The 144,179-nt window shown below is 42.1% G+C and overlaps 2 protein-coding genes across 4 annotated transcripts; one reads left to right on the forward strand and one right to left on the reverse strand.

The window, feature by feature from the left end:
- Positions 1-2,804: 2,804 nt before the first annotated feature.
- On the reverse strand, positions 2,805-77,387 carry HIC2 (HIC ZBTB transcriptional repressor 2). Of its 3 annotated transcripts, XM_051634471.1 has the most exons (4): positions 77,144-77,387; positions 36,381-36,450; positions 11,922-12,065; positions 2,805-5,524 (listed from the first exon to the last, which is right to left on the reverse strand). In XM_051634471.1, exon 4 carries the CDS (start codon positions 5,486-5,488, stop codon positions 3,776-3,778), a length of 1,713 nt encoding a protein of 570 aa, XP_051490431.1. In that variant the 5' UTR covers positions 5,489-5,524; positions 11,922-12,065; positions 36,381-36,450; positions 77,144-77,387; the 3' UTR covers positions 2,805-3,775. The 3 variants fall into 3 exon arrangements, 2 of the variants coding, with proteins under 2 accessions (XP_051490431.1, XP_051490432.1); XM_051634472.1 differs by lacking the exons at positions 11,922-12,065; positions 36,381-36,450; positions 77,144-77,387 and adding an exon at positions 10,373-10,387; XR_007891076.1 differs by lacking the exons at positions 2,805-5,524; positions 11,922-12,065; positions 36,381-36,450 and adding an exon at positions 76,013-76,494.
- A 47,834-nt stretch (positions 77,388-125,221) lies between these two features.
- UBE2L3 (ubiquitin conjugating enzyme E2 L3) lies at positions 125,222-143,238 on the forward strand. The gene is made up of 4 exons (XM_051634485.1): positions 125,222-125,292; positions 133,918-134,013; positions 137,578-137,764; positions 141,141-143,238. Exons 1-4 carry the CDS (start codon positions 125,266-125,268, stop codon positions 141,293-141,295), a joined length of 465 nt encoding a protein of 154 aa, XP_051490445.1. The 5' UTR covers positions 125,222-125,265; the 3' UTR covers positions 141,296-143,238.
- The last annotated feature ends 941 nt before the right edge of the window (positions 143,239-144,179 follow it).

The following is a 144,179-nucleotide window of genomic DNA, read 5'->3' on the forward strand; positions in this document are numbered from 1 at the left end:
TCTTTTTGTTTGTTTTTTTTAAATTGTTTTATTCCTCTTGAGGCTCTTTGTGTATTAAAAAAAAAATTTTAAAAAAACAAATCAAACAAAAAAATGCAAATCCCTCCCCCCCCTCCCCCTAAAACTCTTAAAATCTTAAATATGAAACTAGTGTTTTGCTTTCTCATTAAAATACAGAAAAATGTTTGATACAATACTATGTCATACAAATGCAGTTGAGTGTTTAGGCCCCAAGCAGGCCTGAAACAGTCCCTGAAGTTTTGAGTATTATTAGTTATTCATTATTACTGTCACAATTTGGAAAATGTTGTTTATACTCACTCTATGGAACACAACTTTACACAGCTACTTGAAAAAAGAACAAAATCTCCTTTTGTACAATACTCTTGCTGTACACAGACTTTATGTCGTATCGTTTAAGTGCTGGGGAGGGGATAAAGTAAAAAAAAAAAAAAAAAAAAGACGCTCCAAAAATTGTTTTTCAAAAATAGCACTGGGTCCTGAAGCTTCACCATGATTCTCGAGGCTTAAGAAGCAAACGAAGAGGGGGTGGACTAGGGGAGAGGCTGCATCACCCACACACATGCTTGTAAAAAGGGAATGAAGTGAGGGGGAGCAGATTATTTGCCCTCTGAGGAGCTCAGTGCTTCCTCACACCCTGGGCTGCTCTGTGGCTTGGCTCAGTTGGTCACAGCTTAAGCTGCTGTCCCAGGGGTGGCTTCTGCACAGACACCCACCTGCTGTTCCTGTCACTGGCCACATGCCACCATGGTGGGGGACCCATCTCAGCAAACTGCAGGGACCACAAGTCAGTGGGGGAATCCCCCATCCAAAACCCACAGTGGGGGACAGGGCTCATCCCCGGCCGTGCCCTTCTCACTAAGGGAGCTAAAAATTGCTTTGAAAATCTGGACTTGATGGGTCCTTAGCGAGCAGCAAGGGGAGCCTGCTCTGGCTATTGCCCAAGCCAGCCTGGGATTCAGCTCAGGTTTAGGATGGTTTGAGGGAAGGTAAAGGCAGGGTGAAAGTGCCTAGGAACTAATCTTGCACGGCTGTCCCTGGGCCCTGCTGAGATTTGCTCTGAGAAAAAAATAGATGGCAAGGCCTTCCCTGTCCTCCCCAAAGACTATTCTGGGGATGTTCTCAGGGTGAGTTTGGCAAGGAATCAAGGAGAAAAGCATTCAATATCTATTCAAAATGTGGAAGTGCTAAAGACACTAAAAACCCACCTAACGCCCCAAAATAAAACAGCACATCTCAGCACAATTAGGAAAAAAAAAGAAGTCCCTGCTCCCCTCACATGCTCCACAGCTTGCAGGAATCTGGGAGCAAGTGGACAATGGCACTGGGAGAAGCACAAGAGGGGCGAGCGTGTTCCCTGTAATGTGACACCAGGCCAAGGCTCAGCGCCTTTGGATTGACTATTGCTTGGAGCCTGGATTCCAGTTTCCTCAGTTCATTCAATTGACCCAATAACTTCTTATGGACTAGCCTACCATAACAAAAACAAAACAAAAAAAACACCAAACAAAAAAACCAAACAAACAAAAAAACTAACAACAAAACAAAAAACCCAAGCCAAACAAAAAAAACAAAACCCAAAACAAAATCAAAAAACCAATTAAAATAAATGAAGCTTATATTTCTTTGTTTTAGTCAAACATACTTTTTTCTTACTTTTTCTTGGTTGTTGTTTTTTTGGTCGAAACTTAAAAAAATGTTTTGTTTTTTTTTAAAAAAAAGACAAAACGTGAGGTTTGGTAAACCCTACGCAGAGAGACTACATTGCTTTGAGTGGGGGGTGGGGGGGAAAGCCAAATGAAAAAACACAAGTGTAAACCTTACTCAATTCAGAAGGGATGATTCTACTGGCTGTGAATTTTTACCACCACAGTCACAGGAGGCTTGAAATAAGCCATAGCTTTCCACAAGGTCACGCCAACAAAGTCAAGGGGGCCAAGAATCAGTGGGCTAAGTTCTCTGTCTTCTCTCCTAAACCAATAGCAGCTGTTGGCTGTGATGTCTTATGCAGATGTTGCAAGAACATTTTGTTTCTTTTAATTTTTTTTCTTTTTTTCTTTTTTTTTTTTTGTGTGCGTGTGTTAAATTGTCTAAAAGGGAGGATATGAAACACTTTGGTTTGCTTTTTCCTCCTCTCCCCCACCTTATTGCACTCTGGATTCTAGTAAATTATAGGCTGCTATGCCCTCACCCTCTGTCCTGCCAGGTGTTTACAGACTGACCCAGATGTGCTGGGGGAGTGGAAGATGAGGGGGACATTTTCCCCTCCCCATAGTATCCAGATTCAATAAACAAAGCTGGAAAGGGCCCAAAAAGCTCAGAGAAGTTTTCTTCTTTTATCTAAAAGTGACTACAAACAGCCAAGAGACTGTGAATGAGCCAGTCCAAGCAGCCAGCCCAGCCTCTGGCTCAAACATATTTTTTGCTTTGTCTTTGGCCAAGTTTTGCTTTACCATTTCTCTAGCTGACTTTTGATGGAAGGACGGGGTGGTAAAAATCCCTTAACTTTTAATTTAGCTTCTACTTTTATACATTTAATTACTTACAATAAGAGAAAAAAAAAAGCCTAATCTTTCACTAACCATCTTATTGTTCTCATGAATTCAAGAGGTAGCAAAGGTAACAAGTCTGTCCACACAGACTCGCTCTTTAGTGAGGGAGGAAAGCTAAAAACATACACACACACACAAAAAATAAAATAAAAAAATAATAAAAAAGTACCTAAGGAACTTGTAGCAAGTCCAGCCTACATCAAACCCCCTCCCCACCCACCCACCCTAGAATTAACCTCAGACCTTCCAGTTCAAACATTCACATAAACGTTACAATGGTTTTTCCTTTAATAAAACAAGTACCTCTAAGCAAAGAATATTAATACGAAACTACTAGAAAAGTAAAGACGACCCCCTGCTCACTGAAAGAAATTCCCAGGGCATCCAGTCCCTGTTCAGTCATGGGTAAGGCAGGAGAGGTTGGTGTTTTGTGGGAAAAGGTGGCATGTGGTTCCATGTGCCAAGGATAAAGATCAAAACCTAAAGAGGCAGGGATGGTAAGGGAGGCATCGCCGTTTCTTTAAGTGAAGTTCTTGGGCTAGTGCACTCTCCCCATCATCGCCAGCCCAGAGGAATGGTGATGGATTCCACCACAACTATGGCTTTCCCACAGTATCTGAAGGGGCTGACAACCCTGTGAGATGGTCCACGGCCAGAGCTTCTGCGCTTGTGAATGCAATGCTATGTTATTTCACAGCTACTTAGGCCACTGAAAAGGTGTACTGGATTCTCTTTTTAATGGCAAGAAATGCCCCTACTGAGTTTGGTTTAAAGAGAGGTGGTGAGTAGGGTGACAGTAACATAAAGAGAGAAGTAGCGGGGGGGAGCCAGCAGAGGCTGAAAGCTCCCTATGATCCCCCTACGTGTTCCAGATAATCGATACGGCAATCAAGTAAATGTGCGCAAAAAGAAGTGTCATTTCTTGCCAGATCACCAGGATTTGGAGGGAGAGTTGGGCTAAATGCATCAGCTTGGCTGTGGACCTTTCTTTTTTTAAAAAAAAAAAAGGGAAAAAAGGAACTTTTTTTTTTTTAATGTTAAAGCTACATTTGTTTAGGCCTCCCATGACTGAACAGAGTATGGGGAGTTGCCCCCTTTTTTGTCTGTTTTTTTTTTCTTTTTTCTTTTTTTTTTTAAGCAGCAAGTCTACAGAAAGGTAAATCACTGCGGATGGGCTCGAAGCTCATTCTGGAGTCTTTGGCTTATGTGGGAGAGGTATGCATTCGCAGGTGGCTGATCAGGTTGCGCTGCTGGGTGAATTTCCCACCACACAGTTGACATTCGTAAGGTTTTTCTCCTGAGTGGACACGCATATGCTCTGTCAGTCGGTACTGCCGGGTAAAGCGCATCCCGCATTCCTCGCAAGCAAAGGGCTTGAGCCCCAAGTGGCTGCGCATGTGCCGTGTCATGGTGCCCCGCTGTGTGAACATCTTGCCGCAGATGTTGCAAGGGAAGGGCCGCGTAAGCCAGTGAGTCTTCTCGTGCTGCCGCAGCGTGGCTGGATCCTTGTAGCTCTTCTCACACACTGAACACTTGAAGGGTCTGGATTCCGCGGCGTATGACTGGTTGGGGTTTGACAAATCCTCAGCTTCATCTTTGCCGCCGTATGTGCCTTCCTCCTTGATGTAAAGGTCTTCCTCGGTGTGCGTCTCCACATGGGCATTGAGCTGCTCAGAGCTGGGGAAGCCTTTGCCACAGGGGATACAGACATACAGGTTGTCACCGTAGGCCACTGGCTCAAACCCCTCCTGCCGGTAGACATAGTTGGCACTAGTATGCCCGCCGCTCTCGCTCTCACTCTGGCCACTGTCGTCACTGTTCTCCTTACCATTTTCCACCTCTTCCTTACACGGGTAGGGTAGGTCTGCACCATAGGCCCCAGCCAGACTCCGCTCCACGGACTTGGACAAGGACCCCAGCAGGATACCATTGGGCAGCCCTTCGCCCTCGTCCCTGTCTTTGCCCCCCTCCTTTCGGTCAAAGGCATTATCTTTCTTGATCCACTCCTTCTTGCGGGACGAATGCCGGAGGCCCTTGCGCTGGCTGCCTTCCGTCAGCGAGTGGTGGCACTCTTCGCTCAGATCCATCTCCATGGGGTCACTGCTGTCTGCCATGCTGTGAGGGGCTCCGACTCCAGACTCGTCGAACGATGAGGCACTGTTGGCTGCGGGGGCTGAGGCAGATTGGGGAGAGCCATGCTGGCTTTCGCTGTGCTGCGTGTCATCATGGGAGGCTGCAGCAGGGAGTGACGGGCTTTTTTTGGACAGATCGAGGCCTAGCTCCTGGTCGCCAGTGCTCCCATTCGCACTGCTGCCCCCGGCGCCATTCTTACTGGCTCCCCTGCTTAAGGAGTGACAGTTCTCTTGGTTGGAGCTGCTGATGAAGACCTCATCATCGGAGAGCTTTCCCTTTGACAGCTCCTTTGAGTGTGAGCCCTTCAACCCCTCATTTGACCCTGAATAGCGAGCTTGGATGACCGAAGCAGTGGAAAGTCTTTGACTCCTGGCAGATCTCCCGACACCAAGGCCACCGGCCTTGCCAGCAAAGGACTTGCCGTTCCGCTTCAGCTTCTTTCTGCAGAGAGCTGCCAGGTCAGGCAGTTGGAGGTAGCTTGCTGCGGTGAGGAGAGCATTAAAGTTCTGTTCACCAGGCTGGTCAGTCGTTAAGAGCTTACCAGTATAAATAAAGTCCAAGATCTGCCGGAACACAGTGGGGTTCACCATGTCCGTGTCTAAGTTAATCAGGTTGTCATGCAGGACAAGGGATTTGAAATACATGCTGCTGGCTGCCAGGATGTTTTTATGGGCACGGAACAGGGCATTTTCTACCACAATGATCACATCACAGAGGAAACCTTTGGCTCGTTGCTGGTTCAGCTGCAGTAGCAGTTGTTTGGCATGATTTGGCAGTTCCATCTCCACCTTCTCTTCCTTTCACCTTCACCTTACTACCTGCAAAACAGGAGGATGAGAGGTGTGAAACTGCTGTTTCCATTTGAACAAGTCTACGTTTAATAGACTGGCTTGACACAGTCCAGTCTATGTTAGGCTTGACACCGACTGAGGAGCTCCAAGTATGTTCAGCCCTGCAAGCTGTGATCCTGCTTGGAATACAGAGGGAAGTACTCTTCACACTAAGATTTGATTCAAGCCTTTCAAAAATCAGATTTGTAAATGTCTTTTTATAAAAGTAATCAAGGTTGGCTGGAATTACTATTCAAAAGATGCCAGCAGGAAATCAATAGTTAGGTACAGGGGAAAGCTGTTTCCCTCTCCCAACACAAATCTGAAGGAAGATGAGGAGCAAGAAAAAAAGGAAGAAAAAAGAAGCATCTACTTCATGGCCATTTGCATATCTGAGCATGTAAGATAATTAGCATAAGCTGCAGCTTCCCTGCTCTAACATGTAGTTTTTTTCTTGTCTCTTACATGTTGAAATCTTACAACACCCAGCTGTTTTGGGGTTGAGAAAATGTCACATAGCAACTAAATCCATTGAAGATTGAATTAATCACACTGAGGTGTGAATGGGAAATCTCCTTAAAGAGTATGAAAGGCTGCTTTAAAAACCACCCCCCTAGCAATATCCACATCCCAGTCCATTGACATGAAGGGCTAGAATCAATCCTGAACTGAATGAAATTCATGATACTGGGCTAACTAAATGGCACCAAATGTTTTTGACAATCTGTTTTCTTAAGTTAATTCTGTCTTATTGTTAGTTTTGAAGGACTTTGGGTTAAACTGATAGTCAAGTAACCTATCTCAAGTCTCAGTCTGTCTACCCTGAAGTACTGGGAAGAGAGGAAAATTGTGGCTACCTCTGTGTAGTTAATGTATTTCACAAATAGTATTCACTGCATATTTTAGTTTAGATATTTATATTGGCTTTCCCAGTAATATGGACTGTATGAAATATCTAGTTTGAGGCATATCAGAACTAATTGCAATTACACGTTTGGTAGGTTCTACAATACATAAAAACTAGAATTTGAATCTGGGGCTGCATTCTGGAATCCAAGATCAATTTTTAATCTTTTTTTCTTGAGTTTTTTGTATGAAAATACCAAATACTACTTGTAATGGGCATTTATCTGTTGAAGTTGATTTAAAATAGTTTCTGAGGTTCAAATGTAGGAAATAAATACCAAACATAAACCAGCCACCTTAAGCCTCCCACTTCCTTCATTCCTTTCCCAGGTCATCATACTCTAGAAAGAGATTTCTCTTATTGAAGGAGGAGCAGACCTTAATGGATCAAAACTGAAAGAGGGGACGATTTAGGTTAGACATTAGGAGGAAATTCTTTAGTGTGAGGGTGGTGAGACACTGGGACAAGTTGCCCAGGGAAGCTGTAGAAGCCACAGCCCTAGAAGTGTTCAAGACCAGGTTGGATGGGGCTCTGAGCAACCTGATCTAGTGGGAGGTGTCCCTACCCATGCAGGGGGATTGGAACTAGATCATCTTTAAGGTCCCTTCCAACTCAAACAGTTACATAATTCTATGTTTCTATGAAATGAAGAGCTTAAATTTTCTCTTTAAATCATCATCAGTGAATGTTTTTATTGCTTGTGAGTCCTATTACCACATTCTGTCCCATCAGATTATAAATGAAGAAGCATCAGACTGCATTATCTTCCCTGTGTCAAGTATGTGTACACAAGAAAAAGAAATAAGGAGTGATACTGTCAATGTTAAAGCAACCTCCGTCAAACCTGATTCTCACTATCTGGTATTAAATAGAAAGATTTAATTTGGCAGAAAGGTGGTACATTTACATCATCCATTTCTGAACAACAAAAAGATTCTGCTTTATGAAAAAAGCTACCAAAAAGTAAACTAATCCATCCTCCTTTAATGTTGCTGCCTGACTAGCCTGGTACCTATACTTTTACTAACAGACCTGCCAAGCAGGTGCCTCCCTTCTTCCACAGAACCCATTTCTTCACTTTGTTAGCTAGTCAGCCTGGTAGTTGGTTACACATCTGGTAGGATGTTGTGCCCCCTTCAGTGTACCAGCACCTAATTTAGCATCCACACTAGATGTCAGTGGCTCAGAATCTTGACCCACAGCTAAAATGGCTGCTCTGCTTTTCTGTTCTATATTGTTTCAGCTATGGACAGGAACCCAAGAAGATGGTGGATTCACCACTGTGCCTTTATGCACATTAGTGTTGTTCCCAGATGTGGCTGGCTTTAGAAGGGGTGGCAGCCAGAAGGAGGAAATACAGGCTTGCCATGGTGCTAGCCAGTTATTTCTTCTCTATCTATAGTGTTTCTGTCATAGAAACTCGCCCTGCATCATCACAAAAACAGGCATTACCACCAGTGAACAGTGTTGAGCACTTTAAAAACAAGTTTTGCTGTAATTAGTTAGAGTTGCAGCACCTAGGCAATGTGTCTGGATCTAGTGGCTTGCTTACAGAATTGCTGATTAGGGAGAAGAAGCAGCAGCACAGAGCCACCAAATACCCACTTTTATCTAGCCAGGCCAGTAGAAGCACTTAGGTCTGGGTCACTAAGATACATTGATAGGGAAGGACAAAAACATGGGCTTGCAACATAAGACAACATCTGTATATATAAATGTATCCTGCTCAAGAATAGCAAGAGACAGTTTACCACTACACTATTTTCACTACAAACATCATGGTGTTTTTCCATGCATATAACACAAAATCCCTGGATATGGTTTTAGGTGTTCCATAAAGTACAAAATCGGGAAAGGGAAGGAAACAGCACAGCCAATATTTTTTTGCCTAAACAGACTAATAAAAAATATGTATGCTACTGAAGTAAAAGTGAGCTTATTTCCCATTCATGTGGCACTTGAAGCAGAGGTCTAGAAATCTCTGTATACGTTTGTCTAAGCCTTTGCAAAGAGTCAAGGCTTGCTGCATTTACTTACAGGAAATATTTTTAGATTTTTACTTTCTTTCTGCCTTAAATTATATTGAAACCAGGTAATGTGCCTGCAGGGAAAGCTCTGGAAATGGGCAGAATTATAGTTCTGCTTTTTACTGAACTCCATGAGGAAGATCATGTTATTATTAAACATCAGTATGTTCTGCAGCATAAAAATTAGCATAGTACAAGTTGGTTAAATTACCTCTATTTATCTTACATGTCAAATTTTACAGAAGTATTCATGTTCAGTAGGACATAACTATGAGGTAGGTTATTACCTTTAGTGAATTTTAAAAGCAGTGGTCAGGTTTAAGCACTGTAACACTGCCTATCAAATTGAAATTTGTTAGCTGAAGTCTAACATGGATTTAGCAACCCCAACAAAATGAATGTAATGGAACAAGGCAGCAAAACCTTTAGCCAAGTTTAGAGCCCCATGTTTAAAAGTTTGCCAGAATTGCCCAGCAAGGTCTTTTACCAGGACAGCAACATGGGTCAGAGAACACACCTTCGACTGACGTACCTTTGTTGACAAAAGCTTTAAAGCATCAACCTGGCTTGTGTATCTTGTGCAGTGCTGAACCAAAATAAATTCATTCCAGATATTTTCCAGAGCTGACCAGTTACAAATCCTTCTTTAGCAATGATGTATTTCAAAGGTGGGGGAAAAAGGGTGTGTTGGGAAACGTGTTAGTGGAAAAGAAGCAAGCATTGTTCCTTAATCTATGGCATTCCTAAAAATCTCACTTCTACCTGAAAGCATGGGACCAGAGACAACTACTAGGTTAAGTCCAGTATGAAAGTTACCAGGTCTTCCAAAACAAATGGCAGGTGCAGCCTTACAAAGGCCTTGCTATCCATTAGTTTGCAGAGACTGGCTCTTAACAAACCCTGAACATTTGGGTAACATCACCACCACCAATAAACAAAAGCTCCAAAAAGCCCTGAAAAAACACAGTGGTTTATATTTCTTCTATCTTAGTATCATTTTTAAGAACCCTTCCTTTTCTGTTTTCTGCAGAAAGATAGAAAAAACATCATCCCAGTTTAAAGGAGCCCTGGCTCAGAAAAGGTTCAAATACATTTCTAGTAAAAAAATACAAATCCCAGACCTCAAGAATATGTACAGGTCTCATTGGGGCCACAGTTTTCTAAAATTGAATTGGGTGTGCAAAATTTCACTCCTTTGCATTTAAAACAGGATTACAGAAGGCTTTGGTTAAGTAGCATTAGAGATGGCCTTTTTTCAGATTCAGGTTGCTTTCTAGCCATTTAAGAAACAGTTTTCAGAGCAGCAAACCTGCTCAAATATTCTTGTGCAAATAGGGAATGAACCAAGACTAAGACTCTCCACTACCTCCACCATATCCATGACACTGAGACACAGCACATGCAAAGACATGAAAATACAGGGCACGAATCACAGAATACAGGAATGCTGCAAGCAGATGCCACACATCAAACAAAGCTTCGCAAGCTGAGAGCTGAGAGCATCCTCACAAGCAATACTGCCCAAGGAGCTGGGTAACTGCAAGCCACTGTGCCCAGCCTGGGGCACACTCTGGTCCTGTGGGCATGAAGATTGTGCAGAACACACAGACTGCTCCAGGAGCTGTGCTGCTCTCACTACAAATTCTCAATTTCCACAAAGACTCTGGACATCACAGAGAATTAGATTGCCAAAGTACAGGAAAAGAGGAATCCCTTCACCCCTTTAAATAGCATAAAATCTAGATATTCACTACAGATTTGATTCTCTTTAGTATCACTAAATCTCTTCCTAAAAGTAATTGCTGAATGAATGCTAAATGTGTTCTCTTAGCAACCTCTGGCAGGAGATGCTATTTGATTTCATCTCTGAGTTATAGATTGCAGCATATGAATATTGTTTACCTTTTAAGAAGCAACACCAGTGAAGCAAAGAATCAATCAAAAACAGATCTAAGGAATCACTCATTTCACGTAGAGGATTTGTGGCTGGATGAGAAGGCTACACACCGAGCACCTGAACAGTGAACTAACAGTACTGCAGATAAAAACCAACAAACAGATTAGATGTGATGTATCAAATTAGATGCCGTTAAAGCATTAGCCTACTGTGCATGTTATAATATATCTAGGAAAAGATAGTGGCCTGCTTGTCTATTTCTCCACCTTCCAAAGCAGCAGTGCTGCACTGAGCAGACATTGCAGCAGTGAGCCTGGGGAAGAACAAGACAAAATTCAATCAATTGTTTCCTACATTGCTCTTTCCCACCAATTTACTTCTCACATTAAAAATGCTGCATTCAGCTGCTACTGGATCTGGGTGAAACTGAAACAGCTTCTGCGCCCTTCAGTTTCAATGAACTAACTTTTTTAAAGCACCTGAAGAGTCCACTGGGAAGAGAGCTTTCCTGTTGCAGACTGGCTCATCTGACCTTCCTTTCCCACATCCCAACAGAACCTATTTACAGGACTCTCCCGAGGTGAGGTGGGCTTCTGTGGCCACTAACCTTCCCCCCAGGAGCTGCAGTTGGCAGGCCATTAGCCCATGCTTTGTGAAGGTATTCAAATTCCAGAGCAGCAGAAGCATAGGGTGGAATGCAGGAACTGTGTTAGCCCAAATAGTTCCTTATCCCCGCCCCTGGCAGCCCTACTCAGAAACAGAGGCAAGAACATGCATTTTCGTCATTGGCAGTAGAGCAGCAAAATCTCTATGAGGTTGGCTCAAGCAGAAAACAGGATGCAGCACCACTTTTTTTCTCACAGGAACATCACTCACTTCTAAATAGGTAAGACCAACATGTCAGGTTACTCGGAGAGAGGTGCAAAGCTTGGGAAGGGAAATAAAGCAACATGCAGGACAGAGCAGGATGTGCAGCTGATCTTGCAGGTGTGGATATGGAAAGGAGAAGGATAATGGAGGATCATTTCACAGAGGATACTACATCAGCAAACTTAAAGTGCCCTTTGTTTAGTTTGTTGCACTGCAATTACTGCCAGGCAGAACTGCCCTCCCAGCTCCCTCAAGCAGCTCTTGCAAGACTCCCCAGAAACAGCATAGCTTTGCTTAAGGACACAAGCACCTGCTTGGTACCCCTGTGCAACAACATTTGGACATTAGGTACATGGGCAATACATGCTCAACTGCTACCAGCTCCTGATCCAAAAAGGAGAGAAGAAAAAAGAGACAGATTTTCCCAGTGCCTTCTCTTTCCTGTTCTAGGGGAACAAGAGCCTGACATGTCTGGGCCCTTCTCTACTGCATGGCAGACTGGCCAGGGATGGGGAATCTCCACGGGTGAGAAGGGTAGGGGCCCTGTATGCTTGAAAGCACTAACATAAGGAGAGCAAAGTGATTTCCAGTCAGTGCAAGGCTGCAGCAAAGCAGAAACACCTTCCTGTACAAGCTGAGACTACGAGCAGTAGAATGCAGAGTAACCACTTGGTTGCTGCTTACCATGCCAGGTACATTGGGCTAAAGGCACCTCCATCCAGTGCTGCCCGACGTGCCAGGTACATCCCATGATGTTCCATTGAAATCACAACAGGCCATCAATAGAACGTGGCTGCACAGATGCAGAATGGAGAACCAGCAGGGACGCTGTTAAATGCAATTAAAAAACTGCAATCAAAATTGAAACGTACATTTTAAAATGGCCACCTGCCTTAAATATGTAACTACTAAAACAACCTTCCCTCCACCCATCTCCCCAGAACTGCTGAACTGTGACAGCAATAGAGCAGAAGGCCACTGCAAGCTTCTTGATGACTCTCTCTGGCCGCCGCCATTCAGGACTCCCAACGGCACTGACCTCCAGAGAGACCCGTCCATTATATATCCAAGAACAGCAGATCCCAGGATGTCTGCACCTGCTTCCTCCTGCCCAGAAATTCAGGCAACTAAATATCACCATATAGAAATGCCTCTATAATGAGAAAAACCTGGTGCCAGAGCTTCACAGCCTTGCCTCCCACACAACACAGGCAATGGAAGAAACACTTCAATGCTGATCCTCTGTATTGTTCCCATTTCCCTGTCCCCCTTCCCAAGCCTCTGAAATCCTGCCCTTCTAGAGATGTCACAGAATCGAGCCAGGCTGGGTCCTTTGGTTTTTGTTTCCTCTGTGGTGCAAGATGGGAAAAGAAAATACTGCTTAATACCCTCTTCTATTCATAATGATGCTTCACTGATAATTTAATCTGTTCTTGGAGACTGGAGAGGATGTTGATCCATGGTGAACTGCAGCTTGTATGAAAGTTGCAAAACTGAAAATCTACAGTTCCCCCCTTCCATTCCCAACAGAAAAAGCAACAACATCTTTCTGTGTCAGGGAAAGGCACGTCCCACAGACACACAGCTTGTCAAGCCCAGGGTATGCTCTGCAGTGCATGTCCTCCTTTCCCCCGAGTTCCTGTGATCAGCTCCAGCAGTGTTGTCAGGGAGGAGAGTCTCAGGCTAGATGCTAAGCACGGGTCCCTCTCTACAAGTGGTGATGCTGTCCCAGTGGAAAACAAACAACAACAAAACCGACCAAGCAAAAAACCCCAAAGAAATAACCCAAACAGAAATAGGCCTGCAGCTTCCGAGAGGTTTAAAATAGGTTTTTAGACCCTCATGATGAAGTTAAACTTCTGCATAGCTCTTGTCACATTGATGGCTGCATGTCTTCAGCTGTGTTAGAGAGAGATATCTTGCATTTAAAAAGAATATTGATTATAATTTGCAACCTTAAAAGATAAAAAGGACAAATGAAAAAAACACCTTACAATAATTAATGTAGTTGGATGATGAAGTAAAGGAGCACACTGGCCTGGCAAATAGAAAGTGTCTTTGTTGAAAAGACACTGAATATAAGGAGACAGTTCTTCATTCTTCCTGAACTTCTGATGGGCTCAGGCCCAGGATGGTGTTCCGATCATTCCCACCTGCCTTCTCATCCCCACAATCTGTAATTAAATCCCTTTCGCACTGAACGAACAGGTCTTTTGTATTCAGATCAGCCTGTTTTGACTGCTAAAGACTGAAGATTTTTAAATCTTGTCAATACAATGAAGAAGTGAAATGTAAGCAAGTGTTTGCCTACTGACCTATGTGAGCCAAAAGCATTTGCTGAACTAGCCTGAACTGACCACTGCGGGCACGGGCAGGCCAACTCACATTTAAATAGCAAGCAACTTTAAGTATAATGGGCCAGAGCCTCAGGGATTTGGAGTTCCCCCCTCTTCAAGAGATCACACATTTGAGACTGCATATAAGCAACCTACTACTGGTTGCATCTGCCAGCATCAGAACTCCACAAAACACTCAGCAGTACCAGCAGTGCTCAATTTAAGAAAGGCTGAATGCTGCATAAAGGTATTTCTTGGACAGGTTTTGAGCCAGCAGCTCACATGCAGATTTACACCGGATTACAGCAATTTGCTTCTTGCTACAATGAAGTGAGGAGCTCTTCCCCATAGTTGTATTCCTTCTCTAGGGCAGAGATTAGCAGAGACCTGCTTAAACCAAAGATGTTTCCTACTGTTAGAACATCACACTGCAGTCAGAAAGGAAGCTTCCTGCCAATTCCTGAACAGAGCCCTTGGATATTATATATTTATTTTCACTGCTGACATAAGCAGCCTAAGACTACCCAAACCCTTTAGTGGGAGGAGAAGAATAGAGGCATGGGCATTGTAGATCTTGTCAGGCAGAGCCAGGCACTAAAAATTCCTGCATATCTGCAGAGCACAGTTGATCTCAGGAACACAGCATTGCCACAACACAAATAAAGCCTCAGAAGCTTCTGAGCAGCCACAGATGTTGGGCTTCTCTGCAGCCTTGCAACAACTGAGTAAACTTAGCTCCAACTGTACCTGTACTTCAAGTGGCAAAGGCAGCTCTGATGTCCCATGCTAATCTAACAGCTCCTTATTGCAAAGCACCCACACATTCACTAGCATAGCTCAGCTCACTCAGGAGGGATACCCTCTACCCTTCCACTAGTGAAGGTCCCTTTGGTATGCAAAATTCCTGTTTCCCAGCTACCTTTGAGCCTTGATGTATAGAACTCTCCCTTTACAATGCAAGAATTTAGGACATGACTAAAGGATTGGTGCTACCTCCCAGCTAATCCTCAAGGGCGCTCAGCAGAATCAATAACCTTGTGAATTACATGAAGTGAGAAGATGCTTCTGGTTGTAGAAGCAGTATGGCACACCAGAGTTGGCAAGGGGTGCACAGGGTGGCAGCCTCGTGCTGGGCATGGCTCTGAGGGCAGGAGCACACAGCCCCTTGGAGAAGATGGAAAGTCATGACCCTTTTACAGCTTTTCCCAGGTATCTTACAGCTCTCTCCCAGTTGCAGCACAGCTTTAGGGCTCTGAGTCACCACAGGTACAAGCTGATAGCTGGGTTGTGAAATACAGCAATACTGGAGCAAATACACAGCCCCTTCACCTGTCCCTGCAACTAGGGAGAGATCTCCAGGACAGGCATAAGGCAGGCATTAGACTGTTAAATCCACTAGTGATTGTGACTCAGACCCCTTAGTTACGGAGTGTGTTAGAGCAAACAGGACTTCAGAGTACTGGGAGAAATGGGAGATGTTTTGATAAAGATCTTCCCAATTGGCCTGCTCATTTTAATTTCTTGTGTAGACTCAGCAAACTTTTCTGCAGAGAGGAGCAGTCTGCACAGAAGTACCTGCATCCAGAGTACTGCTCACTTGGTGAACTTGTTGCAATAGTTAACACTGAGCTTCATGCTGAGGATTGCAGGAAGGACATGGATAGTAACAGCCTTGGACCAAAATGTCATCTCTCTCATCACATGCCAGATACCAGTGAGCACAGAAACAAATTCTGCTGTCTCATTTTCTTCTACATGACGAAACCTCATTCCCTTATCTCATGCACACCTGAAAATGCAGCAGCAGCAGTTCTCCTTAACACAAATAATCACTGCCTTACATACAGCACCTTTTGTACTTTATCCACTATTTTTTCCTCTTTTTTTTTTATTTTCCAAGAACTGACCACTACTCAGCCCTATACCTCCCAGAGGAATCTTTGTCTCTAAGCTCCACTCCTGTGAAGCCTTTCAAGCAAACCACTGTTTAAGAATCAGTCCTGACAGTATCAAGACTGCCTGCCAAACTTCCCTCCAAATCAGATGCTTTTCTGATCATCCTGAACCCTCCCTCATACATTTGGTTCTTTGCAACCACCAAAAAGTACTTCTGCAACTCTGCATAGCAAACGACGATGCCAGAAAGCCACGATTTGTTGTAAAAGCAGAAGGACAAAGAGACTCAAAGTTTTGCAAACTACCTGCATTGCATCCCAATCTGTCCAAACTGAAGATAACATTGAGGGGAAAGCAGGGTTTACTCATTTTCAAAATTCTTAATTACTTTGGCTGCCTCTTCTCAACCACTGCTTCTCATTTTGACTGCTTTATTCCTGCATCTTCTTCACTTGAGACTTCAGACTTCCTTTAAATTACAGGCTGCAAGGAGATCCTTCTACATATGCTTCTAAAATCCTCCTCTTCCCAGCAAGGCTCCCATCCTGGTCCCACAGCACTGCACAGCAGTGGTCCAGGGCTGCAGGTGTGCATTTGGCCAGCCTTTGGCAGTTTCTCAGCTTTGGGGATTACAGCCCCAGGCACGTTAAGAAAGGCAGCCCAGCAAGTTCATGGGGTGTTGAAATCTTTGGTACAATCCAAAGCAGAGGCTCTTCCCTCCCTTACTTCCCTACGTAATATTCTCGTCAAAGTCAAGGATTTTCTGGCAGCCCTCAAAGCACACAAATTATAGGCTCTTGTCATGAATCAGGACTTAAAACATCTCTTCATTTAAAAAAAAAGTCGAAGGAGAGGAGCAAAGCAGAGGGGAAGGTACTTTTGCACCAGATTTGGTTTTGAAAAGGGGATTGGCAGCCTATGCATGTGCTTTACTCTGTAATCTGGGAGCTCCCAGGACAGGACAGGAAAAGCATTTTATACTGAACTATACACACCCCACAGCAAAAGAACCAGCGGCTCCCCGCATCCGCTCCCATCTGCTCAGCTTCTCCTAAATCAACACTGCCAGAAGGCAAGACAACACTATAACAAATTAGCACCACTCACAATTTATTGAAGTTGTTGTTCCATTGTTTGTTTATTTAAAACATGCACATGCACACAAACCTCCCAAACTTGCTCTCTGCTGCCATCACCCCAACTCCAGATTTCTAGTCTCAGAGAGAGGGGCAAGCAAAGGCGGTGGATTAAACCCATGCAGAGCAACACTTACTGTGCTGGGACTCTGCCTGGGTTTTGCTCTTTCACTACTAGCAAAACAAAATTATGCCCAGCCTGGAAGATCAAGGTGCTGAAATGGTTACTTCAGCACTTGATGAGGAAACCGTTGTTAAGAAAAAGAAAGGGCCACGGGCTCAAAAGGACCCAGCGCTAATAAAACTCCTAGTGCTAACCCTATTTATGAACACCCACGGGATAATATGCACCCCTTATCAGCCCACAAGATTATTAGATCTTTAAAATAGGAAATACGTTTTACTTCATAAAGCACTGTACAAGTTTATAAAGCACAAAATCAGTGGTAATAAATAATTGTCAAAGTAGACCAAGGAAGTGGCTGTAAAAACTGGAAAGTACCGCCGTTCCTATTTCATTCTGAGCTCTGGGTAGTAATACTGTAGGCTGACTGATAGTTCCGACTTGGTTTACTGTTATGCACCAATCTGTTTTCATTTTAAGAGACTATTTGGGAAATGTGCTATGGTTTTATTTACACTGGAGAGATTAATGTTTATCACAAGGTGATCATGACATGGGTGATCTTAAAAAGCTGTAGTAGATTCGTATTGTTCCACTAAATACAGTCTAATTTGCCAGCACGTATCTGTGTGCCAGCAATGATTCCTTTACACAGCATTTCTATCTGCAGGCACTTACTGCATGCAGAGCACCCACCTATCTGAGCAAGTGCTCCCCATTTGAATCATGTAGCCTATAGAGACAGCTTCTCTTTCATGTCTCTTGGGTTACATGACATAAAGCTATGGGCTGCTGCAGGCATAGTTTAAAGGACAGTCAAGTCAGCACAGTCACCTCAGACCCTTACATGCTTTCATTTAGGTATGTTTTTCATTTTACAGAAATATTTCTGGTTTATGAATGCTCTAAATGTTCTCTCAGTCTTCTGGCTGTTGCATCACATGCTGACAGGTTGCTGTGTCATCCAAAGCATCTCTGCTAGTTTGGGTTGAGCATGGCTTTGGTTTCTGGACAGGTGGACACTAGATACCACAGTTACCTCCCACCGTCAAACAACAATTAATGAAATTACTAGTTTTTATACTCAGATCGAGACCTTTGCATGGAATTCTGCGGGTGCCAAACAATTACAGTTTTATTCTTCAGATACCAACCCATGGTTCATCAAATGTTTAAAAACTCAAGCTGAAGTATTTCAAAAGCCACTCACTTTGCATTTGTCACCTAACAAAACTGCTAAGCAATTTGTGCATTTATTTCCTGTCAGAAAAGAAGCCTCAAAATGCATAGCAGAATAGATCACCCTCCTTCTTTCAGCACTATTAAAACCATCTCATTGGTAATTATTCTTCTCAAGATGGGTGTGGGGGAGTGAAAAGCTGGAGCAGTTTCTATTTATAGAAGATAACCTTGGGAAAAACAGGAGGTACCAGAGAAACAGGCATGAGGGGTAAAGTTGTGACAGTACTGAAATGAGCAGGAGACACAGGTGTACCAGGTGTCTGTGCCAGAGAACTCTGAGAATACAAATGTGGCCACACCTCCTGCAAGATCTAGGCTTGGCTGGCGGGTTTCATAGGCACTCAGATGAGAATTCACAGAGACTATTCACATATTTAAAAGCTTGAGCAAGCGTTAAAAAAACCCTAATACTAAAAGGCTATTTTAAAATAAGTTTGCTGTATCGCTTCCCATAGAGCTCTGCCCTCTCAGCAAGAAAAATAGTTAAAGAAAGAACAAACTACCAAACAGAACCAAAACAGAAAAAAAGCAAAATAGCCAGAGGGGCTGAAACCTTCCTAACACAGATGAAACAACTCAGCAGTTTTAGAGCTACACAAATAGGATCAGAATCTGTCCAAAAGAGTAATACATGTACAAACAACTGCTACCAACCACAACAAACACTGATACTACACCTTAGACTAGAAGGAAAAAATAAAATTCTTATATCTTTACCACTTCCAGTAGAGCCCACTAATATAACAGCATCAAGAGACTCCCAGAGGAAGCAAAAAGTATGTTTAGTGAGGATATGTTTGGACTAAAATCTCTCTCTTGGCATTATGCATTCCCAAACACCTGTATCTAGTATCTAGCTGCATTCCGTTCCTGGCCCTTGGCTGCACATTATTCAGCCACATGCACTTCTGTCATGGAGAAGGGCTGAATAAATTGTAGCATTGTTATGCCACAGTGCAGGTGCTCCAAAACATGCACGTCCTGAGGCTTGTGGACTTGAAAAGAGATCTATCTCATCAGACATACGGATGTTCTGATGCCATCCAGCTTTCTGTGATCCATCAAGTCACTCCAATCTGTTACCTTCTCCAGCTATTTTCTTGGCAGACACCTCACTCAAAGAATATGTTTTATAAGAGCAGGAAACCCACCCCAAAATCCAAAACCAAACAACAGTCAACTAAGTGGCATAGGTGGCATCCTTCTTATCAGAGAGTATCCTCCATCATGGATGCTAACACAGCTTTCACACACCTTCTTTCTCTGCTACCTCAGTGTAAGAAACCTGACAATAATCCCAGCTCTCTAGACCCTTCCAGGACCAGTTTTTGCACACACAGACCCATTCCAGACAAAGTCTTATAACAGGCTACGTAATGTAAAAACCCTTTTAATCTTGTGCAGGCAAGAAATAGCAGGGACCTGCCTGCAGAAAAAAAAAAATAATAAAAAAATCTAGTAATTCATCAAGTTGACTTAAATACAGCCAGCTGCACGTGAGAATGCTGGCCCAGGCAGAGACAGTCCCAGTAGTATGCATTTGCTTACAAATAAGTCAAGGTGCTTTGGCACAGTTACTGCATCCTTTGAAAAAGTTGGTTTTGACATGTTGGGAGAGGACTTGGATTTTCCAGCTGCTCTCTAAGCAGGAGGCAGTTCAGTGAACACACCCAAGACCTGCAGCAGACACCACTCTAAAATTTGTCTTCATTATGTTCTAATTTTCATACAAGTTTCTATTACTTGCAATAGCCAGAAAAAAAGTGCTGATTTAATTTTTCATGTTTCTAAAAATGAGAGGAAAGGTCAGGAAAGCACAGTTATGCAGAATTTGTTCTTTCTCTAGCTGCAGCCATCGAGTGTGCTGGGCTGGGTTTTCTTGCTCACATTTTTCCCTGTTATTTTTGAACCAACAAATCAAATACGGGTGTCAGGTTCACTGGATTTCAAAACAAAAGGTGTATTGGAAGGGGGATTATTGTGGGATTTTTAAAAAAGTTATTCTTAGTGAAATTGCTGAGAAAATAAATTCTGCTTTGCCATCGTGCAACTATTACTACTTCTCCCTCCAGAAGAGACTGAGTCACTGAGAGGTACAAAAAGTTTCAGACAGCACTAACAGCTGTGCTGAATTTTTAGAGGTGCCCAAAAATGACCAATGAGTTTGGGTCTTTCAATGGGATAAGTGGCACAATATAAATTATTAAACATGCCAGTTTTATGCATATGTATATTTCTTTTTTATTAATACAAAATTTTCATTATAAGAGATAAGCATATAATTACTAGAAGATATGTAAACCACACCAGAACTTCACAAAGAAGCCTCAGCTCTGACCATCTCTCATATGAAAGAAAGGATGACTATTATGACCCACCTTATTTTAAAATTATTTTTTATTTTCCTTGGAAGTGTGAAAAAGCTTTTTTTGTTCATTTGTTTTTTAACTGATCATATTATTTAAAGGACTTAGTGAGGAATCTAAAAATCTGCAGAAGGGTTTGAGGGGGGGATTAGAAAGAGAAAAGCCTCCTAAAAACAACGCCACCCTCTCTGAATAGAGTTTGTTCCTCTGCTACACATGCACACTAATGCCCTTTTGCCTCCCCATGAGAGAAATAAATCCAAAAGATTTGGCATAAAAGACCTGGAAGACACTGCACTGAGTTGGACACATGGTGGGATGATGCTGGGAAGCAAAGCAGCAGCTGAAATTATATAGGAATAACAACAACATTCACAGAAATTCCCCTTAAATACATGTCAGCATGTGGGAATGATGGATTAAGATTGAGTATTTGCATTTCCCAGTCAGATGCCAAGATATCAAAGCTGGCACACTGAGGTGTTCTGGTGTTCCTTGAAGGGAGGCTCCAGCAGTCAACACTGCATGTCTCCAGAGCACTTCTGCTCCCAAGTGTCTCTCTCTTTAGTAGCACATGCATTTTTAATTTTTTTTAAACATGTGATCTAGGTTAGTGCTCAAAAGTGATGGATTTACATCTCCAGCATAACACAGGCAGCTGGGCAAGCTCTACTGACAGATCCCTGCCAACACCATCAACCCCAAATCAATCCTGCGCTCTGCTCACACACACACAGCAAGCGGGTAGTGCCACAGTGCCAACTTCTTCAGTCAACACGTAGAAACAAAGAAGTGCCATGTTACTACCTTTTCTTCTAGAGGCCACAGTACAGCATTTTGATCTTTGCACACAATAGACCCACAGACGTGTGAACAGACTTAGACTGCAGGACAGAATCCCCTGTCAGACACATTTCTTAAAATAAGACACAGCACTTCATGATCACTGCCCTCTACAACAGTCCCAAGTACTTTTACGTTGCTTTCTTTTAAAGCCAGCATTAACATTGTCACTGGTACAGTATTTTCCATTATTTTCCCAACTGGAAAAAACAAACCACAGAGAAATATATCCATCATTACAGATGATGACATGCTGTGATCTGTTTTAGCCCATCCAAGTCAGTCACTACTGAAAAGGTTAGGTCTTGCCCTCTTCCTGCATCAGTCCTGGTCTGAGTCAGCCCTACAGCTTCATGGTCTCCAGGTGCAATGCAACAGAGGAGGCAAGAGAGCACAGCCAATGCCCAAAACCACCCATCAAAGCTGGCTGTAAAGCCAAATCCCACGTGTCAGAGGTCAGAGTAGTAATTGAGGATTGTGCTGCAAATTCCAAAACATCCTCCACTCCCAGGAAGGCTGACTGCAATAGGTGGAAGATGGTGGTAAGACAGAAGAACAATGAAGAGAAGAAAGCTCTTGTGAGCACTGCATGCTACATGTGCAATGAGAAGATAGAGCAGAGCAGCACTCTGCCCAGGAGGAGCTTCTGTCCCATAGAGGGAGGTACAAAGGGGAACTCTCCTGCCCACCTTTGGCCTTGAAATTCTCTCTGACACCCCAGTTTGCAAAGTTAGATGTGAGATCGGTGCTTAACTACGTGAGATGCTTCCACTTTGTAATGATCTTCATTTTTAGACCCTTAGTAGTTGTTGACTTCCTCCCTTGGAATTTTTTAGCACCCCAGCAATAATGAAAGTTTAGAGGTTCTCCCAAAAGTCCCCAAGATGCATCAGAAACTGGAATCTGCTGCAGGGCTGCAGTATGTTGTCTCAGCAGATTCAGTGGGTAACAAGGGCTTCTGAAACCAAGTGTAATAAGGGTTTCTGCCTGGACTTGCAAAAACACCTTAATGCAAATACAACTCTAGGAAAATTGGGGTGGACTCAAGTCACTGCCTCCCCTACAGGGTTTGTTTTTTTTTTTCTTCAATCCTGATGAAATTCATTACAGTGCATTTCAACTGAGGTTGTGATTTAAATTTTCCAAAGCGGGCAGGGCAGGTTTGAAAGCCTGATATATCAGAGTTTATGTGCTTCCTGAAGAACAAGGGTAGTTGGCAGAGCCTTACCCAAGGGGTGTCTGGTTGGTCCCCTCACCCTCTTGACATGTTTGCTGTCACACATGCCACTGGATTCCTGGCAAATTCAAGCAGGCTTGCTCCCTACAACCAAGCAGCCCCACATTCAAGCATGCCAGTACTTTCCTTGAAGGTATTTACAGTTTACTTTTTAGTGCTACTTTAAGTTCAAAGGGGCTAGTAAAGCCCCATTAAGCCATTTACATCAAACTGGTTAGTTAATTATCCTGTTGCAGGCTTTAAATTAGCAATTTATAACCCCTTCCCTAGAGATGCCAGTATTTGGAAACAACTCAGCCAGGACATTTTGCAGGGTGTAGTTAAGGAACAAAACAACCCACTAAACCAAACCACCCACACAAAAAAGTGCCCCAGAATAAATCTCTTCAGTTTTTGGTAGGAAATCAATTACTTCTGGGAGAATCCAGCTGGGACAAGGGTGGGAGAAATCCCACGTTACTCGCTAGCAAGTATAGTGAGGCCATGTCTACCTTAGGCTGTGTCTGTGCAGCAAAATGTGATGTGCAGGGATACAAAGCTAGCCTGGGAGGCACCACAGCTAATGAGGGTGATGCTTCCCTTACAATGAGATCTTCGGCTTCTTAGTGTCATATCAAAGATTTTTTTACATTCATATCTACAAAAGTGTGTCTGCCCCACAAAGAAGAAAAGCAATTTGGGGCTGTTCAAACTGTGAATGCCAGCATACAGGGACTACAGAGGCCCATGGGTTTCAGTCAGCACCTCTGCTCACCATGCAGGCAAGGAGGCTCTTGCCACACTGCAGCCATCTCTCAGGTTAGCATTATGAACATTTAGATTTATATCCCTTAGCCATAAGGATCAATGACCTGCTCACAATCAGCCTACCCCATGGGCCAGGAAAGGCTGGAGCCGAGCAGTTGCTATCCCCAGGATCTTCTCTCCTGCCAACAACATCTCGTTTCTGAGAAGGGGAAGCTGTTTTTCACTTAGGGTCTGGTTATTCCAGTCCACCCCACTCAGAATTCAGAGCTGTTATAGAAGAGAATAATAACCACCTTCCCCCCTAACTACCCAAACTAACCAGGTTCCTCTCACTTTCTCTTCTTTATTTTCATCAGCTGTTATTAGTTCTACAAACAATTGGCATACTGGATGTCTATTGGTAAATTTTATTTAAAATAAAGATGAGAAGGAAAGACTGTCTAGTTGCTACTATTTTCACACAACAATCAATCAGGTATAGGAGAAATCTTGCCCCGATCCTGGCAGCTGTCTCAAAGCGACAAGCACAGAAAACCTCACCAAGAGCAGGAATCCTTGGAAAGAAGGGGCATGTGGAGTGAAACCAAGGCAAACTAGGAGATTCCACATTAACATCAAAAAAGGCACATAAAAAATAAGTTTAAGAGAAAGTTTCCATTCTGCTGAAAATCTGAGACAGACAGATGGAATCAAGTCATATGACAGACCCTCCGATTTTCTTCCTCCATCTTAACACATCCCCTTTTCAATGGCAATTAAAAAAAATCTTCTGCCAAACAAGTGCCAGATTACCTTAGAAAAGAGAGATAACAATCTGAGCAATGTCATTTATTTATACTATGTAACCATTAGATTTATTTTGCATTTGCCTCCTTTTTTTCTTATGTATGGAAAGTAGCCATTTCAAAACAATATTTGGAATAGGGGGTCAGATGGGAAGAAGAGAGGGAAAGACACTAAGATTTCAAACTAAAGGGACAAACTACTTTTTACAAAATTTGGTAAGATGATACCACTTATGTGATTTACTACTCCAAATTGCAAGACAGAGGCCTTATAATAAAAACACAGGTAAACACAACATAAAATCTAAATTATCTAAAGGACTGAAAAACCCAACCCTGCACATACATGCCATTCTCTGAATTCTCTGCCCTTTCTTGGGAGCAGTTACACCCAAACCATCACTCAGCCCAGAAGCTGCTCTCTCCTGCTAATCACTCTGGAATCACACAGTAAGGTAAAAAAAGTTCAAATGCAAACACTAACCTGGCCTTTGAAACAGCCCGGTCCTAACAGGCCATGGGATTGCATAATATTAGGGAATTATAAAATAATGTGCAACTGGGGAGAAAGAAGAAAGCAAAGGCCTCCGGTGGATGAAATGGGAGTCTTTCCTGCTCCACCATCCATTTCCAAGGCATGCAATACCCGGGCCTGTGCCTAGAACAGGTGTGTCTCCTTAAATACCTCACATGTCACACTTGTGTCTCATGGATACAGTCCTGCGGGATTATATTAGTACCAGTGCAGACCAGCTGTAGCTACCCCCAGCGGTATCCTGTAACTCCTTGGACGGGGGGAGCTGCTCTCCACAGCACACAGAACCCTGTGCCACATGACTTTCTGGAGACAGACAGTGACCCTGCAACTGCAGCTTTGGAGCATTTGTGCTCTGGGGGCTCAATCGATTCAGGGACAAGCAAAAGATCTCCTCCAAGAGCAGGAATGAGGCACTGCCAAGGGAAAATGAATGACAGGCTCCAAATACTCTTTTATTTCCCTCCTCTGTACTTTTTACCAGCAAATTCTCAAGTGATTTATGCCAAACAGGCACTGAAGATCTCCTTTAAATAAAAAGATGCACAGCTAACAAAGTAAGGTCCACTCAGCCATTCCCTAGCAGAAAACGCTGACAGGGCACAAGGCAAATATGACTAGTGCAGGATAAAGGAAGGACAAAGGAAAGGGAGCATCATACATCCCTAAGTCAGTGCAGGAAGAGACACCCCTTGGCAATTTCAACCTAATTCTTCACTAAGCCTTGGAGGATACTAGCTGCTGGCCTAAGCAGCTGAAAAAGCCAGCAAGAAAATTTTTAGGGCAGCAAATGCATTAATGGCATTCTGTGTGTCATATCTTCATGGCTGGCACAGATAAGAGCGACTTGGTTGAGCAAGCTCTTCATCAAAATACAGAGGTATTCTTCAGCATGAATAAGAACTGCCCCCAAGCTACCAATCTCATGAAAAGCATCTTGTAGTACTTAACAGGGAGCCAGAGCACCAAGGGATGAGAAGCTGCTGACCAGCATGCATGGGCTCAGAGGTGGAGGACCACAGGGCTCTGCAGGATCCTCCTTTCTTACTCATCCATAACAGCACAAGTGGGTTCATCTTCCAGTGAGAGATTCTTGCATTCAGCCAACAGCTTTTTAGGAGAGAGAGTGCACGAGCAAGAATGCACGCACCAATTCTTGATTAAAAGTCTAATTTAGGAGGAATCTACCACATCCATAAGTTATTCCACTGATTAATTAATTCAGATTTCCAGGTTTGAGCACACATCAGGTTTGTCTGCTAATCCCTATGGTATATGGCCCCAGGCATCACGGGCAGCCGTCAGGGATGAAGGCAGTGCCAAGCTAAACGTTCTTCTGAAGTGGTGTAGGTAGAACTTTTTCAATCCACCTCTGCTTTATAACCCCTCAAGGGCAGGCTGATCCAGTGGGTTCAATGAACCCAACTCATCATTCCCACACAGGTTGGAAGAGAAGGGAGAATCTCTCAATCTACATCCCAGTCATCTGTTCATCTCACTGGCCACCTCTGTTCTAGAATAAGGCCATTCTGTGAGACTTCATTCTCAAATTAGCAGGACCCCAAAACCCATCTACCCCTAAAAACATGTGCACTACTTACTACAGGCATTTCTCATTTTCAAGAGGCCTCAAGACCATAGCCATAAACATCAGCATTAAGCATCAGGTGAACTCTTACTCTTTAACCAACTATTTATTACACTGGGTCTTTGATGACCAGACAAACATCTGTTGCAAATGCCACCCCATGTTCTAAGACACCAGGATTTAAAATGTTGAGCAGTTTCCCAGAACAAGATTTAGCATCTTTATGTTTTCTTTATTCTTTGCCAGCTGCAGTGTTAGTGACTTCCTGGCCAGTTAGCAGTCAGCCTGGTAAGAGCAGTTAACTTCACACATTTGTCATGAGATCTTAGACAATATGCTGTGAGGTTTTTCTCAAGCAACTTGAGACCAAATCACAAAAGCAGGTCTGTGTCCCCAGCAGACAAACTGTGGCCCAGCTGTATTTCCTAACTGTGAATGTCCACTTCCAGAACCCTTTGTATTTGGTGACACATCTAATGCAGAAACAATTATTTAAGAACCCATTAAAGAAAATCCTCACATTTAGTACAGGAGTGTGATCATTAACTTCATTTTTCCACAAACAAAATGTTCAGACTTTGGGAAAATCAGGTCTTCTTATGAGCAACCTCTTCTTATAGCATGATGGAGCTGTGTGTTCCCACAGGGAGACAGCAGCATGCACCTTTTCTGAGAAGACTCAGAAAATCTGAATTTCTTTGTTAGAACAAACCAAAACAACTCATTTCAAGCAGGAGTAGCTGAGAACAGAGCTGTCCAGGAGCCTCTGTACAGGCCTCCATCCAAATGCTCAACTGCCACTCTTGTCAGTACTTGCAAGCATTTAATCCAACAGAGGTTTTTCACCAACCTACAGCTATTCCGTGACATGCCTGTCTTGCGGCATAAAATCCTAGACAGTGTTCCCTCCCCTTCAACCAAATACATTTGTTATATAATTGAAGAAGTTTTATGGAGGAAAATCCTACTGTCATTAAGAAGAAAATTAGTGATCTAGTGCATAGCAGTGATTAACCAGATAGCTATCCTTTTTTATCGAGGAACCAGACTTACAATTAAGGTGAATTTTTTTCTTAAAATAATATACAAACAAATTATTGGAAAGTTTTACACAGTTTGAACCAGTGGAATTTCAGAGTTTAAATGAATTACAAGCTATTTCACCAGTGGACTGTCTGCCTCCAAGGTCATAGTTAATTTTAATTTTCGGAAGTTACCATACCAAACATTTAACCTGGAGTAAAATAAGAAAAAACACTTTAGGGCTCTCTTTCAGTTTGTACCAAACATACAGAAGACAGGAAAACAGAAGCCCAGGTGCACTTCTCTTCAGAGGCACCTCACACACCTTGAGAAGTATGTAAAACATGACAGATTGAAAATTCTCTTGCCTATTTAAATTTTGGAGGAGTGTAATGGAAATGAGAGACAGAGGAAGGGGAGGAAAAAAAAAAGGTCCGTGTGTCACATCAGTGACTTAATATATGAACACACAAAGGGAATTTCCTTTAGCTGTGTATCACGTCCTGGCAAATGCAGGAAAAGCCATAGCAATGCCTTGCCAGCTGCTAAATGTGCTTTTACTTATTTATTTATTCAGACAGCATCCAATGGTAGAGGAAGGGTGGATTTACATCAAAGTAATTTAAAGCTACCAATTTTAATCTTGTTTTACATTTACACTCTAGTTATTTTCATAAAGGATGATCAGTGGCTTGTAACTACTAAGCTATATTGATTTGCAACTAAATATAGTCTGCTGTCAATTTGTTATATTTTTTTTGCTAACCAGAGAGCTGCACTATCTCCAGTTGAAACATTTATTCTATTTTACAGGTATTTATCCACCTGAAATTTCCCCTCCTTTTATTATTTTAATAAACAGCCAATAACTTTTATTAGACATGTTCTCATTTGAATCATACTGCCTGAACATTCAAGAAGTAACCATCTATTGAGAATTTTCTGACTTCATTTTCTCATCAAGGACACTAAACATTTAAGTCCAAACATGTTTAACATCTAAAACAAATTCATTTTAAAATAAGAGAAGTGAGCTGTAGCTGATGATTTAAAATTGAATTCTTACTACTTTGCCCTGCAAAATCTAGAGCTACCAGATATTTGCCTCCCATTATACTTAGTTCTTATTCACCAACTTAGAAAAGGAAAACAAGAATCCAGAGTTTCTTAAGCTTCCATTGTTTTCTCAACTGAAATCCTCTACTGCATTAAATAAGCTCAAATTTAAATAAACAAATAAACTAATACATAAATAAATATCAGCAAACCAGCTGCAAGGCTTCCCTGCAAAAGCAGCTACATCTATCAAAAGCCTGGTACTTCCTTACAAACTCTTGTTCCTCATGCTTAAGGACAGACTTTCTGCAGTTAAGCATTCTGTCTTTCCCTAAACCTCTGGCAGAAGACAAGTCGTGCCTGAATAAAGACAGAACTAAACTCACTGAGATCTGTAAAAATTGTTTAATGCAGCTATTGTCATTTCAAGCAATTTTAATTTTTTTTTCATGGGCATGAAAAGGATTGAGCCATTCAGTAGCTTTTAGCTTCTGTTCCACAATGCACTTGACTTGCTCAACATCCCACAAACTTCTAACATAAAGACTAAAACACAAATTGAAATAAACAGTGGGGAAAGAGAAACACTTGCACAGCATGAAAGCAAGAGGTACACAACAATTTCGTACAATATGCATCCTGCTTCCCTTTCTGTGACATACCTACTGAGACACTGTGATTGTGTCTGTCTACATTTTGTTTAGCAATTTATGTTAGAGAGAAATCTTTTTTTCCAAAAAAAAAAATATTTCCATACATGTGCCAAATGTAAAAAGACAAAGCTTAATTTGCTATCAGGAAGATGGCAGAGGGAACAGAAGACAGACTTTACTTGATCAGAACAAAGTTATATGAAAAGTGCAGAATAAGCAGGTATAGAAACAGGTATTCATTAAACCCTTCTCTGCTGCTTCCAAATTCATGTATTTCTTCACAATCAATGACATTTCTCAAACTACTTCTGCACTAATTTCCTTATTTGTTTATTCCTTCCCAAGGTAGCACTTCCATTTATAGAACTTACACCTTAATTGCTAGCACAGACCTGGCTGCCTGTCAAGCTTAGGAAACCTGAAATTAAGTCTTTCCTTTTGCCTGCTGGGGCTCAGACCTGGGCAGCCCAGCTACTGCTTCCACAGCCCCCACAGAAGGTCCATGTCATTCCTTTAAAGCAAACGCTTCATTAAGTGCTGAGGCACAGCTATGAGCTCACATGCTGCTTTCTTGCAATAACACATGGACACACACATGAAAGAGTAGAAAGGAATAAGAAGTCAATACATTTACTGTGTCCCTGTGGCTGAATGATTGTCTAAACAAAATTAACCATTTGTTTTTAAAGTCAGGAGACACTCATCCTGTGAGGAGGGCTGCTAACAGTTTTCAGTATGTAAAATAATGCAAATTTCACCTGATTATCCGATGGTTGCTAGTAAGCTAACAGTGACTCATTTTGCTCCTGAGAGAAGACACCTCAGTTGCATTCTGAGCAAGACCTGTTGTGCTTCAGCCAGTCTAACAACAGTCTTAACCTGGAGAGGTGCATCATGTGTATAGCTACTGGTTTCTGAATGGTGGAGGATCCTGCTCAAGCTTATCCATGACCGCAGGTTAACCATCCAGTAATCCGACTGATGTGATTACATCAGGAAAAGTAGTAGTGTATTAGACACAGTGCTTTGGCCCTACAGAGTGCTGGACAACTCTTGTATATGTAGCTTGAACACTGAATCTCCCTGGATAATTTACCTGAACTGCTGGATCTCAAGTAGTGGCTAGATAGTGAAGGTGCAGAATTAACTGTTGCATTCCTGCAGGTTTTTGAAAAAAAAAAAAAAAAAGGAAAGAAAAGAAAGCCTGGACATGTTATGGGGATAAAGCCAATAAAACCTCTTTGCTCCTTGCTATAAAAATGAGTTGTTTTGCAGGTGTGGGGGAAAAGCAAGCAGGGGAAGTAAAACTACACATCCCTTCTTTAAAAGGAAGATGACTTGGTACATCAGAAATAGTCTTGTCAGAACACTGCTTCCCTTACCTAATAAAGTTCTTGGGCAGTATTAAAAGAAAGTAATCTTTCAGTAGCATTTCAGCCACCTCAAAGGACAATTTAAAAAATAATGTAGGGTTTTGATGTTTAAACAAGCTTTTCCAGCAATTACTTGTTAATAGCATCCAGAGGCTCCAAGTAAGAAGCAGGACCCATCATCCCAGGCAATTTATAGTAGCAATACGTAGAGTGAGGCAGAGGATTTGAAGGGAAGGAAAATGCTGGGGGCAGGGAGAGGGGGTGGGTTAAAAACCACAAGTAAGATCACTGAGTGTATCCAACATCTAAAGACTGGAATAAAAGCCAATGTCATGCACCAAAGCCCTCTGGAAATACAAACTGTTTAAAAAAAAAAAAAAAGTTTAAAAAAAAAAAAAAGTGAGGCATTCCTTCCTTGGTTGCCCAATCAGATCAGACCCAGCAGCTTTCCTGCAGCCTGTGCTTAGAGAGCTCCAGCCTTTTGCTACCCCTTTGGCAGCCTTGTGCCCTTGAGTGCTCAGGTGTGCCAGGCAATGAAAGCTGACAGGTACAAACTCATTTGCCCCAGGGCTGGCACATGAACTCAGAAGGGCTCCGTAAGCTAGAAAGGAAATCTCCCAAGAGCAGAAAGAAACTCTCAGTGTAGAAAAGCCTCTTGTTGCCCTCCTCCAGAGAGCTGAGCGGCGGTGGCAGCACAGAGCGCTACTCAGGCTGTACTGCAGCCCGTGCTCCTGCTCAGGGCAGGGGAACGCCACGCTGCAGCCCGCCTGCTTGCTCGCAGGTTCACGTGGAAGCATTCCAAGCTAGTCAGCTCCTGACAGCTCTCCAACTGCTCTTCCACGCTGCACTGCTTTACATTACATTGCTTTCCCTGCCAGGAGGCACTGCTGTATTACAGTACAATTGTCTAACAAAATGAAAAACTGATTTTTTCACCTCCCAAATACCAACTGACTGTTGCCACTGCAGTCACAACTGTAAGTCGGTTTTAGACCTTCCTACTTTTTACACATATACAAGAGATTTTAGTGTCTTGCCTTCTCTTCAGCCTTCTTCCCAATTTGCTGCAGCTTCCCTCTCTGTTGTATTCCCCAGTTCTCTCCGTGGAGGGCAGCTCTCCTCAGCTTCCAGCACATAGTGTCACTGCTATTCGAGTTGAAATTCCTAAACCAGCCCATTAGGTGCATTATCAGGCAACCTGACAGACTGTAGCACCAAACACAAAGTGAGAAAAAAAACTAGAAACATTGTAGTGATTCACGGCTTCATTAACAAGCTCAGCTTTTTGTTGTCAGAATTTTAATAAAGAAAGCAAGCTACAGAGGCATTTTATAACACACACATTTTTAAGGTATTAAATTATCTTAATTTCAGTGTGCTTTACATTACTTGTGGGCTGCAAAGCAAAACTAGTACCCTGCACTGCAGCATAGCTAGTCTTCTTTCTAGTTTTGAACTATAAAAATTGACATAAGAGCTGAAGTCTAGCTCTGTGTTTGTTCTTCAAGAGTAGCCAGAATAGGAGCAAAAGAAATAACGAACAACCAAGCATGGGGGCCAGGAGTGGAGGAAAAGCAGTGAAATGGACCGTAGGCAGTCTTTTCCCTTCTTATAGCCTGTGCAATTGTTAAAGAATTCCTGATGCAGAGGTTGTATCCAGGCCATCACTTCTAATACAAACTTATCTGTCCTTCATCGATTTTTCAATCTGCTTAGACTTCTGCTATCCATAACACCACTTGGCAATGAGTTTCACGTGGTAACTGCTGGTTGACAGAGTGCCTCCTCTTTGCCTGCTTTGAATCAATTTAGTTAACACAAGAACCGTGAAGAATGACTCCCTGCTCCCCTTCCCCACCCCATTCATGACAATATAAAACATCTGCAATTCAGTAATCAGTCATCTCTTCTCTGTGGCAAAGAGAGAAATCACATTGACTGACTTGAGACCTATCTTCGGTGGCCTTCTGGACCTTTCCTAGCCCTCCACTACCTTTGAGAGGTGGTAATCAGAACTGCACTGTGTTTAAAATACGGGCACACCATGAATTTACATAGCAACATACTGATGGTTTCTGTTTGGTTTACCAGCTTGGGCAACCAGCCAGAGAGTTTATTGATTCTTCAGGGACTGTAGCATCTCCTCCCAGTTGGCCATTAGTCTCTCTGCAATAACTTTTTGGGGACTCACTTCAGATAAATGCTCTTAAGTAGTCTGATGAGGCGACAGCTGTAATTTTTCATCTCCCAACAGCCGCTGCTGCAGGTCTTTCAATTTTTGTACCAAATTCAAGCCAAACTCACAGCTTTCAAATCCCTGCTGTTCTCTCCCACCAAAGCCTTCCCCAAAGCCTGGCAACCTGCAGCTGCTCAAAACTCACAGCTACTTTGTTTCACCTGAACACCCAGTGAGAAATCCCACGATCCAGAGAAGCAGAAAGTACCTGGTCCTCCCCAGCACACCAGCAGAAGCACTGTTGCATTAGTATCTATACAGACCAATCAAGAACACTTTCTTAAGCTTATCCCAGCTAATATCTCAGTCTTAAGAAACTTCCCAGGTGTCCCCATACAATGAGTGACTGTCCTGAAGTAGCAGCCAGACTTGACACTGCAATGCACGATTCACGACCCCACCTCATGAGCCCCGGCTAATCCCTACAGACTTCACCAAATACAGCAGCTCCATGTAATTGCTTGGCTATCTCCACTCTCTTAGCTGAACTATCATGGTTCCAAAAGCCCTTACAATTAAGGACAGATATGCTTGCAGATTGAAATCCATCTATCTGGGTAATGCCATGTGCATCACTTGTTCACAGTAGCAGTCACAGTGCTCAGCTGCAGTTTCTCTAGGCTTCTTAGTAGCAGCTCAAATACTGCCAAATTAGCAAGTGCTGGGAGAGACAACAGAGCAGTTTGTTCAACCCTCATTTCAGAATTCTTGGGAAGCAGTTGTAACACACCATAAGAAAGGTAACACAAAACAGGAAGTTACAAGCTGAAACACTGCATCTCAGCATACCTGACCAGAAAACTGAGCAGGTGATTTGAGCAAACAGACTCCTGTGAACATGTGGTTAACAAAAGTAGCTCAAGACAGCTTAACGAAATAATAGCGCAGACACATTTTACTTTCATAGTTATAAACCTCTGAATTTGAATGAGCAAACTATAGAAATAACAACCTTTGTACATCAACAAAACTCTGCTAGTACCCACAGGTGTAAGATAGCATGCAAAAGCTAGGCAAATAAAGTAAGCCAGTTCAGCATATTGAAATACAAACCTTTCTCCTGGAGATCTCATTTTGTGAAAATCTTGCATAGAGTGCCTGCAAGAATAACACTGGATGTGTTAAGTGCTGGGAAGGAGAGTCCCTTTCCTGTGTTTCCTAAGGAAACTAATGTGGAATAGAATATCACTTTTACTCCACAGGATGAGAAATTCCACTAAATCTCTTGATGGAGCTCTGACATCAAGGCAATTCAGAAAGTCAGCCAGAGACTTGCCCACACCATCATCATTACTTTTCAAGACTGGAAAGAGAAAAAATTGTGTTTGAATTTTGCACATAGCCTCAAATGTTAGTCAGCTCAGTTTTCTCTTTTGAAATAAACACACAATACACAGACACACACATATATAAATCACTTCTGGTATTTCTTCTGAAATTCCTACTCTGACTGTTCTTTACGTAATAGATAGCTTCCCCAGTTAATTTACCCCTGTATTATAAAATGCTGCCATCTAACAAGGGATCAGAACCAGCTAGGGCCCTGAATATAGAAAACACAACAGTCAGCTCACAATGAGCAGAAAAAATATAATTGTACAGCAATTTCCAAAAAGTATCTTAAACACTATTACAAGAAAGTGTTGATCTGTTCAGAGCTATACCAGGCAGTAAAAAAGTTTCAGTCCCAGGGCTAGTCACTTGCTGCTGCCCAGGAAGGTGTGCACAAACAGGTAAGGCAGCAGCATCTCCTGCTTCCCACTGCACTCCTGTCCAGGCCTTGAGCTGCAAAGTCAGCATTGCTGTTTGCTCACATCCCCCTTCTGTGGTAACCAACTGAGAACATGTTACTTAGCTTCAGCATGAGCCAAGAAAATGCATTTCTTCTTAAGTCTAAAATCATCTAGTTCCAGCTCAAATGGTTTCAGAGAAGATTTAGCGGAGAAAAATGAGGATGCCCTCCTTAAGAGAGATGTTCTGGCCCTTCATGGGCATAACTGTCCCAGCAGGACTTGACAATTAATAATGCTATTGCAGAAAACGCATTTAAGCTGAGTTCTGTCAATATGGTCCTCTCCCAGTTGAGATTTGAGGATCTGTGTTCATCTGATAACTTCTACATTTATCCTGCCATTGTTCCGGTAGCAGAACTATGATTGGTGAGGAAAAGTTACCCACAGTAAGGGAATGGGCTCTTCTAAGCCACATAAAGGGGACAATGGGTGAGTTTACTTTGCAATTTGAGAAGAATACTTCTTATCATCTAGGACATTTGCATAGAACAGCTTCCACACCTCTTGGTTTAATGAATAAAGGAATCAAATCTTTCAATGCATGTTGCAAATAACCTCAAAGATTTGCCATCTGAAACAGCTACTCCTGGCTCGCTCCATTCCCACCATCTACAAATTAACATTTCTCAAGTGATCACTGGGGAGAGCTGAAAGTGGGCAGAGCTCAATGCCTAGCCAAGTTCAAGGAAAAATTTGGACAACACAATGCTGAGAGTCATAGAATCGTAGAATGGTTTGGGCTGGAAGGGACCCCTGCATAGGCAGGGACACCTCCCACTAGACCAGGTTGCTCAGAGCCCCATCCAGCCTGCCCTTGGAGATACTTTGCAGTCACTTTGCTATGTTCAGTTTTCCCTCAAACCAACATTCTTAAGGTTTTCTAGCATGTGGGTCATTTCCTGTTGTATCAAATTTCTTGATACCTACTTGGGAGATATTTTAGTCGATACATTAAAGCTTGCATGGAGTATTTCTTTGTGCTATGAAAAATGTCAGGCGAAGAGAACTTGCCCCAAAGTCACAATGGCAGCTGCAGAGCTGAGGGGGACCCCCATCCTCACTCCCTTAACTCCTTGTCATGTTGCAATGGAAGAAAAGCATAGCCAACAGGCAGTGAGATAAATGACAAACCTGCTTCAACCGCTTGAGCTAAAGCTGCTTCTAACACAGCAGCAGAATCACATCCATCTCCTCCCAGGGCCAAGCCCTGAGAGCCACCTAGCAGGCACACACTGGTGATACACTACTCCCCATGATCTATCTATCCATGGGGTTAGGCAAAAAGTAGTATTCAAGGTACCTATCACGGCAACATCTAAATGCAAGTATCAGAGCACTTTACAGACAAAAGAGGTCTTTCCCCCAGGCTTTTTAAAATTTGCATTTTCCTGTGTAGCACTGAAGATAGCAGCAGTGGTGATTCATTAAGATAATGATTTAAGTAGGAGGCTTAAGAAAGTCAGGGTGGATTAACATCCAAAGGGCTGTAGTTGGAGCTTCTCCACTCCAGGCTGCCACCTTCCCTTTTAAGGAAAGGGATGAATTCCAAAAGTCAGGAGAACTATGAATTAACAGCAACTATATCACAACTACAATGCATTAAAATAGAAATGCACCATCTCTACTCCAGCTCATCCTCCTTGGCAAGGTCAAGCACAAAATTTTATGCTACAGAAAAATGTTAATGGCATTGTAAGTTATTGGCTTTTCCTTTATTTGATTAGTTAGTGTATTTTCTCCTCAAAAGGTTGCACAAATTTCCTTTAAACTAATTCTGTGTCCACCTTAGAAACAATATAAATTTTTGTCCAACCAATTGTCTTTCCCCACTGTTGAATAATCAGATGAGTTTGATAAATTGACTGCTCCCCACATAATAATGTAAATTTACACATTGAAAAAGCCACACAAGTCCTTTCCACACCCCAACATTTAATCAAATTGTATTAAGTTACAAGTTGAAACATACTCTGTCCATAATATGGGGTTAATGATCAGACAGTAGCAAGCAGCTCATAAGTCAGCCCTGCTAGAAGAGAGGCCTTTGTACAGTGATTTTGATATAATACTTCCCTGTGCCTTCTAGAGAGATGCACAGACAACCAACTTTGCTATTCTCCTGTTCACTCATAATAATTGCAACAGGGCATCCCAGTGTATATGGACCCACTCACCGCTAGCTGTGCTTGGTCTGAACGTCTTCTACGCACTCTATCCCATGCTGATTCAGTACAGAATAGCTCCCTGGAATGCAATTATAGAAAGAGTGAGGGTTTGTCTTAAAAAGGGACTATTCCAGAACAGCTATTCCTTATTAACTATTCCCAATCATCTCTTCACTAGGATGATGAAGTTACCTGGGAGTAGCTCTTCCGCTCAGATCTGTAACTTACCTTGGTCCAAATCAATGACCCTGTTTAGATAAGCCCTTAGCACAGCATCATAAAGTCATAGCAGTGGCTTCATCAATAAAAATAGACTCACAGTTGCAATGAAAGTTGCTATGCTGCATGGAGACATCTCAGCTGAGGGTGTTGCAAATTTGACAGGTTATAGGATTAAGAAATATGTAAAACAAATAGTTGTTCGTTTTATCTCATCAGTGCTGCATGTGACATTTTGTACTTTACAAGTCTCTAGATCTGCTTTGTTCAAACTTGGTTTATTCCTTAGATATATGGAGACCTTAATAGCAGGGAAACTTTTGAGTTCTGTAGCTTCTTTGTTTATTAAGTTCTTAGCTTGCAAGATTTCTCATCCAAATAGGGCTGAGAAAGTACCTGGCACATCTTGGATTCTTATTGAATATATTAAATAAATCAAACGTTTTATGATAAAATTCCACTCCCCCACACCAAACAGATGTAGGTGCAAGTCAAAGAAGCTTGAAAAATTGCACTAAAATTGATTTTGCTCCAATTTCCCCCAAAGGAAAAAATATGTGTGGGGGTTGAGACAAAACATGGGAAATTTCAGCTATCATGAACAACTGAAAAGAGAAATGGGGGAAAGACAGAAGCCAAAACTGAACTTCACATTCAGAGTGCATAATTTATATTCTCTACAATGTTCTGTATTACAGGTATTCCTGGACTTCCATGTAAAGTGAAAGACTTTTCCTTCAGGTCATCACATTTCTAGAGAAATGTTGGAGCCTCCTAGACTGCTCAGGGGAAATCAGAGATCTTAGGGAAGGTTCCTTGGTTGATTCCATATACTGAGAGACTAGACAAGACAGGACCCAAAATAGCTGAGGATGTCTGTCACAAAACTGGGGGGGGGGGAGTTACTTATAGAAACTTGTCAAGTCCTGCAGCACAAAAATCTGAGAAAAATCTTCAACACCTACAACTTAAAATATATACAAAGCTGTCTCATGTTGCATGTGTTGCAGGGAGGAAACAGAAACACAACACACTCTGCTAAAGTTGCTTCTAGGCTGTTGGAGCATGACTTGATTTGGTATACCTGACTGATAAACATCACCATCTGCATGATTTTCTATGCCTGAGGTCTCTGCCCTGGCAGTTGAGTTCTGGGGCATGGAGCAGAAAGTTTCAGTGGACATGGCTCAGTCATTTCCAGGGATGATACTGGTCTCTCAAAGGAGTGATCTGACAAAGACAGCACAGAACTCAGTGTTCTGGGACAGCATTCAACTGCCAGACCCACAAGACCATTTTTGTGTCCCTGCAACTCCTTATTCATACCACACCTCCCATGTTCACACTGACAAAGCTGGTCCTTCCCGTGTGTGGCATAACTCAGGAGTCCTGTGTCAAAAAAACAGCAGGTGATCCAGCCTCCCATTACGTGACCACAGTACCTGTGTAACTACCAAGCCTCTCTTTGCATATGGGCAATCTTAGTCCATGTATGGAATATTTCATAAAAACTTTTACAGGTTCTTTTCTCCATAGGAGAGGAAGTTAAGAGAGACATGATAGAAAGGTGAAAAGGCAATTATAAATATACACAAGTGAAATCAGGCCAAAAAAAGAAAAAGAAAAAGAAAAAAGAAGAAAGAAAAAAGAAACTGAAACCACTTCCAGTCTCTCTCTCCAACAAATTCCATGTTCTCACAAACTCTGGCACCACTTCACAGTAACCCCAAAAGATGTTCACCTGCTCCCGCAGCACTAAGCAACAAACAGTGAAACAGGAACAAAGAAGCTCCCACCTAGGATGACCAACATAATCCCCTGACAGCGCATCACGGAGGGAAAACCTTATCATTAAAGCAAAAGCAAAACAAACACACATGCAGACACACACAGCCCTGCTGCTGAGCACTGTGAGCATCCTCCCCGTTTTCTACACGCATCTAATATCAGGAGATTTATATTCAAGCCAAAAGCTCTTGCTGGCAGGAGAGGAAAGTACTTTGGAGAAGGGGGGGGGCGGGGGGTGGGGGGGAAAAAGCCTGCAGTTTCTTGGCTTGTGATCAGCAGGCTGGATGCATTCTGTGGAACTAGGCCAAAGTGTTAGTTATTATATTCAAGTGAACATCTGAATCTCAGCTCAAGGGAGCCGAGTTTGCGGCTCTCATTTATGCTGTATATCAATTGAATATCAAACCACATTTTCCGCCTTCTGAATAATAAAGCTTAATAGTTTGGGACTCCCATATGGTCTATTGTTAAAATATTTCCAAACACTGGCTGCTGTTACATTTCTGAAGGAAAGATTTCTCTCTCTTCCAGCTTTACTTGTTTAAAAGATGCTTGTAGCAAAAGCTAAATACATTCATCTTCTAAATATTTCCAGAGTTGCAAGAATGGCTGAAAAATGAAGGGATAAGGAAAAGCAAATACATTTTGAAATTGGCCTTCTTTTTTTAATGTCACATGCAAATGTTTGTTCCAGGCAGAAGCAGCTGGTGCCACCAGGCTCTGCTGTTCAGAACAGGGGGTTCAGAAGCTTTCAGAAACCGTGAGCTGCTCTAACAAAGGAGGACCACACAGACTCAAACCATTCACAAAAGGACCCAGGCCGATTATTTGACTATTACTTACAAGGAAGCTTGGCCAGTAACGTAGGCAATAAATACTGGAGGAACCTGTTCTGCGCATAACCCGGGTTTGTCTTTTCACAGTCCTGCTCTCTAATTAGCTACTTATTCCTGGAGGGCATTGCTGATGGATGCAATGTATCAATTTATTACATTTAAAAAAAAAAAAAAAAGTTAGGAAACTTGTTAAATAATAAAAGCATCAGCATCATAAACACTCTGCAGTGTGTCAGGAACAGTCACTAGTGCTCCTGCCCTGTCTAACCAGAAAAAAAGTATTCCTGTTCTTTCTTACTTTGCAGAAAAAGACTTAAGTGGCTGAGAGATTCTCTAACTTGCAAAGGCTGCAGCACCCTGCTCAGAGCCTGGACGGGAACTGAGAAATGCTCATCTTTTGGTCCTACATTCAGCTCTGTTCAATTAGCACAGGACTCAGCTGCTCAGTGAGAAGTGAAACCACACAGCACTGCCTAGCTGTGCACTGGTGTGAACTTTAGCTCCACCTCACCCAGATTTGCCCCCTCTATGAAGCACTTCAAGCTTTCTCTCCTCAGCAGCTCTCAGTCCAGCACCAGCCTGTATGTCTATGGGTCACTCAGCAAAGCAGGAGGTGCTGAGCTAAGCATAACACAGCACGGAAATGTAGCAGATATTACTGCTCAGGGAGCTAAGTAGAAACTTCTGGTCTCTCCTCCTTATTCTTCTGTTCTAGCCCTCACTGATGCTAGACTCATTATTGTCTCCTACTTCTCTCCTTCTGCCTGCCTGGCCCCCTCCTCTTCATCACCTATCTGCCCCACCATCACCTGCCCTGCTCCAGTGTAGAGGTCTTCAGAGTCAGCTGTCCTAACCCTGAAACTGGCCTCCTCCCCAGGAAGGAGGAAATTCCAGTATTTCAACATTCGCTCTCATCCCAATTCAGGGAGAAAAACTGAAATTAGAGACTCTTTGTGGAACAGAAGTTCACAAGTTTAAAAAAACAGAACATAAAAAACCCACCTTATTTGTGAACATCAGTGCATTTTGTGTCATTTGAAATGGAATATTTTTACATTACTGAAACCAAAGTTGGTTCATTTTTGTTTGGTGACCTGACCTGAGAAATTTTGGTATGAGTCAGTACACTATTGAACTGCTTTCATTCCCACAATGTTGCACCGCCTCAAACGCTGCACTTCGGCAGCCTGATAACCCTGATCGCTTCTGGGTCAGACTCCGTGGCTGGAAGGCAGCTTCCACAGAACACACCAAGGTATCCCATAGCACAGCATGGTCTCCAGGAGAGCTGTAAGGCCATATGGGAAAGCTAAGGCCCTTGCAGTCCAGCAGAAGAGACAGGCACATCAGACAACAGCTCCCTGAGCAGCCATGGGCTACCTGGAATCCAACACGATGTTTTTCACCAATTCCACGTGAAGCCTTTCAGACCAGTTAAAGAAATGCAAAGCAAAGAGGTATTCCCATTCAGGTAGTGTAGACAGGTCAATGTAATATTTCTGGTAAAAATGAAATGTATTAATTTTACTTGTGATCAGAAATCTAGAATTGGACTTTTCTAGGAAAAAAAAAAAAGTTTTTATTTTGAAAAAACTATTTTTCCCTGAAAAAAACATTCCAAAGAAAAATTCAAATCAGGCTCATACTGACCACAGCGGCATCCTTACAAATAGTCTTAAAAATAATCCAGTGTACAAAGCTCACCCTTACAGAAATTTCCCCAGCAAGGAACTTAAATTATAGGAATATAGGTACCCCTCCATCTCCTGCACAGCTCCTGTTGTGACCCAAGGACTGTAGGACTAAGTTCATCAACCAAATATAATGATTAGTTTAGAGAGAGTCTGACAAGTATTGAACTAGATGTTTTTCAAGAGATGTCTGAATGGTCAATCCCTTGCTGCTTCTAGACTAGGCATGGACACAGCTTACACATGAGTTGGGTAGAAACAAGTGCTGGTGGAGTTACTGACAGCTTCAAGTTCTGCCCCAAACATTAGGGGTGCCACCAACTCATGCTCAACAAACAGCTCTTAAAACAAGTGGAGAGGACTCAGTGGTAGGATTACTATACATTCACAGGAAGCTACTTGAGTAGTTTTCCTGTAGACTCTATAATGCTTCTCTTGTAATGTGTGTTCTTATTCCTAGGTCTGTGTATCTGAGAGAAGGTACAGTGTGTGTGCCTGAATGGTTTTGATTTACTTTAGAAAAAAAAAAAAAGGAGAGACACTTAGCCTGTAGTTTCAGTGTTGGAAGCTGCAATAAACCTCTCTTTAAATCCCATAACCTTGCAACTGTTTTATAGTTATAAGGAATCATAACCAGAGAAAGATTTAGCCTAACAGTGATCTGCCCTCAAAGACATTAATCTGTCACATCTAATAGAAGGGGAGTAAGGAGAAGAACCTTTCCTCTAAGTAATTCAAACAGATGGCATATGGCTTTGGTGGGAACTTACTGTAAGTGGCCCCTGGAACAAGGGCAAATTTGGCAATGCTGCATGCCCAAATATTCTGTTTACGAGTAAGTGTGAAAAATATCTCTGCATTATTTCCTTGTGTTTTAAAACCTGAATTCTCTGTGATCATATCTCACCACTCTTGTGGTTGACACATCCAACCAGCTTTCCACCCACTTTTTCACCCTCTTTATGCCAGTAAGATTGAGTCTTTTGTTTGCAGCTTTTTCCTGTTCTCAAAGCAATTGTTTACTTTTGAAGGATCAGCAGAAGATAATCAAGTGCATCATGCAAGTGTGTTAAATAAAGCACAGTTTTCTATCAATATTTCAAATATAACTTTGTTTATCTGGTCTTCTAGTAGCCCCTTTCTTACCCCATTAAGCACATGGAAGTCTTCAGTTTAGTTCTACTTTTCTTTCCTTTTTCCATACCTTATATGGGAAATAAAGAGTTTATTTTCTCTCCTTCTCTCTTCTTCCCCCAAACCTCAATCCCCAACTTCTCTTTTCTAGTTTTATCATATGAGTTCTCTCCCTTCTTCTCTTAGCCACTGTGTTTCTCCAGACTCATGGGGACAAGCGTTTCTGGATTGCCTTCCTCTGGGTTCCTTCCTCTCTTCCAGAGAAGCAACAACTGGCTCCTGGGACACTTTGCTCTGTTTCCTCTCTTGGAAGAAAGCCAAAGCTTACTCAACTCTTTTCCTCAAGTCTGCCACTCAGCCCACTAACCTATTCCCATTTTCCACCCACACTGAACAAGCTGTAAGGCTTCCAAACTTGTCTGTGGAGCTTAATCCTAAATTCAGCTCATTGTCCTTTAAGAGATCAGACATGAAACCAATACTGATGCTTAAGAGTTCTCATGACATCTCAAAGCAGGTGAAGACCATTATTGTCAGATTCCTAGCATGCAGCAAGGCTGATGGGGAGCAGTGAAAGATACAGGGCAGCAAGAGAGGAAATTCACATGCAGTGGCAATCCAGGAGAGTATACAGAATTCAGAGGCGAAGTAAACTTAGACATTGGTTTTCCAGACTGGTCAGGGGAGGATTTGTATTGGAGGACCTGAGGGTAATCCCCAGATTACCCTTCAATATGCTCACACAGGGAGCAAGTGTCACTTTGCATGGTGAAGCATGCCAGCCAGGGAGCATGCTTTATGTTTCATGCTAATGAGCATTAGCATGGAACCCAACTTCCTTCCCCTCCCTATTTTTTATATAATTAAGAACCAGAAAGAGCATTTTGTTTCAGTCTACAACAGCGCTGCAGAACAGGAAAAGGAGAGAATGAAGAAAAAAGAAAAATCCAGGTGGTAGACACTTACTGCTTCGGCCACTGCACGAAATGAAGGCTTGAGTGCACATTTTTGCCTGATTGCATAGCTGTCTCTGCTACCCATCTAATCTGCTTAGAAAACTGGTTTTGAAGGATATGGTTCAGACATACCACTCGCATTGGGGAGGGGGGGTGATGAGGGGAAAAAAAAAAGTGCTGCAGCTGCAAAAGATAAAATAGACAACTAATTTTCTCAGAGGTTGCAACACAACCTCTCCCCCTCCTCCACATGCAGTCACTGCACTGGCAGGGTAAACTGGAGATTCTCCAGCATAAGCAAGAAGGCACAACAAGGTGTGCAGGCCCTTCTCCACCCAGATACCCACAGGCCTTGGGGGACCACAGAAAACAGAGGCTGACAGCCCAGCCGCTCAGAGGGAGGTGGTGACATTCCTGCTGCTGCTCCTTTCAATTGCGTTACCATTTTTCGGAGGGGGACGTGAGAAACACACACTGCTAGATGTTATGCCAAGACAATAATGAGCACAAGGGAGTTGCAGGCTCCTGTTGTACCAATTGGTGGCTGGGTTCTGAACTCCCATTGTGTGATCCTATTTCTCTTGTCATCCAAGCCATTTTGCAAACTCCAAGCATACGTTCATTTAAGCCATGTGTCCTGAAATCTAAACAGCTGAAGGGAACGGGAGGGGTGGGGGGAGAGGCGAACCACTGGATTTCTGGTGACAGTGTCTAAAATACGCATTTGCACAAGGAAGTCTCACTTTAGATAGTCACTTAGCAAAACAACTACAGCTGCTGACAGGTAAGAGGTACAGTTTCAAGTGACCATCAGACATAAAATAGGCCAAATAAATTACTGCAGTCTAAAGGGAGTAGGTGTGTGTGCTCCTGTAAATGTAACAGAGATAACAAATTGATTACCATTCGTGATCCAATGTCAAGATTAGCAGACCCAGTTCTCATTTCAGTTACACCATCACAATGACATTACCTAAGAACCAGCAAAAGTGAAACTGAAATCAGAGTCCGACCCAGGATGTCAGGGAGGCAGCTGCTTTGGTTTTTTAATGCCTAGAATTGCAACCCAGCTTGCTGTGATTCAGGAGTCTAAGCTGTCTTTGGCAGAAGGGCTAGCAGCTTTTGACAGCTGCCATGTGATCTGCAAGGATGTTTCCTAAATGGAACTGGGTTGTTTGTTGTTTGGGGTTTTTTTGAGGTTGGAATGGGGGAGAGGAAGTGAGGGTTGTTTGTGATGAAGGCAGACAGCATGAGAAGTATATTAGCGTATTTTGGCCTCTTTTCTCAAGGTATTTTTTTCCATGATTTCCATTCTCTGCCCATTTATACACTTGCCTTCTCCTCTGTGCTCTCCTACATGCAGATCAATCTGTTCTTTGAAAGTATCAAGAATTCTAATCTTTGTGGGGTCTTTGAGGAGACATTGTGTGAGTACTTACTCCCTGACTGAAGTAAAATACAAGGGGTTTACATGTATATAAATAATTGTTAAGCCTTCCAAATATTAATTGCTTATGGAAATTAAACATCTGCTAACAATAAATTCCCCATACAAATAAGAAGATAGTTTCACTCTGACTAAAATGATTTCCCTTGCTAATTGCTAAGAGTACCATTTTCTTGTATTTTGTAATGGCAATTTCATTAGTTCTCAAATTATCAAAATATTTCAGTCCTTTTCTTTGGGGAAGAAAAGAAGAGTTTCCCACAGACAGAAAGAAAAAGGTCCAATTCCTGCCTCCAAATCAACTTTCAGGATCCTGCAAAACTAAGTGAGAAACTGGCAATTGCAAATAGCCACAAAAAGTCTTTGGGGCAGAGACAGACTTTGGGGCAGAGTCCACCTGCACACCTTCTCTCCCCACACTGCCCACAGTCTCCCAGAACCCTGCCAAATTTTCACAACATTTACGCTACAGGCTACAGCTGACTGTGGCAACTAGGAACTTCCAAGTGCAAAGAGGAGTTGAAATGCTGATAATGCAAAAACGCTTAGAATAGCTGATGGCAGGGGGAGAGAAGGGGACCACCAGCTGAATTTGCATCACACAAGGAAATAAGTCAGTTGGATAAAAGCTCCCATATGGCTACTTGGGAGCATAGAGCTAAAAGGGCTTTCACTGCTTGTAGAACTGCAGATCTCCTCCAGCTTCTCACCTCACTCTGTGCAACTTGGTGCAGAAATGTAAAGAAAAAAAAATCCCAAACTTCACAGTATTTTATTATACAGGAAAAGAAACTAGTCCTTTGCATGAGTATGTTTTCTGCATTCAAGAATTTCAAAGGACTTAGCTACAGTACTTGCCTTCTATTCACTTAAAGGAAGAAAGGCCAGGCCTAGCTCACTCAAGGTCAAATAGCAAGTTCAGTCCCAAATGATGACTAGGGCTTGGTTACATCTAAACCCCATCCAACCATTCTACCCATTAGATTGAAGAGAAGTTAAACACCCTCATGACTAATGCTCTCCCATGTCAGCCTGTGATAGAGAACTGGGAATTCACACATCTCCTTCCTCTGCCTCCCACTCCTCTGTTCCCATTCTAATATCGTTCCAAAGCCCATGTGATGAATTTTTCCTAATCAGCAATTAAACAGTTAATGCTTACATTACAGCAGATGGAACAGGAGTTGCTGCAGGGAAGGTATGCAGAGTGAAGGAGAAAAGAGACAGCAAGGAGGAAAAAGCAGGCAGAGAAACAATCTTGAAGGAAAGCAGTTTTTCCCACTAAAAGGAGTGATTAGTTGACTAGACAACTTAACCCTTAAGACTTTGTCTAGACTAGGATAAAATGCTGTATTGTTGAATGCATTTGAGAGGCATAGGGTAGGTAAGGCTCACAGCCTTTAAGCATGTAGTAGCCAAAGTAGAAACTAATTAGGACGTGTTCGCTAACACGTCTTAATGTTCCACTTTTAAATCCTTGCCCAGGAACTCAAGGCTATGCAAGACAAAGGTCTCTGATGTTGTCCTAATGATTTTTAAAACAAAGTGCAAAGAAATCAGAATGTCGAGGAATCACTGTCTCAAATCCAGCACTTTTCATAGGCTCATTGAATGCCTATGAACATTTGCATCTTAAAACATTGACCAGCATTTTACTGGACAGCCCATTATGACATTTTTCCTCTAAAAATCTAATCAAAGCTCCAAATGCCAATAAGAGAAGAGAGCACAGGCTAACAACCTACACTCTTGTGAAACTTCTCCTTTTGCTCCAATGTTTGCTTGGGCAGATTTGGGAAGGAGGAGGTGCGGAGAAAAGAGAAGAATTAGAAAAGTGTGCCCAGGGCCTTAGCAACACCATCATTTTGAAAATCCATTACCAGATTTGTAATTAAAATCAAGTCCCACCTCACTAGGACAGCCAGATGCATCCACAGAGAACTCGTTCAGAGAGTTGTTACAATAAATACCAGGCGAATTACGAATGTTGTACCTTCTTCTTAACCCTTCCAGCAGTATTTCATGAACTGCCTGTCAGTTTGAAAGACTGATCGTTTTTTTTCTCTCAGCTTGTTGCAGGCTCTAGGTGTGCCCCTAACCAAATAGGCTTACCACTTAAAAGCTTAATTGCACCTGTGGCTTAAACCTTATCCCAGACAGCACTCGGGAGCATTTGGATTTGGGCGTTTCAGGTGTGGGATTGGGGCCGGCACTCACTAACAGAGCTAGGCAAGTCAGAATAGGAGGTAAAAGTAGACTCTGTATGCCAGGGAGCAAGGGATGGGGAAGAAAGAAGAGCTTTTTCTATTTTTATCCCATTTATCTGTATTTACATTGCCACAGTTGGATTTGAGTCATGTCCACCTCCTTGTTTGTGACTGAGGACAGGTTTCACAGTCTCAGATTTCTTTTCCACAACAAAAAGATCAAAGTTTGAGCCACTTGTGCAACTTAGATGTTTACAGTGAACTGGTCTAATTGCATGGCAAGCCCTCCCTCCCGTTATCAGTCTCACACTAAGCCAAGCTTCTTCATTCCATATGCACCAGGAAGGACTGTGAGCCCATGTCTGGTGTGGATTATAACCCACCATCCCTTCTGTCTATTCTGGACAGGAACTAAAATACAGCCTGCTAGGGAAGGGTTTAACACATTCAAAGATTCATTCAGGGTCTTTTCTGCAGGGCTGACAAGCCATTTCCAGGTTGTATTTTTAAAGAGGCTTTCTAAAAAGCAAGCAAACTCTTTGTGAAGAACCACAATGAAAAAGCAGCTTCCCTTCACTCACCTTCTCAGTATGAAATAGGTAGCACAGGCTCATAGTGCATCTTAGTGCCACAGGAAACCTGTGCTGCCTTTCCAAAAGTTACTGGTGAAGGAAAGATAAAGAAATACAGGATAATTGGAGCTCATGCAGGCAAAATTCCACATTAATCTCATTCTGTCTGATGAAAGGATACACAAACTTTCTGACTCTCAGTTTTGTAAGCTATGAAATGGAGTTAAATGTTAGGGTTTTGTGAAATTTTTTTAATTAATAATTGCAAAGTGCACATCTTGAGATGGAAGGTATCATATCAATATTAATGAGCTCTGACTACTGGCGGTGTGCATGTCTCCTAGGAATCATAAGCACCATGGATGGATCAAAGAGGACATGTAGCTCTAAGAGACAGAGTGGTGGGAGTTGGATCTGTGTTTTAACTATATTTTAAAGTAGATCCTCAGGACTGGTGTGGATATTCTCTATCAAGTTACAGCAGCTTTCAATTAAAATTACATTTTATCCTTAGGCAAAATTCCACGGTGTACCTTTTAATATTAGCAGGGCACATTTTCACTCATGTAGATATTTCTTCCACATACATGCATTACTAGATCCTTGTAAGTGAGGGTCAAACCCACTGGGAAATAGGGATTTTACCTTCATTTTCATCTAAATAAATACCCCTTACTTAGATACATTACCAAAGAAACTTCCTGCTCTGCTGGCAATGCCATGACAAGAAGGAGGATGAGGACGTGGCAGCTGTTTGCTCCACAATGATGTTCATAGATCAGCCTGCAACGCTTCAGACATAGAGCCGTCCTTGGAATGAATATGGCAGAAAAAACTGCACAGCAAAGATGCTGCTTCTGTTCTCCTGAGCAGTCATCTCCCGAGCACGGGCCACACAGAACATGGCTGAGGACAGGCTGGGGAGAGGCCCGAGCCCCTCAGTGTGCTCTGAGCGGGCACGTTGGTGCAGGGAGAGGGGCAGCGCTGCAGCACGGCTTGCAGAGCCTGAGCCGGCTGCCCTGCTGGGCAGGCACGCTGGGGAGGCGGCCCTCAGCCTCCTCAGGAATGCGGGATGGCCGCAGGCCTCAGGAGTGCTTTCCAAAGAGGTGCTTACATTTGTTTCTCTCAGGGTCCAACAAACCTGTGCTTTTTTTGCTGTTGGGGGTGGTGGCGGGGAATGAGGAAGCGTTGCTTTGTTGGAGTTTTTAAAAAAGCATTAGAAGACACCAGGGACCGGGGACCAAAGATCTTTCTGTTCATGAGGAAAATTAAGTCTCATCAGCTGCCTTCTTACCACTCTCATGCTGAAAAAACCCGCCTGGTCAGCTTCCTGCCCATTTCTCAGCAGCCAGGGTTTCTTAGATGCTTTGTGAGCCTGACATGTGTCCAGCCAGGGGGTCTTCAGCAACTTCCCTCCTTTGTGGGAGCTGTGTTTCATTTCCTCAACAGAATCAGACCAACGAGTCTCTGTCCCACTCACCTCAGGCACGTCTGCATAGCTCTGCTTTCTGCAGTTGTTGCTAAGGCAGTGCTGTAGCTGCCTCTGGTTTTATCTACACTGGGACAACTGGGACTGATTGCTTAGTTTTGGTAGCAAGACCAAAAATCAAATGGTATAGGCACACTCAGTGTGGTTGTAATTGTGTCCCTGAGCTGCTCAGAGGGAGCACAGCAAAGAGATGGCATTAAGAATCCTTCCTACTTCTTTGGCAAAAGAATGACAAATGTGGAAGATGCTCAGGACAACCAACATCTTGATAGCTAGGGAAAAAAAAAAAAGCCCCAGAAATTAATTTCCTCCTGGGGTGCCAGTAAAAGATGGGACATTCACATCATACAGTGAGTGGTGGCCAGAACAATGGTCTAATAACTTGAATCTACTTGCTGTGTTCAAAATTATTGATACGACAGAAAACATAACACTGTCTTGATACTATACCACATAAAACTGGCCACAGTGCCAACAATTTTTAGGCAAGAAACCATGAACCCAAAAAAGAAGGATGGGAGGTTATTTTTTTCCCCAGCCACAGCAGGGCATTTTACACCTCTCTCTGAGTAATGTTTTTGTAGCAAACTTAGGCATCAGTCCTAGCAAATATCTCTCTGTAAGCTCTAGCCCAAAAGAGTCACTTTGAAAAAGGTCATACCACCTCCTGTTCCCAGAATTAAGTTAATTAGCACTTGTCCCTCTCTGTATAAGGTCAGGGATCCTCCCACAAAGGAGGTCCACAACCAGATTGTTAAAAGATGTACATACGCCCTCTTAAGCAAACAGGTTTCTTTGTAGTATCACTAAGATTCCCTCTGGTCATCCCTGTAGAAGAACTCTCAATTGGAAGGGAAGCAGACTGGGAGATTAGTGTAATCAGTGCTTTGCCAGGTATGAGGAGCACAGTACAGGTCAATAGACATGCTGATATTTTAGTACTACGTAGCAATCTCTTTCCATCTGGATTACTTTTATCAGGTTCAGCATCAGCCTTTCATGCAGAATAAAATACTTGAACTATGGAAATGTTTTCTTATTGAATGTAAAAGATTTGCACTGCATTTTTCCCTCTGACACACTTTTTTTCTTATTATTCCATCCAGGCATTTGTGCTGTACATATTATTGAAGTATTTCACTTCCCCTCCATGTGAACAGCTACGTGCATTGAGAGAAAGTAAATCCAGGTAAGACCTGCTATCAGTTATATCTGGGTGCAACTGAAGTTTGATCAGCAATGAAGGTCAACGTGCTGTTCTGTATTTTTTCTCCACAAAAAAAAAGTTACACAGTTCACTTACTGAAAGAAGGAAAAAACAGCATAGCGCATCCAGTTTTTGGGCACAGAAACATTGTCACACGTTGCCTGCCATGGTACTTCCTGCTGTTTTACAACAGTAGCTTAAAAACAGAAACCCAAACCCAAGTGTTTAATTACAGACACGTCCATCCTAATCTACCTCAAGCATAGCATAACTATGCAGGATGCTAAACCCTACTTCTTAAGGCAGGGGCCTTTCTGACAGACAGCCATGACTGCTTATTCTCAGCACAGCCTTGAACCTGCTGAGCAACAAAGAATTACACCAAGGAGGACAGGCTCTGGTTCCCCAGGCAGAACACTGCTTTGCAGGCCCTTAAAAAAGGGTCCAGATACTATTTGTGTCAACTCCCTAAACCACAAACCACAGCTAGCCCTCCCTCTGAAGCACTTGCACGCTGCTCCTTGCAAAGCTGGTGCAAGATATTTTGGCATCCAGATCGCCGCCTTTGAGGGCCCACCCATCCCTTCTGGTCTCTTCCCATTCCTTATCACAGACTTGCAGACCCTCTCCCTGGGTAGCAGCCGAAACTGGGGCATGCTTGCCTCCATGTTTGGCATCCCTCAGTTGCACCATCACCCTGTTCTTCTGACCCAGGGTGCAGCTTCCCCACCCTCCTGGATTCTCTGATACCAAGAGTGGGGTAATATGTAGAGAATCACATGTAAGAAATGTGAAACTGGCAACTCTGGCATTTGAAACAGAAAGGGAATTCAGGATGCACTTGGCATTTGAACTTTAAACTTTAAAATAAACAAGGCAAAACTGAACTGGGGCAAAGGAATGACTTACGGGCAGCTCAGACTTGTCCTAGACTTTCAAGCCAGTCATTTCCCATTAATACTCATAATTTTAAACATAAGAAAGGGGGAGAGGAGACAAAGCAAAGTGAGCAAACTGCTACTGCCTTTCTGATTCAGAGTCCTCAGCAGATGTAAGACAGAAAATGATTTTATGAAAAAGTTCCTTTTTATGTGTCTGGGACAGCCCCCAAAATTTTTACCAGAGGGGAAGAAGAGGACAAGAACTAAACTGCGAACTTGTCCGCACCCTAGCAGGAATTCACCCATTTTTCACCTCCCACAGGTATCATTAGCATGCTACTGAGAGCAGAAAAAAAAGCAGCTAAGATCAAACACAAACTAGTAACAAAGCTCTTCCTCTTGTCATCCTGCAATGGGCCCGAATTTCTGGCTGCAGCTTGTCTTTTTCTGAGAGGCTGGGTGAGTTCAGAGTCTCTTTTAAAAGAAGTGCCACACTATGAACGCGCTACAGCTGCGACACAGAAAGTGCAGAAGGCAGGAAGTCTGACGTTCACACCAACCTCAGCCCCTTCACTCACACCTCTTTTCAAATAGCTTTAGCACATGGAGCCCACATTTTCACATTCTCAGAACTAGCTTTATCTATCACATTGCAAGTTTAAGAGAAATTTTTGAAATTGTACAGCTTTCTCTTTCCATATTCAAAGACTCGCTCTACCAAGAGAAACTTGCAAGGTGTTTTTATAAAATGTTCTCCTCTCTAGTTTTTGCAGTAAGTTGCTACACCCCCTTTTAAAATAATATATATGATTTTTTAGAACTAAAATACAGATTGAAACACCATACCAACTGTTGTCACAGTCCAAAAATGTCCGGATTTTCAAACTTAAGTCCACCCCTATGTAAAAGGGCCACACACATGTAGGTGTCAATCAGACTCAGTGGCAAAACAGAGGGACCCAGGCTGAGATTTCAGAATGGCACAGACTTTTCTGGACAGAAAGAAAGTGCCAGTCCTCAGCCATCTGGAATAATTTCTGCATTTTTCAGTTCAGGCTTTTGGAATTTGACCTCAAGAAGCCAGGTGCGTGATTTCTGCATCTCCCACTTTGCAGTGTTTGGTGATAGAAGCAGGAAGAGAGGGCAAGAAATAAAAAATTATTATTTACAAGGCTACACCATAATTATACCTAATATTACAATTGTGACTGGTTTTGCAGGCAACTCAAGAGGTCTGTTCTGTGCTCAGAAATTTTGTAGCTGATCCCGTCCAATTTTATTCCATTCTTTTAAAGAAACATTATCTCCTTTCCTCTCCTCTCAGCACCAGGATTAAAATAAAGTAACATTCAAAGTATTTGTGGGAAATGGCAAACAAATGAGTAGAAAAACCTGGAGATTGCTTGGCAGCAGAAAGCCACACGCAAAAATTAGCTATGGCAAGTAACTAAGTGAGGATAACAAAACCCAGCATTGTCCACAACGTTTGGACACTCAGCAAAAGACTGATGATTGAGTGGAAAGAGCCAGCCCCACATGATACTGCAAGGTATCAAGTACTATTTTGACTCAGGTAAACTAATATCTCCTGTAGCTGTTCCAAACCACATAGTAATACATGGTCTCTGTACAAAGTCTGCTGGCTTCCCTCTTCGAAGCAGCATCTATCTTGGAGAATATCTTGTATTTTCTCTTGGTCTCTGAAAAAGGATCCCAAACAAGTGGCAGGGACACATGGTTTTGGAAGCCCTTGCATGTTTATCTTTACTGATAAGCCTGCAATCTTTGTTGCAAGCACATCAGCTGTGTGTCTGCAGCAAAACCTTATTCCAGTCAATGCCTGCCTTGGAACACGCTTCCTCAGTACTGGGCAGTGTGTTTAACCCCTTAGTGGCCAATCTAAAGAGGCCTTGATGTAAAAGACTTCTTTTTCCTGCTCAAAGATACATTATGTTTTCATACATCTTTAAAAAACAAACAAGTAAGCCAGCCCTGCTTTGAGACAGCAGCAGTGCAGATTATAAACCTGCACAGACAGTACCAGGGGAATCTACCCTAAGAGAGCTCCATTTCCCCAAACAGCCTCTGGTTCTGTGCAGATCAAAAGTATTGTCCATTTAACCTAAAGGGATGCAGCTATCTAAATGGCAGGTTGAACACATGAAAATTCATTAAGCAGACTTCTGTCTAATTTTTTGGAGACTGTCAGCAGGAGCAATTTGGATTCCTGGAACTGAAGAATCAACCGTAATTCCAAGACATCTGATCCTTTTCTAGTAGGTTGACTAAACCTGCTCATGCAGCTTTATTAATACTTGAGTTCTTAGTTCACACACACACATACATGCCAAGGGCAAGTATCCAGAAAGTCGCTAGGGTTCTCCCAAAGCTGACATGCCAGGAGCTTGGACAGCATGAAAATTAAAAACAAGTGGCTTTTCTCTGACAGGAGGTTCCATTTATTTCCTCCCACTTGCTCTTTCCCCATCTCCTTCCTACACCCCTGAGTCAGCCTTCACCAGGCAAGTTTCAGGTAAGCATGTGCTTTGCCAGAGGTGTTTTTAAATTACATTTTTAAAAGTTTATTTATAGTACACACGCACAGTGCATGCTGTTTTCAGGACTTCTGGAGACTTCAGTATATCAGACATGACTTTGCCAGGTGGAAGGAACATGAATTCACTAGCTGACCCATAGAAAACCACCTCCCCTATGTCTGTTTGCCTCTGTACTCCAACTCAAAGTTGTTCTGTTATTTCCTACCCCTTATTCATAACATCCATGATCAATGTACTGGAAATTCCAGCTGATCCCCCCTAGCTGATCTTTTGGCAAAAACAGCAGCCCATGAAACAATGCAATGATTCCATGAACAACTTCCCATTAGGGCAAGAGTGAGAAAACAGTCCAAAAACCAGAACTGGGTGGAACTTGCAGTCAACGTTCACATGGTCCAGCACTCCTTACATCTGGCAGCAGCAAGTTTCATTAAACTGTGTTTATCCTAAATGGTTATACTTGACCCATGTGACCAGTTTCTCCTTTCATAAGAAAAGTGTAACATGACCACAGGATCATTTCCAAGCAGAAAACGATGTATTTGCAGGAGCAAACCTCTGAGCTCAAGTTCCAACATTGAAAGATAGTTGTCCTAATCATTTGGCTTTCCCATCTAAAAGCAACACAAGTCAGGTTTTACAGCACAAACCCCTGCTATTGTAGAGATCCCACATTCTGCTTCCTGCTCTGTATCTGCCCTGGGCAGTGAGTATCCACTGGACAGGCCTTTCAAATCAAAGGGTGTGCTCATGGCTGGTTTTAGGATGAGTTTAACTTTCCCTGTTCTGAAATGACGCAAGTTGCTGAAATATTGTTTCCTGAGCTGCACAGCAAATAAAAACAGAGTAATGGCTTAGAAACCTCACTATTAGGAGGGAGCACAGAGGCATTCTGAGACAAGAAAAGGATGTGGTAGGCAATTTGCTAATGCCCAGAAACTCCCTCTCTGAAAAAGCCAGCTGCATGCCAGAATGCCTCAAGACAGGGCTGAGTCCATTGCTCTTTCCACAAGAGCAGCTTTTTCTAAATAAAGAGGTCTTTACACGCAGGGCTTGGGAAACTTAATTCAGATTAACTAAAGTTGTGAATTTAAAGTGAATTAGCTAAACCACATTATATCTCTGTACAGACACATTCATTCAATATTAAAAGGAACTTTAATTTGGTTTATCTCATTTTACTGAATTAAGAGCATTTAAATTCTAAGAATGCCCATGCAGGGATTAGTGGGTTGAACAAAGGATGCAGTTACATGCTATGCTGGAGTCAAATGTGGCATAGGAAGTCTTCCCACTTCCATGCTAAAGAATATTCATTTACCCTTCACTTAAAAATAAGCTAACTAAAATTATACATTCAATTTTTCTAATGATCCATGGGTACAAATCTCAAGCTGCATTAAGAAAACCCTGCCTCTGGCTCTGCATCTGCCTTCTGTTTCAATCCACCAGAGCATACGTGTTGTTAAAAAATGAAAATATCAGAAGGAAAAAGGACACTAATATAAAAAATGGAAAAAGACAACAGCACATAAGAAACATCCATGGCATTACTTTCCAGCTTACCTAAGCAGTGCAGACCTCTATACACCTTCATCAAGGGCCAAACAACACCACAACTCAGCTGGTTGCATGGACACAATTTTCATCAAAAGGGCTCAGCAACAATCATTTCACAGACGCAAAATGGCAAGTAATGGTAAATTTCTAGCTGCCATTGAGGAAAAGAGACTTAGCTTCTCCACTTCAGTTTACCTAGGATTGCTGGGAGACCTTGCAGCAAATCAGAACCATTGACTATGAAAGTCCAGCTAGCACAAGGGAGACAGACCAGCTGCTTGAACTGAGAGCAGTCTGGTAACCGTGGGTACTAAACAGGCTGAACCCAAAAGATCTTTCCCCAAAGAATACATGCTACTTTCTATGCCACCATTTTTTTGAGTAGGAGAGGAAAGAAAACAAAAGGATAAAGATTTTTTTATTATAGATATTTAGTAAACAACACTGGCTCCAATTTCCTTCTACAAGAAGGAAAACCAACTTCTCAAGCAAGTCAAGATTGTTAAAACAGGAGACAGATGAAAGCATTGCCTCAGAATGCAAGGAAATCCCAGGCTGGCTGGTTGGGAAAGAATTAGCAATACATAATTTAAAAAGTACTCTCCTCTTCCTTGTCCCCAAGGTGAACACAGGGCCTGCATAATATTGACTTCTGCATCAGCACCAGAGAATGAAGCTATTGCTTGAGGTCTTTCTCATTTCTAGCCAGGCCTCTCGCTCCTGCTTTCAGTTGCTGGAGGCTATTTCACACCAGTTACCAGCAGTGTTCCTATGTGGTGGGACATGCTGTTCACATGTGCAGCTTGTGATAAAAGATTTAGCCACTGGAGAACACCAGGAGGGAGGGAACTAGATAGTAGTTCTTTTCTTGACTCACAAAGGAGGTTCAGTGGCCTTGATCGGGCACCAATGGAACCAATCCTCCTTCTCTTGTGTTTAGAAGGGAGAAGCAGGGAAGAGCTCAGATCACACTTTACTGAATAGAGTAAATCCTGTCGTTTGGGTAATAGTGCCTGGAACAGGGTCTCTCAGGATCCTCTCCAGGAAGAGCTACAGAAAGACCAGGAACATCTAGAATATTCATCAGGCCTAATACACAGGGAAGACATGAGATACAGCACAAAGCTGTGAAAAATGAAGAAAGAGTTTTGTACAGGTAGAGCTAGAAGGGGCTCAGAGCAGAGGACAGAGATATGCAAAATGGAGCACTACAGAAAAAGGACACAGGCAAACATAGTTCATGCCTTTAGCACAAGAGACAGGGGCTGCTTACAACAGGCCACTGAAAAAAAGCCAACAGACATCAAAACTAGCAAACAAAATAAGGAGGAGATGTGAATGACAGCTGCCAAGAGTGATCACTGGTCTACAGGCAATGGTACCAACGACACACTGTGGAGCACTATCACACCTTGCTGTCCCTCTCCCATCATTCAAACACAGCACCCAGCAGTGCAGCTGACCTGTTGAGGTCCTTGGTCCCCAATTCAAGAGGCAAGGAGTCAGCAGGAAAGGCTTAAGTGCAAGTATGTTGCCTATGACAGAGAATACCCAGCTACACAGAACATTCATGTAAAGGCTGGAAACTCTCTCGCCTTAGGGCATAAACCAACCACCAACTTCCTCTATGGGCAAGTTATTCCACAGTTGTTTGTTTTAGGAGTTCTTGTACCTTTCCCTCAAGCATCTGGTGTTTGCCTCTCTTAGAGAAAGGATGCCAGACTAGACAGACAGATCATGGCTTCTTTCTGGTATGGCAATTACTGCATTCCACCCTGGAAGGGGGAGAACACACTGGGGAAAGCAAGGAATGTTAGATGGCAAGTTCCAATAACACACAGCCCCATTAAATAGACTTCCCTCTCCATCTGGCCCTGCACAGTCGTGCCAGCAGCACACAGCAGCACAGCTTGGCCCATTGCATTCTCAAAGAGTCCTGTGTTCCACTGCAGAATTTGGGAACAAAGCTGAACAGGGCTCAGCTCTCACCCTGAAGTCCTCACGCATGCAAAAAGCAGGATGTCCCCGTGCAGGTAAATGTGTTACAAAACCAAGTGACAGAGCAGAATTGTGGTCTGCAGCCCATGTTACTAAACCCCACAATATTTAAAGAAAAAAATACATCTCACTAGACACAATGGCCTCAGCATCAGGCTGTATCAATCACTGTCCTATAGGACCTGTGCCTCTAGAAATAAAAAAAAAAGCAAAACACATCAAAGTTTACCTACAAAACCAATTCCCTGCAACCTTTGAGTAAGTCAACCCACTTCCAGCAGAACAGCAAATACCTGTATTAGCCTATGAACTAGGGGCTTGGGGTAGCATTTATACATGTAAGGAGCCTTTGGCAAGACCTCTTTCTTCCCTCTCTGGAGCCAGGAGGCTCCCAAGCTCCCCAAGACAACTGCAATCTGGGGAAACTTAGACCTGCCTTTCTACCTAAAAATTCTTCTCTCTGTTGACTTTGGCTCTGTGCCAGTTTAGCCTTCAATTCCAGGTCTCCCAATCTGTGTCAGCAGAAATCTCTAGTAGATATCTGTCCAGATTAACTCCCCAGACACCATCTCACTTGTGACCTGCTTCATGGATACACTTCTTGAAAGAAGCTGCTGCTGCTGCTGCATTTATCTACTGGAGCTCTCATTTCCTTACTGCCCATCTGCTGCAGGGGAGGCAGAGCCACACAAACAAGACACAAATAACTGACAGGGAAGACCCTCCACACCAAATAATAAAAGCCAAAAAATCCAAAGCCTACACCAACCTAGTGAATTTGTGCTGGTTTTTAAAAGCAGAAGAAGAATGCGGATACACAAACACAGATACAGTTGAATGACTTATCTAAGTTTAGACAAACGGTATCTAAATAATGCTATTTTAACTTGTTACTGTAACAAATACAAAAATTGATTTAATAACCTAATGTTAGTTTTGGATGGTAGAGGTCTGCATCAATGGACCAAGACACTAATTAGGTTATCTTATCAAATCAGTGTATAAGAATAGAACTTTGCTATGCATTGATGAAACTAGGCTTAGCTCTGCATCAGAAATAATCCCTGAAGGGCAACAAACAAGCAGCATTTAGCAGGACCTCCTTGTGACTGGATGTATAGTTATAATTTTTTTCTTTTTCAAAATATAACTAAGTATTATTTTAAGTGTCACATGACAAGAAATTTCCTTGGATAATGTTGTTATCTAACCTCCCTCTATCTTTCTCAGAGGTAGTCAATATCATTCTCCAAAAGACTTAAGTAAAAAGGAAAGAGCTACTGGTGCATATGCAGATCTATGCATTGTAAGCTCACAATAAAGCTTTTTCAATCAAGGTAAAAGCAAAATTACTTGCTGACATTAACTGGCAAGTACTTTGCATTCATATGGATCTTTCATCTACAGACTTCAAAGCATCTGACAGGAGGCAGGCAAGCGTTGTTTCTTCAGCCATCCGAGGAAAAAGCTGAAGCACAAAGTGGCAAGTTCTCACTGAGAAGGTAAAACCCTTAGAAGAAATCTCAATTAACTGGTTTCCATTCCTTAAAAATGAATAACTTTGCTCCCAGTACAAATTACACGTGCACCAGAGTAGAGAACCACCACTCACCCACAACCCTCTGAGAATTGCTAAGGATTCTTTAAGAATTTAGATTTAATTCATGAGAAGCTAAACAAACACAGAACACAAGAATACTCTTTTACACACAGGGAAATGATGGGGATCCAAAACCAATCCAGATCTTAAGTTCTGTAGGGCTCCGAGGAGGAGCGCTCCTTGAGTGAACCTGCAGAAGCACAGGTCTTCATTCATGAGGAGAGGAAGGGAAATCCTGCTACATAATCTAGCAAGTGTTTAAATAAACCTGTTCAGATGAAGATCTCTCCAGAGAAAAACCAAGACTGTAATAAAGGTTATGGAAATAATTTTTTTAAATGCCATCTTAAAGAGACTAAGCCTTGTTTCAGCTCTTCACCTTGTTCTTGTAACAGAAGAAATGCTGACTACCTCAAGCACTCAAATGGTCAGCAGAAACTCCTTTTAAACACAAACGGGGGAAAAAATCCCTGCACAGTGTTATTTTAAAAGAAGTGTATGAATTTCTGTAAGTTTAAAAACAGCAAACAAAAAAACGATGCCAAGGCAATCTCTGGAGCCAGCAGTCTTTTAGCATTGGTCAAAGAGACTGCAATAGAAATATTTAGAAGTGCACTCTCTATTTACGAGATCTCTCATGGCCTGTGGAGGTGGATAATATTAGAGGCCACTAAATCCTAAAGTTTATTTTTCTTAAAGTTTTCACTTCAAATAAAGCTTTGTTTTAAAATGTATGGGGCCAACTGTTAGAGCATTGAGGTCCTGGTTATTAGCCAGCTAGAGCCCATGAATTATGTTTAGTGAGAAGTTTATTGGCTCAGTAAACACCATTGCAGTTCCCCTCACCCCTGAACTGTGGAAGCCAAACCAAGAGATATTCAATGCCATGTTACCACTAGCACCAGAGCAACCATTATCTGATTACAGGCATTTTATTTTTGTAAGGAATTTGGTATTGCATCATTTAATACACGGAAGTCTTTAAATTTACCAAGGCAACACACAAAGACTAAGTAACTGTTTGCCCCTATTTACCATCTTCTGGAGCAGGACTATTTGTTTCCATCTCATAGCTTTCTGAGTCCAAGCTACACAGAAATGTAATCCCTCGAACTCTTAGTAAGGCAAGAGTTTGGCAAGGAATTTAAAACACTAGTAAGATTAGAGTGGACAACTACAGGAGCTTTCTGATAAAATCATCCTACCACAGAGTACAGGGCAGTAAGGAGTTGCATTTGTTTCCTCTTACTGCCACTTTGTCTCAAAGAGGCTCATAAAAACAGGGTGTCTATTATGTGTTCCTAGGGTAGGTGAGCAGTTAGTCTGGTCGGATATAGATGTTGCTCTTTTTAAGTTACACAGTGAAGAACTTACACCATGATGACTTAATGGAAGAGCTGGCTACAGCTCAGACACAGTCCAGGTAAGATGCACACACATGCCCAAACTGGAGATAGGGCAGACTGATCTGGCATAGCCTTACAGCCACTTGTGCACAGCACCAGGAAGCCAGGGATGGGATCACAAAGCAGGTATCTCCAGAACTAGCAAGACTGATGTGTAGCTGTGCAAATCCAGAAGCAACTTCTACTTGTGTGTCTGGCTTTGTCCTGGACACAAAGCTGTTTCATCTGGTTACCTTCCACTGCGATAAGCTAAAGCCTCACATACAGAGTAAGCAGTGATCAGTCAGTGTGCAGTAACTTGTTTGTGTGCTTGTTGTTCCAGTTCTCTGGAATAGCTAAAATACACCAGAAGCTGTGTCAGTCCTTGAGGCAAGGAAAGTTAATTTATTTGGAAGAGTAAGGATGCAAAAAAGAGTGCTGTAATAACAGTAGTCTGTTCTGGTAGCAAAGTAAGCTGGAAATGAAGGAATTTAGGTTCTTCTCCTAGTTCTTTCCATCTGTCACACCACCTTGGCTGAATAATGCAACTTTGTGTCTCCACTTCCTTTCTCACCTTTTGCCTGTACTGTCCATTTAGACAATGACAGGCTTCAGGGAAGAGACTGTGCTTATCCAGCACCCAGGGGCAACCTTAGGGCTCTGCAGTCCCTCAGCCAAACAATGCTTTTATATAAAGACTTTGCTATAGACTAACTTACTTGAGAACAACTGTGAAATCTCATATTCTCATGTAAATGCTTTTTCTGAAGTCCTGAGAATCAGGATGCCAGAATTTGTCCACATGACAAGGAAGAACCTTGGCAGTACAGATCCTTAATGTCCAACCTATCCCACAAGGACATGCCAAGGCCATATCATCACACCCATAATGAAGCACCTCTAGGGAGCAGGCACAGTTAAAATCTTTCCACCCCAGTAGTGGTGAAAGACAAGATACCCTTCTCTTTAAACTTAACCCTCTCCCTTCCAAAGAATGCCCGGAATTTCTACTATTTCCCAGCAGAGACTGGAAGGCAAAGACTTGGCATGGGGCAAGTCAGATAAGAGCAGTTGCCTTCTGTAGGTTTTGTTAACTCTGCATAATTGCTTAGGGCATGTGATGGTTAGAGAGAGACACACATCTGTCAGAGACAGACTACAAATCACAAGTATAATTGCAAGCAAACAAAATCTAGTTTACAACGTGGCTGTGGTATATAAAACACCTCTGTAAAACTACAGTATAATTCAACTGCTGCATGTTTAATTTACAAAGTATTGATATAGTTTTCCCTCTCAAAGACTGCTATTTAGGATCACTAAGATGTTAAATAATGTCTTTGCTCTTTGCTGCCTTCTGGGACACATGGTGAAGGTTGATTGTTGTTGGAAGCCTCTCTAAGCAAGCCACATTTACATACTAGGTTTTGCAAAAGGGACCATATTGTCTTGCATGTGAATTCAAGTTCCTTTACCAGTTTAAAATCTGGGTCAGAGCAATTTGCTTACATTTGGAGTCCTTTTCCAAAATAAATGGTATGTGGGATTTAGAGTTGTAGATAAAAGACAACCGGATAAACTGCTATTATCTGCTCTGCATCATGCATGTACCATCTACAGTTTTCCTGCTAAGCTTTGTTCACATGTACAACCCACTTCTTCAGCAGTTGCACATTCAGCATACTAATGATATTATTCTTGGCCATCCTGTTAAACACACAGTATAAGTTAAATGCACAACAGGGGGCCCTGCTGGATTCTCAACAGTTTTTAGATGGCTACAGATTATAGCTGGCCAGGGGTGGAAGTTTTGATAAGCAGTCATGAAGTTTTCTATTCAAATAGGATGTTGACTAGTGCTGACTCTCTCTCTGTCACTTCTCTGGTGATAACTAGATTACCCAAATGTACTATGCTAGGGCTACATCAGACCACCACTTGGAAGCTCCAGTTAGTATGACATACAGCTGCCAAATTGCTTAGCTAAGTTTCACACAGGGATCACATGAAACAACTGTGATGGCTGATGTCCTGTTTGTTTCACATTGCCATTCAAGGAGGTACTTTTGGATTGCTAATACCTTGTATGATTTGGGTGCTGACTGTTTCAGAGATTATTTATTTCATTGTATCCTGACAGGCAGTTGTTAGCTGGATCCCTCAGCACACGTTTAAACCTCTCTGCTCAGGAGTCTCACTCAGAGCTAGGATCCTGCCCCATTTTATTTTGGTGCTTCTTGAAAGAAGACAGACAGAAAGGAAGGAAATAAGAAAGAAGGCCAAAAACCACAACACAAATTTGCAAGTTAAACTTACTGACAGAACTGTCCTGCAAAGTGCAAAACAGTAATAGAGAATTATGATATTCACACTTTCTCAGGTATTCCTCCAGGTACAGAATATAGTATTTTCTTAATACAAGCCACTGTGGAGTGACATTCAATGAAAGACATTAAGTACAATAAAAATATTTTGTTTAGGATAAAAATGTGGTTCCTACCTATGGGCTTGTAAAAGAAAACTCATCAGAGTCTTAGACTTCTTGTAGGTAAATTTTGAATTTTCATCCCCTTGTTCACAAGCCAGGCAGAATAAAAATATCCACCTACACTAAACTAAAGGGAGCCACTTGTAACCCAGACACAACCACAACAGACATTCTCAACAGTCCTTGGCTTAATAGAACACTGCTTTGTGGTTATACCCACCACTAGGATTTCATCTTGCAAGTTCAAGCACATTTAATTTATTCCAGGTCATACATCAAATATAATATTAAAATTTAAGATGGCATTTGAGATTGAGACTTTCTCTGCCATGCGAGTAGAAAGAACACAGTTGGTGCATGAGCATTTTAATATACAAACACAAACTTGTAGCCATCACTCAAGAAAAGCAATTGGTCTTTAAGAGGGGAAAAAAGTTGTAAAAAGAATCAATTCCATTAAATAGCTCTATAAATCAATTCCACCAAAAATCAATGGGAAACTACATCCACAAGGTGCCAAGTAACTCCCACACATCAGGTGCAACTGTCCGTGACGGTGGCCATGCAGCAGCTCTGCCTGCCAGGGATCCAGACAGCCAAGGGCTAGAGCAAGAACCCCTGCATTGCCCACGCTGCCCTCCAGCTCCCTCCTACAGCACTTTCTGCCCCACCACTCAGGGTGAGCTGCATTCTGAGGCCTCCAGGGAAAGCAACAACATCACTCACTTCCAAGGCTTGCATATCTGTATGATGGAGCCAAACACAGGAGCAGACTAGTACTGCTCCTCACACCAAAGAACCTTGCCTCCAGATACAGAAGTGGGCAGTCCCTCTTAAAAGAGAGCAGAGGAAAACTCATGTTACTTGTTAGACCCAGGAATCCCACATGCCCAGATCTGAAATAAAGTGTGACTCTGGGATTTTCCAACAGTCTTTGTGCCACATTAAGTGTCCTTCCCCTCCCAAAGGGGAGGTGACTTATGTACAGGCATGGGGAAGGTGACAGAGGAACATTTGGGATGTGGGGCCTACCAGCCACCAGCATGCAGTAAGTCACATACTGGTTAAACAAATTTATTGTTTAAGCACAAGTTCATGAGTTTCATATTGTGTCAGCCTTGACTGTTCAGTGACTCCCCAGTGACCTTGCCAGGCCACCATCTCTCACTTTCAAAGTGCAGCTCAGTTGCATTTTCACATTTATAGGCTGTGGATGCCCCTTCAATGACTGGAGAAACCCTTGGGGCTTTCATTTTGTGCTGGCAGCTCTCAGATGACTGCAGAAACAAACTCCCTGGGGCTTTTGTTCTGTATGGCAGAGCCGAGAGGGCACAGAAGATTCTGGCTTTGTTAAAACCTGCAGAAAAATTCATGTTGTGTGTCCTCCCCTTCATGTGCTCCACATGTGCTGTCATGTCTCTGGGCCTGTCATAGACACTCACTATTCAAGAAATTCAGACCTAGCATTTTTTGCAACAGAAAACTTGATGAGTTGGCCTCTGCTATTCAGCACTAAGTACCAAAACCCATTTTTTCCTGTTGTAATTGAATGCCAAGCTTAACTTGAGTTAGTTATTCCACACAGGAACACTCATATCTGGTATTATTCACATAGATTTAAATTAGAGACAGAGTGCATACATGTGTGTATAAAATAATGATCAATATAATGAGAAGGCTCAAGACTGTCCATGGCAGGGAATGAGACTATCTACTGCTTCTCTCCAAGGCTCTGTGACCCAGCTGCAGAAGGGATCTGATCTGCAAATTGCATCTTAGCTGTTGGGCCTGATCTTAGCAATAAGCACCCTCAGCCTATGGATTTCAATATGTTTTGAGAGCATTTGATATCAAACCCTCCATCAGTCACAAGTTTCTCCCAGACATAAAGGCATACAGTTCTAGAAAGCAAGACTTTGACATAGGCTGGAGGCTTGAGGTCAGAAACAAGTGGGAATTGTACAACCAGGGGATTCAATTTGACCACTGGTATCTAGCAAGACAAAGCAGCAACACATTCAAGTTTGTCTTTTTTGGAATATTCCTTAGAACTCTACCACGTGACTTGCTGCTCCAGAAGAATTACCTGAACATTAAAAAGTATATTGAAGGGAAGTGGAAACAACATCATCACTAGAACAGCCAGAAGATTTTCCTGCAAGTCACAGTAGATGTTCCTCATTTTCCCTCTCTCTAAATGCATCTGCAATGGTGCTTTGTTATTACTGGGATATCAGTCTCATACAAGTCAGGAAAAAAGTATTTGTGCCAAATGGCCTTCAAGTATTATAACAGGAAGGATGTTTACAGACAGTTTTGAAACACAGATCTTATTCTAAAGTCTTCATGCACAAACAGATGCTACACCAACACTTGCATGGATATAACCCTAGACTACTTGGTGATTTTGAACTTCTGGAGTAGCTTACAATGAAGCAATTACTGTGACATTTATGAAGGACAGTCCAAAACATGATGCAGAGTTTGTGTGAAAAGAGACTGAGAGAACAGATAGGAATAGGCACAGCCTAGAGAATTAAGAGATTACAGTGATACAGCAATTATGTAGAAATGATTGGAGAAAACAATTATGTGCACAATGGGGAATTCTGGAAGAAGCAAAGAATCCAACAGGTTAGACAACCAAAGCACAAATCAAAATAAATAGACACTATGGACTAAGAGTTGAAGCCAGCACAGGGATCTGAAGTGTCAACTTGCCTTTAAAGACTATCATGGTCAAAATCATACATCAAATTGCGTAATAGACAAATGAGATTAACTGAAAGATTAGTCCATGGAAATAGTCACAGAGAGAGGATTGTAAGGATTTTTATTTTTATTTAATCCTGCTTCTGAACTCTTATATACTCAATGAAAAAAGTCTTAAATCCCATTTCCTGCCACTGTAGGGCTAAAAAGTTAACACCATATTTCATAGTGGTTAACATGAAACAGGATTAGTGTGCTGACTTGTTCTTAAAGAGCAAATACATTCTAAAATCTAGATTGGGAAGAGATATATAATTTTTTCCACCAGAATCTCTGACAAGGAGCAGGAGGGAGAAAATGTATTTTTCTCTAAGACTTATGGGGATGAATGGAATTTAAAAGTCTGTTTCCCTGAGTAGAATTGATGTACTCTTTCAGTGGGACCTTTTTGTTCAGTCATTCACTGTAGAGACTGGCTTCCTATGAATAATTGTGCTTTTCTTTCCTACTCAGCTGAAGTGCTTGCACTCTTCTCAATGAAAGCAAAATAAATGCTTCATTTATCCCTTGAACATTTAAGTTTTTAAAATAAGCTAGAAAGGTGTTATGAAAAGGATCCAATGACCCATCAGAAGGAATAATTTTTTAACACCAGCCAACAAACTGCCTCCTAAGAAAAAGAAAGATTCAAACCCCTACCCAAGAAGACATCCCAGCCAAAGCCTTCTCTGACGCAGTAGTACCACAGTCTATCTGGGATGTCACTTTGTCAAAGCCTTGTACACGGAGAGCACCTAAACAGTGAGTGTGTGACACAGGCAGCGAGACTCATAATGTCTTGCCTGTTTTCTCTTGAGTCTCTGAACTGTGACCTCAAAGCAAATGAATCTGAGAAGAAAATACATTCATCAGGCATTCACTCAGCCAGGCTCAGGACTTTTAAACCAGGGATCTGAATCAGCTCTCTTGCCTCCCACTTCTTCCCTGACACAATTAGTCAGCATCTGCCCTGGCAGCCAACTCGCTGCCTCTCAGAGGAGGGACAAGCAGCTGCAACTCCCTTGCCCACTGCCTGCTTCCTAACAGGCTGCAGAAAAGTGGAGAATAGCTTCCTGAACTCTGCCTGGCAAAGGTTAGCATCCCTTCCCTATGCTCAGGGGAATGAGAGGAACTTAGAACTGCTACTACTCACAGCCTCTTTGATTCCCTGCTCCAGCCCAAAAGCAGGTTCAGACCTGTCCCAGCCACACCTCTCCCCACCTTGGGCCAAGGCCATGCCAGCTGCACACACCTGTTTGAGGCTTCCCCACATTTGAAGGGAATCCCCAGAAGGGGATGTGCAGGTGCTCCACTCCCTTCAAAGAGTGCAGGCAACAAATCAGCCTGGGAAATTTGCCCCATAGTAGTCAATACAGCCCTCTGACCTTTTCCAAAACTTTCTCAGTCCACCAGGTTGGCAGGACTGAACTTTACAGCTAAGTGTTTTGAAAGAGGCATGTGCTTTTAAAATCCAGTTGAAGTTTTGCTAGGGAAACTTTGCAGAGGCATCACTAGTGTATCCACAGGAGTTTTGCAATTCGAGGTTACAGGTAATTACAGCAAATAAACAGGCATACAAGTCAGGGTCGGAAGCAGGCATTTACTTAAAGCCCACCTCACCAGGACGTTGAAAAATAAATAAACCCCCCTGAGCAGTTCTGTTTTACTCAACATCTCTAGGGCCCCAGCCCCACTCCTCAGGCTGGATTGTGCAAGCTCTTACTCCAGCAGTCACACTGAGTTCAAGCAAAGTGTCTGAGTAAGCATTTGCAGAATCTGACCCCCCCCCAGCCAGTTATCTATGCTGCACCTCTTTGTGCCTTGCATTGCCAGCTCCTCAGCCAGGGACATGGTCTGGAAGTATATTGTCAGCTGCAATGTGCTTTATCTCCATTTATGGCATTAAATCTAATTTTTGGTGCCAAGTGCAGCATTACCCTTACAATGACATCTATTAGAGACAGTTTCCCCTAAAGACTCTGATCTGACCAACAACCAGTTTGCACGGTTCATTTTTTCCTTTTATTGCAAACCCACCAGGTTCACACAACTCTCTGCTTCTTTAATTTCAAACATTTTGTTAAAAAGTAGCAAGACAGACACTGACTTAGGGAAATCCCACACCCTGGCACTTCACTGACTTCACTCAAGATGCTGCCATTCTTTCTTCCCGGAAGATTTAAAAAACTGGGAACCAAAACCAAAATTAAAGCTACAAGCTTGACTGATTAGTCTCCAGTAATGTGTCAGTTTAGAAGAGGCAGACTTGCTTTCCCCATGCCAGTTCAAGCATTTCTGATGGGCACCCAGCCCCTTCCCCCCCTCCCAAGGCACAGGAGAGGGAGGGGTGGGACAGCAGCATGGCACAGCATGGAGCAGTTCTTATGGAAAAAAAATCTGCAAGTTCCCCTGAAATGCCACGTCCTGCATGCCACAAAGGACAGCTGCTACCTTCTCGCTTACAAAAATGTGACCCCATCCAGTCAATCTACAGCGCTTACGCTGTCAGATACCCTCCCACTCACCACTTTTGATGGTCAAAGCCATTGTAATGAAGCAGCTTCCCCTCCACCTCAAAGGGGATGTGCTTTGCTTCTGCTCCAAGAAGGTTTAGGGAGGGTGCTTTGGGGTTGGTTTTTATTTTTTGCTTCTTGGTGAAGGTACAACCCAAGCTGGTTCAGACAGACAAGGAGGCAGCACGGGTCTGTGTATAACCTTGGAGGAAGTGAGTACAAATAGGCAAATATTCTAAATAATGTCAGAGTAGACGCAAATGGAAACTTGCTTGGACTCACCTGGACTCCTTTCCCCCTTTCTTGTCCAACCAGTTCATGGATGGGGAACATCCCAAGCCTCTGGCATATGGCATTAGATGCTCTGTGTATTAGGTAGAAAACTACTGATAAGTCTTTTGAAAGGGTACAGCTGGTGTCATGTAGCCCAGGTCCCAGTCATAAGAACTCTCAAAATCTGGGAGAGGAAAATTTTGTTTCTTTACTACAACTTAAAGAGAGAAAGTGGGGCATTTAATCAGTCATTTGGGTATTCTGGGAGTGGAAGCTGGTTTGTCTGGCTATGGCCGTGACTTCTGTTCTTGTAGGGAAGAACCCTTGTGCAGCTTTCAGAAAGCCATATAAAAACATCTCAAAAAAGATTATATTAAGATGCCAGAGACACAGATGTAAGTCACAGATTACTAATTATGAAAGTATTTGGAGAGCCCTGGGTGGAAAGGATCTGTTTGCTGGACAGGCAAATATTTTAATTGCATATTGAAATTATCACCGTTCCAGCAGGACTCTTTAAATACATTTTCCTTCCACGAGTGTCCTCTGTTGTGAGTTACACTTCCAGGCAGCTTTTAAAAAACAGCGTGATTTCCAGTTCTACAGCACTATCAAATGTACTGATTTTTTCTGCATTTGGTTGCACTTACAAGATGCTGAAGTATTAGTACAGCATTCAGCTTGAAATCCTCTTGCACCATTAGACAATAGAGGCTCCTACTGTTATTTACTGTTCATTAAATGTTAACAGAAATTCAGCCTCTCTTCAACACATCCTGCCTTCACACAGGTAGAGATAAAGTGGTACTGAGAGATTAAATGGTTTTTCCAGAATCAAACAACAGATCAGTGGCAAACAAATTCTCATACTCAACTCTTTGGTTTAGCTACAAAACAAGAGATTTTCAGAGTGAAGATAAAGGCTCCTCTCCCCACACTCAGGTCACTTTTCCCCTCCCTTAGGAGCTAAGGAATATCACTATGGAAATTAAACCCATCACTTACAAGTAGCAATCAGAAACTGAGAGACCCAGCACAACTGGGATAAGCCAGCTGACTTCAACTACTAAAAAAATGTCCACACTCGGAGAAATACTCAAGACATTCCTTCTCCAGGGGCACCACCCATAATAACAGGCCAACAATCTCAAATACCTCTGCATCTTGGATGGAGATGCAGAACCGCATACATTAAACTACTTTTCTTGGAGTTCACTTGAGAATGCTGCCAGCTTGTAAACAGCAGAGTGAGTTTTGCTGCCAATACAATTTTTACCTAGAGCAAACGGAAGTGCTTTTCCAAGAATTTCCAAGACTATTGCATCACGCAGAGCACTGGCACTGCCCCGTGCAACCCAGGGAGGAAAGACAAAAAAATACAAGCGGCTGCTCTGCACATCCTGAAAGGCATTATTCAGAGGCATTTATTTATTCCCAGGAAGAGACTGGCAGTGCAAAACAGACCTTGCAGAAAAACCCAGTGCAGGGGGATATTGTCTCATTAATAATTTCAATGATGTAGCAAAAAGGAGATAATTTTTATAGCTAGCATGTTTCAATTTTCATTACCATTTTGAAAGCCTTGTCTGATAAAGTACAAGAGACTACGAAATGTAGCATTTCTGAAGGACTGGAGAGCAATCTTCTCTCTTCTTCCTCCCCCACTGTAGGTTTTGCATAATACTATAGCAACTTTATCATTTTGAAGTTTTATTAGAATTATGTGTATGATGACAGCATTTTTATGCCCTGGCTAAGGTCAGGGTCCCATTGTGCAAACTTTTAAATATGATCAGCATTTATAAGATAAATTTACAAGACAAACCAAGGACATTGTATTCTCCATACCTTAAAGATGAAGAAAAAGTTGCTTAACTTCCTTCATGACCATAACATGGAAAAATTAAATCAGTGACAGAAACTGAACCCAGAATTCCCTAGACCACAAGCTCACCCAGAAGAATTAGATGTGTGCATACATTCAGCCACTGCATCAATTCCTAACAGTCAGTACTTACAACTCAGTTTTCTGGGTAACTCTTCTCCAGTTATAATTCACATTACTTTTAAAACATGCTCAGCCAAACATCAGTCTGCTGGCATCTGAAGAATTACATGACAACTCTCACTTATGCCAAAATTCCTTTTATTGACCGTTTTGGTGCTACAGTTCTGGCTGTGTACACTTCATAAATGTGCATGCACATTTATATTTTTTAGTGTGTTCCCTGCCATCTACAACTTTGGTAGTTATTTTTCCTGCCTAGGAGGACATCCACTTTTTTTTTTGAAGACTGGGCATACTCATGTCACTAATACCACATTATCAAAGAGCATTTGAACTGCCTAGAAAATGAACAAAGAGCCTTTTTCAAGGACTTGAGAAGTTTGATGCAAAAAGGTCCACATGAGGACCATTCTGAATACTTCATAAGGGTAAACGGAAGCTAGGAATAACAAAGCACCTCACCCTTCCAGAGGCAGGGGCAACAACATTACATAAAAACAGCATAAGTTCAAGTCTTACTATACACTGGCATAATTTCAAACTTGCTTTTAAATACGGTGTTTTGTTTTGTTTTGTTTTAAAAGTCAGTCTTCAATTTTATGTGTTTGCTAGTGAAGTTTTGAGGAAAGCCAATAGAGAAAGCCATTATTTTATTATTTCATCCAATCCTGGGCAGTTAACTAACCTCTTGCATCAGGAACCTCTTGTAAAGGGTCAGAGAGGATTTTTTTTCCAGTTTTAGTTCAATAACTAGATCTTTCAGACTGGAGAAAGCAATTGAGATTTGAGGAGGGGCAGAAGGGCAGCAAAGCTTACTTCCCTCCAGATTAAAACTAGGTGTTGGAGAAAAATATCTTCTAGTTCTAAAGTCATAAAATAGCAGCATAACTAGAAAAGAATTAATTGCTTTTTGCTCAAAGAACACTTCCTTTGCTTTTCATTTAAAATGGAGCTGAATAAGAACCACAGAATAAGTCACATAGGAAGGGACCTCAGGAAGTCGCCAGAAAGTATTTTGATAAGAAATTTTTTTATTTAATACTTCAAAATAGTCAGGTTTAGAATTTCACTGAATTTAATGCTATGTAAGAAGTTGCTTGATGCATTTCTCAGAAACAATACCACAGTAAATGAATTTTGTTTCTGATTTGCATGTTAAATCACAGCTTTAATGTGTTAAACTCTGTCCTCCTGCTTAACAGAAGGTAATACCAAATTTACTTTAAAGTTATTTTTCATTGCACATCAACATGTTATAATAGGTACAAACCACTGAGATCCAGTCTTTCCACTGGAGAGTAGCTACCAAAGAGACAAACAAGCAAGCCTTAAAATAAAGTTTCTGTCAACTGATTTCAGTTCTCAGTTAAAACTGGCAATGCTAATTAATCTGTTCTTTATCGGACAAGGGAAAATATTCCCAAACTGCCAAACTGGCTGGTGGTATCTTGACAGCAGATGGAAATGCAGTAAGTGGAGTCCTTCATGGCAGTGTCTTTATGTGACTCCTGGAAAACCAAACCCACACACTGAATGGCTCTTTATCCAATGGGAAATGAGCACACATTTAGGGAAAGGAACCTGCTGTACACCCCTGTCATCTTAAACCAGCCCAGGAATGAATGGGACTAACCCAGCATGAAGAGCAGAGTAAGGTTGTTTACCATATGAGGCCTCTTCCCCAGTCAGTCTGTCAAGTATCTCTTTTAAAACTCATGGCAAAAGGCTGATTTAAAGACAGTTTTATCTTGCGTGGTGTTTGGTTCAGTGGGGGAAGGGAGTGGATAGGGCAAACTGATGTATTATTGAAAGCTGCCCCCTCTGCCTTTACCCAAGAGACTGATGGGCAGCGAGTGCCTCAGGCCAGCATACTGACATGAAATGATTTCTACCTCCCATCCAGAACCTGGGTGAGGACAACATTGTCAAGTTTTTCCATCCAGTATCTAAAGCTGGAAGAAGAAGTAGTTGTTCCTTGTGTCTGCATCAATCTCTCAGAACATTTAGTAAGAGAAGCAAGAAGTACACCCTGTTTTCAGGGCCATTTTCACTGGGAGAGCAGCCCCTGATGACAGTTTTGAGCAGGAAACTCCCTGCACTTAACTCTAAAATCTTCTTAGTGCCAGCTGAAGAGTAGGACCCTTCCTCTCCCCGCTTAGCTGTCAGTGCATGTGTCTTCTAACACTTTCTGCAGGAGGGCTCAGCAGTTTGTCTTTTCTCCGTTAGCAAGAGACTCAGTGCTGAAGGAAACTTCCCACAATAGGTCCATTTCCAAACACTTGCTTGAGATTTTCAAAGATCACTCTTTTAGCCCCTTGAAATCCATGGTGTGCACATCAGAAAATGTGATACAGTACATAGGTAATCCTGGATAAACTAGATTCCCCACTCCTTTCCATTAAGTAAAATCAGTAACTAGAATCTCTGTTTAGGATCTGTGATTACAAGGATCACCCTCCACCCTACCTTGGTCAAACAATACAGGCTCGAGGAAAGCACGAGAGCCGTCATTTCAATAATGCAAAACCCTGTTGCTTCCACTCCAGAACAGCTGACTTAAAGTGCATGCTAGGCTGTACTTATTAACAAAATGAGAAATCTGATATATAGAAAGAAAACACTATGTGAGGATTAATCCTGGATTGCAGTTTGTGGCCAGCACTGGGCCCTCATCCAAACACAGATGAAAAAGAACAAAATTTCTCCCACCTGTCACTTACAGCAGGTACAGCTATTGCAGTGTTATAGTCTCCTCCTTACAGCTATTGTAACAACCCCTTTTATATCAGCTTAAAATTCAGGACTGACCTCACTGTTTCATTTCTTCCTTGTTTTGTGGGAGCTAGCACTGGAGGGTGAATTTTCTTTCCAGGAATTACAAACAAGAAGCGTGAGTAACTTACAAGTTTGGACAGCTAGCTTGTAATAGCGTATACTTCAAGGAAAGAAACCCAGCTTAAAATTGGCATCCTGTTATAACGTGGAGATGCTAACTGAACAAGAAAATACAACTCTCAGGAACACTGGGTTTTTTTACATTGTTTCTCCTGCTTTTGGGAGAAGTAAGCACACTGTCACTGCTGGTTAAAAAAGACCTAAACAAACCAGTGCTGTTGCTTTGCCAATGAGCTACTGCACAGCAAAGTGAAATCTCTTGCAGTGTGTTGTCCTTGGTCCCAGTACTACAGCAAGATAAAAACCAATTTAAGCAGCCCTAGTGGTTTAATCACTGGTGTTTAATCCACACCAAACCAAAGGAGAAGTCACCTTTATTTTTTAAAAGATGTTCTCCTGCTTATGCTTGGGTTGGCACTCAGCTGCTGCAATCCCACAGCTGAGCTCTGTTAATTTTTCTCCAAGCCCAGCAGGGTAGGTTTGTCCGCTGATGCTAAAATGGTCCCTCTTCCCATTGAGCTCTGCCTGGCACAATACAGCCAATATAATGGCTATGTCACAAGTGTGATTCTGCTTTCTCCCACCCCAAGACCAGATTTGCTGCTGCACTGAAATGCTGCTTTGTGGCAACGCTCTTCCCTGGGTGTTGTCAGAAACTGCAGTTTTGTTTGTACACTTTCTCAGTCAGGTTTGGTATGGGGATGGGAAACCTGGTTTCCTGTAAAGAAAACATGACAACCTTATCATCATACCTATCAAGCTGCAATACGTCCATGAGGCTGGATGAGAGGGTCAAATGCTGCAGTCAGCACAAACAGGACTTCTGATGAAGTTCTCAGTTCTCAAATATTATCCTATTTCTCTACATCTGTCATCAGAGATGCTAGCAGGAGCTCAAAGAATGGCCATGTATTATTTTCTATCCAAGGTCAAAGGAATGCACAACACTGTTTGACAGTTCTTAACTACTATGGGCTGTAGAGAAAACAAGAGCTCTCATAGCAAGATCTACTGTTCATAACTTCAAATATCATGCTGTGACCACCAATTTTGGGCTGCAATGGCTATTATAGGGAGTTTCAATCTATTACACAGCCAAACTGATTAGCATTACACTGTGTTCTAGTTGTTTTAAACAGCTAATCAAAATAAATTGAATGCGGACCCTCCTGGATAAGGCCTCTCACCTTCTCTTTCTCTCCTCTCTCCCCCCACCCCCTGTCACACATTGGCTTCTGCCAAACCATTCAACACTGACACTCCAGCCTATCACGTGATACCAAGTGCTTCAAGCATCTTGCGATACTTATTGCTATCTACACATCCATAAGTCATTCTGCCCAGCAACGTATGTGAATGCTAACGTGAGCCATTTCTTTATGCATTCAAGATTCAGAGCTCTCCCACATCCTTGGAAGAAGCTTTTTCCCCCAAACACTGCAAAAATCATCCCCTTTATATACGTGCATCTCGCCTGCATTTTACGTAGATGGGGAAGCGTAACGTAAGGAAAACCTGCTGTATCCCTGGATTCTCCCATTCCTGCTGCTTCCACCCCCGCGGCCACGCGCGTCTGCTGCGATTAAGCGATGGGTTTTAGATGCAAGAGAAGGAGGCACTTCTGCAGGGTTTCCTTACCCGTGGTAGAATGGAAAGTAACAAATGTAAGAGGTTGCTTATTCTTAATGCTGATCTCCTCCAGAGCTAAAATGATATGTCAGTAGCAGGTGGCAAGTTTGAAGACCCCCCCCTCTCGCCCCTCCTTTTTTTTTTTTTTTTTAATAAATATAACAAAGGGCACACAGATTTGACCTAATGGGTCAACCATCAAAAGTTAAACTGATTTAAATAATTAGACCTAGAATGTCAGGCACCACTGCAAATAATTGCTCCTAATGCTTTTAGGATTAGATTGCTAATGAAAAGGCGCAAAAAGGAGGCCACTTGCAGTTGTGGAAATAAGTCAATTTTCTTCCCATATGTCATTTTCTCCATGTTGATTTGTTGTGAAATCCTAAGGAGTCATTTACAGCTTTCTCTCCAGAGCTGCTTTAGTATATACAATAGTTTCTGAGTCATAAAAAATAGTAATAAGTCATCTTGAAATACTAGTTGTTTATACACTGTATTTATCAAGCACAGCGAACATCTGCTCATAGTTCTGACATTTTCCAATGAAAGTGACTATTGCATATTGTCTTCTCCTTTAATTTGTGGAAAAACATGGGAGCCATTGAAATACAAGCAGCATTCCGCAATAAATTTAAACCAGTTTTGGTCAAAGGACAGTTTATTAGCAGAATGTAATTTTACTGCTCTCTCTGGCTGCTCTCTCAGATTTATTCTAACAGCTAAGTAACACCCAGGGTGATTTCGGTAGCTGTCTGCTAAAACACTCGGTTTCATATATAATTCATTAATTTGATGTAAAGGTACATACACCCGCCCCGCTCGCAGATACTGAACGCGAAGTTACCCGCCTCTCGAAGCGCCGAGGCAGCCCGAGTTTGTCAAAGGCTGCGGATTTCGCAGCAGAAAGTTTCGAGTCGCCAAATCCCGGTGTGTAAATACGCGTCCAGCCGAGCGGCCGGGAGCAGCCGGGGCGGCGGCGAGGCCGGGCGCGGTGTCCGGGGACCGCGGAGCGCCCGGGGCGGAGCGCGGCTGGCGGCCGCGATAACGGGGAGCGCGGGGGGCGCGCCGAGGGCCGCCTGCTCGCTGCGGTGCCCACTTCCACCTGGGACCGCTCCAAGCAGAAGTCAATAATTGACTTCTCCCGCCGGCTCTCGCCCCATACGAAAGGGGCCGGGAGCAGCCTGGGCACTGCGGGCACCGCGTCCGCCCTGCGCGCCCGCGGGGCTCCCCGCGCCGTGCACCGCCTAGGGGCCCGCGCACACGGCCTCCCCCCACGCCTACTCCCTCCGCCGGCGTTGCTTTGCTTTTAAATGCAACCAGATAAACAAAAAAGCCCGGCTCCCCCCGCCGCCGAGCTGGCACCGGCACCGGCGCGCCTGGGGATGTAGAGCCCGGCCCGGCTCCGCGGCGCCGTTTACCCGGGACCGGGCAGCCGCGGGCAGCGATCAGCCCGCCCGGCTCCCTGACCTACAGTGTTACGCGCCTCGGTACCAATATTGCCAGCCTAGACATACAATTTGATTATTTATTTATTTTTTAAACCGGGTGGACAGCTCTGCGCCTGGCTGGCGGGGCCGGGGAAGCGCGCATTTCCTCCGGGGGCACAAAGCCGGCGGGCAGGGTCCTACGAGCCCCCGGCCGCGGGAGGGTGCGCGATCCTGCGCTCCGTCCATTGCATCCGAGATGGTGCCGTAACAAAAGCCAGAGACCCGCAGCGACGGGCAGAGCGAGCGGAGCCGGCGGGTCCTTCCCTCCGCGATCCCGAACGGCCGAGGGGGGCGGCAGGGACGGGGGGGAGCCAGGGCAAAAGTTCACCGCGGTCCCGGTAGGGCAGGGGGTGCCCGGTGGGGCAGGGGCCGGCGCTGGGGTTGGGGGATGCCGGCCTGTCTCGCCGCCTTGCAGCCCCGCGGATGGACTGCGGGGGGGGGAAGCAGGCGATGCAAGTCCCGAGAGCCCCTTCCCTGCCCTCTCTTCCACAATGCGGCCGGATCCCAGCACAAACACGCCCCCCGGTACCCCGAGGCTCCGTTCCCTCCTTTCGGGGAAAAAGAATAGTAATAATAAGGCTCACTTGCAGGGAGCGAGAGAAGGATGGTGCTCCGGGGCTGCCTGCCCGCCCCGCCGGTCGCCCCCACGCCGGCCGGCCCCGGGCAGCAGCTGCGGCCCCCCGCCCCGAGCCCAGCGCCGCGGGGAAGGGGCAGCGCACACCCGTGCACACACACACACACACAAATGGCACGGGAGGAGGGGGAAAGTTTCCAGCCGCTTCAACCAAATAGCCAACATTTGCAATCCCCAGACAGGCAGGGTGGGGAATACACCGTATGCACGCCCTGGCCCCGAAAGCAACGGGGCAGCGCGCCGGGCGAGCGAGGGGAGGGGGCCCGGGGCACGGAGAGAGGGGGGCAAGAGGGAAAAGAAAACGATCTGTATTTTTTTCAATGAAACTACCGTTGGTGCCGGGCACGGCTGCTGCAGGGCAGGGAACAAGGGGACACCCTCCGCCACCCCAGCGACCCTCCCCAGCGGACCCGTGCAGATGGGCAAAATACCCGGGGTTGCAAATAAAGAGCGGGGGAGCAGGGCTGGGCTGCACCGCGGAGCCCGGCAGCGCCCGCCCGCCCGCCCGAGCGGGACGCGCGGCCCCGCGCCCCCGCCCGCGCCCGCGCCCCGCTCCGCGTTACCTTCTTATTGCATCTGGAGCAGCAGCTTTTCTTCCCCTTCCCCTCTCCTCCTCCTCTCCCTCTCCTGTCCTCTCGGTTTATACCAGCCTGTTCCTCATCTCACAGCCTTCCTCCCAGCGCCATCTTGCAAGCTTGTGACGTTGGGAGCCGCTCACCCCTGACCCACATTTGAATAGAAGCCAAAATGAAAAAAAGAAGAAGAGAGAGCGAGGGAGAGAGGAGAGAAAGAGGGGGAAGAAGAAGAAGAAAGAGCGGAACAAGGAGAGGCAGGGAAAGCAGCAGCTAAGCAAGTGCTGTGCCAGTGTGGAACAGCATCGGCTCCCGCTCCCTTGCCAGCTAGTTTAGTAATAAGCAATTTCCTGCTTTTGCAATAAATGTTGCCGCGGCGGGGCTGGAAGAGGGACTGGGAGCTGGCTAATTCCCAGCGAGGGACCAGGGCTTCCCCCACCCCGAGCCGCCCCCCCCCTTTCCCTGCCACCCACACCCCGAAACCCAGCCCGGAGCCCGACCACTACGTCCCGGCAACCCAAATACTGCTGCTCCCTCCCAGGTTCTGAGCGATGAAAAAGGCATTTGTTAAGATTGTTTCTCCCATCACTGGTGAGGTCTCAAGTGTGTGTTAGGAGAAATTATTTATATTATTGCCTGTACATGTATTGGAATCTGAAATGAGCTTTATACACAAATTAAGAAAACATCCTCGTGTATAACGTAATTTGCATAATAGCTTTTTATCACTCTTGTCTATTTGCTAAGGACTGACAGTGCATTTTGCAGTGTCCAAGACACAGATGAGAATATGGCCTTTGTACCCCTAGAATCCATAGAAATCTGAAGTTTTGTTTCGTGCAATCGTTTTTAGTTATTTACCTATTGGAAGTATATCGAGGGGAAAAGTTATTTGTGTTTTGCATCCCTGGTCCTGCAAAGACTTTCATGCATGCTTAACTTTAAGCACATCAGTAATGACACTGAGCAAGCAGGGGCTATTCAAGTGCTTACACTAAGCATGTGCACAGCCTACAAGCTCAAGCTATGATTTGGTAAAATGTTATGTGAACTGATATAATCTTATTTTTTCTGAGCGTTGCCACAAAGCACAACTGTGCAGAAATAAGAATTATACCTTTGTACCACTTTCTGCTTCGGTAGCTAAATTATCTGTAATAACAGGAGCAATGCATGTAAACATTTTTATTGTAAACATGCACAGGAGTTCTCCCACTATCCCATGTAGGAATCACTGCATTAGCTGCAAGTGAAATATGACATTTTCTTTTCTTCTGTGCCCTTGGAGCCACCCATAACCAAAAGTCTCTGTTGCCTGAGCAAGGTGATTCATTAGTGAAGCTGAGCCTACCATTTAACACATCTCTAAGAATTCCCTAATAGCCTCAGCGCCAGGGACTCCCAGCCACTTCCTGTGCAGATCCTGCAGTTTACATGCACTTCAGCTGGATCCCAGCTGCAGCCTAAGCTCTCCTTCCCTGATAATACAGATATTTTCTAGTTGCTCATCCAGAGTTCAAAGTTTTTGCAGGAGATGGTTTCTTCAGCCTTACCAAAGTGGCTTGAGGAGCAAATAAAGATAAGACAAATCACAACAGCCATATCAGAAAGGTCTGGACTGGTGGTTTGTTCACAGTACACCCAATAAAGAGCAGAACACTTTAACAGTGGTGAGAACAGCAAACCTGACTGTCAGCACAGGACCCAGTGAAGTAGATAAGGATCAGTTCAAGACTCTTCCCCCACCGGGAAAGTTACTTTAAGATTGGTGGTGCAGCTCTCAGCTGTATTTTAAAGCTAAGTGGCCTTGCAAATAGCCAGGGAGGTGTAGGTAGCCATTTGCTTCACGCTGTGCCAGAGGAATTGGTAGGCAAATACAGAGAAGTCCTTGTGCTGTGTTATCTAAACAGGAGCAAAATGCATCCTGGAGTTGTTTCAGGCAGGTTTAGACATTTGGGTTTAGAAAGACCTGCTTTTGTGAATCTCTGTGTGGCATCTCAAGACCTCAACAATGCCACCATCTGCCCTCAATCTTCCTTCCTTCTGCTGAAGCTTCCCACCCCAGGAACAGTCAGCAGAACAGTGTGTGCCCCGGCCAGCTCTTAGTTCATCTTAGTTCAACCCCACTTTCATCAGGCATGTGAACAAAGGTGCCAGGCTTCCCAGAGGAATGGCTTGAGGCACAAGCATTTCAGTCTGTCTGCCAACTTTGCTAGGCAGGTGATAACTTTTGACCGTGAGGAGAATGAAGAACGTTGGGAAGAAGGGGAGTAGCATCCTAAAACAACGCCAGATTTAGTCTACAAAAAAGCTTTACTTGCATTTGGATCTTCTCTAAGTTTGGGGATGGTCAGTTCCAAGCATCCCTTGGAAATGGAAATGGAGAGATAGACACATTCTCAGTGGAGAGGAGACAAAAAAAGATAGAAATTAGGTGTCTGGCACCTAGAAATGATATGGTAGGATGCGACACTGCATTTGGCTTCACATATACATGATAATTATAAGGTTGAAAAAGAATTAATGAGAAAACTAGACCTGGCGCTGTCACTAGAACCATGGACATCTGTGGAGAATCTGATGAGCCAAGTAGAAGTATGACCACACCTACCTGGAAAACATCTACAGGCATGCAAGGCAGATACCGTGATACCTATAATGTCTCCAAGCAACCACAGCCAGGGAACTTGCCATCCAAACAGAAGGTACACCCTTAAGTTCCAAGAAATCACACCCACTGTGGGCACGTCTGGCACTGGGTGAAACATGTGCCCGCAGATGTGAAAAGCAAACGTGTCACCCAGCTGCAGCAAACAGCATTCTCAGGTGAAAGACTGGACTAGAAGGGTGATGGTGGCACTCTGGTTACAAATGCTGTGGCACAATGAGCATATTCTGAAGGATGGTTTGGGCTAGTGGATACTTTGGAGAAAGAGAGTCTTCTATTTCCAGCCAGATTCTTGTGATCTTACTTCTTTTTTAGTTTTATTTGGCTGTGGGGTTTGGAGACACATGTTTTGAGAAGAGCACAGTCAGGACAGCAGCACTGGGTTGTGCTGGGTGCTCTGCAAACACAAATGAAAACTTCAGCTTGCTCCTTGGTGTGTCGATGAGTATGTGGAATACAACACAACCAAGGTAGCTATGATGAACAGATTTTTGTCCTAACAACATACCAAAAATTCAGAAAAAAATCCAAGGAACTGGCAGATTTCACACCAACCTGGTTTCTTAGCCCTTAGTATCTATTCACAAATAGCTCTGTAATGCTGCTTTCAGGAAGAAAAGTTTAAGAAATTGCATCCCCCCAGAATAAGTTATTGTTTGCAAAATTCCTAGCATCAAGTCATGTCAGTGGCTGAAACGCAGAGGAATTTCAGGGCTTCTGTTTGGTTTTAGTCATTTTGATGGGTTCAGAAGCAGCTTCTGTCCTTTGTAGCTGTGCTAGTAGCAAGATTAAACTCATCATAAAAAAGGAAGAGGACATTGGGCAGAATTGTTATAGTGGCAAGGCAGTGCTGTGGGTGAGGAATGAAGTAATCTAAGCAAAGAAAATGCCATTGCAGAAAGTAAATAGAATAACGACCAAAGGGTGGCCATGTGCCCTTGCAGCTCTTCAGTGCCACCTGCCTTCAGTCCAAACGCTGGTGGATGTCCAGTGCCATCTAGCAGCAAAACAGTTGTTTACAGTAGTAAACGGATGGGTGAAGCTGGGTGGAAAAGTGGAAGAGCAAAGGGAAAAGATATCATTCAAGGAACTAAGCAAAAATAGAGGGCAGAGAATGCCAGCATAGGGTGTATGTCTGAAAGCAAAGTGAAGGCGAGGGCTAAGCAGCCTGCTTCTCAAGAGTTAAAAGGATATAGCCCTGAAAATAATTTTTAGAAAAGGTTTCTTGGCAGAGGTTTGCAATCATTGCCTGGCTAGTGGGGTAGTCCTGACAGTAGCACTAAAAATGCTGAGGACTAGAACATCAGACTGGAGCTGAAACAGGTGTCTTCTCAGGCATTGCAGTGACCCAGGATAACTGTGCTTGGATGGTAACAGAACAGCTGGTGATACCTCATGAAATTAAAAGGTGATTTTTGTTGTCTGCTCAATACAAGTATCCCTCTCCAGTCATAGATATGTGTCTGGAAGGTCTTTTCCAACAGACTCTGAAGTATCCATGGATTTTATGTTAAGATAGTTTTTGAGAATCATTTGTCTCTTTGCTGCAGATGCTCTCTGTATTAATGTACTGTCCTGTATACAGCTCCTTTATAGTTACTGGGTTAGTTGGTTCCCCCACTACTATCTAGGGTCTTTTGGTTGCAGTTGGTGGATAGACACAAGGAACATTACATTTTGACCTTTGTGTAAGGATACCTTAATTTCTCATATCTGTTGCTATTTTTACTAATTCAAAACTTGATAGTGCACAAATTATACAAATAATTTTTCCACAGCTGAAAATCAAAATTCTGTCCTATAGGAACATAATATGTAATCAAGGAAAATCAGAAAGTGTAAATGTAATCTGAATCCTTAATATCAAAAATAGCACAAAGGTTCCCAGTTCAGAGTTAGTTTTTTTTCACAGATTCACTCAGCTCTGCACTGGTTTGCACTCTAAGGGTTCTGTTCAAAATCATGGGGTTAGAAACCCAATTAAAATAAAAAATAAACAGAAGATAGAAGTTTGAGAAATGAGGGTAGTTAGAGCTTGTAAAAGGTACTGGTTTTTACACTTCTGCTTCTGCTCTTAGTGATATAAAGTTTTCATTTCCTTGGAAGTGAAGAAACATACAATATTTTTATTGCTACAAGCTGAAGCTTTTTGCTAGGCACTCTGGCATACGCAGGGCTGATGCAAGGGGTTTTGTGACTCTAATCAGATAAAACTTTGCTTCTGTTATAACAAGATCATTGATTTCTGTTGGCCTGTGAATTTCATTGCAAATATGTTCACTTTGTACCTATCTACAAAACATCTGTATTTAACTATGTCTACCCTGTTAGTTAATATAGTCTGTGCAATGGTTTAATTTCACTAGATTATGGCAGAGCAATAAAAAGTAAGGAAAACAACTGATGGACAAAACCACTGCCTGTGTGTGTTAAGAATAAAGTGAGATTTGCTGAAAATAACTCTGAAATAGATGTGAGAAGGAAATGAAAACAAAAAGGAAACATTTCTTCAGCCATGTAAATAAAGGGGAACAAGAAAAAAACTGGTGCTACTATGAAATGTGTGGACAAGAAGAAGATTAAAAATACTTCTACACTTAAAATCAGGATGAAAGCTTTGCCATAGCTTTTAGAAGGAAGAATGGAGTTGAAGAAGGGAGCAAAAACATCATGATTAGTTGCAATGAAGAGGTTAAAATATAAATCATCACAATAACAGTGAAAGCAAATCTAAAAGAGTTCAACATTTTCAAGCGAAGGACACCAGGTAATTTCCATCCCAGAATTCCAAACAAACAAGTATCATACTGATAGCAAGGATTTGAAATAATGTTTTTAGTTGGTGGTTGTTCTTAAATGTTTTGACAATAGTAGATGTGATACTTTTATTTTAAAAATTGTTAGAAAATTATCTAAGTAGCCACTGGACTCATTGATTTTGAAATAATTTCAGGCTTTCAGAAGAATTTTGAGGAAAGTATAAATAACCAGAAAACAAAAAAAAAATGAAAAAAGAAACCAAATAAAAAGAAAATAGAAAGAAAAAAGAGAGAGCAGAAGAGAAGATAAACAGGATAAAATGCAATCACAGTGCTGGTTTTGTCGAGTATCCTGAACTATTTCTTTGCTGAGATAACTGATTTTCTAAGCAAAGGAAAATGTAGTCTATCTAATCTATATGGATTTTAGTGAAGCATTTGATATGATGCCACATGGGAAGTTATTAATTAAGATGGAGAAGATGGGGATTAGTACAAGAGCAGTAAAATGTGTAAGGAATTGTCTGAAGGAGAGGTGCCAATAGATTACTGGTGGGATAGAGAGATTACTTGTGAGTCAAGAATGAACTTGTTTAATACTCACTAATGTTCTGTTGCCATATAAGCTGGAATATTCTAAAAACAATTTCTGCTGAAAAAAGTCAAGAGGCAGTGTCATTGGCAGGATCAAAATATCAAGGCTGGTGAGCTGGAAGATGGTGAGAGCAATGAGTACTGGAAATAGGATGCAATTCCCTACAAAAACAAACATACATTTGGGGTGCACTTCACTATTAGGCATCAAACCTTAAGCATCTTCTTCAAGCTGGTCATCAGGGCTTCTTCTGCAGCCAATGGAAACAAGAAGATACCTTGAGAATGGAGGTCTATCCTGCCTCTTCTGGATTCCTAGTTTAGGAGAAAAGGAACTGTTCTGTGAATGTCTGTCTCTCTGTCAACTGTACAGACCCCTATACAGAAGGATGAAGAAAAAGAGATTGTTTTGAAGAAAGAAAACTTGACTACAACAAAACCAAAAAGACATGCATTAGTTTGTCAGTAGATGACTGTGAACCATCAGTACACGAGGCAGTGACAGGAATGACAGATGTGATCTTAGCCAAAGTTCTTCCAGTAGCAGCAGGAAGGCATTGCTGACATTACACACAGCTCTGCTGGACCATCATGTCTGTTGTGTAGGATCTCATCAGAGGTGTTAGGTCAGGTACTAGTCTATCAGGATGCCCAGTGTAATCATAAGAGGCACTGGCTTTCCAACAAGAGCAGAGAGCCAAAAACTGCAACTGCCTTACAGACAAGTGCTGATAATGGGTATGAGAGGTACCATGCATTGCTGGTAGTGGCTGGGAATTTCTGAGGTGCCAGGATCTCTTCCAGTTTTATGTTTCTGATGTTACAGTAATCATCAAAAGTGTGTGTATATTTTGACCAGCTTCTTTTGGCCCTGTTTTTACTTTTTTTGTGTTTACATGCAAGTACATATATGTGTGTGTACACACACATCCATCCCTAAATACATATTTAAGGGAAGTTCTGCTTCTGTTACTTATTGGGTAGCATGGAGATACTGAACTCTGTTTCATGTTGTCTGTAACATCCCAGAGAGCCAGCCAGTAACTGTTAATTTGATACATTTCTGAGTATTTCTCAGCTTGACTTCCAAGTTATAGGTAACATAAAAATCTCTCCCTGTCCTCACACCACACAAAAATAATAGGAAAAAACCCACCAAATTCAAATGTACATAAAATCTTTTTGTTTCCCCTGTGTACATGTGCTTTGAGTGGCAGTGTGTATGGTATGCCTAAGTAATTAATGTTGCAGGCTGGAAGAATGAATTATTGTCAGATGGAGGTGAAGCACACAATATGGTCAAGTAAGCAGTTCCAATAATAGCTGTGTTTATAGAAGCAAAATGCAATAGAGGGCAAACTCTACAGGTTGCCAGATTGGTGTTGATATGGAGCTGTGTTGCCAGTTGGTGATGAGGGGACAGCAGAAGGATTGGTTTTAGCTGAATGCTTTTAAGCCTTCATTTTTACCCCACATAATGAGATTGCTCCTCAAGTGGTGGCACTTAAGCAAAGGGCGTAGGTAATTTTATTTTTATTTATTTGGTGGAGGTCTAACTAAAACCACCTTTTCCTCTCTCCCTGACTTGGCATTTTCTCAGTGAGTTACATCTAGGTGAACATGAGCCATGTGCTGTGATGGTTGGGGCAGCTTGCTCAACATGTGCCTCTCCAGCTGGGAACTTAGCTGAAAAAAATGGAACTGTTGTGGAGCAACTGGGCTATACAAACTCCCCAAAGCTGGCACTGCTCAGGGTAAAGTACAAACTCAGGGAGGACTCCAGGTTTGGTCAGGTCACAGCAGTGTATTTTAGTTAATGTAGTAGAAAAGATAATCACAAGAGACAAGGACAACCAAAAGGCTCATTTCCATACAAAGTGGACACCAGAATATCAGGTGTAGCCTGGTATCAGATGTAGCCCAGTTGAAGACTGCCCTTTACAGGCAAAGGCTGTGCAAATACCACTTTTGTTATTGTATAAGAGAAAAAAGCTACAGTTCCTTGATTACATGCACACATAGATAGGTGTGTATTAACTGAGTGTCAGTGGCCTCAGAATCAGTGTCACTCACACACAGAGGCACATATATAACATACACACACACTCAGGGCACAGTCCCTATAGGGTTTCCTACCCATCCCACCTCCTGCTTCACAGACAAGCAGAGTTCATTTTCAAACTGCCCAGTATACAGAGGAGATAAAGACTGGCATGGAAGAGCCCATGGGCAGCTTGACAGCCCTTTGTAGTTACTGGTATCAAAGGTCATTGAATGCTAAAAAATAAATATGTTCCAGTGCCAGCAGGGCACTGGTGATCCAAGATAAAAATTTCTCTAACACCAGAGAGACATTTTCTCATTTGGTAACAACATAGACTGTATTTGCTGTGATTTTTCATTACTACACTTTCACTTTTCCTTACTTTTACTTTTCAAAAGTGGTGTTGGATTTTTCTATCCTAAAAGTGCCGTTCTGTTTGAGTCTGACTTCACTGGTGCTGGTCTAAATCTGAAATAACTACACTGGAGCCACTGGAATGATATGGGTGAAAGGGAGAGGAGACTCTAGCCCAGTGCCTGACATTGTTAAGCAGGGTGATAAAGACCATTGGCCAGTTCATATTCAGCTTCTGTGATGAAGACCAGTAGCAATGGGAAGCCTGGCTAGTCATTTCATACCATGTAACGCAAGGTGACTCTAGTTCAGAGGACAAAGAACAAATGATTGTGTTTTTTTTTTTTTTCAGGAGCAGGCAGAAGACTTGTTATGAATATTTGGGGTGATTTAATTTCCTTATTTCCTGTATCAGCACAGAGGGCTGAGTGGCACTTTCTTGCAGATTTCTAGTAGTACTAGTTTAGGGGGAATGCATGGGAATGTAGATCGCCTGCTTCTCCTTCCTCTTTTTAATACTTGCATTGGTTTTTTTCTTCTGTTTCTCTGGAGGCACAAAGTCTCTGGCAGTGTTCTCACACTGTTTTAGCTTAAGGACAATGCATGCTAAATGCAACAGACCAGAAACCCAGATAAAGAATCCCTGGTGCTCTTCTGTTGCCCCTGGTCCAGAGTGTCATCTGCAGCAGTTTTTAGCCTGCTTTAACCAACGATGGGTGACAGGGTGGTGCAGGGACAGGGAACTACAGATATTTTGGAATGGAAACACCGAAGACACCACAGTGGCCAACCTAGTGTCACTCATGTGGTGTTCACAGGCTAAGGACTCTGTGCTGAATCAGAGCAACATCCTTTCAACTTTTGCTTAACTTCTGGTGACAAATTCCATGTTATAAATCATGATGCTGGCCCCTCTCATAATGTTTTCAAACTGTGTGACGTGTTGCCAGGTAATAGTCTGCTTACCCAGTATGTGCACTAAATATCAAATTTGATGTAAAGAGCAAAACAATATATACAATCAACAGTATTCACTGAGAAAATGTCTTTAGCTTGTCGGTAGGAATGCAGCATCTAGGGCATTGCATTTGTCAGTGGCTTTACAAACACTAAGTAGGATACAGAGCAATATATTTTACACTCATAGTTGTACAAATAGAGAAACAAAGGTGTAAATCTTTCTTCCAAGTGCTCAGGCAAACAAGGGCCAAAGGAAAAATCTGGAGTAGTGAAGGACCAGAAGTATGTGGTTGTGAAACGGAACAACAACAATGCCCTTTTCATGCAGCACAGCACATTTGCTCTCTCAGGGGCAGGAGACAAGAGACAGATCCTGAAGAAAATCTTTGCACCTTCTTGTGCATCAAGCAACTCAGCAGTACTTGCTCTTAGGGGCTGAGTGAGAGGAGAGCTGGATACACAGAAGGAAGGCGAAGAAGTGGAACATTGGGTGCTTCTACAAGCTCTCCCCAGTCTCCTGGAACCTTTAAGACAACATCAAAAAAGGCTCAGGATTTGCTTTAAGAATTGAGAACTTGCCCAGAGGCTGAGAAACAACATGACACGTCTTGGGCCGCAGGAGCCCGTGTCAGAAACTGGTTAGAGCACAAGCATTTCTGCATCCCACTCCTCTGCTTAGATGATCAACCCACGCCTCTATAAATCATACAGGAGGCACTCATGTTGCTTGGGCTTTATGTGCATGCAGTAAATCACAGAGGCTGGAGTGAGGGCAGCCCCATCTGCCTGCTGGCTGCCAGGGGCATCGAGGCAGTGCTGATCCAGTGGTGGTGACTGAGTTGCCACCATGCCCTTACTTTGTTTTAAAATAGGGCATGAAATCTTTTGCTGCAAAAAAGGGTTGCTTCTTCCTTGTCTATTCTTAAACCTGCATTCTAGCTATCATTCAATCAGTTATGAAACACTTGTCTTAGGATAAGATCACTGAGGAAGCTGTGGCAAGACAACCCTGACGATTTCTGGATGCTGCGGATCCTCTTGGTGCTTATCTCTTTGATTACAGTCCTGCATATGCAACAGAAAGTACATTTCCCCACTCCTTTATAGTTACTGCAGTTTCCTTGGTGAGTGTTCCCAGCCCCTGAAACTCCTGTCTCCTTCATTATCAATCTTACTGTGAAGTGCTGCTGACTGCTGTGTTCTTTATCCCCTCTGTTCCAGTCTCTTTGCAGGGCCACAGTATCAAGAAACAGCTTATTTTTGCTCTATAAGACACTCTTAAAACTTTTTTATCCCCTTGGTTTTCTACAGGGCAGTCAGGTGAGACTTGACTTGTTGTGGCTTCAGTAAGGGATAAGACCCTGTTTCTGACTGTAATGCTGCTTGTGCAAATCACATCAATCTCTTTCTTGAGTGAAGCATCTCAAGAAATTGATCCCACTAAGTGTCTTCCACTTGCATTGGAACAGAGAATATTGGTTTTGTTCTCTGTAACCACAAATGATCTGAGACTTGCCTAATTGAGATGCTGTATCTCCTCTCCTGCAGGGACTTCAGCATCAGAAATCAGCAGAGACAATCTTGCTTTAAAGCCCGCATATTGTTTTCTCTCCACTTTGGAAATTACTTTGTCCAAAAGGGCTGAGATTTGTTGGCTCTCAGAAAGTGAAATCGTGAGCAGTGGGAGAGGTCTTGGTGACAGGGCAAGGAATTTGCTAGTTTTGTTACTGTGATTGCCTGGCTGGCTTTTTATTAGTTGCAATGGTTTTCCTGGCTCTGCAGAGAACAAAGTGTGAGTAGTGTGAGATAAGAATGCTTCCAGGGGCACTGCAGAGCCATTTTTATGGCCATCATAAAATTATAATAAACAGGAATAGTTACTCTCTTATTTTTATTTTTCTGCTAAAAAGGCAAGAATAAGACAAAATATTAAAACAGAAAATATATCTTTTGTAAGGTGGGCTGACAACCTGTTAAAAATTCCTGTGTGCATATTGTTATTGCTGCTTGTGCTGCTTTAAACAAGTGGCTATATTTTGTTCTTAATTAAGAATTAAAGGGTTTGTATGTACATGACTACAGTGGAGACCCCCAAGTGATTCTCAGATGAGGGTCAAATGTGGGGTTTTTCCATCTAGTAGGATTGAAATTTCTTACCACTTGAATAGCATCTGCAGCAGCATAAGGCACGGAAGCAATTTTTTTTTTTTAAGAAGATGAAAAAGAAATAAGAAAGAAGTTAGAGAGTAAGCAGGCTGAATGGACCATTAGCACCAAACTCTAAAGATGTAGAAGTCAAATAGGATAGAAAGGCCCCATAAATTTTTACAACTCCTCAGAGAAAAACACTATGATTATTAAAACATGAAACCTTGCTTTTCTAAAATGCTTAAAAGATTAATATAGAAATGTCATACTGTGGCTGCTGGAGGGATTATCCTTAATGGGAATGTTAGAAGTTATTTTAATGTAAAGCAAACATAACCACCAAAGAAAGATCAAAGTGGAATAAATTCAAGGCTCTTACTTTCAGGAAAGCAAAGTTTGTCAAGAAACTATTTCTACTCTGTTAATGAGAATGAGCAAATTCTCCATAAATACTGTATATATATGACATAGCAAGTGATGACCTCATCTAATTAGTCATTACCTAATCCAATCACTAGCACAAGAGCAAGGCTTAGGCCTCTTTTATGAAAAACTCTGTTCCCTTTTCGGCTTGAGAAAAACTATGGTTTTGCTAGTGCACATTTTTGTGAGGTCATGTGTGTGTGTGTCCAAATAGTTTTGATGATAATCCACCATCCATGGGCAGGGGAGGCTGGGTCACATGTCACAGTGGCAAATGCTCCCAGAGTTTGTGGTCTTTTCTGCGCAAGAGCAAATTCTGTGAGTTTTTGTTTTCATTTCAATCTGGGATTGTTACTTTTTTTAATGTAAACTGACCACAGAGCAACATGCTGCTTTGGTGTCTCTGTGCAAGCCTTTGAAGTCTAAATAAAAACTTCCTTGTTGCTAATTTCAAGCAAGAAATGAAATATTTTCTTTGCTGTTCAGGATGGCACTTGATCTGCTGTCTGTCCTTGTTTGACTGTTGCTGCAGTCAAACACTTGATTCCATTAGACCCCCAGTTAGCAGCTCGAGACTCTCAATTCCACAAGCAGTAATTGGTTTGCAAATTGTGCTGCCGTCAACTTGTTTTTTCCGCCAACCTGAGGCACAAAACCACACTACACCATGCAGCAGTCCTCACACATTGCTGTCCTTGTTTCCCTGGGAAAGGGCTGGACTTGTGGAACACAGGTTCTTTTAACATTTCTTTCTAAAAAGATCCATCATGCCAGTACTCAGCCTGAGTCTCCTGCTTTTGCTAAAAATCTTGCCCAGGAAGTAAGAAAGTGCAAGATCATTCTACCCACTGCAAAAATTCACATATTCAAATGTTTAGTGTCATACAGGATAGCAAGATATTACTGTGTAATCAGAATATTTTTCTTGAAAATAACTGCAAATATTTATAGGGAAGTTTGGTCATCTGCCCAAATCTGCTATCTCTTTCCCTTGTCTTATCCTGGACAGAGAAATAAACCTAAATGAAATTAATGCAATTTTTTCCCTGCTTACAGCCCCACAAGTAGTCAGCCAACAGTTTTCAGTTCAGACAAGATACCATCACTATGTAGTTACTTGTCACCCAAAATTTTGCTTTGAGCTGGAGTCCATTTTTTAAGAGCTCTGCAAGTGACAGACAGGTCTGATAACAAGGTCCTGCAGTGCCTGAGATGTGCAGCACAGTGTGCTGAGGACTCAGTTCAGTGGAAGGAAGGGCTTGGTTGAAATACAAGAATATAGTTAATTGTCAGGATTATTAAGACTTAATCTTTCTTCCTTGCTTCTGTAAAAAACTATACATTTACCAAACTCCAAGCAGTTTTTGCTGGAAGACATGTAACCCAGTTTATAAACTGTAGACCCAGTGAAACAAGGGTCAGTATTTACCAAAGCAAATACATCATTTATAACAGAAAACAAATTCATGTTAGATTATGCTTCAGAATTGTACCTAGCAACTCTTGTTAGCAATATTTGATTTTCTTACAATTCTTTTTAAAATACAAGAGAGTGTCAGTTGGTATCTAGCAACTCTTTGTGTTATAGTTCTGGGAAATGTGCTGTTGAGATAAAATGAAAGTGCCATAATTTGCTGGTGTAGGCTCACTCTAAAATGCCAGGTATGTTAGTGTTTTCCTCACCAGCCTGGTGTCACAACAATGAAACCAGTGCCATCTGGGTTTTTTTTTGTTATGAGCCATGGGCTACAAAGCAAATCATACAAATGAAGTGGCTATGACAAAACAGTCAAGCTGTATATTACGCGAGTGTCCAGCATCCCTAAAACAGAGAACTCTAATTCTTGCTTCCCTGACGTTCCTTTAATTTGCAGCAGTATAGGATAGCAAAAGAAAAAGAATCTACATGCTGTATTCCCTCATTAAAATATTATTATTTGATTATGAAATCAAACATAGGGTAGGAGGCATTGTACAGAAGCTCAGAATTTGCAGCTTTGTCCTGCAGAGCTTGTATTCATTCTTACACATCAATGCTCAACCCAGAATTCACAGATACAGTTGAACGGAGTTGAACAGAAAACTTGATTTACAGGGATGTAGGATCATATCTTTAAACACCCTCCTTCCCCACTTGCATCCAGTGCTCATCAGTCATTAATCTCCTGCCTTCTCTCATCCCTACACCAGATTTCCAAAAGAACTCATTTTCATAAGTGCCCTGCTAGCTGGTCACTAGGCTGACAGAGCTGAAGAAAGAAATTTTCTAGTTACAAGGTGCCAAATGTAGAGTGACAACACGAGCATCTTGTTCTGCTCCACTAATGAGCTTCAGGCCTGCCAAAGAGGGTGGGCATGTAGGGGACAGGACAGGACTGTTTCTTGCTCAGGAAGAGCCACCATTCTGTTGACATCAGTTCTAGCAGGGGGCTTACTGAGTTGCAGCCATGAAGCCTGTGTTTCAGCCTTCTTTACCTGCTTAAGCCTTGTTCAACCTGCTGATGCTGCCAGGAAAAGGAGATACCATCTGTGCTTCTATTATTTTTTTTATATGAACATAAGCTGGGTGATTTTCATGTCATTTCACATAGTGACTCAAAATCTGTGAAATGAAAATTTCCAGTCACTGCCAAACTGAACATTCCCATGTTCAATGTGTAAAAATATCCTGTATGCCAGTACCTGTGCCTTGCACTTGAGGTATCTAGCTTCCATTTCTGCCTGGCACCTCAACATCCATACCAGTGACTCTTCTTGACACTGCAGCAAGACACACTGGGGTGTGTGTTGGATTTCTTAATGTTGCTCTGGCAAATGAACTGTCACCCTAACAATGTTAATACTCTTCATTTTTCTCTACTGTGTTCTGATTTTCCTAAAGAAACACTCAAGACCTTATATGCAGATGCCACTTAATATCAAAAGAGAGGCTTCCTTGCATCCATTTAGTATCCAGAAGCTCATGAACTTGGATACATAAGTATATAAGATTGTGAACAGGATGGGGTACCTGCTGGACCAGAGCTGACCTTAGCAGCCAGGAGACTCAGAAAGCTAGTTATCATATTTTAATAGCAGTAGCAGACAATTGCAGTGTTTTTTAAATGCTTTTCTCAAAACACCTCAAAAAAGTAACCTAAGAAGCAGTTCCGTGGCACAGGTGATGCAGTGCTAAACAAAGAGTAAATCTTTTGCTACAGAGACTCCTGAGTAGGACACCAGGTTTCATGAAGGCTGGTGATACACAGCACATCTGGCTTCACAGCAGAGTTTCCAGGCACTCAGCAGCCCTGATTCATCCTTTCATGGCACCAGCAGTGGTGTCATGTCATATACTTTAGTAGATCTCATCCAAGTCAGTGGAGATATACTGGCGTGAAGTGGTGTAACCATTTGGGAAATCAGACCTAACATATACTAGAAAGTATCATAAGATACTTTCTAAAGCAATTGAACTTTCACAGCACTTTCCAAGTAGGGAGATACAGTTTCTAGTGTAGAAATATAAGATCCTGACTCCTTCCTGCAGGTAAGTTGCTTGTGTTTCTTTCTGTCTACACCTGCTGGCAGGGAGGGATCAGAGTTACCCATTCAGATGAGTGATACCTTGCAGTCAAAGCAATGGTGTGAAAGTAACAATAAAGAACTGGGCCCTGGAATTCCCAGGTTAGTTTGTGCACAGTGCAGACCTTGGCCACACTTATCCTCTGCTTATGCCAGCTTTGCACTTGGAAAAAATTAGTTCTTCATAAGAGAGTTTGATTCTGCAAGTGTCGGCAAGAAAGCGGCAGCGTGTTGGTGAGAGAGGGAAGGGGATGGAGCAGGTTTCCTTAGGACACCATTTTGGCTTTGAAGTGACAGCAGCAACAAAATGGGAGCCACTTGGAGAGTGCTCCATCAATCCATCAGATACATATTGGATACAGCTCAGACTGGATCTGAAGGAGTATTTTAAAGAATTGCAATGAGGTGGAATTTCCCAGCAGTGGTGTACGTACACCCTAGTACCACCTGCTGGAACTGAACCATGCGGAGCGGCCGTTGCTGCTTTAGAAGCGTGCACAGCTGTGTGCTGCCTGCTTGACATGCAAAAACCAGCACACTTTAAGTATGGGAAGGGGATTTATTCCACCAGCAGGTTCCTGCAGGATTTGTACATAGCACACAGTTAGTGTCTGGTGATTAGAGCATTCACTAGCAGAATGCAAGCAGTGAAATGCATCTTACAAGCATCCCTTTACGTTAAGGGTACAACACAGTGTGTTTGGATGCAAGCCCAGGCACAGTTCTCTGTGACACCTTGTTTACCCTTTTATCGTGAGCATTCTTGCAAACTGCTGTCTTCTCACTTATGACAGGTTTTCAGTTTTACGTGGGTCGACTGTAAGGCGTGTTTCTGAAAACATGGAGGTGAATCAGTGACCTCGTAATATGCTGTAACTGCCAAGAACGCTGTGGAAAATATGAGCACAATTAACCATATAAAGTGAGATACAATAGAGGAAGCTGCATGTAGATATACAGCAAGGGAGCTAGCAAGCTGCAAAGTGGGGACTTGGGAAAAGCCATCAACAGAGATGGCTTCATTTTCTTGGTCACACCTGGTCATCAAGAAACAGTGTGGCACGGGAAGGAAGCAGGATAGCATAGAGCAGAAGCGAGCTGGCCGGATAAACGATGGCAGGAGCTTCCAGGCTGCTCCCAGGCCCCAGTGCCGGGCCAGCGTGCCAGGGCAGCAGCAGAAGCAGCAGCAGAGCAGCAGCAGAAGCAGCAGCAGTAGAGCAGCAGCAGAAGGAGCAGCAGTCTCCTGACATCTTGTGGCTTTGCTGCAGAGTACAGCGATCCCTTCCCCCACAGCCTCAGGCACAGGGTGTCAGCTGGAGCTGACCTTGGCATTAACCGCAGGCACTGGAGATCCTTATATATAGCTACATTCCGCTCACAAATGCAGGGCCACTTCTTTTCCCTCCTGTCCAAGAATGAATGTGTTTGGCTGAGCCTGTATTTTCCCAAGCACTTGTGTATGAGGTTTACCCTGATTTACACCAACGAGGCACCTAAACTTACATTGAATGCAGATGAACTCTACATAAACTGGATCCCAGATTCTACATCTGTCATTGTCCCTTACCCAGATCCAAACATCCTAAGTTTGCTGTATCTTCCCCCATCCCCACCGGCTCCCTCAGGCGCAGATCGAGGTCTGCTGATCAGAATGTCATTTCTTTTGGCTACAATGGCCTAGCTTCAATGCTAGTCATGGATAATCTCTAGAGGAAAGGACAGGAATTTTAAGCATTTAATAAGGTGTATTCATATTTAAGCTGATTTAATTTTTTTTTTAAAGCGTGGCTATTGTTAAATTTACACACATACAGCAATACCTGCAATGCAGTCCTAACCTCTGTCATCTAAAAGTATTGCTTGGTTCTTGAAACATTCATGGAAGAGTCTTTTGTGTCCTCTAATTAGCTGAGACTGACTGATATTTCCAATTACTTTCAGAACTGGAAAAATTATGAACTACATTGAATTTTGTAAGCAGAGAAATCAAGTAATTCTCCTGGTGTTGGGTCCTGTTGAATCTCCTCAGGTTACTCCTTACACCAGGCTCTTGCTCCAGGCTGAATTTGCAGTGGGAGGGTAGGGGACAGTCAGAGCTGGAGCTTTTGAACACCATGGCTGGCACTGGTGAGAGCTCAGGCTGGAGTTTCGGAGGTGTTGAGTGATGAGGAAGGAGGAGGAAATGAGCTTCTCTGTTATTTTTTGCAAGTATATTTCATGCATTATGTTCCACAGATTGGCAAAATATGGTGCCAAGGAAATGACAGAGCCAGTAGTGACCATTCATTCTCTGGCAGCCCTGCATGGAGGAGTAACTTCCACACCCTTCCCTCTTTCAGAAACCATAGTTCAAAGAGGGAAGGAAATGAGATGGAAAAGGGGGAGAGGGGGCTTACTTATTGATGTAGAAGAGTTCCCCGAGGGGAAAACTGTGGCCAGCATTAGAGCTAGAGAAAGATTATCACTGTTTACCAAGAAGCTTAGCGGGAAATACCTGGAGAAAGTAATATGGTCAGTTTGTAAGAATTCATCCATGTTCCCATTCTCCTCCCATTCTTTCACAGTCTGGATGTTAACCTCTGAGGAGACCATGCTGCAGGGGTGGCAGCGGGAAGGGATAGAGCAGAGTGGCTGGGAAGTCCTTCTGGGAGCTGAAGTTTCGTTTTCCTTTGTGTCCACGGGAGTCCCAGCGGATCTGCATCATAAGGAGGCAGGCATACTGCATTGGTTACTGCTGTGCTCTTCTGCTCTACCATTCAGGTACACACATCTCCAACAGGGGCTGTTACAGGAAATTCAAGGTCTTAAAAAAAATCCAGCAGGCTGATTTCAGTTTGAAAAAATATGGAATGGATGAAGTGCCACTAACACAGGAGAGGTTTCTCCCAATCCTCACTATTTTTCAATGCACCTAAAGCTTGTCATTTAGGAAAAAAGCAAGAGAACAAACTTTCATACACCCCATACAATGTCTTTGAATTTGCCATGGTCTTGGCTGAAAATAGAAATAGATCTAAGGCACTGATGCTATATTCTGTGATGAAACTTGCTCTACGGTTTTACAAGATAAATTGCCCCTGACTTTGTGTTACCAAAATGATGGCTGTGGTTAACTGCAGCAGTGGCTGCACTATAGACATGTCATTTCCAGTTCAGCTCTATCAGTCCCTTTGTTAAAGTCTGCTGCAAGTAGACAATTGACTGTTTGTGGCTTGTGGCTACTCTCTCAAGAGAAGTTACAAACTGAAAGTGATACCAAGTGTTATACAAGGGGGAAACAAGGCACAAAATGCAAGGCATTAAAAACCAAAAAAAAATCCCCTTTAAAATATATATCATTCTATGTCGTGTGTGTGTGTACACACATCAACAAGCAGAACCACATATATGTGCAAACATGTTTTATTTAACAAAAGAAATTACATTTTTAAAAATATGTGTGCAATATTTTGTTGCTGCAAACCAAAGTCATCTGTTTATCTTGAATTCTAAAGAGGGTGAAGGCAGCTGCAATTTGAGCTTCTCTGCACTGGCCAGCTGGTAGCTTAGAGCCAGCAGACAGGGAGGGGGAGGTGAATTATCCCCACTGGTTGGTCTTAGAAGTGGTCACTGTACAGGATAGCTTTGAAATTACAAGGGTTATGATTCACATAGGAACTGTTGGCCTAACGTTTCATATTTTCAAGACCAAATGGTGGCTGGAAGCTCAGCATCAGGCAACCTCCAGCACCACGCATTGATTCAGGGCTGCCTGTACAGCAACAAATGCACCACTTACTATTTCCATACTTCCCATTTGTTTCTCTGAGTTGTCTTTGCATCACTGTAACTGTCAAGATGCTGTAAGTGGTATTCAATTGCAAATAACATGAGTATGGGATCATTGTTAGAAACTGGAAACATCAGGCAGGTCAGGTCCAACTCCTTATAGCTCCAGTGTCTTAAGAGGATGCCCTACACTTGATGTGTATACAGGACAGAGAAATTACCTTGTGTCTGCAGCTGCACGTGGAGAGCTGGCACAATGGCATGTATAGGGGACTCATTTGAATGGATAAGAAGGAGAAAGAGAAGGGAGGGGGGAATGTGATTTATATCCATTTCATTATTTTCAGTGACAAAATGCTGCATATACACTGGCCACAGCTGGATTTCTTAAGTGAACCCAACCCCTGGCATGTATGTAGTTCTCCAACCAGTAAGTGCCATAACTGCACATGTGAGCCCTCACTTATCTGCACACTTTAATAGCAACATGCAACCTGTTTGTCACCACTCTGAATGGGCTGCAGTGACTTTTATATTCATCCTTTTTCTGTGCCCAGATTTCAAGATTTCCAAACCACACCATAAAATCTGTACAGCCCTTAACCAGCCATGTGGAAAAGCAATGCTGAATAGCTATGCATGCAGCATGTCTGGCAGCATCGCCATATTTTTCTCTGAAGAATTTGTTTAGGTTACATAAAAGAAACAGGCAGGAACCCGTGGGTTTTCATTTGGTGGTTCTCCCTCTGTTCTGCTTGGCTTCTCAGCTTTCAATAGATCCCAAGGTCAGGCTGTTATTTGTTGCTAGGCCAAAGTGGCAACCTCCCACCCTAACAATGCTACTATCTTCATATCATCTGAGCTATAGGGGCCACATTGTGATGCTTTGGCAGTGTTGCTAGGGAGGTTGCTAGGTTAGATTGATGTCACTATGTGGGTTATAAATTGCCTTTACCCTGCTGGCCCTAACTTGGCCCCATAACACAATGATCTAGTAGATGGCATCGAAGTGTTCAAATGATACATTGGAGCAACATCTTCGGACCCTGAACTTGGCAGCAAATGCACGTTGTATCTGTTCAGCAAAGGAACCCACTTGTGATCTAGAGAAGAAAACAAACAATTGCTTTGGATAGTATGGTTAACATAAAATTTCATGTCCAGAAATCAACAAAACTGATGTAAAATACCTAATGTCTGACCCACATACATGCACTAAAAGACTTTCCCTTGACATATACTGTGTGCCCTCTACATGCCCTCTTCTTTAGAAAAGGAAGGAAGTTTTACCAAGATGAAAGTGAGAGCTGAGAAAACAGGTAGGTGAACTGAAAATTTCCCAGCTTTGAGTACTGCATGTCACATTCTCAAGTCTACTAAAATATACCACCAACGAACGCCTTTATCATCACACCTGTTTATTCTAGCACAAAAGTGCCATGCTATATATTCAGATTGCTTGCATCTTTCTGGTCTGCAACCTCAAGGCATATTTTAGTCCTGCCTCTTACAAAAAATAATAATAGCTGAAGAATAATTTTTAATGATTTTTCAATATATTAATTTATCAAAATTTAGAAATTCTTTGTTCTACAGAATATAGATGTGTGTGTGCACATGTGGGCATTTAATTTCCTTTGAAAAGGAATAAACAAAAATAGATAAACACGCATGCCCTTCAGAGCTGTTCTGGTTTAATAAGTAAATACATAATTAGACAAGCTTTTCTTTATGCATGATGTCTTGATATGCAAGGCTTTAGCTGCACACCTCTCATTAGCACTAATGAAATTTATGTGGCTAAATCCCCACGCGTTGTGTTGAATGTACACCTTAGTATATTTGTAATTATTTTTTAAAGACTGCCTTCATTTTGAGGCAGACCAGAACACAGCTCCTACAGTGTAATGTGAATCCATAGGGTGTACACATATTTATAAATGTTTAAAAAATGCATATTATATTTTGCCCACAGAGCAAAACATCACTGTTGTCTGGAAATGTATTAAAGAAGGTAACAATAATCCAGAGGAAATGTCTTTGAAAAAATAGTTAATACACATGGACTACAGCTGCCTTCTAAAGATTAATTTCTTGGCCATTTACAATGTGGTTTTTATTATCAAAAGCCAATGGACCATATTACAGAAAATGTTGCTTTGTAAATTCCTTTCGCACTTCTTGGGCCTGATTCTGTTACACAGAATTCAGTGCTTTTTTTCCCCCACACTTTTACACTATTGTTTGCTCAAAACTGGACCTGGATCCTTACAGGGTTACTACTTGTCCTCCTTAGCTGTCACTAGAGTAAGCAGCATTCCTTGCCCATGTACCAGTGCAGTTAAAGGAAGGTAACAGATAGAGATGTGAGTCTTTGTTTAAAATGTGGCTTGCAATGCTGCAAACAGGAGCATAACTTTGCAAAGGTAAGTCACACACATGGGTGTAGATATTTGCATATATTAAGGATGTGGAAGAGCTTAGAGAGCTGGAATCATACTTTTAAAAGTGTGGTCTTATTGGAGCTGCACTGGATTACTTATAATTTCTTTCAGTTGTTGATTTCCTGTAGTATTTTAAAATGAACTAAAGACTCTCAACAGTACTTAGACCTGTTCTGCATCTTATTTTTCCTTCTCCTGGCCTTCCCCTCTTTTTTCCTTAAGACATATGGAGATTAGCTTAGTGCCATGTACTCCTCAGTTTCAATACTGGACTGGGCAAAATACAGAAGCACACACCTCTCTGTACACAGCAAATCCTGCCCTGTCTCTGTTTCAATCTGTAAGCAGCAACATTTCTGAAACACAGATGATTTTGGGAGCCCATGCACAGGCTCTCTAGACTTCCCCAGAGCCAAATCCAGACCTTTTTAGGCTCCTCCTAAACTCCTAAAAAGCAAGGGTGGAAGTCTAGGGTAGGATGAAGCTAATAACTGTTAAATCCCACCAAGTAGTAGTCCTGGAAGGACAGAAGAAACTGCAGGCTTGGGGCTGTATTAAGGACAGTAAATTGCTATTACTCTTTAGCAAGCCATGAGTGGATGGAGAATCTGCTGGGGTGGATCCCAGGCATGGGTGTGAATGCCCTCCCCAGAGCAGTTTGTCCCCTGCGACCTTGGGCAAATCATTTAACCTCCCTCCATATACTGTTCTGTTTCTGGAATGAAAATGTAATGCACCAGAAAAGCTAAATGTGCCGGTGATTATGAGGGGCTTAGAGGAGGATGAAGGTGAGATAAATATTGTAGACAGATAAAAATAATCCTTCCTCAACTCCTGTGGAACCCTCATACATTAAACTCGGCTTCGTGGTATGAGAGACAGGATGTATTAATAATAAACAGGATGGCTTGCATTTTAATTATTGCAGTATAAATAGGTGAGGCTTTTTCAGGGGATTTTTGTTCTTATTCCTGTGGTCAGTCAGAGTGACATTTCCATATTTGCAACACTGGAGTGCAAGGTGCTCCAAGGTGACTTACTTCAGTGGAGGATTCACATGCTGACTAGAGCCATCGGTTTAGGTCTTTGTCTGATGATACAGTGTCTGCATTAACACTGACACTTTTCATTTCTTGGAAAGTGTTAAAATCTAATAAGTAAATGTTGATTTTTTTTATTTTTTTATTTTTTTTTTAATGTGCTCCTGGGGCTTTTTCATCTGTGCCAGAATTAAGTGCAAAGGGAATTTTTACAGCCGACTTGTAAATTCCTGACAAGAGGAGTTTACAATAGAAGTGTTGACATAACCTTAACTACAGTGACAACTGAAGCTGGTTTGTTAGGAAAGAAGCAAATAATTTTCTTGCAGGAAGGCAGGAATTGGGCATAGAAGGTGAGGCAGCTAAATTTTTTTCCCTGAGAATCCCTGGAGGCTATTGTGTGAGACAGCACGTGAAATGAAGCTGAAGCAAATTGCAAAGCAGGCAGAAGAAGAAACACTCTGGAATTTGCTCATTTTCAAGAAGGAGAAGGTGCAGTTACCCTCTTATATTTTATTTTTTTTTTACAAGCTGGATTTCTTCCCTCAGAGCTAATCACCAGGCTCTGAGAGCAAGTCAGCGCTCGCTTTTGGCCTTACAGCTGGTTCTTACTTCATTCTTTGTCCCTGAAAACCTAAAGAAGTGAGGAATGAACTCTGGTGCCTCAACTCCATGCCTTCAACAGGAGCAGGAACCAGCCCTTTGTTTGCAATCCCTCTGTGTCTCTTACAGCAATATTTTTTTTTAAAAAATCACTAAATCGGATTTATTTCTTTGAGTCACTTGCAAGAATTCAAACCCTGGTAACTTAAACACACAGAGATAGATGGGCAAACCTTTGTGCAGTGAAGCTGAGCCACAATCTGAGCTACCACCCCAAAAGACATTGCTGTCACTTAAACGAGAACCAAACCTACCTATAGAAAGCAGTGATTTTAACCAAAACCTGAAGCCAAAGGAGCATATACAGAGCTGATTTTTAGTGTCTTTATTTCCAGTAGTCAGCTGGGGTTTGTTTCATACCTGTCTGTCAAGGTTTAACACTGGGCTGGCAATTGGACAAATGACAGGTGCCATCTATTAACCCCTCTTCCTCTCTCCCTTCCCAAAAAGGAAAAGAAAAGAGACTCAGAGAGAGAGACTTACGGTTTGGAAACTAAACTACCTAGCTTTAATGAAACAATAATGATGGCTCAAACCAGGACACTGTCACTTCTGTCCTGTGAGTGAGGGGAATAGAAGCTTTTCAGCCCTTCTTGCAGGCATAAAATTATCAAGACAGAGTGGAGATTGTACCTGCATCCCATCCTGCAGCACAGTCCTACACCCCGAGCCAGGCCTCCCTGTTACTCAGGCTGGGTTCAGAACTAAGTGCCTGTCTCCTACCCTCTTTCCCACATCCTTCTGCTGGCTCTGACCCTCCCCAAATCTTTGGAATTAACTTCTGAATGGCTCTCTCTTTCCCCAAATGTTTAACCAAGTCTTTCTTACACCTTTGTTGTGATGTTTGCATGTGGAGAGGCAGTTAGCTCATTGGCAAGCAGCAGGAAGATTTGTTGTGAGCTGGCAAACTTCAGAGCCATGGGTGCTGGGAAGAGGGTGCAATGCCTGGCTTCCTCCCTGCCCAGCCTCTGCCCTACCCCAGCATGCTTGCCAAAATCCTAAAGTAACTTTCCTGGAAAGCTGGAAGGTTCAGGGACAGAGTATTCAGCAAAGAGTAAATAAAATGTGGAAAGCAGAGAGGACAGCTCTGAAATGGGAAAGCCAGAAGTAAATCCTTTCAGTACTTCTTAATTATTTAGGGGCAGCTGTGGCCCATGGAACTTGCAACCAAAGTGCACAAGCTATTGATGAGAAGCAGTGCAGTCTGGGCAGAGGGGGCTGAGCAGCACTGCTGAATGCTTTCTGTGAGTGCTGATGGATTTTTAAACCTCCTTTGTGCTGCAGTCTGGTTGAAAGGGCAACATGAGCTGGTCTGGCAGGATGGCAGAGAGAGGGGAAGATCAACGAGTAAGCAACCAGTTTGCACAGAAATGTAAAGGAAAGCAAAGACTGCAGATTCCTCACTTGCCTTCCCCTTTCCCATTAAAACAAGATTTTTTACCCTTCCCTGTATTCTTTCTTTTTTAATAAATATTGAAATACAATCCCTCGTTCTTAGGCACTGCCAGAAAACCTGGCGGAAATACTGCAGTTGGAGCCAGAGCCATGAGCTGGAGGACACAGAAAATGATCACTTTTTCCCCTGGCAAGCCAAGCACACATCAGGGGAGCAACGTGCAGTGGATGTGTCTGCTTCTTTTCCCAGAAAACTCATTTTCTGTCAGGATTTCCCCTCTCTCTGAATGCCCCTACGTGAGTGGAAGATGAGCAGGCCTTTGAACCACAAACTGCCAGAGTGAGATCCCAGCCAGCGCAGCTTCGCCCCGGCCACCCAGGACCTCTTCTCCTGGCCCTTGTTTAGGAGTGCCCCCTGCTGCATTCCCACACGGAGCCTGGGGCTGGCCTGGGGCTGGGAGCCATGGTACAGGTTCCAAACACACTGATCTGCGGCAGAGCTTCAGTCTGCACTGCAAGTTGACAGGAGGTTGCTGCACTGCAGGCTTGTGTGCCTTTGTGCTCTGTGCACCATTATGCTTTTCACAGGAGAGTTAATGGAGGTGGCATTTGGCTGTGTGCTCTTATCTCACTGCACTTCAAAATGGAGTAATACTTCCTCGCTCAGCTTCAAGGCTAAGGGATGCATTTCAGTGATATTTATATATATTTAGCCCAGGTCCCTGCCTCTCACAAAAGGATAGGGCGTGTAGAGTAGATTTATACCAAAAATCAAGTGACACAAGGGGCAGAGGCTACTAGAGATAAGTAGGTATTATGGCTGTGTCTTCTATCTCATGTTCCTCAAATGAGGGTAGGGACACAAAGCACCGTCAGCAACAAATTGGCAACATCCCACACTGCTGTATTTGGATCTGTGCTTCAGGGACCATTGGGACTGGTTACTCCAAATAGTATTTTAAAGGGCCTGCCTCTATCAACAGCTGCTGTTTTGCAGCAGTTATTTCAGGATACAGAGCTGATATCTGGCATTGTTACTCAGAAGTATTTTTCTTTTTCTATTTCCTTTTAAGCTTCTTTATTTACTTTGCTCTATAAGTGTCTTCCAGACCAAGCTGGTGCAGCAACAGTGTGTGGAGGAAGGCAAAGGCTTGGGTGGCAGCTCTGAGTTTGCTGGGAGGTGCTGAGGCATCACTTTGCTAGAGGTTTAAAAGAACAGATTCAGACTCAAAAATCATTCACTGAGAAAAATGCAGATACATTTGAGCCTAACTCAGAGCAGCATGGGCAATCACACATCCTCTTCCAGATCTTTGTTACAAGGTGTAGGAACTTTTTATGGCAAAATCTTTCATGTTCTGTCCAGACTTTCATGAAACATGTGGGAACTTAATAACTTTGAAAAATTTTCCCTTGAAACTGGCCATCCAGTTCAAACACTACTGGGACAAGGAACGGTCAGACAATGTGACTGCACCTTCCTAATTTTCTTTGGAAGCAAAATACTGAGGGGTCATTGCAAGTTTGATTTAAATGAGGATGGGAACTCTGTAGTCTTGTGGCTGTGAGTGTGTCATGTGCACTGGCATGTTATACCTGCTGATGGCAAGGAGGAAGGAGTCTGAAACATTCTTGGCATTTCCTAGTAATTTTGTGTTAAATTCTCCCATGAGAGTTTTACCAAGCTTCAGTTTATGCTCCTCTTTCTGGTAAGGCCAGCACAGCTTGGGTCCCCTTCTTCAGTCCATTCTCCTTTCCTACAAGTCAAACCTGTCTCCAGTTCTTCTCCCCACCTCTGCACGTGTGTTCATTCCTTCTGCAATCCCAAAAGCCATTTGAAAGGAAGCAATGGGAACACTGACCAGGACAACAGAGCAGCACTGGGGGCCTGGGAAGGTGTGCAGGTGGTGTCCTGGGTACCTGAAGAAATGGAAGTAAGAAAGAGATGGGAAGAAGAAAGGAGGGTGGAGGAATGTTGAAGAAATTAATGAATCAATTGTTTGTGGTTTTGACATTTGGCTGGAAGGATCAGGCAGCAAGGTCTGTGGAGAACATAACTCTGCAGGGCAGATCTGACAGCTGAGCAGCTCTGTCAGAGGCCATACTCTTTGGTTGTACAGTGGAAAACAAGAAGTCTGATTTCTGCACAGACTTGATCACTGATCCTTTTTTAGGTTCTTGGCAAGCTACTCCAGCCCCTACAGCACCACTGCTTTGTGTAAAATGAAGACAGTGCAACTACATGGATGAGAATGAGAGCAGAGAATTTTCCAGACCGATGACAAATCATAGAACCATAAGGCTGGCAGAGACCTTGAGAGATTGTCTAGTCTGGTAGTCATCAATTTTTTTTTTAACCAAAGGACTGCCCTGGAATGTTTTTTTAAAAAACTTGTTCCATTGCACAGTGCCAGCACAATGGTTTGAATTTAAAAATAACGAAAAATTGTATTTTATTCTTTAAATTGGAGAAAGGCCCATGTTGAGCAGAAGTTTTAAAAAAAATTAAAGCCAGATCTACTTATACTTTAACACAGGCATAAGTCCCTTTGTTCTTATTAGTTTGATCCTGACATCACTTGTTTTCATAGATGCTTATAACCATTTTCTTTGCTAATTTTGTCCAGCTTTGTTGAAATGTAGAGGAGCCAATGCATCAACTGGGGCTGCAGGAACCATACTCCAGTGCAGTTACTTAAAGCTCTCCCAGCAGCACTACCAACTCCATCTGGATTCCAAACATTGCTTCCCTTATTAATCACCCCAAATATCATTATGTTAGCATCATTTTTTCTCTGCTTATTTGGAGGGTCATACAAAGTTCCTCCAGCTGACCAAACCTGCAGCGCAAATAACAATAGCAATTATCACCCTGCACTGAAAACCATTGGGAGGAGCAGTCAGAAAGAAACCTCATTAAGTGAGGGATATGATACAGAAGAAAATACCAAAGATCACACTTTTCATAATTAACTCCTATGTGCCTGAGCAGAAGATTGCATTCATCTACCTCTCTTTTGCTCAGTCTGTTGAAATGTGCAGAGTAACCTCAGCACCAGAGCTGCACCACATGCAGCAGAACACTAGGACAGCTTTGTAATGGTGATGCTGTGTGGTCATCTTCTTCACATGAACTGATTCGTATCCTGCACATCCAGGAAGCATCTTGTTAGAGCTGATGAATGTACATGGAGCAATCAAACACAGTGTGTTCACAAATGTGTGTGTTACTGGGGTTTCACTCTGCTTAAGTGAAATCAGAAAGGTAAAGGGGTAAATAGACAGTGTCTGTGGCACATAGACAGTTTGTGCCATCCTAGGTTCTGGTAAAATATCTGTCTTTGAAGCACAAACTAGCTCCAGCTTGCTTTGGAATAGAAAAAGACTGGATCCTCCTGGGGGTGGGGGTAAAGTTTATGCATATGAGTTTGTCAAGTAAGTGAGGAGTGAGTCAAGTTACCACGTAGGTAGTACAAGTTCAGAATGCTAATCTTGCTAATCTATCTTTCAGTTCCACTAAAAATTAGCTTGGTAGTCTGGGAATGACCAAGAGAAAACTGAAAAAAGTGTCAGATAGTTTCTGAGTAATAGAGCATAAAAATAAACCTGAGTTGTTACTTTTATCCTGAGCTTCCCTGTTGTACCTCTGTTTTTCATAGCTGAAAGAGCCACAACTCTTCTGAAATGTGACTCCTAAGTACGTTCCATTTATGACACAAAGGGAGAGCATTCTCTATAGCTGTTTATATTACAAATGTTGTAAGTTACTTCATCTCAGGAAACAAATAGAAAAAAGTCCTTGTGCTTTTTCAGTTTTGCAGGATTGAGTCCTGTTGACAAGTAGGATACTGCAGTACCTGGAATAGCTCCAGTGACTGAAGTTTGTTGTAGGAAAAGGGGACGACAGGTCTTAAGTGGCTGATGAAGTTCCTGCAATTCAGTAAATGTCATTTTAACAAGAAGTAGTAGAGACTGAGAGAAGTTACTGAAATTGTGTCACACACAAATGTATTCGCTCTATCTGCACATTTCCCCTGTGTTCCCCTGTAACAGCAGTGGAAGGCACATCTTCTCTGTGAAAATCACCCATTTATTTATCTGGACTTATCCCCATGTAAAGCACAAGATCCTAAGCCCTGAAGAAGGTAATGAGTTGTGAATTGTCTCCCATTTCTGTGCTGTACATGGAAGCCCAGGTGAGTTTTCTTCCCTCAAGCCAGCTGCCGGGAAGGAGAGCTGGCTGGAGGGAGAAATCCTGAGTTAGTGGGAAGCTGAGTGTCCCACATAACAAAATTCTGTCCCTCATCAGGTTACACAGAAAAATCATTTTCTGACTATACTTTTGTCATATTTTTTCTCTTCAAAATGTACACTTGATCCCCTCTAATTGTATATCACAGAGAGGGGAAAGCAGTACTGTTTTGTCCTTGCAGACCAGCAAGCAATTCCTTCTTGAAAGCTCCAATTAAGCAAGAAGGAGCCCGAGTGCCACTGCCCTGGCTCAAAAAAGATTTACACCAAGATTCATGGATGGAATTTATCTGGAAAAAAAATACTAAAAACCTAGACACATCAAAGGTGCACGTAAGGAAAGCCTCCCTTTGTGTGCTCTCAGGTTTATCCCCCCCAACACGTGCACACACACCCCCTGCCTTAAGAGATCCATTTTATAGATTCAAGGACAGCTCTCTCCAAGAGGAGAAGAGACGTTGCCAAGATACCAGATGCGGTTCCATTCAAGACCACTCATAGGAGCAATTCAAGATGAAATCAAATTAGATGTGTTGGTTATACATAGCGCAGCCTGCTCGGGATACTAAATGACAGAGTTTGCCAATAATTAAGTGAAATCGCAGAGATGATGAGTCCCCAGAGCTCTCTAGGTTACTTGGTCTAATTCTAAGTGTCATCATTATAGCAGCAGAGCAAAATACTCTGCATAGGCCACGGAGCTGGAATTTTTACTGTGGATATTAGCTTTTCATAGCCAGTGCTACAGGGCAGTACTGAGCTTCATTACATGTCTTCTGCTATTACACTTGCTTAACCTTTCCCTGTTATAAAGCTCCTGAAACTTGACTCCCACTTAATAATTGATAGTTAGCACTTACTGTCCATAGCAGTATTCATATTCAAAGCACTTTACAAAAGCTCATTAATCCCTGCCTCCTTGAGGTGTCCAGCACAATTACCCTAATTTTGTAGAAAGGGAAACTGAGGCAGAAAGGTTGTGACAGCCTGGGGGTAGAGGACAGTGTTAAGCTGGCCCTGATGCTCAGGTGGTTCTTCTGGAGAGAGCTGGCTGAACTTCTGATGTTAGCAAGCAGATTGTTCTCAAATTCAATGTGAGGACAGGGGCATAAGGAGCCTTCCCTCAGCCCTGCAGAACCTGTGCAGGGAGCTGCTGAGCGTTGCTGTTCCCTGCAGGCAGCAAGGAGCCCAGGAGCCCCTCTGCAGGTCTGCCTGGGTGGATCTGCACTGGGAGGAGGCTGGAAATACTCTGGGCAGGTGGAAAAGGTGCTACCTCCTAGTATATTCTCCTGCAACTTGAGGTTCCCTGGAAGCCTTGATATCATCAGGATGGACCCACTTAACACTGCTTCTGTCTTTACCTAACTCTCTGCCTAGAGTGAGTGGTGAGCAGCTCTGCTCAGGGAGCAGAGTGGAATGAATGATCCACTTCACACCCTGATTCAGAGCAGGAGACAGGCCAGGATCAGACCTAAGAGTCTGCAAAACTTGCTCCCAAAGAGGCCACCACCCTCCACAGCTCTCACAGCAGAACTGAGCCCTGATGCGATCAAGTTACCAGGAGTTTTACTGTTTGAATGGTGCCCATTTCATTATTATCCCTTGCTCTGCTCCCACAAAACTGAACACTACAGCTATGTTCAGAGTGGTAGTGACTGTTACCAGCTTTGCAGTCATTCACCTCAGCTGAAAATACTGCACTGAATATGTGGTTCTGGGGGATCACTGGCTGGACAGAAACACTCCTGAAAAACAGGAGCCGATTTTAGAAGAAATAACAAATATTGAAAATAAAAAAGTCCATGGAGGGCAGATATAAAAAAATTAATTTTGAAGCTAATACTTCCAGGAAGGGCTTACTCAAAATTTAACACTAGTTATGTACAAAGAGAGGAAAAAGTCTCAGGGACTGAGGCTTCAGCATTGCTATAACCACTAGCAGCACACCGGAAGGCAGACCCTGCTCTCCATTAGCCCCAGGCTATAGTATTAAAAGTGGCAGGCGTAGGGCCACATCCTAATTTACCAGTGCTGCAGCACCTCTCTCTGTTGGGCCCACTTGGCCCTGGTTGCAGGCACCTCTTCCATCTCTCTGCCCAGTGAGGTCTGCAGACCTGGCCACCCTCCTGCTGGCACAGCACTGTTGCTTGAGAAGGTCTGCAGAGCTCAGCTTGCCATCAGCTCTGCCGTGCTCCTGACAGATTGACAGTGCAAGGGGAGCTGGGTTTAGTCACAATGGAAAACAGCATCTTCAAGATGACTAGAAGGAAGTTATAAAATGTATAGAAGATTCTGATAAAGATCTTGGATAGATATGTTCATATTGCTAAAAGATTCAAACCTAAGAGGCTTTTAATTAAAGACTGGGGCACTCAAAGCTATCTTACCAAAAAGGTAATAAAATTATTGACTAAACCACTAACAAAGGCAACTGAAGCAAGGAGTTTAAATGATTTCCAGAGACTGTTCTCCAAGTGAAGGTTATAGTGAGAGAGCCAGCAATGCAATTAAACCAAATGAGGTCAAGCATGTTGGGCCTTAAGGCCTCTGCCTGCTCCTCAGATTTCTTTTGTTCTTATAATTCAATTATAAAGACCCCCCCTCAAGAACCACTTAACTGTCTCGTAAAGCAGTTTGTAAACTTTTTTATTTTTCTGTAAATTGTCTCCTAAAAGTGGCTTTCAGCATTTCAGGCAATGTGGAGCTTATACAGATGTCACAGTGCCTTTTGTTGTCACTTGTGTGTCGCATGTGTGTGGGTGCTCACACGGGCCAGAGCTCTCCTGTAGCATCCTCAGTCCATGCAAAACATCCATGTCTGGAGGTGGCAGCTGGTAAAAACTGTGTGATGAAGAGCTGGAACAACTGTGATCATTCTGGCTCTCACTCTCCTTACTCCCTTCCCCCTGAGTTTTCATTATGCTGCTTCTATGTGAAGCAGAAAGAGGGAACCTTTCTTGTGTGTGTGCCTAATTTCCTGCCCCACTGGGTCATCATAAATGAGCAGGAAAGTCTGCTGGCCAGCAGATGCATATGTAGATAGATCCATTCACATATAATTAAACACTTTTAAGGTATTGAGATTTATTTCTTTTTACCTCCACCCCATTTATTATTTTTTTTTAGAAATATATTTGTAAAACAGGGCTAGGAGGAAATGAGGTAGCTCCCATAATTCAGAGACCTTGTAGGACTGTGTCTCATGCTGCTATTTTTCCTGTGTCAAGCGGCAAAACCCAGTTATGTACTCCTTTCAAGAAAAAACACTTGAAGAATTAAACCATTTCTGATTTTAAATGGCATTCAAGTACCTGTGGGATGAGGGTAGAAGTCCAGGAGGGATTTAAAATTTTTCTAAGCACAAAACTCCCGTGCAGATCATGGCTTTCGAGGCTTAAATGACTCAAAGGTCTTGGGTTCCTGTCTACATCATGAGGGAGTCTGATACCTTTGTAAATCAGGCCCAGAATGGCTGTCTTCAAATGAGTCATAAGTGAGAGTCTAAGCCTCATACATAGAAATGTTTCTTTTAAAAACACAGAACCACAAGTGGCAGCATCCTTCTGTCCTGTGAAGTTCCAAGTGGCAGATCCCTGCTCGGAGATTAATTGAATGATAGAAGTGACTGTTGTAGCAGGAAATTTTTCCTCTCTATTTCTATTCAATTACAGCTAAGACAATTTGAGACAGTGGGAAGTAGGTGTGACAGCTCTTCTTTCTCAGGAAGAAAAGAGAAAGCAAACATCCTGCAGAGATGGGTGCTCTGTTCCCTCACCTCATCCCCACAGGAACTGGGCAGCTCAGAAGTTTGAGATCTGGCAGCCTTTGCTCCACAGGTCCTCACAGATTCTCAGCTTTTGTTCCCCTGCCTGTACAAGAGCAGGGTTTAATGGGGTGATGCCTGGTTTCCTGGAGAGAAGAATACCTACCCTGTTAGCAGCAGCACTGAAATGACCGCGGGTGTCAGAGATGAGCTCAGAACTCACCCTGAGACTGATCCCTCTTACAAGGTTAACATCTTCTTTCTCAGTTCGTTAAAATTTTGTGCCTCCTTCCCCAAGGAAAGAAATGTCAATACATGAAAGAGGAAGATGAGTTAATGCAACATTCAGGTTGCAGAGCTAGAGATTTTGGAAATGCTGAAGTAAAAGCCTGTGTCAGTGCTAACTCAGCCACATTGTCCACAGACAGCATAGCAGCCTTGCTCCATTGGTCACATGCATAGTTTGATATAATTACCTTTATTAAAATATATCCTCAAGTATTGCTTTTTGCTAATCTGTCAAATTCTAGATGTGGTTGATGACCATGGTGGCATCTATAAGCAGTTATGTAGCACAATGCCCAGGACTGCTCTTCTCTCCAGTCATGGGACCTATAGACTTACTCATATGTGTCTAAACTAGCTGCAAGCCCAGTATTGCTGGACAGCAAAGGAGATTTTAGCCGAGAAAGTGCTTTTATTCCTGTAAAAAAATGAATGTAAAATGTCAAATATTTCACACCCAAGCCGATACTGGCAAGAAGCCAGAAATATTCTGGTTTCGCTTGGGGTGTGAATATATTTAATCATCTGTAATCCAAAAGCTTTTATTTCAAAGGAAAGAGACAGTGTGTTGCAACAGACTCTGTAGTGATAAATATCAACTGTGCCACTTCTATCCCAAAAGGGGTTTCCCACAGTTCTATAGTAATATACAGTTCAAAAGGCCATCCTGAGATTTATAGAGCTGTATATTCAAAAAAATGGCATCTGAGTCACCTTGCTCAGCTGAAGGGGGTTTGACTTGCAGCCTTCACTGTTCCATGTGGCTGAAAAAGAAGCTGTAGGCCCAGGGTGCCAGCAGGCCCAAGTGATTAGTGAACATGTGGCAGTTGGATCACTCAGATTTGTACAAGCAGTTAACCTAGCAAGTCCTCAGACGTGTGACTAGATATTCTGGAAACTTTCTAAAGTACTTGTCCAGGAGAGCTGGTGAGATTGGAGCAAAAGGACAGAAATTCATTTAAATCAAGAGGGTCAGTTGATGACAGCAGTGAATTTGGCCCTAATGTATTACTATTAACTGCTCTTACATTGCTCAAAGACCATCTCTGTTTTGTCTTTTCTATTCTATTAATGTTTATTCTATTCTATTCCTTCTTTCTCCATTTAAATCCTCTCCCAAGATCTAACCCACTTGTATAGCAAAAGCTTTTGATTGTGAATATCCACTGAATGCCCTAAAATGCTCTGGAGACACTAGGAAAATGTCCACTGATTTTATTAGGGCCACTGTGGAGCCCTTAATGAAGGGAACTCATACTGAAAGACTCATTCTAAAATAACCCTAACAAGTGTCTGTGTTTGAAGCCTCTGGATGAAGCACCATCTGTATGCCATGTCTGGGAGTTGTTGCCTAGTTTACACTCATTCAGAGTCCAATGGAAGCTCTGACCAAGTAAGAACTGAGCAAGAACTGCTGGAGTTGGCCTTATGTCACATTGTTCTGGCCTAATATACCTGCTCTGTTTGAAAATGCAAATCTCTCATTTTCTTGCAAACAGAAGTTTTCACAACTTCAAAAGCATATGGATTTTATAAAAATATTTCATTAAATCCATTTAGACCTGAAAGCTATTCTTGCTCCTGCACTGTTTGAGTCTTTGTTAATGGGGTTTTCTCCCATCAGCAACCCCTATTTTTGATGTAGCTTTTGCAGGATTCTGCAAAAATGGAGAAAATTATAAAGAAAAACAAATGTATAGACTTGCCTGCATTCTCAGCTTCATATAAAGAATATATGTTCATCTATTAGTGTCCTGCATAATTTCTATTGTATAAAGATTTGCTCTTACAGTTAAATGCAGTATCTGTCTGCATCATTTACAGATTTCCCATCCAATTTTAACTGTGCACCCTGAAGGACCCTAAGGTGCAGGAATTTGGGAGCCATGTGGAAATGTTAGATTTGTTAAATGGATTGGAATTACTGGCAGTAAGTTTCAATAGCAAATGTGTGAATTCAAGCATCTGTGAACAAAAGCATGGACCTAGAGTTCCAGCCTGTAGATTTTCAGACATTGGAACAACATGTAGAAGAGCAACAGAAGTTTTGTTATTGAAGAACTTCCCAAGAATTCATACATAAAAGACAAGACATAAAACAGGACTGTGTAACATCTGACCCACAAGCTTATGTAGCCTGCCAAGAACTTTCTTTGACCCATCATAATGCTCTAGTAAACAGATTTCTCTGGACTGCCTTCTTACACTTACACAGCTGGAATGATGCTGAGACTGCTCAGGGTTGGGACACATGGAGATTTGCTAAGTCTCAGCCATTTAATTAACTTTCAAATCAGGAATTATTTTTCCTCTTGGTTTCTTATGGCAAGACTTCAATTCTCCATGAGATCAATGCACAGGAATGTAGTGGGTAAGTAGCTGGATGGCATGAAGAGGTGTCATCTATCACAGACTGAATGTGGCTGCAAAAAGCACACGAGGAAATAGAGGGTGATTGTCCAGTTTAGTGAGACTCAGGTCAAGTTGTTGTATCTAGTTCTAGACTCTGAGTTTGAAAAGAGTAAAACCAGGGAGAGAGGAGGAGGGTGGAGAAAGAGGGAGAGCTGAAGCTGTAAGAGGTTTGGGAAGCATGAGCTGGGAGCAAAGGCTGAAATAACTGTCTTTGTTACATTTATAAAAATAATGAGGGAAGCTACAAGTCTCCAAAAATGTAAATGGTGGTTTTATTTTGTATTTTAAAATGTCAGTCACTCCTTAGTTTCACTAACACAGAATAAGAGATAGTTGGTTAATTTACAGGAAGGGGGATCAGGTAAATAGGTTTATTAGATTCTGAATGTGTGGATAACACACTGAGCAGTGGAACGAGTTATCAGGGGAGGATGTGGAATCCCAGAGAGGGAAAAATTTTAGACTTAAATCTTTTATTTAAGTCATTTTCTAGATCTGAGTGAACATGTTATCTTTATTACCCTGTTTCTCTGTCTGTTTATACAGGTAGGTGGGATATTGAAAACCTCTTTTTTTGTCTCAAGAATCACCACTGATTGTAGCTTACAGAGAGCTCAGAGGTCATGAGGATCCATCCAGCCTTACATTTTTAGAAGTCTGAAAAATGCCCAGACAGAAGAATCAACTGAGGTCTGAAGAAAACTTGCTGATTGTTTAGTACCAAAATAGTTATTTAAATTGTACTGTTGGGAAGACTCAAGTTTCATGACCAAATCTAGCCCCCATAAAATTAAATTAAAAACTCATTGAGACTAAGAAAGGAATATATATAGTTGCTGTTGCTTTTCCTCTCAAGAAAGAAGAGAAGAAGAAAAAAAAAGAGCACAAACAAACCCAAAATGCTGCCTTGAGCCTGAATTTGGACACAGTTCTTTCTAGGATTTGCAGAAGATAAACACAAATCTCCTATTTCTCTATATATCATTTGCCTCCTGAAAATGGTCAGGTCTTGGTGGCTCATTAATGGAATCCTGCATGGACTACCCCAAAATAACTAGAAATTAGTTATACAGATATCCCCAAGTGATCTAGAATTGGAGAAATACAAATGACAGTAATAATTTTAATATTAAACATACTTTGGAGATTCGGAAGTTCTGAAAGTTGGTATGATCCACGACAAATCTTTAGTTAAGTATTTTATGTTGAGAAATACCAATTAATTTGGAGAGGGGGACTAAAGCTATTTCACATCCATTATAGAATCCCTCTCAAGAGATGGGGCGAGGGTATGTAAGTCAGGACAGCAAGAAACAATTCCAGAGTGTCCAAATACCACTGAGAAGTGTTCAACCTTAGTTTCTCTTTTGTTAACAAATAGGAATACTCTGAATCTACCATTAATAACACAGCTAAATTAATTTTTACTTTTTGGCTCTCAGGTTTATTAATTTGGTTCTCTGGGTTATTTCCAGTTTACACACATAGGGTTGATATCCAGAAAAGCTGAGCATCACCAGCAGAGAGTGGGATGTGAAGCACATCACAGTTTTCATCTCTACCTATTTATGGATGTCACCATCTTTCCATTTCACTTAAGATGGCATCAAGCAGAATTCCGGTTCTTTTGGGGAGTATTGAAAAGCTTGCTGATGCTCCAGCATCCTGTTTGGTAAGATTATAAACAAAGCCTGTCATGAAAACTCCAAAGCACTGCGACAGTTGATGTTGGAAATTGTGCTTAGAAAAAGACATTTTAGAGACACTTGTCACCCTCAAAGCCACAGTGAGCAATGCTTTGTCTGCAGCTGGCAGAAAAATGAGATTCTTTTATATGAGTGTCAGTGTTATGTCATTCCACCTCTAGATGCAGCCACATGTTTATTGGCTTGGCTGATCTATTCTGATTGTGTCCTATCAGAACCATAAAGATGCTGTATTTCTGACACATGCATAGCACCAACTGAGAGCATACATACTGATGTTGGGAATGATCTACAAAATGGTCATTGCCATAAAACTGAGCTCGTTCCCACTCCTTGATAACAAAGATGGTTGTAGAAAGTACTTTCAAAAAGTAGTCTATCAATCAGCTCTACTTGCACAGTGACTGAACATTTTAAGTCAGTAATTGGAGGAAAAATAAAATTTCTTACAGAATTTACTTTACAAATGAAATTCAGCACTTTTATTCAGAGTATCTTTGATTTCCAGAGCTATTTTTATTAAAAGCCATTCAGTCAAATACCAAAAAACCCAGCATTGCAGGATATATCATATTGGGCACACATGAGTAATTAGGAGGACTAAAACAAAATTTGCCACTGTTCCAAGCACTGAGGATGAATCCTGGTCTGGCTGAACTTGCAAGTATCAGGCCCCTGGATTTCAATGAGATAATAATTTGATCCATGCGATTGCTTCTGTCTCTTTCTTTGATATTGCTGTAATTGCCTCTTCTTTAATCCAAAACAACTGAGATACAGAAAGGAAAAGCCACGTATGCTTTTATAGGAAAAGGGCAATACATAATGTTAAAAAAATGTTTCATCAAAGGTGCAACCATTTAAAATGCAAAACAGATTCTAGAGAGGTGACAAATTCAAGTTTTTAGTGTTTTTATTTAAGATCTTTCAAGTGTTCATTTGCCAGGAATACTTGTTTAATTTTTCTAATGTATTCAGTTAGTCATATTCCGTTCTCTTTTATGTCCACTCCTCATGAATCACTTGACAGATGGACTTCCACAAGCACATCCCTTTGGGGAAAGTAAATTTGAAGTCATAATAAGAACATAAGACCTGCCATAGTGGATCAGAGCAAAGGTCTGTCTAGTCCCCAGCCTGATTCTGGCAGTAGCCAAGAGCAGTATATTAGATTTTAACAGTAATGGCTTTGATCTTTCAGTGAGTATTAAGTTGGTGACTAAGCAGAAAATGAGAAAAAATCCCAAGGGCAGAGTATTCCAAAACTCAGAATCAACAGCAAGTGAGACTGTTTATCTCAGTGCCCCAAACCCAGCTCCAGGTGCCACAAAAAACGGGCATCAGGCTGATCAGCCACAGCAAAGGTGTCACCTTCCAGCCAGCACTGGGCTTGCTGAAACTTCAACATGGTGTTGGGTACCAACAGCAGTTATTTGTTCTGTTCTTTTGCCCAGCTAGATACAATTGACTTGGAGAACTGTGGCCAGATATTCTATTGCCAAACTAAAGTGTGTAATTAAACACTAGCAACCTGAATGAAACATGGAGGGAAAAGAAATGGCTGGAGGAGGGCAGAGCACAGAGCAGACACCCTGAGGTCAGTGGGGGTGCAGTCTGAATGCCTGCTCTGGTGAGTAGTTCTACCAAAGGGATAGAAATTTGGGCTTGCACGTCGTACATTAGCAATATCTAAAACCTGTCCTGTTCTCATTTGCAGAGTAACAACTCCATTTGTTCCAGTGAGATTGTAGTTAAAAGTTCTCAGGGTTTAGCTCATCTTTTGAATTGCTGCTGACTCAATTAAATTGCATCTCCAACAACAACAGCCCTCCTGGAGACCAAACAGGAACTTGAACACATTGTAAGTAAATTAAATAATTGTGTGAATTATAAAGTTTACGTCTACTGGTTATTGCATTAAAAAAAAACTACATACTTTTTGTAACCTTCCTGCTTCAGGGAATCTTAGAAAAAAGGTGTTTAGCCTGCCAAAAATCTACAAGGAGCACTGATAATTTGTTGATCAGCATTAGGTTCATTAAATCTATTCACTTCATTATCTGATTAATTCAGAGGCAGGTTTGTAATCAGTGATGAAATGTTTTAGATTCTTCTACTCTGGCCTCCACAACCTCCTGCAGCTCATTAGAAAAGCTAATCAGATTGAATTTTCCACCATGCTGTTTATTGTAGCCCTAATGGAAGACAATCACTTTAAAATTACACACTTGGCAGGTAATTTCTAAAAGCTATAAGCCATGGAAGCTCTGTTCTCCCTGGGCTCTTTGTCTTTCTTTACTAGGGTAAGGTAAGTAATGGTGATTTCTGTTAGAATTTGGAGGGCTGTTTTGCATCAGAGAGTGCAATATAAATGCTGCTGAAAAATAATTTTGTTTTTTCCATGTTTCTTGTCACCTGGGAGCCCCTTCAGAGGCCATCAGCAATGTGTGCTGTGGTTGTTTTAAAGCTTGGATGAGTTTCCTACTTCATGATTTGATTATTCAAAGCATTAAGAACTCTCTTCATGTGTTCTTACCTTGAGATGAATGGCATTAGTAAAGAACTAGGACAACTTTTCAGTCCTTATTTTTTATAGATCAATTATAAACCCTGTTGTGCTGGAGCTTTCTGAACTAAGTTACTAGGATGATTTGAAGGAGAACTATGACAATGTTTAGTGACAGAAAAAACAGAAATGAAGGTGAGTATTCTTAAATTTTTAATAATGCAATTAATTTATGTGAATTATGAGAAAAAGTGACAGCAGAAGCTGATGGTCATGTCTTGCACTAGCAGTACTCCTGCCTCTTCTCTGTTTTTCTGAAGGGCAGCTGAATTGGGGGATCCAGCAGGGACAATCAACAACTCCAGTGAGAAGCACTGTTGTTTTACCTCTTTTAGAAAAAATCCTTTCACTACAGTGAGTGTGAAGAACCATGGGCTTGGGAGCCAGATCCAAGGTGACAAAACAATTCTTCTGGCCCACTCTACTGTCCTCTCCATTGTGTGGATAAAAGTCCACTTGTGGTTCAACTCTCATGTCTGTTAATCTCTTAATGCATGAGAGGATGGGTGCTGGGACTGGACTGGCACCCATGGAGACATGGACTGAAGACATTTGTCCCCTAGCATGTAACCAGGAGTGGACCCATTATATAATGGACAATGCCAGCATTTTGGCACCCATTAAAAAATTGCATTCAGCACTCTATTACCCCTCATGAGGTCTTCAAGGGAAGACCTGGGTGTGAATGAAATACACCTTTAATATAAAAGCAGGGGGTTATGTGCCTATTTAAACACAGAAATTGAACACAAAAATAATCAGTCATCTAATGCCATCTCACTGTGAGCTTCCAGTTGCTTTTGTAGTATATTATTTTGACTAGTCTGACATTGTGCATCTTGAGGAAATTTTAATTGTTTTAATTCAAAACAACACCTCCTGTGGTATAAGAGCTGCCAGTTATCCTTTCAGCACCCTGAAGTGCAAAGGATACCATCTTTGTCCTTCATCTGCCTAATCTTTCAGTGAATTTGCAGGTAACCTGTGGGTGGTAATATCTAAGACAACTCTACTTAGTGATATTTATGATGCTACAGGAAAGCCCAGTGTCACACCTATTACTGTATTCCTGGCTCAGCACTGCTCTGTGTGATGTCCATTCAAGGAGCCAGGATGTGCAGGCAGTCCAGTTCATGGCTAATGCTTGACAGAGTAGAGCCTGGCTCACTTTGCTAGAGCTGCTGCAAGCTGGTGTCTCACCTGATCTGGCCCATAAGGTTATGGCTGATCCAGGCTTTCAGCACTGTTCAATGTCCTCCCTCCTTCCTGGCAGGAACTGCTGTGTCAGCTCCTGCTATCCCTGTGGCTTCCCCACAAACCCCACGGAAGACACCTCCAGGCTGTCCCTGATACTGTCCCCCCCTTTTTTTCACCTCTGGTTTCACTAAGCCCATCTTCAGGACCCTTGCTAGCTCTTGACCACTAGATTATTCCTTTATCTCTGTGTTCCAAACTTCTATCTATAGAAGTAGAGAAACAGCTGTTTGGTAGCTCTCTCAACCCTTTCTGTATCACTTGAGCTCATACTATCTTTAGTGAAGTTTATTGTGGTAAAAGATAATGTCTCTACACCTATTTTTCAATTAGGGCAGTGACATTTCAACTTTTTTCAGTCACAATTAAGCACACTTTATAGTAGCAGGGAGAAATATCAAATGATTTTAAGAATTGGAAACAATCTCTCTCTGGAGTTTATTTGCTGTAAAAAGAGCTTCATTTTTGTGTTTAAGTGCCTTGAGTCTTGCGATCTGGTCCCTTCCATTCTGTTCAAGTTTACATCTTTCTTTGTAACATTGCAGGCTTTTTAAAAAATGAAAACCAACCCCTGCAAACTGCAAGGAACAAAGCCAAGCAATCTAACCTTTGAAGTACAGTAACATTTCTGAAGTAAAGTATTCCTAAATAGACTTGTCTGAGGAATGAACACTAGAGCGTCAAGTTTGGTTTCAAGCTGAGCTTTGCTTTCAAACAGGCTTCTCCAAACGGGAGGCAGGTAGAAAGATGGGCATGAACTAAGAGGGGAAAAAAAAAAATTACCTCTTCTAAAACAGATCTAATTACTGGTCGGATGATTACAGCTGCGAGAAACACAAAGAGGGATGTAACACAGGGCTGGAGAACAAGTGTTTTGATGAGGGTTGTTTCCCAAATCCCCTGGAGGCAGCACGGGAGCGGTTCAGGACCCGAGCGGTGCTTGGAGCGGCCCTGGTCCCGTGGCCAGGGAAGCTCGTTCCCTGGGCTCTGCCGCCATCTCCTGGTTGGATTCCCATGCCTGCCGTTAGGCACTGGCATTGTCTGCTTTCTGCGTGGGCAGCGCTATTTTACCAGCAAGTGTTTCCTTTCTTTTTCTCGTTATAGAAGTCTACAAAATGAGTGTAAGCAAGAAGCGCTGCTGCTTCTAATCACCGGGCGGATCAGCCGCAGAGGAATTTATACCCTGCTTCTAAGCCACCCAGCAGTAAGTGCTAAAGCAGCCTTATGCCAGGAGTAACTTCAGCTTCCTGTGCACTCTGCCTCCCTGTAACTCAGACAGGGCTCACAAATTGAAAAGATTTAAAAAGCATGTTCTAAATTACTGACGGGACTTTGGGAACTTGTACAGGCAGGACCAAATCCTGGGACTGTGTTCACGTGTATGATGTGGTGGGCCCACAACTGTCCCAGCATTTGAGGTACAAATTCATCCACAGAAATTAGTATGATCCACACCAGACCTGTCACCTTACAACTGCAAAATCCTCTTCTCATCAGAGACTCGTTTATGAGTCAGCCATGGAACTAAATACAATGCAAGGGCAAAATACCTTTAATAAGGTTTTTCAAGTTTGTCCTTCATTGGACAGTGGTTTTAAAAGCAAATGCTGCTGTAAAAAAGGCTTAATTAAAACAATCTGTCTCCAACATTCATGTTTTTAAAAAATAAACTAAAGAAACTTGTATCTTAAGACAAATAGGTACAGAAACCAACAATGCTATAAAAACCAGTGAACTTTCCACTGGTCTAAAAAAATAATCTTAAAAAATAGTCTTTAAATATTTGAATATTCACTTATTTAAAAATACTCCACATATAATTTAGCTGTGAGCCACCCTTTCCAGCATTTCTAGTCAGAGCCAATCATAAACTAGGAATAAGGCAAGTATTTATATGTCAAAAATAATTAAAGTTAACAGGTAAAATAGTGTAAAGTTTCAAGGAAACAAATCTACACAGGGAAAATCATTTAAACAGTTACAGAAACATTATGAAGTGCACAGAAGGTAACTGATTGTGGATGGTTTTTTTTTTCGTGTAGGAGGACTTATGCATAGGGGTGGAATCTCTGCAAAATGAGGTCCATAGTGCTAGCTGAGCAGAATCCTTTATTTTAAAATCTGTGCTAAGAAACACATTTTCTTGAGTATATGTAGCCCTAATGGTGTGTGAAGTTATTTAATTCATGTGTTAGCAGAATAATGTTTTGGCAGTCACTTCTCTGTGCAGTACACATATGTATGGTACAAATGTCTATATTTAGTTCTAGAGATAGAAAAGAACTGGTACATTAATCCTGCACTTTAGAAGTCAATGAAAGGACTACTTAATTCAGTTACAACAGGAAATTGTGCACTTTTTTGTTTTCTAAAGACAAGTATAGGCATTTAATGGGGGAAGAGACGTGTGTGTCAAAGTTTAGTTTGCTTGTTAATTAAATAATACAACTTCCCTAGGTTTTGTCCAGATAAAATGGAATTTAGTGATACAACAATGTGAGGTTTTCTTCTCTTGATTGAAGAAAGGAGTGTCTTCCATAATATTTAACTCTCAGATAAACTCTCAGGGTACTTCCAGTGTTGGAGATGCCTCCAGCCTGTTTGTGCAGTGCTGAGCAGGGCCTGGGGGTGGGCTCACCCTTTCTCTGTGTTGCTGTGTTTCAAGACAGCTAAAACCATGAGTTTTTTACATAAGCAAATCCCTACATAGTCCATTAGGTTTTACATGATCACACATACAGGGAGGCAGTTCACCAAGTTCAGAATGAAAGAAATCAGTCAGGAATTGGTATATCCATAGCACCAAAAAGCCTGGGAATCTGCTAGGGCTTGTGCAGTGTTGGCTTGAGCTGGGATCTGTTATGTTTGCTGTTAGTACAAATGGAATCAAATCTCTTTTTTATTTTCTTGGAGGCAGCAGGACTTAATGTATTTAATTTTTCACAAACAGTGAATAAATACTGCATTTGAGGGGAAAGTGTGTAGGGCAGAGTCACTTTAATACAATAAGTGACATATAAAATGCAGGAAGAAAATGAGTTTATAATTCTGTACTGGATACTTCCCTGATAGAACAAATGTCAGATAACAATCATCATAATTATTGCTTTAAAATGCTTGTCATTAGAGATCTAAGAAACTGAAGGAACAAGAAAACCTACACAAAAGTTTTAATTTGTTGGCAATTTTATGGCAATTTAGGGTAGGGGATTGTCAACAAAAAAATAAAGTTTTTCTTTGTATCCATTTTACCTTTAACAGCTCCAATGAGAGGCATATAATGATTTAAAGTATTGATTGTTTTTATAACTTTATGGAGTTATAAATATTTTATATAACTTTTTATCTTATTTGCTCCTGGAGGTGAGCTTTGCCCTTGTGGTTTACATGTAGATCCCTTTAATGTGTTTTGAATGAATTAGAACCAGTTTGAAATCTGAATGCTGTCTATAGTCTGCAAACAAACATATCCAAGGAATCCTGAACAGAAGGAGTGTCCTCTTGGACCAGGCCACCTTGCCCACTACTGTCTCCCTGTCCACAGCAGTAGGGGGTGCTCCATTTAGGGACCAGAATGCAAGACCACGGTCTGTTCATCTCACACTCCCAAGCACCCTTAGTTATGACTCAGCATCAATTAGACATGTTGGATGATGATTTAATGCCTGTTCTCTTTTTTTATCTGTTTATAGACCTGTTACCTAGTTTGAGTAGTTTCTTTCTGAACCTGCTGACTACTGCCTTTACTATGGTCTGTGGTAGGAAGCTCCAGACATTAATTATCTGCTGTGAAAAAAGGTAGTGTCTTTTTGGCTGTTAGTAATGCCCAATTAGTCTCACTGTGTGCACCTTCATTCTAGCATTTTAAGATCTGATAAATAACAACTTTGTATTCACCTTAGCCACTGCCTTTATCTTTTTTTTACCCTTGATCTTATCTTTTCTCAGCCTTCTCCTCTGCAGGTGGAAGAGCCCCAGCCATTTTTGTGTCTCTTAATATGTCACCGTTCCACCCTCTTGATCTGCCTTTGTCTTTACCTTCCCTAATTCTGCTTTGTTCTTCTTAAGGTGTACAGACCTGTCCCTCTTGAAAGCAAGATGTGGGGGTACCAAGGTCTCACACAGCAACAATATTATTCTGACTCTTTCCTTCTCCCCTTCAGTTTTCATGAATCCTTGTCTTTCAGGTGGACATTTCATAATAGTAAATAAGCAAGGAGAATATTTTCTAAACTTTTCAAGGGTTGGGCTGTGTTGTGGCTCACCTGTTCAGAAAGTCTGTTTACACAATGTCTTTTTTTGAAGTTGAACAGTTACGTTCCTCTAAAACACTGGAAGCTGATAAAAAGTTATCTTTGGGAGTGAGCAGGCATAAATGTAGTTTCCAGTCCCTGGAAGATTAGCACTAAAACCTGTATTCTGGACACCTTTAATTGTCAGGAAAAATAATGGATGCATCCTGGAAACCCCACAAAAAAAAAGTAAAAAAAAAAAAAAAATAGAACCATCTGCAAAACTCAGTATAACTAATGAGCTGGGTCTTGTTGCTAACAGGACAGTAAGAGGTATAACTGATGACATTCTGTCAGAAAATAAATTCCTGCTGCTCCTTCAAGACTGTACAACAGGAGGTCACAACTGCCAGTAGCCCAGGTGAGATCCAGCAATCAGAGTGGTTGTGCAGCCCTTGTTCATAACAAGATGTGCATCTGTATTAGCACCATAGGGGCTGCTCTGGACCCCATCTGCACCAAGCTGCTGAAAGCATCTAGGGGACTGATGGCAGGTAGTGCAATCTGCCTGGTACTGTGTGAACTTCCCAAACACCTGCTGTAATAAAGGTTTTCAACACCAAGTGGCAATTTGTGCCGACCTCTACTCTCAATAACCATGTCTTAAGAACTGCCTGGGCTATTGTTAGTTGTCGTGTGGGTGGTATTTTTTTCTTGCCAAAGGAAATGCGGATTATCTTATAATTATCTCAGATACTTCTGACACTGTCTTACAAGCTATAAATTCATGGATTAAAATTACAGGTAGTAAATAAGGAATCTCCTGTGGTGCTTCTAGTATTGTCTTTTGTGTGTGGTGTCTTTCTGGGTTAAGGTATAGGCAGGGGATGAATAACTGTATTTTGAGGAGATAAAAGTGTTTAGAGAATACTCAGACATATGGTGGTTCTGGAAAATTATGCGTTCAAATAAAGATGAGCTGAAGATATAAATAGAGCTTTAACAAATAGAGAAATCAAGATAGTATCTGAAGCAGCTTGTTTTGCATATTTGTAGACATCTGGAAAATAAGTTGTAAGAACTGTTCTTCCAAATTACCATGGTATCAGATTTAGGTATTTCTACATTTCAAAATCATATAATTTGAACTATATCAGATAGCATTTTTAAATCTTTACCACCAGCATCCCATTTCAGCAACACATCACAAATTCAGAGTCTCTGCAGCTTCTGTTTTCCTGTATCTGCCTGGCACACATGTAACTTCTCCAGCCAGTCAGCACATGCACCTGCTGAACATCTCTCTGCTCCTTCACCAGGATGGTTCTGCCTCTTTGGTTTTCATTTTCCTCTGACTCCATTTTCCTTGAGTAAAATGGATGCCATAATCTTTCAATATCAAAGATAATAAAGTTATCCTAATGTTAAACATCTTTGAAGAGAAGATAATTATTTACAAACTAATAATACCCGTATGAAGTAGGTGAGTATTAATTTAGTTCCTGTAGGTGTGGTACAGCTGACTTTATTAATAAAATGTTAATTGAGTTTTAGAGCAATAAGCACTGTACTAATGCAAAATACTGATTATCAAATAGCTGTTCAGGGAATAATTTTAAGATAACACACTAGAATCCTGTACTTCATAATTAACTTCTGTTGCATTTTTACAGGTTTCTGAAAGCCTCTTGTAATAATCACATTTCCTTTCTCAGGCTGAGTCTGTAAGGCATATTTTAGAGCTTAACACTTACTTCTTCAGGTGGCTTGTTCCATAGAACAAGTGTTGGATCAAATGAGGACATTAACTGACACGAAGGAGGGGGAAAGGGGAGATAAGGCCATGCATCAGCTGAGCAGATCTTGGAGTAATTTCTGAGTGCACTGGGTCAACAATGTTTTAGGGAACAAGTCAGGTGCCTGGACACAGATCTCTGGTGGTATTTTACATGTCATATACTGTAGTAACTTATGTCCTGTGTCTTGGACACCCTAGGGCACCTGAAATGATGCTGGATGCCTATGGCTAGACCTCCAAACTGCTCCTAGGGTGGCTGCTAGGGGCCAGCTGGGGAGGATCAGAGCTGGAGAGCTGTTACAATTAGTGCTCCATTAAAGAGCTAAAAAGCACATGGTGAATGACAGTCCTGATTGATACTGACAGTGACATTATCTCCTCTCCCACAGCTGTCTTTTCTCCAGGAGGCTGCGGCAGGGCTGGAGGCTCAGGGGCGAGGTAGGGCCCGGGCTGTGCTTGAGGGGGTTGGTGGAGAGCAGCAGCTCTGGGGATGGTTTCTGTGGGGCAGGCACCGCTCCTGGAAGCTCTTCCCTCTCTTTACAGAGAATATTTCCTAGGAAATAAAGGTTGTGAAGGCTTATTTGGTAAAACCTGTAGCTACAGGTTGGCGTTTCTTTCCCCACAAGGAAGGCAATACCGAATTTGGGGTTATGCACGGTAAATAAGCTACACCAGCGTCTTAAAAGCATTGATCGGTGATTCAAAAACACGCTGGGACAAAAGCCACCGCGGAGGACTGGAGCAGGGCTGGGAGCCGGAGCCCAGCGGGCTCCCCGGGCAGCGGGCGCCGCGGGGCCTCGCCTGCCCCTTCCCCTGCCCAGGCGCGGCCCGAGCTGCCGCGACAGCAGCTGCCCCTGCCCGAGCAGGGTCCGGGGAGCCGCGAATGGGCCGGGCCGGGCCGGGCCGGGCAGGCAGGGCCGGGCGGGCCCGTCCCCGCGGCCGCCCCGGGCCCGCCCCAGGAAGCGCGGCCGCAGCGCCGGCCCGCGCCGCCGTGCATTGTGGGGCGGAGCAGCACAGCCAAGATGGCGGCCAGCAGGAGGCTGATGAAGGTAACAGGCAGCGCCGCGCCGGGCAGGGCGGGCGGGCGGGCGGCCGCGGGCACCCCGCTCCTTCCCGGCGGCTCTCCGGGCGCGGGGGGTCAGCTCCCCGGCCGCGGTCTGGCGGAGTGGCCTCCTTCCCTCCCCTCGGTGGCCCCCCGGGCTGGAGCGACCGGAACGGTAGCAGCCGGCACCTAGGCCGCGGCCGTGAGGGGCCCCGCCGCCGGCCCCGCCGCCCCGCAGCGCTCCCGCCGCGCTCCGCGGGCTCCGCGGGCTCCGGCCGCCGCCCGGGGCTGGGCGGGGGCGCTCGGCGGGCAGCCCGGGCCGCGGCGGGCCGCCCCGGCCCCCTCCCTCGGGGGGCTCCTGCGGTGACTAAGCAAAGAGGAAGGGCCGGGGGGAAGGGAGACGCCGCTGCCGGGACGCCCGGGGCCGGGGCGATCCCCGGGCTGGCGGGAAGGGCCGCGGGCGGAGCGGCAGCCGCGGCGCGGTCTCCGGCCCTGGCCGTGGGGAGAGGTCGGCCGGGCGGCGGGGAAGCTGCTTCTCCTCCCTCCCTGCGGGTGGGGGTTCTGCGCTCGTCCTGCCTGTGCCTTGGGAAGGGACCTTTCCCAAAAGCCCAGGGATGAAATAATTTCGTTTTCGATGTTTCGGAGAGTAATCTCTTCCGTGTATGAGTAAGAGGTTTATCACGCTGAAATACGGACCTGGGTTCAGAAGTTTCCTCGTTCGCTGCAGACGTGGTAATGTTTTTGTCTTTGCTCTGTTTGTTTTGATACTTGTAAACTCGGCCGCAGTTGGGTTTTAACCAAGAGCACGTAGAGCTTATTGTAAAACATGGCTTGGGATTATGTTTCTCATCATTTTCTGTGAGGAATAAGGTGCTTCTTGGAAAGAAAATGAAAACCGTTGCCCCCAAAGCATACGGGTTTATTTTATGTGTTGTCTATAATTGCTAATTAACATGACAAACGGGATGCAGAGGGGTTTTCCTAGGACGTGCATACATAGTGGGATCAAGTTTAATAATCTAAAATGCTGTGGCAATACCCTGTGGTATTTGCATGCAAAGTGCCTGTAACCTAAATCAATGAGCTTTACAGGCTAGTTCTGTGAAAGTTAGGGGGGAAGCCCTGTAACTGTCAGGCGATGTTTTAGCCTCTCTAAAAAAGCTGTCCCTGTGGGGTGCAGTGTAACCATGCTCCCGGATTTGACAGATACAGGGGCGGTTCTGATAAATTTAATGTTTTAATATCAGTTTTACAGCTGGCTTCAGGGATATGGATGCCTAGTAGGACTGGGATGTCACTAGGATGTGTAGATGGCAGGTTTTGAAGGCTCCTTAATTCTGCAGATACCTAATTAACCATTACAACTTGGTTATTTTTAAAGAAACCAGTAGCTCAGCAGTGCTTTCATGAGGCTAGTTTTGTTGTTTTGAACGTGCTGTGGAGCGATTAAGTAGTAGATGTACTGTTGTGTGCAGAGTCATTCACATGTATTAAATCAGTAGGCATAAACCTTTAGTGGTACTTAAGGATCCTGATGAGATGGCATTAATTTTTTTTTTTGTTTAATTTTTGATAGCTATTCCATTTTGTCACAGCTTTAGTGTCATAATATGTCTGTTGCTTTATAATCTGGTAAGGTTCCCCTTAGACTCAGATAGTAACCATTTAATTTTATCTTTTTGTAAGGCAGCTTTTCTGCCTGTTTAGAAAAAAAAAATCCATTAATTGTTCAAAAGCACATAACTACTACTCTGGTAGGAAAACGATACATTTCCAGATATTTTTTTTCTTTTAAAATAGAATATAAAAATCTGAAAGGCAAGAAAAATTCTTAATATCTGCTGTGCCTCTTGCTTTTCAGCCCTTCCCTTCCACTCTGATCCATTAAACTTCTACACTGTTACTTGGTACATTAATCTTTCACTAAAATGCAGTAAAAATGGTTTTTGACAGCGTGACCTCCTCCTTTTCTAGAAAAACTGTGGCAGTTGCTCTTCAGAGGGAGTGGTGTCGGAAGGAAGGAGACAGTGATAACTTCCCTCTTACATTTTTACTTTCATTTTGATGGCCTGATGTTTGTGGGTTGTGCATGTTGTGGATGTTGTTTGTGCCAGCTCAGGAGCCGTGAGGTGCTGCACCACACGAGCTGTACAGGCTGCTCAACAATCCACAGCTTCCCTGCCTCCTGGGGAGTCAAGTCAGCCCAGACAATTCATCTTGGTAGGAACAAAGTAGAGCTCTCGTGCAGATGATGTAATCTGGATTGCTGCAGCAGGATGTTTGAAGGTCCAGACTCACATCTGTATCAACCTGATACCATTATTTAAGTTCCAAATTCACAGATGCACTTAAAAACACTTCACTGTTGGCATTTTGCAATATAGTGGATGCTGTGGTCATGGAATGATGAGTGATTAAAGGATAATTAAAGGAAATAAGTTTTTTAGTGTGTCATTCAATTACATTTAAAATAATTCAGGATAAGCACTAACTGTCTTTTCTTTGAGCTAAATATCAAGTCTGTCTTTGGTTACTGAGAATAAACTTTGAACCTTTTATAGGTCACATAAAGCAATTCCTATTTCCTTAAGGTCTTGCCAACATTTTGAAGTGCTGCATTTTTTCTGGGCTCATGTCATGCATCATAGTTATTCATATTAATCACAGTGGCTCAAAGAGGCTGGATGCAGTAAGTCCATAATAACGAGCTGTCTGCCTGTAGAAAATTGGGAGCATGAGCACACTTTTCACCTTCCAGGCAGAAATGGTTGTCCTTTTCAGACTGTGGAAGCCATTTCTGTCATCAGTTTGCAAACCTCCTTGTGAAAGAAGTAATACAAATTTTGCCATCATACTTGTAGCACTCAATTTTAAACATTAAGTCAAGCTATAACGAGACAATCTTATTCTTGTTGTTTCAGGCTCTGATTGAGCAAAGTACATTTCCTGGGCCAAAGGCCTTACGTATGGCCTGTTTTTGCAGAGCTTTATACCATCAAGTTGTCCAACTGAAGTTTTCTTTACCAAGGAAAAAAAAAAAATCATTTGAGAATGTGCCCTTTGCAGGAGCACACCTGGGTTAGCAAAATGTGAAATAAACATAGCTAGTGAATCATACCCCAGCAGTATCTGAGATGGAGTTTTGATCTATGAGCCACCACTACACCTCTTCAAAGAGCCACAGTTGTCAGATTTTGACTCCATGAGATGTGAGAGGTGGGAATAAAACAGTCTTTTTCAAGAACGTGTTGTTATGGATGATCTCTCAGAGTAAAAACAGGCAAATATGGAGTAGTTGTATTTAGGAAAGGATATAAGTCTTGTCTTTTAAGGGAGCTACTTTGCTTCATGACCCTTTCTCTTAAAAAGCAAATTGTCTCCAAACATGTATGACTGGGGACGTAGATCTCCAAGAGACATGCCAGAGATTTCAATGAAATGCTTTTCAGGGTTGCCACCCACCTCTCCATGTGAGCTGCGTCGCGCAGTGCTCTCTGGAGATCTGGTGGGCAGCTGCAAAGGGAAGGCTATTTTGGTGCTGGGTAGTTGTAGTACTTAGTGGTGTAGTAACGTGTGGTGCCGAGATGCACCTTCAGGAGAGAGGTGTGGGTGGCCTTTGAGAAGGCTGCCCTGTCCCACCTCTGGAGCTGCTCCCTTCTGTCTTGATCCGCGATACGATCGAGCTAAGGTGTCTGTAAGATCCGTGCTTTTGTTTCCCGTTTTCAGATATTCACAATTATCTGTAGTATTAACAACTGCAAATGGATTTAAAGAGTAAATAACACTTCACATATGAAGTGAGGTACATAGACAATTATTTTTATCTTCCTGTTTCTTCTCTGCTTCCATAATTACATAGTCAAACATTTATGCAACTGTTGAAGTCCATGATAAAATACACACATGTGGCCACACCCAGGTATCTGCTGTAGATGGCCTGCAACCTCCAGTATGCTGTGGTCTTGTAAACAGCCCTTCCAAATAAAGGGGTTTTAAACAACTTTGATATTTGAAAAACATTTCTGAATTGATCCAAACACCAGTTCTCAGTAACAAGGGGAATATGGTTTTGAGCAATGTGTGATTGTCCTTACACAGAAGTGAGAATATGGTTCATTTTCCCTTCTTGAAACTGAGAATTGACAAAAGGACTTTTAATCAAATGAAAATACTCTGCCAAAAAGTAGAATTACTCAGTAAAGAAAAATCACGAGTACAGGGCATGTAATGTTGTAGTGGAAAATTAATACTAGTTCTTTTAAGAGATAGAATCTGTTTGGGTTTGTGTGGGGATTTTAAAACTATATTTGCTTTCAAGGTGTTTTAACACTTCTCTGTAGTGTATGGGATTCAGAAAGTAAAACCAGCCAGTTCCTTATCAGTGTCTTGGAGCCCATTTAGCTTCTACCACACTTCTTTTAGGTAATGTACTTATAAACAGGTAAAGAGAAATTACAAACAATAGAAAAACATGGTTTAGACTTATTTCAGGAGAGTTTTGTTTTTCTTTGTGCGTTTAATAGCATTTTGGTCTTGATGCAGAACTTACTGAAGTCACTATGAGCTATTGCACCTACTCCCATTTTTTTGGATTACACTCCAAGAAGTGTTTGTCTTCACTGCATTTTCCTACCTGGCTTGGTTGGTTTTTTTGGGTTGTTTTTTTTTTAGAGAAGTTCCAAAACTTGAAAGATGTGTGGGCAAAACAGTTGCAAGGTTTTTAAAAGACTTAACTACATTTTAAGATGATGCCACTTTCTTTTATCATTTCAAGCATATAACTTTTGCTTTGAACAGTACTGATTAAACAATATTGTAAATAGAAATTTTAACTCCTTATTAATTATATATAAGAGGTAGTATGTGATTTTATTACTACCTTCAGCTTTATACTTGAAGATCAGATGCTGCCTCTGTTGCATGTGTTATGCATAACTCTCTGAACAACTGTGTATAACTATGTATATAGCTTTCTCTGAATGTCTCCAAACTACAAACATCTCATCTCCAGAGAGCCCTGTGGAATAAGAGGACATTTATTTCTGTTTTACAAATGTGGAAGCCAATGCAGCAAGGTCATGTGTCAGGGTGGTAACAGAGCAAGGAAGGAAAGACAGATGGAAATTTATACTGCAGTCTTCTAACCTTTAGTTACATTCGTCCTGTGCTCCTGTAATTATGTTACTTGACAAAATTAAGGGGTGGAGGACAAGAACAGGAATTAGTCTATTTACTGTCTGCCTGGACTCTTCAGTATTATTTTGAAATAAATATCTGGACTATATCCTTTTACCTCATAAGGTAATTTTTGTCCCTTTGGAGTTGCTTGAGCCCATCTTAAATTCAGTATTAACTTTGAATCTGTGCTGTTTGAAAGTATTTAGTAGCTCATTCACTTCTTTAACAGTAAGTTTATACTGTAGTTGTGTCTGCCTCTGTACCTGTGAGGCAGTTAGATCTTTATTATTATGGGTTTTGGCAGTTGCCAGGGAGAAAAAAAAGCAACCCCACACATACCCTTAAATTGCAAATGTTCAATCTCTTACAACTCCTGATGCACTAGATACAAAAACCCTAAAAAGCCTGACTTGTGAGTATATTATTTCATTCTGTATGTAGTATTTAATTCTGTGATATAGTATGAAAACAAAAAAAAAGGCTATTTGTAAGTAAGTCTGATGTGGAGTTGATTAATTTGGAGTAGCACATGAAACCTTAAATGCTTCTAGAATAAGAAAAGCAATTTATCTTATAAGTGGAACTTGTCTTGAGCACATAGTCCAGACAAGTCCTCTACTAAGGTAGACTTGTTTCTCCATGATCTTTGCAGTCATGCCTGTGTGAAGAAAAGAACTGCCTGTTTTTTACCCATCTACCCCTTTTTCAGTTGTCAGTTACTACTGTGGAACCCAAGGCAGTGGCAGGAGAAGCTCAGGGTGTAGCCCAGGTGCACTGCAGTAATTTACCACATTTTTGGTTTTGAAAGTGAATTCCTGCAAAGGCTTCACGTGCCAGTTCAAAGAGGAAAATGTCCTGAACAATTTTTCTGGTAGTTCTTTAGTGTCCTCTGCCCTGTTTAATTCCCTCTCTCATGTGGTGGGCTTGAGGGAAAATGGGGAGCAATTTGCATATTTGTTTTAAACTTTGCTTTGCTTTCCTACAAAGTTTTTCGATTTTGTAATGATCTCTGTACTGGATTCTTGCATTTCTTAATTCAGCATCCAGTTTTTTAACCTGAATCTAGTTATAACATTTAGATGTTTTAATTTTCCAATAATGTGAAGGCATGCTTTTCACTTTGCTTTATTAGTTTAATAACATACCTGCATTATAGAGTCATAGTCCTCCCTCTTTCTGTGTCTGGGCAGTTGTTGTCTGGGCCAGCAGCAGTGTGATGCTGTCATCTGAATTGGTGATAAAAACTGCAGGGAAGCTGCACACCCCCTGGGACCTTGTGGGGGGATTTCTGTCATATGTATAGTGTAGTGTTTTTAATAGTTCCTAGAAAACTGTCTAAACCTTTTTTCTTTTCCTTGTTTTAGAGTGAAGACACTTGTGGTGCATGCTTATTCATGTTTAAATACCTACTGGTTAATTTGATTATTTTGTTCCCAGTGTTTGATGCCTTACATCTAGTGTGGAATGAGATTTATCCCTTTTCCATGCTATGGAGTCGTGGTTTGCCAGGACTTCACAGTTCTGTAGTTGTAGGGAGAGAGCTGCTCAGGATGCTGTTCTGAGTGAGCTGCTCTCCTGACCCTGTCAGGCAGGCAGGCACCAGCCAGGCTCTGCCCTGCTGCTGTGGGCACCCAGTGTTCAGAGCCAGCTCAAAGGGACTGTGTGTGGATTTGCAGTTTCAGTGATGGTAAAGGATGTCTTATAACTGTGATCATAAAGGTTATTATATTTTTGGTTGTTCTGTATCCTTAAAAATGTGCTTGAAGGGATTATTTTTGTGTGGTTTTTGTATGTTCTCCTGCTTTAAGGAAATAGGGTGAAATAGAGTAATCTTCTTACTCTTTAGAAAAAAAAAAAACCACCAAAAACCCAAACTGTCTGTGATGTTGCATAAATCCAGCAGCAGTAGAATTTGGGGATTAATCCACAGGTCTGGACTAGTTAGTCAGTTTTAGTGTCATGAAGACTCTGTTGGACATCAATATCTCAAGACTCCAAGGTTGTATATCCTGAGTGTGCACTTGGCTTTTGTAGGTGCACTGGTTGGGACTGTAAATGTTCACTTTCTGATGTGTGGCTGTCGTGTGATTTTTAATGTGCTTTTGGAAATCTTGTTTTCCCTTTGGATTTGCATTTATCATGATGCAAAGTTTATGCAAGAGATTACTGCATGTATTAAATCTCTGGCAGTCAGATGGAGGGAGGTTTGATCTAAGATGAACATAGAGCTATTTTAGGAAAAAAAAAAAACAAAACACCAAAACCTGGACAGGACAGCACTTCACTTGTACTAGGAAAACATTATTTATTTATTTTCAGTGTACAGTGCCTTTGCTTGTAGTTGGTGTTTTTATCAGAATCAGATACAGTCTAGTTTTGCAAATCCATGAGCACCCTGTGAAGCACTGTGTGCTGGCAGAGGGCACCAGTGTTGCTGTGTAAGCAACATTTTTCCTAACCTGTGTAGACACACAGGCATGTGCTTCAGTTCTGAAAGCACTGGGAGAGGTTTATGTTTGACTGTGGATGACTTCTGAATGTGAAGTCAGTTAAATTCTTTCTAAAGATAAAACTGGATTCAACAGCAAAGGGCTGTAATTGTTACGGAAAAAAAGTGGAACCTTGAGTTGTTTCTTTTTTGGTATTATGAAGCACTTCAGGAAACATCTGCTATACTAGAGCTTATACATCATTTCAAATATAAAAATGCCTAAATACTTGCTTTGGTGGTAGCTGGATTGCTAGCTGATCAAAACTGGTTTGACTGGTGATTGATGAAGAAAGAAACCTTATTAAAAAGTGATACAGCTATAAGGAGAGGTATCTTAATATATACCGATAACTTTGAGATACAAAACAGAGATAAAGCTGTATCTTCTCAAGTTATTGGCCTAAATCTAAATAAGGTTAGTTTAGCTTAGATTGATATTGTATTGGATTTGCAGCAATTTCAGTTGGTAAAGCAGGAATCTGTTAGTTTTCATTTGAAATAACTGTGTTGCTCATTATGTTTGTCTCTTTAAAACTGTTCTTAAATAATTATTTCAAATCACTATTTTCCTTCAGTTAAGTCACTTTGTTTCTGTGCTCCATGGAGTTATCAATAGTCTGTTACCAAAGGCACTGATTTGCATTTGAGGTATAAAAACATTTTTTAATTCACTTTTTTAATACTTCTGCTTCATTGGGTCTGTAGTGATGTCAACAATGAGGCATTTTTGTATTTTCCTGACGTACCAAAAAAAGAACATTTTTTTTATACCTTGTCTCAGATAATTTTACTTCTCACAGGTGCCAAATCTTTTCTTATGTGTGTGGGTTGCCACCACTAAAACCTCAAGCTTCTATAACATTAAAGAAACCCACATTAACCTCTAAGCATTTTGAAAAATAAACTTGAGCATCCTGCTTAATACTGTTACTCACTTACACTTCTGCTTTGCTTGCTTTTCAGGAGCTTGAAGAAATCCGCAAGTGTGGAATGAAAAACTTCCGTAATATCCAGGTTGATGAAGCTAATTTATTGACCTGGCAAGGGCTTATTGTTCCTGTGAGTATAGACTACTCCTTATTCTAATGGACTTTAAAATAAAATGAGGATCATTTGAATCTCATAAATCCACAGTTCAGCAGTGCTGCTGGTGATAAGGTAACATTTGCAGCCTGACAAAGTTCTCTTTCATAATTACAAAACCTGGCTTTCAGAGTTGTGGGTTTGTGCAGAAGCCAGTTGTTGGTAAATACAGTGTAAGCTCATATAGATTATGCTGCATCACCTTAAACGTGCTCTGAGCAGTGAAGTGTTATCCTAGATTTAATTCCTGTCTCGTCAGACGTCTTATGTAATCTTGGGCAAATAGTGTCATCTTCCTGTTTCGTTTTATTGGGAGCGTCCTCTATGTTCTATTTGAAGTCTGATGATGTCAGGGGGTGTTTCCTACCACTACTCCGAAGAAAAATCCATATGTAGTTTACAGGTGTTCTAGACTTCCCTGATCAATACCTGCCTGGATGCTTCATAACTGTAGGCCTGGTCCAACACTTGGCTGCAGCTGCTCAGGGCTGTGGGAACTTGGGAGTGGTGTTGGAAGGGGAAGCAAATGAAGTCTGTCGTTTGTTACAGTAAGGTACATGTACAGAGTCTACATTATCATAGGAAAAAGCCTGGTATGAAATATTTTGTTTACCCCTCTAATAGATTTTTTTTTTTTAATTGACTAGACTTATTTCTGGGATAAAACTGAGTGTTGGGAAAAGTTTAATGCATGGAAAAAGTTCGGATTTTCAGAATGAAGCTCTTTAAAATACGTCTTTTTATTGGGCATTAATTAAGGCCAAAAAAAAAACCCACTTTAATTTTAAAAAACACTACTGTTTTTTGAGAGAATGCTTAATAGAAGTTGATAACCACTGTGTTAGTCAAATAGAGAGAGATTTGTTACCAAGAAGAAAGCAGGAAATCTAGTGTGTTGAATTCCTTGGTTGAAGTTATTTGGATTTTCACCTCCTTTATCTTCCACTGCCAGGGTCCATGCTCCCTTCCTTGCATGAACTACTTTCAGGTCTGCATCCATAGGGGCTGTGCCACTAGGGCCTCAGTTCCTCCTTTCCCTGGTGCTACCAAAAATGTCCCCTGACCAGAGCAAATCTTTTTGTAAGACTTTGAAACATCTCTTTAGCAGTGTCTCTGCTTTGTTAGTTGGACACCATTCCCAAATTCAGATCACACAAGCTGAGATAATGGCCAGGCCTTTGCACTTTAAATACTGCAGAAAACGTTTCATTTACTGTTTACATGTATTCCTGCAAGTAATTCCTTTGAGTGGTTGAGGCTAATAAAGCAAACAGGATTTGACATTAAAATTTGACAGAGCTGAGAAGCAGCACATTTCCTGAGCCACACTGGTATTTGTGGTTCCTGTGTAACAGTTTACTGCTTGGATAATACTTTGAAGCAGAAGGTTGGTAAATATGACTAATAAAGCAAAACACCAAAATGCTTGTTTATTCCTGTAAGCATTAGCAGTATGTGGTGTACAGCATCTATTTTTAACAGCTTCTGCTCACCAGAGTATGAGCTTAGTGTTTGTTTTGCAAAGGTTCACAACATCACAAGTGTTAAATGTTGTTGCAGTGAACTGTGCTTCATACCTCCCTCTTGCAAGGGAAATAACCTGAAATTCACTACTGGAATAGTTAAGAGGGATTTTGTAATGAAATTATATTTATGATAGTAATTACTAAAATCTCCTGTGTGTTTTGAAGAGTAGTGTGGTAATTTTGAAGATACACTATAGGAGATGTTGTAGTCTTAAGATAATTTTTTTTTAGCTATTGCAATGCTGGAGTTGATGGCTTAAAAATGTTACTTTTTAAGGGTGCTTACTCCATCGAGAAGCAGATTGGAGATAGCTTGTCAACTTATTTTCCTGTTCTAAACTGTAGAATAAGAGGTATAGTCTTTGTTGTATTTCAACATCATAACAAGACTGTCTACCCCAGGCTCCTTGCTCTTGCCAGAGGTACTGTTGGAGTACCATGAATTTCATTTCAGCTAATCAAATCTGCTTGCTATGGACAAAGTTTTGCAAAGCAAAGCTACACCAGGTTAATGTAAATCATGTTTGTGGTTTGTGTTTGGTATTTATAATTCTGACTCTCTCCCTTGTCAGTATCAAAATAGATCTAACAAATTATCGGAAAGTAATTGCTTGAATATTCTGTGTTTTGTCTATTTAAAACATGAACAACACTTTATGTACATTTTTAGTTCAGTTTATTTACAAGTTATAGTGAAGAACTGTCCTGACTGACATTCAAGCAGAGCATGGACGTTTTGAAGCCAGGTCAGTTCACTGAACAGCCTCACAAATTACAGTGTGTGGTGGAGGTGAGAACAAGTGAGGCATGGGGACAGAGGGCACTAACTGCTTCAGTTGTCACCTCCACCAGAAAGTTATTTGTTAAACTTCCAAAGCTTTTAGGGTTGCTTGGATAAAAAGTAATTTTAAAGACACTCTAGTTGCCTCTTCTCTTGGCTGCAGAAATTGTGCTGCCTTTCCTAGAAACACATAACCAGACTTCTCCATGTGGATTAAAATAAAATGTTTTGTGTTTAATAATATTTTAATAGAACACTTCCCACTCCCAAATACTGCTAAACCTTTTTTAACTTCCAGAGTTGGTGTGATGGCAGGGAGTGGTCTGGTTGCTGATGAAGAATGTGTGTGATTGTACTTTACACCAATTGGGAACTCTGGTCCTTCAGTTCTTAGTTCCCCAGAGTGTTTGGAAAGGCTCCATGCCATAGTTACTGTTTTCAGTGCAGAGTGGTATTTTCATAGGCTTTAAATGTAGCAATGGTTTGGGTTTTTTTCTGCAGTATTTGAAGCAGTATCAATAGTCTAACAGGTTTTCTAAATGAGATTCTGGACATTGTTTTTTCTGTTTCAGCATGAAGAGCTACTTTGCTTACTTCACAGTTCTCTCATCATGCTCCTTCAAAAATGATCTGATTAGAGTGGGTGCTAAAACTGCATACAAATTCAGAATGTTCTCATCAGCAGACACAGTGAATATCTATCTTTAGTACCAATTAATGCTCAGCAGGTTTTTGAGTAGTCAGCACAAAACGATTCTCAGAACATATAGGGAGATTTGGCAAATCAAATTGCTTTGCTTTTCATGCCACCATCTTGTGAGACACGTACAATAAATAGGTTTAGAGAAACCAATATTCCTTGTCAGGCTTCCTGTTTGTATCTTGGAAAGGGTTTACCATGTCTGTTGAAATACAAAGCTGGGAATAAGACTACTTATTAGATAGGACTCTACCCTTGGAATAAATGGGATTGGATGCTTTCTTACCAGTAACAATGTCAGCCAACTTCAGAACAATTGTAATCTGCTTTTTCCAGGGTGAATACAAATGTTGCAGGGGTTGTATTGCCTATCTCCTACAAAATAGGTTTTGATGTTTCCTGACACATAGACATGACAGTATGTGTTGGAAGAAAGTGCCTTCAAAAGAGGTCATTTGATAGATCAAAGCCTGAGTGTGCTTTTTCTTAATTAAAATACACCAGATTCTTGACATTCTGCCTTCTTGTTGCAGGACAATCCTCCGTATGATAAAGGAGCCTTCAGAATCGAAATCAACTTCCCAGCAGAATATCCATTCAAACCTCCTAAGATTACATTTAAAACAAAGATCTATCACCCTAACATCGATGAAAAGGGGCAGGTTTGTCTGCCAGTAATTAGTGCTGAAAACTGGAAGCCAGCAACCAAAACTGACCAAGGTAGGACTCCATGTGGAGGAAGAACTGGATATCAAGAAACTCTGTGTTTGTTTAAATTTAGAGCTCCTAGGGTTTCAGCCTCTCAGCTGGTCACGGCTCTTAGGCTGTATTCATTGTTGTAAGGTTTGTGTCATGAATCACGTGTTGTGCACAGTGTGCAACTCTCTTGGAATCTCATTTTGTTACTTGAAACGTAAGGTAATGACACTGGCACGTGGCGTGTCCACCTCCAGGAAACCACAACACTCCTCATGACTTCAGAGTTTATTAAGGTAGTGTCCTCAGCATACTTAAAATTTCTGGGTGTAATTTGTGTGGAGGTTATTTTGTGTTTCTTTTTTAAACAGGGACTTTATAATCCTGTGCAGTGCATACCTGGATGTGTGAAAGAAAGGGTCTAAGCCCGCAAGGTTTTGTATATTTGGTATTATGTGCTGGGTGGTTCAGTGATTTGAATACACAGTTTGAAACATCTGGGGAGTCATAAACAAAACCTGAAATCATAACACAAACTAACTCTTAGTTCTTAAAAAGTCACTGCTGTGAGGCTTAGTGTGTGGGTGTCTTTGGATAGGAATTTAAATATTTTAAGGAAAATCATCAGGTTCTGTGGCAGCCTGGAAGTGCGATCCAAGTAGGCTTTTTCTGTTGGTGTTGCTTCCATTAGTTGTTGGGGTGAGAATTTAATGTTTTCTGGCAGGCCATGATTAGTTTGATACTAAACATTTATTATTGTACATGTAGAAAGAGCAAACATCCTTGCAAAAACTGCATTTTTGTACTACTACCAATTCAAATCAGCAGTTTTAGGCGAGAGCAAGAGCTTCAGGGCAAGTATGTTGCTCTGGAAGAGACAGTATCTTTCTTCCAGACTCCTCTTGAGGGTTGTTTTCAGTAGAACTGTGTTCCTGATAGTAAACAATGCTGTAGTTAAGATAGTTTTTTTCCTGTGTACGCTACTAAAACTACCAACAGTTTGCATGGTCTTGCCCCAGAGATAAAATAGGAGAATTCCTGTAGTTGTTTCAGAAAAGATCAAGCAGTTGAATGTTGAGGAAGGCTGAGGTGGCAGCAAAAAGAACCTGTTCAACTCAAATAGGTCAGTGAAGATCTTATGATTTGTTGATTTATCCCAGATTATACAGGACAAAGATCCTTGGCAGAGATTAAATGGAAGTGATGTGTTAACACCTTAGTAGTTGTGTTATCTTAGGAGCCTTCTTCAGCTTGAAATGCAGGTGGCACTAGTTGGAACTGTTGAAGCCATTGTTTACATGCAGGAAATAGTGTCTCCCTGAGAACTAGCAATTCCCTTTTTATCTGAGTGAATTAAATCTCTGCCAAAATCAGAATTTACAGCAAACCCTGGGTACCAAAATATTGCAAATCTTTCCATTTCTGGTTTTTTGGTCTTTTTTTTTTTTTTTTTAGCTCTTTCTTCAATACGGCTTTTTAATGTCAACATCTGTTAATACATCACTGCATGAGCTTGCAGCAGTGTTATTACAGCCCTGTTTAAGTGTCTGTTCCTAATTCTCCAGAGCTCTTCTGCACTGACAAGCATCATCAGCCTGTGCTACTTGGGCCTTTCTCAAGGAAATTATGCAACGTTACTATTGCAGCATAAGTGTCCTTAGTTTCGAGCAGTCAAGTGTCAAGAAAGCAGAGAGATTAGGTTCATCAGAAATCATTAACTTGCCTTTCATGTAGTAAAAGTGCATCTTGCTGCTGTACTTTTTATTAACTTATGCTTAATAGTAAACCAGACTGTTGTGACAGTATAGTTTTAAAATACTGTGGGTTTTGAGGCAAATCCAGTCAAAACCTGTTATGACAATCACAGTTTTTTTCTGGCTTGTGTGTTAAATAACCTTAATTAACACAGTAACGCTTTCCTGTAGTGTTTTAGTGTGTTTTACAGAGTGAAAAGTGATTGTCATGTGCAGTATTGATGCTAGTTTCATCAGTAGTCATTAATATGATGATAGTTGTCATAAGTCCAGGACTGGTGAGTTCCTGTGAAGTAAGCTAATAACAATTCTACATTCCTTAAGTGGTTTGTTCAGTTTAAACTCTGATTTGTGGTAAGAAATGTTCCTGCTTAGCAATATACCAGCAAGCATATTTCTCTGTTTTTTGAGTATTTGTTTAAGGTATGTTCCCCATTCCTATAAGGTAGGGGGGGAGAAGAGTATAAGCATGAGGAGATTGATGCTCAGAAAGGAGCCACTCTGGTATTCCAGCATCTACTGGAGTAATTAATATTGTAAGAACTCAAGAGTGCAAAACTAGGGAGAATCCAGTTAGACTGCTGAGTAGCTGTTTTTTGGTGGATCTCCCTGCCACTGGATGGTGTAGGTGTCACTGTTTTACCTGAGTTCAGGAGGAGGCAGCTGCCTGTTGTGTGCCATGCATGAAGTTAGCAGAGTTTTGTTATACTTGCTTTAAAAACTGTAGGGGTGGTACTTTGTGTTACTCTGGGCAGCCCAAACTTACCTCAGGTGGAATATTATTCATGTTGTACAGTGAAATGCTTGTGTTGCACACCCACCTTTTATAGGCTTGGGTGTGAGAACTCCTGATTGTTGTGACTTATCTAGCTTTAAATGGTTGTGAGAATGTATATGAGGGAAAGGTAGCAGTGAATGTCATTGTAGTGTGTGAGGTTCACTGCGTGGATGTCGAGTGCAGTTCAGTTATTTTAGGAATGACATTTCCTTTGAAAGTGATAGGGGAGCATTGGTGAAATGGCTGTGAGCAGGGGGGTGAAAAGCATCTTACAGTTCTTAGCTGTATGTTTGTCTGGTTTGTCTGCTAGAGGGTGTATTTGGCAGTTTAAGAACAAAGGGAAGAACTGACTACTGATCATAGAGGGAAGTAAGAGTCATAGAAAGATAAAGCTGGGGGGGGAAAAATGGTTTCCAAAAGCAGGCCCAGTTACAACTGCATCACTGGGACAGGTGTTAGGAAAAGAGTTTCATGATGGAATTCTGTTTTTTCCTAATCCCTTTTAGATGAACTTTTCTGTGAAACTTAGTTTCCTTCTTAGCCATAGGAGAATTATTTCAGATAGAATGCCAGTTACATGCAAAATAATTTGTAGACCATTTTGGTCTCTGTTCAAGTTGATTTTGTTTACAAATACGATTTTCTGGTGTTCATTCACGGTCATTGAACTAAACCTTGGCATATTGCTGTAGTTTATTCATGCTCTTGCTTTTGAAAGGACCCCAGATTTATGGGGCTGTATTTAAATGCAGTTAAAGCTCTTTTCTTACTGGGGAATTTTGCTTACAGTTTGATTTTTTTTTTTTTTTTTTTTTTTTTTTTTAATTAACCACTTAGTCTCTGACAGTGTTTATACTTCTTTTGACAGTAATCCAGTCCCTCATAGCACTGGTGAATGATCCACAGCCCGAGCATCCCCTCCGGGCTGACCTAGCTGAAGAATACTCTAAGGACCGTAAAAAATTCTGTAAGAACGCTGAAGAGTTTACAAAGAAATATGGTGAAAAGCGACCAGTGGACTAAAATCTGACAAAATTGATGTCAGCAACATATGATAGAAGATCGGAGCAGTGCATTTGAGACACCCCGTAAAGCAGGACTCTATGGAAAATTGACAAGTGCCACCTCTCGGTGTTAACTTGTGGCTGTTACTAACTTTCTACAGTTTTCTTAATCAAAAGTGGGCTAGGTAACCTGTAAAGAAAGGATTAAAATTTAAGATGTTCTAGTTCTGCTTTCTTTGTTTAAAAATCACTGCTTCAATATACTTTAAAGTATGCTGTTTTCTTTTTCTTGTCAGAATTTATCAAAAATATCTTAGACTTATATTCTGCCCTTAAATTGAAAAGGTTGTGGCTGTCATTTCTTATTTTTCCTTGCAGTTCCCACTATCTTTAGTTCATTTAATTCTTCATTGAATTTTATCCCCCTCCCCAAACTGATGTCTTAGGAAAAAATATCCCAGTTCTGGCAGGAAATGATTGAGTGTTTGGCAGTTTTGTTTACTTTCCTTTTTAAATGTTGCACTGTGCTTTGTGGGACTTGTTGCAAGTTCCCCTTAACTCCAGTTTGTAACATAATAAACAAACAAAAAAAAGCAAACAAACCCCACAAAAACAATCATCAAGAATGTCCAGGTCTTATGTAAATCTGGCTGATGTCACCACAAAATGTTTATTAAATGGGGAAACCCAAGTTTTTGTGTGCGTCATTGAATTAAAATATGGATTATGTCCTGCTTTTGGAAAACTCTGGGAAAAAATTCTGTAGCAAAGAGTAGTGGAATGTGATTACAAACTTCTTTCACTTCTTTTCTTAATACCTAGGGAAACGTGCACAGAACAACATTGCAACCAGTTTAGAAGAGCTTCAGAAATTGGGGACCAAGAGGTACCAAAGTGATAAACTGTTTCGTGAGTTAAAAATCAGTATTTTGGAAATGTGAATTTGGGATTCAAGTACTAAATCCAACAGCACTGCTAGTCATCTTAGAACATTTTTCCATCAGGATGTGTAAGAAACATCTCTGTATTTCACAGGGTGGCACTACTGCCATTTCCTAGCCCAACTGAAAATGGTATAAGAATAGGATTAAGCAATAACCTGTAACAGGGGACGCTTCACTACTGCTGTTCCTGTGTTCTAAAAACACACAGGTTAGATGATTTAATGAGCACTTGGAGTATCATTCTAACTTAACCAGGCAGAGCTGCTTTCCTGTTGCTGCAGGGCACACCTTCGCATGCTCAGGGAAGCCCTTTCTGTTCAGGACTGAGCATCTTTTACCATGTCTCTGCTTCTCTCCTGCCTGCCTGTCCTCTCCCCCCAGCCTGAAGCCTGGTCACAGCTCCAGTCAAACCACCACAGCCAAACTGCCGCCTCTTCCCCGCCTGTCGAACTCGGGTGTGTTACTGAGCAAACATGTATCTCCAGAAATCCGTAGGTATCTGGGAGCACATATCATTCTGATGTGCAGGAAGTTGAATTGGAAAACCCCTCACGCCCAGGGTTGTCTGTATTCCTATATTCAGTTTTAATACAGCCTCTGCCTTTGCAACCTTTTGGAACTAGTGTGTCCAGCGGTAGGTCTCTTTTGGTTTTAATGTCTTGTATATTTGCTATTTCTTCATTCATCCCTCTCATCCAGCTTTCATTTCCCATTTAGTGTAAACAATGACAGCCCAGTACCTCACCTCTGAAAGTAAATTTTTTTATGAGTTAGGGAGCTAAGAAATTTTATGTTTAAGTGTTCTTAGACAGATTCTTTGGCAGGTAAATAAAGTTAAACCACTTTCACCTTATTTACGGAAACTTGCATTTCCTAAGTGTTTTCAGGCTTGTGAGAGCACTGTCTATTACCAAATTTTCACATCTTTGTGTCTTCATTTGCAGAAAGTTGGTACTGATTTTGTTTCATTTACGGTCACTTGGATTCATAATAAAATAATGCCAAATTATCTGTCAAACTGAAGTGTGTATAACTTCTGCATCACATGAGTCACTGTACCTTTTGATCATGTCTGTTGGCATGGAAACTTACTAGTCTCTGAATTTTCTTTTTATTTAAAACAAAACTGTACCACTAGTTTGCTGCCCTCACTACTAAATAGTGTACTTCCTGGTTGTAAGCCTCTCAGGTCAAAGACTGTGTCTGTCTGTGTGACTGGGAGGCCACTGGGAGGGCAGGGGGAGGGTCTCCAGCCCATCCTTGCAGGCCCTCAGCAGCACCGTGCCGACCATCCCGATCCATCTGCAACGGTCATGCAGGAGACAGATACTGCTGTCAGTTCTCTTGGTTCTTCATCGTGCCATTTCTAAACCACAGGATGTGTAACTGAAGTGATGGCTTTTGTTTGTAGGCAGCCCTCTGAGAAAGATCAAATCCTGTACTGTGTGGTTGAAGGCTGAGGAGAAAACATCCAACTGCAAAGTCCTATGTTAACTCAGGAAACCCAGCTCTGTTCTCTCTGGTTCCCCAAGCCGTGCTGAATTCCAAACGTGCAGTTTAATATCCAAAATAAAAACAATGTACTGGTGAAACTACACCCAGGAGTACTGGTACAGGCTTTCTGCAATTCCATTCTGCTACCCTAATAAAAATGGCTCTCAAAGGCTTTGTGGCATGGCTTTATTTTCAGAGAGATCTAGGGTTTAGACTTCTTTCCTTGCATGTCCTGGTACAATGACATTCACCTGAAGTGCTCTGAATGTGGTTTTAATTTTAATTCAGTGTTGTCTTTAAAGCTTCCATAGAACCACTGAGAAACTTCCTTACCTCCATGTTTTACACAACTGAAAGTTTCCTTACTTAGAATGTCTTTGTTAGTTCTTTATTTAAAACTCCCTTGAATTGGAAAGAAAACTTGGAGTTTAATGCTGTTCATTTTAAAATACGGAATTTGCAATT

The sequence above is a fragment of the Apus apus genome, chromosome 16 (genome assembly GCF_020740795.1).
Source record: "Apus apus isolate bApuApu2 chromosome 16, bApuApu2.pri.cur, whole genome shotgun sequence".
Taxonomy (NCBI): Eukaryota; Metazoa; Chordata; class Aves; order Apodiformes; family Apodidae; genus Apus; species Apus apus.

Coding starts and splice junctions, on each gene's coding strand:
- HIC2 (XM_051634471.1), bottom strand. CDS start 5,488: ATGGAACTGCCAAATCATGCCAAACAACTGCTACTGCAGCTGAACCAG.
- UBE2L3 (XM_051634485.1), top strand. CDS start 125,266: ATGGCGGCCAGCAGGAGGCTGATGAAG. Junction 134,014..137,577: donor GGCAAGGGCTTATTGTTCCT/GTGAGTATAGAC, acceptor TTCTTGTTGCAG/GACAATCCTCCGTATGATAA. Junction 137,765..141,140: donor AGCAACCAAAACTGACCAAG/GTAGGACTCCAT, acceptor TTCTTTTGACAG/TAATCCAGTCCCTCATAGCA.